Source organism: Antechinus flavipes, chromosome 4, assembly GCF_016432865.1.
Source record: "Antechinus flavipes isolate AdamAnt ecotype Samford, QLD, Australia chromosome 4, AdamAnt_v2, whole genome shotgun sequence".
NCBI lineage: Eukaryota > Metazoa > Chordata > Mammalia > Dasyuromorphia > Dasyuridae > Antechinus > Antechinus flavipes.
The window spans coordinates 157,277,204-157,407,861 of NC_067401.1; the positions used below are offsets into that span (position 1 = coordinate 157,277,204).

Below are 130,658 nucleotides of genomic sequence, written 5' to 3' on the forward strand. Positions count from 1 at the left end.
TCTCCCCTAACTCCATTATACTTCTCAACCCCACTTCTCTTTCTTATACCTAACTTTTTTAGGGTGCTAAGTCCCTTTCAGAATTTAGCCTGCTAGCTAAAGGCATGCTCCAGCCTCATGGGGGTGCTCCCTTTATACTGGGTAATTGTGACTTCCACTGAGGAACTTGTCTTTCATATGCTCTCCCACTCTATTTCATATTTATTCTTCCTGGTGTCTATTGTATCCCTTCATATTGTCTATAACTCATTTCTTAAATAAATCTACCTTTTCTCAAAGAGAATGAGGATTGTAAATTCTTCATGTAACCAAAGACCAACTTTTGGAGCCTGCCACCATTTGGTGCCAAGCCCCACAATATAGAGCATATCATTAAGGAGAGTTGAGAAATTGAAACAAGTTAAATAAGTGATTTGGCTAAGATCACACAGCTATTAAATGGGAGAAATAGGCCTTTGAAAGCAGGTACTATAACTCTAATTTTAAGACTCTTTGTTCTATTCTTTCTTTTCCAAAACATGTTGGCCTGGGACAGCCTTACACAGAGGTAGTATCATTTTAAGGAAGAAATAGGAGTGGTAGTAGCAACTAACAACTTCCACAACATTTTTTAGGAGGAAAGGAACAAATGATAACTAATGGTGAAATGGACTTGAATTGGACTTGATTTGTTGCCAGGACTGTGAGTTGGTTCCTTCTGGACCTATAGGTGAAAAATATGACAAGACTTGTATTTGTGTAATTATGATTATCTGAAATATTCCACATTGAATCTTTTCTTGCAAAGGATTCCAGAGTCAGGAATAACTCATTACAATTTATTTCTTAATAGACTTCCATTTCTCTCTTTCTCTTGGTCTCTTTTTTCCTGTTTTCTACGTACATACATAGATAAGTTTCGTCCATAATATGAAAATCAGTTTGACCAAGATTACTTAACTAGAAATAAAATGTAAGGAATCTTGTCAAGTGCCCTCTTTAAAGGGGCTTCTAAGACTTTACTGAAAAGATAGTACTCTAGTGGTAACTGTAAAGGGATCTCATTGTGGGTAGTCTGTTTGAATACCTGCTATTGCACTTGCATATGGTCAATCAATCAGATTGACTAACATTTATTATGTCCTTATAATATGTGCCAAGCACTGTGATAAAGTATGGGGAAACACAGAAAGGCAAAACACAAACAGTTCTTTCTCTCAGGGAACTCACAGTCTAATGGGGGAGATAACATGCAAACAGCTAGGTACAAACAAGTTATAGACAAACATATTTTTGGCCAGTAGGAAATCAGCCAGTAAACAAGATGTATTTGAAAATTAGTGAATAGGGATGATAAAGGATGGAGTACATTGGAGAATACATGATGGAATGGGATAATTTTGTGAATGTAAGGAGAGGTTGAATGACATCAGATTATGAAGAGAAAAAAGATTTTCAAAGTTTTAAACATTTGTTGTTCATCACTAAGATAGCTTTAAGCTTAAAGTTCAAATGTGTAGGATGGATTGGGGGGGTGGGAATATGGGGATGGGAATAAGTGAGTGATGGCAAGATGAAGAGTATGACCATTTCTGTATAAAGATATGGTGAGATGGAATAATAGGTCATGAAAAATGATTAAGTTGAAGGAGGATCAATATGTATATTTGTTGAAATCCCCTAAAGGGCAGGAATTGGAGAATAGAGAGAGACTGTGAACCAGGCATTGAACTAATTGAAAAAATAGAAGTTTGTACACAACAGCTACCAGAATTTTGATTGATTAATAAATATGGACTGAGTAAACCCTAAAGGAGGAGAAGTTACGAATGGTTTCTGGTTATAGAGACCCTGGAAATGGCAGTGGGGAGCAAGGAATATGCCAGCTCCCTTAACTAGACTAGTGGGGGAGAAAGGCAGTACAAATTCACATTCTGTAAAGAGAAACTATTATTAAGAGAGAGCCAGATGTGAGGGAGTGCAAGGAGATGAAGGAGTAAGAAAGGAAAAGATATAATATGATATCTAGAGATCACATTGGGAGACTAAGATAGCTTTAAACTAAAAGTTCAAATGTGTAGGATGGATTGAGGGGGGTGGGAATAAGGGAATAGGAGTAAGAGAATAAGGATAGATAATAGAACTTGAAGAATGGCAACCTGGTCTTCAGAATCACTGGATGGGGGACAGAATATTATAAGGTAGAAGTATATTAAGTAGTATTAACAAGAAGTATATTAATCATTGAGGAATAATTGGGGTAAGTGAGTCCGAACTATGTGCAGTACCTGATAAGTTCTTGGAGTGGGTTTTTGGAAGTAGCCAGGCTGCCTAAGAAGACGTGAACTGGTCTAGGTTGGAAATTGAGCAGGTCAAAACTCCAATGCCAATCAGCAGTGGAATTAGGCTTTCTAGCCTGGATGGGAGAAAAAGATCCAGTCTCCAAAACCAAATGAAAACCAGACAAAAACCATATATCCATTTTATGACTATTTGAAAGATGAGAACACATTTTTCCAATTAGCAATTATCCTACTGGTTATTTTCAAAGACAATGTAACTTGTTGATAAATGTGTGTGTGTGTGTGTGTGTGTGTGTGTGTGTGTGTGTGTGTGTGTGAATGTCTACAGGTGAGAAAAATTCTTTCATATCCCTGAGTAAAGCTTGGTATTCTAGAGTCAAATTCATTTGAAGCTTTAAAAAAATTTCTTTAGGATACCATGTCAATCATCACTGTTGGTGGAACTAAGAATTAGTCTAACCATTATTGATAGCATTTTGGAGTTGTGCAAAGAAAATAACTAAAATGATCTTTAGATTCAGATTCCAATTCTACTGAGGCATATAACTCTAAAATGTCAATGATAGTGACGCATACATAGAGAGAATAAATTAGAATATGTACATTAAACATTTTTTCCTCCTCTTTTTTTATAGATTCTTTAAGAAGTTCCCCTTAGTCTAGTAGTTCTCTGATACACCCTGAGGGCCAATGGCTTTTTAGAATAATAGTTGATGCTGCTTTTCTCTGCCACAAGGGATTTATTCTTGCTGGAGTTTCATATTACTTTTGTTCCAGGTTCTTTAGTCTTTCCTTTTCCAATTGAGCTGTCTCCACTGTCATCAGCCACCACAGTTGTAGTGGATGTCACAATAGATTTTGTTGGACCCTTATACTGACGCAGTAGTTGCCACTTCCCAGAACTCACAAAGTCACAATCTGGACAATTCTATCTCAGGATACTGATTTGCCCACCATACAGAGACAGAAGTGGAAATATGTTCACAATCACTAAAGCTGGGTGCAAGGAAGCCAACCTGTTTCAATCATAGCTCTTGGGGAGGCATCTCAGAGCAGCTGTCTTCCTTCCAAGACAAAAGGCAAAGAATAAGACATGAATGAAGGGACTACCTTTTTTACTTATACTCTGAGTGCGATCCCTAAAGAATGAGTTCTGCCCATTCTTGTTAAATTATTTCAGTTGTGTCTCACTCTTTGTGATCCCATTTGGGTTTTTCTTGGCAAAGGTTTCCATTTCCTTCTCCAGCTTGTTTTACAAATAAGGAAACTAAGGCAAATAAAGGGTAAGTGACTTGCCCAGCTACTTACTAAGTGCCCAAGGCTAGATTCTCTTTTTTGACTCCAGGCCAAGTACTCTCTCTACTATTACCTAGATGCTCCTCTTAGTCATCCTGGATAGAAGTAGGCACATCTCCCAGCTTCCATGTGGTTACTACAACTGAAACTATGCAGTGCATGTCTTGCTTGTACTTTTATGCTCCAGTAAACCTTCATTACAATAGAATAACAGAATCCCTCAGAATCAAAGAATTTCGAAAGTCAGAAGGGACCTCAGCAGCCTTTTAGCTCAACCAATAATACATGAAAGGAGTCCATATTACAACAAAACTGAGAAGTCTTTTGAACTCGGCTTTAAGACTTCCAAGTTAGGGCAACCTACTGGCTGTCTAAGCTGCTTACTCCATTTTCTGACACTTCTAATTGTATGTAAGTTTTTTCTTCAGATCAAGTCTAAATTTACCTCTTGGCTAACATTTTAGTTCTATATTTTGAAGTCAAATAGTACAAGACTTATATTTCCTCAGGGGCATGCTGGATTCCTCTGGTATAGGTACTCAAAAGACATTATTTTCAGTGTGAGCATATACATCTGGGAAAAGGCAAATGCTACAAATCAGAGATTGGTTTTGTCGATTGTCTAGACTTAAGATAAATGTGATGATAGAGAAAATGTTAATAATGCAGATGAAACTTAAAATGTGCTATGAGTATATAAATTTTCCTGGATGAAGCTAATTATTGAACACATCACTGACTCTATTAAACCTGATAATACTTAACATGTTTGAACATCAATATAATTTCTGAGTCCCCCCTTCTTCAGGTAAAATGCTCCCAGTTCCTTTAACTGATCTTCATCTGGCAGTAATTCAAGACCCTCCAACATCTTGGTAGTCTTCCTTGAACAGTCTCCTTCAATGTTCTACTTCAATTAAGTGACCACTTAAGTCAGCCCTGACAAGACAGAGTAAAAAGAGATTTTCATTTCCATAATCTTAGAAGCTGTTCCTCTCAATCCAACCTAAGAATATAGTTTTTTGGAAAACTATTGCATCACATAGTTAGCTCATGTTGAGTTTATATTTTAATCAAACTCATAGATTTTTTAAAGAAATAAGCTGCTATGTAATCATTCCTATCCTCTCCTGAAATGTGAAACTGTCCTTTGGAATCCAAATTTAAGACTTTAAGATAATTTTGTATAATCATATCTTATTAGTTCCAGGCAAATTTTGAGCTTGTGAAGAACTTTTAGGATTCTGAATCTCTTGTCCATTGTGTTAGCAATTCTTCTAAGCTTGGTATCATCTAAATATTTGATGAGAATACTGTTTGTTCTTTTATATAACTCATTGATAAAAATGTAATTGTAGCAATAACATGGAGAGCTCTTGCCAAAGGGACATTGAACAATAAACTTCTCTTTCAAATTGATTCCCTAACCAGTTCTGAATCTATCTAACTGAATTATGATTTAGTCCACAACTCTCCATCCACTCTACCATAATAAGATGAGATACTCCATCAACAGTTTTACTGAAATCTAGGTAAACTATATCTATAATATTTTCTTCACATACAGACTTTAGTATTTCTAACCAAAAAGGAAATGAGATTGGTCATACTTGGTCTGTTCCTAAAACAGGGCTAGCTTTTGGTCATCATTATTTTCCACAATAAACAATGGCAACAATCAGTACAAATGCATAACCAGATCTTGTGTTTGTTCCTTTTAATTTCCTTTGTGACATTCGAAAGTATTAAGATTCTGAAGAGACAATTGCCTCAACTCTTTATTAAAATGTTAACTTTTAATCATCATTTAGTTCCTTCTATTTGTTCAAATGTATTTCTCTTTCTAGAATTCTCTTGATTATTATTTGTATTTCCAAGTTCTCAGGTCAGTTCTTCTCATTAGGAAAACTTCAAATCCCTTTATCTTGCCAAAATCTCATTCTCTCCCAAAAGAATTATAGCCTCAAGCCTTGCAAAGTAAGATATTTTTGCTTATAAGTCTTTATGTTTTGCTTTTAGAACTATTGTATTCTAAGATGTTATAGACAGATTCTAAAACCAGCATCTCTTAGTTAACATTCAAAGTTTAATTCCAATGAAGGACTAAATAAATGTATGTTTAATGTTAAAAAATAATTGTAGAGGACTGAAACTCTGAATAGGTATACTTGAATTTGAGAATGCAGAGCACTTAAGGCTAATTACCTATTTGATGTGAGACAATGGTTTTATTAGCATATATTTGGATCATGGCTCTCCTCACCTTTGGTGCTTGCTGAATATTTGGTAGTAAGCCAATTGTAGGCAAACATTGGCAGGTGAAGGAAGAGAAGGGAGAGTTACTTGGTGGCAGGATGAGGAAGAGAGAGGCTAGAGTCTGCTGATATCTTTGGATGTCATGGCAGCTTGCCTGCCTCCTCCACTTCTCCCTCTAAAGACGGAGGACTTTACTTTGTACTGACTCTGGCTGACCCTGAAGCCATCCAAGGAGCTAGCCCATACTCTACAAATATTTTTTAGAATAAAGTGATAATGAAGAGAACAAAAAAAAAAAAAAGGGAAAAATTTCTTACAGAAAGCATTTAAAAACTAATAATTATATAAACACAATTGATTTAATCACAAAGGTAGTCACATGTGATGAAGTTATAATGTACTTTAAGAAAAATGATTTAACAAGGGAGGGAAGGCTAGACTGGAGAAGGGAGAGGTATTTCAGGGAAGACTATCTAGTAGGTAATTGCAATTCTACTTGTGAGATCTTACACGAAGGTGGTAACAGTAGAGAGAAAGGGCCTTCAAAGATGTTTTGATGGCAGAAATGACAGAGCTTGGCAATAGATTGGAAATGAGCATGAGACAGAATGAGGAATTTAAGCTGATACCTATGTCATGAGCTTAGGGGCCTGGAATTATGGTGGTTCTCTCAATAGTAAAAGGAAAGTTTGGAAGGGAAAAAGGTTTAGAGGGGGAAAAGTTAGAGGTTTTTCAACAAGATCAGAGATAAAGCAATTGCGACTAATATTGTTTAACACAGAGCTAGAAATGCTAGTTACCTCAGTAAAATGCAAAAAAAAAAAAAATTGAGGAAATAAGCATAGGCAGAGAAGAAACAAAATTATTATTTTTTGCAGATGATATCATTTTGTACTTAGAAAATTATAATCACCTAAAAATTACATGAAGCAATAAAGAAGTTTCAAGATATGAATTAAGTCTGCATTAAAGATCTTTATTTTTGTATGCAACCAACAAAAAATAATTGCAAGTAGAAAGAGAAATTCCATTCAAAATAATTATAGAAAGTATATAATACTTTTCTCCCTAGACACACCCAGAAATTGTATGAATCCAATTATAAAATACATTTGTACAAATAAGGACAAAGCCAACTATTTGTGTATAGGTCAAGCCAATATAATACAACTGAAAAAAATTATCTATGTGGAATTATTCAATGTCACTTCAGTCATATTACCAATAAATTATGCTAAGAATAATATTGCAGTTCATATGAAAGAACAAAATGTAAAGAATATCAAAGGTAATAATGGGGAAAATTTAGAGGGAACAGATTCTTTTACTACCACATCTTAAACTGTACTTCAAAGCAGAAATCATTTTTAAAATTAATTTCTTTTTAACATTCAAATCCAAAATTCTCTCCCTTCTTCCCAAACCTCTCCTAGCCATTGAGAAGTCAAGCAATATAATATTAATTATACCTCTGAAGTTAAACAAAATATATTTCCATGTCATCCATGTTGCAAAAAAACAAACACACAATAAAAAGCAAGAAAAAAGTATGTTTCTATGTTCACTAAGAATTAATTTCATCTCTCTTAGGAGGTGGGTGACATTTTAAAAATTATTCAAAGCTACTAAAATATGTGAAAAATTTTCAAATTACTTATAATCAGAGAAATTCAAATCAAAGGAACTCTCAGATTCTGTCACATCTATTAGATGTGCATATCAAAGATGGCAAAAAAAATAAAATAAATCTAAGAAAATAGGTACTCTGTTGTTGGCAGGTTCTAGCCATTTTGGATAGCATATCAACTTGTTTCAACAAACATGTATTAAGTATTTATTGTGTATCAAGTACTGTCCTTAGCCCTGGAAATATAAATACAAGCAGAAAAAAAAAGTCCTGTTCTCAAGAGACAGCATTTAAATGGAAGCTGAAAAGGAGATGGTGAGGAAAGACAGGAGAATACCCATCCAGGGACATGGTAAAGAGAATTTGGAGGCTCAAGGGTGCAGCCTGGGGAGAAAACAAATATGGATATTCTTAAAACAGAAGTTCTGTCTGAGAGGAAGCAAGCAGAGAAAGAGGCTGTGTCCTCCTTAAAATGGAGATTCTGGAAGAAAGCAGTCAGAGGAAAAGGATGCAGGAAAGAAAAGTACTTCCAGCATAAGAAGTTCAAAGGAAGATAAACTTATAGCATTAAGAGAGTTCTGTGTCATGACAGAGAAAGTGTGGACAATTAGGAATGCAGTTTTGAGAGAAATAAAGATAGGAATTTGAACTCTGCCCCCAAAGTTACTAAATTGTAGATATAGATACCCTTCATGTATAACAAGATACTTTCCATACATACCATTACTAGACTTACACCTCTAAAGACAAAGGAAGAGAAAAAAGAAAAAAAAAATTACAGCAGTTTTTTTTTCCCCATAGGAATTCAAAACCATAAACTAAGTCCATTAGGGAACGACTAAACAAAGTATGGTCTATAATTGTGATGGAATATTATTGTTTCAGATGAAATGATGAAGCAATTTTAGAAGAAACTGAAAGGACCTTTTTGAATTGAAATAGTAAAATGAACAGCACCAGAAGAATAATTTGCACAATGACAACAATATTATAATGAAAAAAACTTTGAAGAAAAAATAACAAAATTCATCTGGAGGAACAAAAGCCCAAGAATGTTAAGGGAATTCATGGGGGGAAAAATGCAAAGAAAGGTAATCTAGCTGTACCAGACTTAAAACTATATTATAAAGTGGCAGTCATCAAAACCATTTGGTAGTGGCCAAGAAATAGAGTAGTGGATCAATGGAATAGGTTAAATTCAAAAGACATAATAGTCAATGACTATAGTAATTTATTATTTAATAAACCCAAAGACTACAGTTCCTGGGATAAAAACTAAGTATTTGACAAAAATTTCTGGGAAAATTGGAAAATAGTATGGCAGAAATAGTCATTGACCAATATCTAACACTTTATACCAAAATAATGTTGAAATGGCCTTGTGATTCAGACACAAAGGGTTCTATTATCACCAAATTTGCTGAACAAGCGATAGTTTGCCTCTCAGATATGTTAGGAAGAGAGGAATTTGTGGCCAAGGAAGAACTAAAGAATATTATGAAATGCAAAACTGATAATTTTGATTACATTAAATTAAAAAGGTTTTACACAAACAAAATTAATACAGCCAAGATTAAAAGGGAAGCAGAAAGATGGAAACTCTTTTACAACTAGTGTTTCTGCTGTATTTTTAAAATATATAGAAGACTGATTCAAATTTATAAGAATATAAGCCACTTTCTGACTGATAAATGGTCAAAGGATGTGAACAGACAATTTTCAAGTGAAGAAATTAAAGCTATTTCCAGTCAGATAAAAATGCTCTAAATCACTATTGATTAGAGAAATGCAAATTAAATAACTCTGAGGTACCATCTCATACCTTTAAGATTGCCTAAGATAACAGGAAAAGATGGTAAGTGTTGGAGGGAATGTGGAAAAACTAGGATACTAAGGCATGGTTGATGGAGTTCTGAAATGATCAAACCATTCTGGAAAGTAATTTGTAATTAGGCCCAAAGGGATATCAAACTGTGTATACTCTTTGATCCAACAATATTTCTACTGGGAAAAATATTTCTATATGCCAAAAAGATCATAAAAGAGGGAAAGGACATACCTATGCAAAAATGTTTGAACTGAAATTTGAGTGGATGCCCATTAGTTGGAGAATGGCTGAATAAGTTATGGTATATGAATGTAATGGAATATTATTGTTCTAGAAGAAATGATGAGCAGGCTGATTTCAGAAAAACCTGGAAGAATTTACATGAACTGATGCTAAGGGAAGTGAGCAGAACCAAGAGAATATTGTACACAGCAACAACAAGATTACATGATGATCAACTTTGATGAACTTGGCTCTTTTCAACAATGAGGTGATTCAAGCTAATTCCAATAGACTTGTGATGAAAAGAGCCATCCACATCCAGAGAAAGAATTATGGAGATTGGATGGGGATCAAAACATAATATTTTTATCTTTTTGTTGTTGTTTGCTTGTTTTTTTCTTCCTCATTTTTTTCCCTTTTTGATCTGATTTTTCTTGTGCAAGATGACAAATATGGAAATATATTTAGAAGAATTGCACATGTTTAATCATGGGGCTAGGGAGAGAGAGGAAAAAATTTGGAATACAAGATTTTGCAAAGGTGAATATTGACTATGTATGCATGTATTTGGAAAAATAAAATATTATTAAAAATCCCAACTTTGAAATATATTAGAACTCTTATCCGTGTAATAGTGAATCACAAGTCCAAAGGATGGAAAAATAAAAAATGTCATACACCTCTTGATGGAGATAATGGACTTAAAATACATGTCCAAAAATGTGCAACATATGAATCTTTTGCTGAATTATACATTTTATTATAATTTTTCTTTTATTATTCAATTGGAAGAAGCAATGGGAGAAGTTCAACTATTCATTTATTTATTTTTATTTTTAAATTTTTTAAAGAGTTCAACTATTTAAAGCAATAAATTTTAAAAATAAACCTTATCAGAATATAAAGCAATTTCAAGGACTGCTAATTGGTTATTTTATATTCTGTCTCAGTTTTGGGCAATATAAACACTTTTTTTGGGGGAGGGGTGGTACACTTCAGTTTGTAAAACAGCCAGGTTTGGGCTTATCCTCTTGTGGGTAGCCATCTTCTTTAAAAGTGCTAGAGCTGATTTGGAGATTCCTTTAACAATTCAGATCCAACTTCATGGAACCTTTAACCCTCTCAAATTCACAAATGACCTCTCTGGCCGACCATATATGATTTATATATGTTTTGATACTCATTTACTTAAGATCAGGAAGGAACAAATAAGAAATACAGCTCAAACTAAAGCAAAGCTGATTGTTGCTTAGCATAAGCATGTACTTTGGATGACATCTGTGCACAGTTTAGAATTGAGGAGAGCAAGCTACTTCTTTCTCTCTACTCAAGTCCCTTACTGCTCTGGAAAACAAAACAGTCATTATATACTTCTTAACCAGAAAGGAAGAGAGAGACTGAAGGTGTGATGACTCTTTTTTATAAATCCACTGATTCATCAGGTATTCCAGCTCTGCAGCCAATTTGAGCACTTTGTCATCTCAAAGTAAAGTTGTTTAGCTTTGAGTTATATCAGGTTAGGAGGAGTCCCTGCAGCTTCCACATTGTCTACTGCAATGAAAATCCTGCACACATTCTACAGGCTATTCTCTTAAAGCCAATTGAACCTCACAGATATTTGACATCTTTTCATTACATTCAATTCAAACATCAACATCTGAATGGTAAATATATTTATATTTTTTAGCTGTGCTGCAAGAATGAAAAGGGTTAATTCACAATTCTGAGTCTGTTTGGTTTAGGCAATTATCCAAAACCAGTTGAAGACTGAATGTAATTATGGGGCAATCATTAAGGTCTGGCATTTTTCTGTTCATTTACTCTAAACCATTCAAAGGAATAAGTGGGGACTGGGTTTTGTTATTTTTATTAGCATCATTTGCCTGAGGTGCAACTGAATCTTAGTTTAAACTTGTGCAAATTGTCCATTTTTCTTATTGGAAACATGCTATTTCTTTCTCAGTAGACATCTTTTCTAAATATGCTGGAGTTTCTATGCTTTTAAATTTTAAATTTTGTGACTTCTCCTTTGTGCCTGGAAGAAGAGAACCTAATGAACAAAAGTGGGATTTCTCTTTACAAGAATGCTGTTCTTAGCCAAACATCTGTAACTGCTATCTCCCTGCAGAGGAAGTAACTAGGAGAGAAAGAAATGGAAAACAGCACAAAAGTCATCATGTGAACAGTATATTTTGGCAGCTTGACTGAATTGAGACCATAACCCCTTTTCAGAAAGAAGTCTGAGGAGGAGTTCTTCAAAATAGGGAAACTTTTAAAGCATTATGTGGAGGAAGCTATGAAGAACTTTGGATTATTCTTGTGGATATAAAGAGACTCAAGGATTAGCATTTTTTCTGGATTTCTTGCTCCAAATTTCCTGCAAGTAAGTTCAACTCTATTTTCTTCTTTTATTTGTAGAATGATAACTTTTTGAATAAAAATGACATATACACAAACATTTGATTGGAAGTTATAACAGTCATTTATTCAAGAATTATTAATTATAATTATTTGATATTATATGTATTAAATGTGTATAAAAATAACAATTTTAAAATGATCAGTTAGGAGTATAGAGATGACCTTAGATTTTGGCAATTAAAATAAAATTTGCTAATGGATCCATTCATGAAAATTTAGCTAACTTATGAATTCATTTATAGTTCTGACTGATTTTTGAATATATTTTTAAGATTAAAAAAAGGAAGCATCACAGTTTTTGGCAGCATTCAGAAAAGCAGCTTTTCCTTTCATCATTTTGATCATCAATATTTTACTAACTTTGAAAGAAGTTAACTGCAATCTTTAAAGAGATTTTTCTGTTAACAAATTGGAAATGTCTTTATTTCCTCTGTTTCTTAGTCTCAGTCTAAAAATACTGGAATTTAATCCAACATTTTTTATTTTCAAATACCAGGCATCTAGTCTGAAAGGGAAATCAATATTTTTGTTATTATTATATCACAGTTACACATTTATTATTTCTAGCTGACATGACTTCCTGTGAGATTTCTTGAGGTAATATGATATTGAGGGTTTTATGATTTCTGCTCTGGAATTTTCATCATAATACAAAGAGTAAAGAATTACCAAGTAGAAACTGATTTGTTAAAATGGGAAACTACCATTATTTTAACTCATTTTATAATTTTAGTGTTTGAATATATTTTTGCCTATTGCTTATATGCAATTGGGAAGGATCATTTGCTCTCCTAGACCCCATAATACACCATATTAATAATACACTATAGTAATAATTTACTAAATGGTCACTTGAACTCTAGAATTTAGTATTCCACCCAGAGTGAAAACATACTCCCAGAGTAAATACTGCATGACTAGAAACAACATTGAAATGCTGTTTCATTCCTCCAAGGTTATTTTCTTTTCCTTAATTAGTCAAAAACTTGCATCATTTAGCGTATTCCAGTTTTTGTTTTGCTTTTGCTAAAAGTGAGGAAGTAGGCAATAAAAAAAAATAACTACAATGTCCTTGGTTGAAAGGATTGTGAACACTTCCCTCCCATCTTTACCTCTCCCCCCCCAAAAAAAAAAAAAAAAAACCAAACAAATAAATAAATAAAAAGTCCCTGGAGGGAGAATTATTAATGCTATCTAGGAATGATTTTGAAAAGTTCTGCATCCCTTTTTCGAGGTTGTGAAAGATGTTTTGCAACAGATAGAGAACTAATATTCTCTTCTAGGAAAAGATTTACTAATGGAATTGTTTGCAGTTATGTTTTTTTGGCATAACATTTTCCCTAAGGTCACATTCCATTTCATTTACTTTCTCTTTTCCCTCTCTTTCTTACTAAACAGGCAAAAATGAATGAGAGACATATAAGTGTGTGTCAGCAAACTCAGGCCCTGCTGCATACAAACTTTCTTAAAAAATGGAGGATGAAAAGAGAAAGCATCTTGGTATGGTTCAAAATCTGTTTCTACTCATCTAAAAAGCATGCAAATGTGCTCCTTTCTGGTTGCATGTATCCTTTTCCTTCTTTGTATATTGCTCAGAACTCTGCTTCTAGTGAGTAAACTGATTTGTTGATTTTAGCTGTGCTCAAATTATAAATGTTCTAGAATAAGACTATATTTATAATTGAAACTACTGCAAATTAAAGAAGTCTAATTTCTGAAATATAAAGCACTTATATTTATAGAGCAGATATAGCAGTTCCCCAAATTATTAATCTACCAGGCATCAGAATTTCATTAAAATTTTCCATTTAGCAAAGGCCCAAAGCTTCCCGGCCTACAAAAAAGATAGTAGAGAAACTTATCAAGTGGATTATTTTGAGACAATAGTAAATGAAAGGACACATGACATTACTGACTAGCAGAAACCGAGAAAGCAATATTTAAAAAATAATATTTCTAAAAGTCATACATTTTCATTTTTTAAAATGAGAAATAAATATTTAATAAATATTTTGGGGATCTGCAGGAAAGGAGATTTCATAACTTTCTATGTTTATTTTATTTTATTTTTTTGGCAAGGCAATTAGGGTTAATTGACTTGCCCAGAGTCATGCAGCTAGTAAGAACTAAGAATGTGAGGCTGGATTAGGGCTAGTACTCTATCCACTGCAGCATCTAGCTGCCTCGAGTCATACAGTTTTAAACAGAAAATATTTCTGGTTTACGGGCTATGTATGACTAGACAAAATGACTAAGTATGCACACAGCTAATCCTGGGACCTTTTTAGTTTCAAGTTCTCATCACTGTATCAAAGATCTTTGTTGTTTCTTACTGAAACAAAGAGGTTGTAAGAAGGGAAAAAAAATGTGGCAGTCCACTTACTGGTAGAATGTTTCAAAAGCAACAGCATTTTTTCCCAAGCAGTTTATGATTCAATTCAAACATTTTGACACTAGTATTAAAGCAGAATACATATCTTCAGTCTCAGAAAGACCTCAATGGGTCTCTTGCTACTATCTCCAGCGTCAGAACATACATATCAAAGAATGTATGATAAAGAACCAAAAAAATTGATGAAAGGCTGAAAAAAAAAGAGAGTAAATGGAAGCTACATTTTCAATTAAATATCTTTCTTGATTCTAACAAAAATATTATCATTTTTTCCTAATCTTTTGTTACTTTTCTATACTATATTTGTGTGAGTATATTTTGCCTTAGAACATGTACTCCATGAGAATAAAAATGATGTTTCTTTTAGAATTAACTTTTGTCTAATCCAGCATTAGTGAATTGAATGGATTATGGATCCCAACCTAGTGATGGATGATGCCTGCTAGATTGGGTAAAGAGATTTAGTAACCCAAGAATCCATAAATTTATCAAGCATTATCATTTTGATCTTTTTTTGGTCTTTTTGCTTCAAGATAATATGCATCATGACTCAATATAACAAATACACAAATATGTCTCCTATATATTGAATAAATGATGAAATCATAGATTTAGAGTTGAAAGAAACCTTAGAGAACATTGACCAAAAATCTTATTTCTTATATAAGGAAGACTGGGGCACAAATACATTAAGTGACTTGTGTGGTACTATACGCACAAATAAAGTTATTTTTCTAATGTACATAGGTGTGCTAGTTGTCAGAACAACCTGAGCTGCAAGTGTCCTGGCATTTTGTAACTTTTCCTTTGCTCCTCTCTCAAGTGCAAGTCTTTCCTTTCAAACCCAGATCACCAAGAATAATCACTGGTAATATAAAAAGGAAAATACCCTCACTCATGCCTCATTTCTCACAGTCTTCTCTTTTACCCATTCTTGATTTATTTCTAGCAATTGTGGAAAACTGACTTCATATGTCAGCCTTGAACAGTTTAATAAATCTTTCCTACTTTTAGACCAACTGCTTTAGTCCTTAGATCAACTCCTGATGACCACTTTTTTCTTGTTCCAAAATAAAGAAAACTTTCTCTCTTAACCTCTTTTTATTTGCAATCATTAAATAACATACACATGGATTTTAGCATTTCAGCGGGACAACTGAATTTTATAATAGATAATGCATATTTAAATTCAAATAATAGTTTAAAAAAAGACAAGTTAGCAACTTTACTTGCTGGAAGAGAGAGGAACTATTTTTGCTTAGATATAGAAGAGTTCCCTAGAGGCCGTGACTCAAGCATTTTCATGGAATTGGGACTCCTGTTGAATTACAGGATTTGTCCAAATCTAGTAGACCATGATGTCATCTCTCAGCATGCTCCCTACTTCCATGCTCAGCTTTTTAGAAGGTTTTCCTGTTTTTCCAAACTCTCAAGTCTCCTTTTCCCACAACTCCTTCTTTTCTAAGGAAGGATAGGATAAGGGTGAGAGTTTCTTTGTCTCAAAGCTTGACTACAAAAGTGTTCCTATAAGCTAACATATGGGATAGCTTTTCCCCATCATTTTTTTTAATCAGTGAATATTAGTTGCATAGTACAATAAATAAAAGGTGATGTAATATGGTAGAAATGTTGGTTTAAATCCTCTCTCTGTTACTTACTTCTTATATGACCTTAGTAAGTTGGTTAGCCCTCTAGGTGTCAATTTCATTAAAATAAGGAAGTTGGACTAGACTACCTATGTGGTATTTTCCATTTCTAAATCTGAGATTACTGCTGGTGGTGGGAGGGAAATGAACTCCAACAATTTTTTAAATTAAAAAAAAGCGCTTATCCTGTACAAAGGTTGGGATCCACTGAAAAAAGATGTTTATTATAAATGTTCTATTTTTTGTCGACCACAATCAATTTTTTAAAATTTCCCTTTTGCTTTGTAGGAATGGCTCATCTCATTGCTTCTATTATTGTATTTGTTCCTCTTTTCAAAATATAATCAAGTTAATCACTTTTCTGAACTGTCTCCCATGCCCCTGGGTCGAGTAGATAAATTTAATGACTCTGACTTAGTGGTTGCTTACACACCGATCTCCAATACAACCCAGAAGATCATGGATAAAATGGCAACTGCGCCCTTCATGAAAGGTGTGTTGTCTACTAACCTGAGGGTAATATCTGATATTATTGTTCAATTTTTTAAATTCAATTCAACAAACACCAATTAAGTATATACCAGGTATAAGACACTGTGCTAGGAACTGGAGATACAAAAACAAACAGCAAAAATCACTTGCCTTTGTTCAAAAAACATTCACATTACCTGGGAATATGGTTACAAAATGTATACCATTAAATAAAAACAAGGTGATTTCAAGAGGAAAGTTGTCAAGAAGACAACTAAGGACAATCAAGGAAAGGCTTCACAGAGGATATAGGGGTCTCAATTAAACCTTGAAGAAAGATAAAGAATCACAGAAGTAAAATGAAGAGTGAATGAATGCTTGAAGGTAAGATATTGAGTCTGAGGAGCTCCTAGACAATGAACTATACTGAAACACAGAATGTGTAAAGAGGAACAATATAATGTCTAAGTCTGAAAAGGTGAATTGTAGTCAGATTGTGAAGAGATTTAGATGCCAGGTTGAAGAGTTAATATTTTATCCTCAAACTGATGGCAAGTACTGAAAGGTTTTCACTGACAGGAATGATATGATCAGATTTATGCTTTGAGAAGATGATTTGGGTAGCCATGTAAAGGATAGATTGTTCAGGAGAAAGTCTTCAAACAGAGACCAAAGTTAAGATTTTAAAAAAAATTCAGGTGAGAGATGTTGAGGGTGTAATGAGAATCTCCCTCAGTGGACACTATATGAGTGGAAAGTAGATAATATATTAACAAAGCTGTGTATAGAGAAAGAGAAAAAACAGAGAGTGAGAGAGAAAGAGTAAGAATGAAAGAGAGAGGGGGGAAACAGTTTTAAAAAAACAAAAACAAAGCAAAGTACATATATACATATGTAGCTTGGTTAATAAGTTCTATGGGCACCTCAGCGACTTCAGATAGATATCTTTTCCTCATAGCATTGTTCTTTCTGCCTTCAGAATTTTATTCTATCCTTTCCAAGTTAAGTTTTTTTAAATCAAATTTCAGTTAATGGGATCCTACATATCATTTTTCTTAACCTTTGAAATCAATTATGTCAGGTTGTTTACTTCTTAGTGACAAATTCCAATATTTGGTTTCCATAATTCTTATCTAAGTTCCTATAATTTCCACCATTAGAAACCAGATCAGGCTTGTTGGTGACAATCAGATCCAGAATAGAACTTCTCCTGATTAGTTGCTCGACCTTCTTTGGATAAATTAAAAAATTAATCAATCAATGAATTTTTTTCCCATATTCACTGTGTGCTAGACACTGTGTGAAATACTGGGAATAAAAAGAAAGTTTTAAAGTAACAAAAGATTAGGAAAAAAAGGATAATATTTTTGTTAGAATGAAATGACTTGTATGAAAAAATGACTTGATGAAGGTAGTATTTGAGCCTGAAGTATGCCTATATGAGCAGGAAAGATGCCAAGAATTAGAGAAAAGAAAGCAGGTCATTCCATGTATAGAGAACAGCTAGTACAAACACAAAGGGATAGAAAATGTGAGGGACATTGCTATGTGTGGGGAACAGCAAGTCAGCCCATATGGCAAGATTATATTATGCCTGGATAATAAAATGCAAGTTGACTAGAAAGGAAGAGGGTTATCATCGTAAAGTACTTTAATTGTTAAATATTTGATCCAATAGATAATAGAGAGGAACTGGAGTTTTTGGAGCAGGGAGATGTGGTCAGACCAACACTTTAGGAAGATCATTTTGTCAGTTGTATGGAAGATGGATTGGAGTTGGGAAAGGTTTGAGGCAGGGAAATCAGAAAAAATAGCAACAGTACAGGTGAGACATGATGAGGGCCTGTGTTGAATGTATTAGTAGAATGAAGGGGGCATATATAAGAGATTTTCTGAAGGTAAAAATGACAGAACTTGGCCACAGATTGGGAATATGGGATAACTGGGAGTGATGAGTCAAGTACAACAATAAAGTTGTAAGCCTAGGTATCCTAGAGAATGATGGTGCTCTCAAGAGTAATAAGAAATTTGGGGAGAGGGGAGGGTTTTTGTGAAAAATAAGTTGTTTAGGACATGAGGAATTTAAGATGTCTCTGAAATATTCAATTTAATATGTCCAATAGGCAGTTGGTAATGTAGCACTGTAGCTCAAGAAAAAGATTACAGTTGAACACACATACACACAGAGTTTTGGGATACCATATTTGTATATTCATGTATATGGATATATACATATACATGTATTTAACTATATGGACACATGTTTGTATATATTATACATACACAAACATATATAAATGCATATCCATAAGTTGTTACAAAAGTCTTACTGTACTTTTAAGTTTTTAAAATTAAAGTTTAGGTTTGAAAATTGAACTTTGAAGAAAACAATTTCAGTTGTATGATTAGATCAAAAGCTAGAATGTATAGGTCTAGAGGAGAAGGAAGAGAGAGGAAGTAGAGGAAGCTAGACTATCAGCTCTTTCAAATGGAGTCACTAAATATATCAGCTGCTCTACTTTTGGCAGAGAGGATGATTCTTCAGATGTTTGGATAATTGAAGTTCCCCGTTGCTACTAATAACATCGCTCCTCACTACTCCTTGCCAGTTTTATGATCTGTTTTCCAAATTCACCATCTATCTCCTCTTTTCTCCAGGTGGTTTTAAATATCTTCCAATGATAATATTGCTTTTATTTTTTCTTCTGTTTAACCTTATACTAATGTTTCTCCACCATATTTTCCCATCTTTGTTTCCTGGAATTTCTTACATAAAAACATTTTCTAGTACATATCTAGTACTACCCCTAATCCTTTTATTTTTTGTCTTCTTTTTGAATAAATGTAGCATTCTTGACATTTTATCAAGTGACACCTGTGACTGTAAATATCTCACTAGACCATTTTACTTATTACACAGATTTTGTATGTATGTATTTATTTACATATAAATACATATATGCATATATATGCATATATATGTATTATATATATATAAAGCATCTAGATCAGAGGACTTTAACATATTTCCTGTGGCAGGGACCCCTTTGAGAATCTTGTGAACCTTATTCACCCCTTCTCATAATAATGTTTTTAAATATTTAAATTAAAATATATATGATTACAAAGGGAATTAATTATATTGGTTATGCAATTATCAAAACTTAAAAAAAGTTCACAGAACTCAGATGAAGAATCCCTAGTCTACATAATTGTAAAAATTGTATCATATTTGCCTCTAACAATGGATGCTTTTTCCCTTCAGTTTAGTGATATCCAAATTATTAAAGTTCAGTGCTCGATTTATTTCAATTCATCAATTCTTTATCAAATACTTATTATATGCCAGGCACCATACTATGTCCTGGTACTTCTTAGACAAAATAGAAACTGTTAAAAATAAAATATTATATGGAGGGAGAACTTGGTTTCTCCTTAATCTCAGTTGATAGTCATAAAATATAACCAGAGAGAATGAATGTGAATACATTAACTAGGTATCAGCCTTCCTTTATCTTTTAATCTTTTTTTTTCCCCTGAGGCAATTGAGATAAATGACTTGTCTAGGGGTCACACAGCTAGAAAGTATTAAGTGTCTGAGGTCAAATTTGAACTCAAATCCTCCTGACTCCAGGGCTGGTTCCCTATCCATTGCGCCACCTAGCTGCACCCATTCTTTTATCTTTTTAAGAAAAATGAACTCCTCTTTCTAATTGAGTCCAAAGTAGGTTATTGGTGAACAATGATTGACCATGCCCCTTAAAAGATATAGTCAGGCAGATAAGGTCAGTTTAGTCCAGAGATGCCTGTGGAATGTGATCCATGAATGTTTTGTGCTTAAGTTTTTTCTATGTTTTGAGCTATTTGTGTTGATTGTTAATGGAAAACATACATAATGGTAATTATAAGCAAGACTTTTAGTTGGATGCATCAACATGGAATCCCATGACTCAAGGTAGTTACCTCCTTTTGAGGTACTTTTGAGAATGAATACAAATTGGGGAAGAGGGTGGATATAGAAGTGAGTGGAGAAAGACAAAAGAGTAAATACAATGCATGATACAAAACAAAAGAAATACAAAGTAACATTGGTGGTTTTGGTTACGTTGAGAATTGAGGGATCAGGAAAATTTTCTTGGAAGAAAAGGCTTTTGATATGAACCTTGAAGGAAGCTGGGGTTTTAAAAAAAAGCAGCCTTAATTCCTCATTCTCAGTCACTAAATCTATCCAGTCTGATCCCAAATCTTGATTCTAATTTCACAAAATATCTCATATCTGACTCTTTCTCCCCAGTCACATAGCCACAGTTCTAGTTCAGGTTTTATGTCCTTTCAATCTCTCACTTGGACTACTGCAGTAGTATTCTCATTGGCTTTCCTGCCTCCAGTCTTTTCCCTCTCTAATTCATCTTCCACTCAACTACCAAGGTGATTTTTCCAAAGTGTAAGGGTAACTACATCACCTCGTTGCTTAATGATTTCCTATTACAACTTGGATTAAATATAAATCACTGTATTTGGCATACAAGAAGAACTCTTTCCTACCTTTCCATACTTCCTGCACTTTACTTCCATTCATGTACTCTATGATCCAGAGACATTGATCTACTTAAGGTTCCTCATACTTGTTACTCCACATTCTGTCTCCACAACTTTTCATTGGCTGTCCCAATTGTCTATGATTCTTAGTTTCCTTATCTGCCTTCAGGCCTCAATTCAAATTCTATCTACTTTAAGAACTTTTTTCAATCTTTTCTCTTTCCCCCACCACCTAATTGTTGCCTTCTTCTCTTAGATTGCTTTCTATCTATTCTATCTATCCATCCATCTACCTATCTATCTATCTACCCATCTATCTATATATCACATGTAACTGTTTGCCCATTGTCTCTCTCATTAGTATGTGAGCTTTTTTTTTGTTCGCTATATTTAGCACATTACTTGGCATTTGTCAGAGGTTAGTAAATACATAATAACTAATGTTTTTCATATGGTTCTCCCATGCTGAACCCTGGTCTTGGCCTCCAACTGCTCCACTAAACTACTTTCTCTAATGTTTTTTTGAATCTCCTTTTATCATTCATCTTTTACACTCCTTGTCTCTTTGTTGATCACTTGCCAAGTCCTAAATGTTACTTCTCAGATAAGTCTTGTTATGATGAGTTATTTAAGAAAAAAGTTTTGGCAGTCTCCTTCTGGAAAGAGCTATCATGACTGAGCACATAGCCTTTGGAGCCCCTCTGCATTTGCATGGATTTCACAAATTTGTTCTTTTATTCTTGTTTTTCAGTTTTTTTCTAGGTTTTTCTAGGTTCTGAAAAGTAGTGGCCCAACTTTCTGTAACTATTATCCATTTAGTTTTATAGGCTGGTTTTGAGTCTTTTTTCAATCTTTTGATTTGTTCCTCTAATTGTGTTCTAATGCCTATATATAGTTCACTCTCTTCATTGCTAATAAAGACTGGCACATTCTTCTATTTCTAGGTTCCTATAATTGGCTCTGTAGAATCCTTGCCTTAGTTCCCATTTCCTATTTGATCATCTCAAAGAAAGGGAACTCTGTCTCTTGGATTGAACAATAATGCCCATCTCCAACATCTAATTAAACAATTATGGAGGCACACAAACCATTTATTCAACTTAACTGGTTTTAATGTCCTGGGTTCCAAACCTAACTTGTTCCACTGGTCTCCCATTATGGTCAGTTCAATTCAACAAATGTTCATGAAATGCTTGTCATGCATAATGGGCACTATGCCAAGGATTAGAAATACAAAGACATAACAATTTTTGCTCTGATGGAAGTTATTTTGTCTTAGGGAAAATAAAATATATGTAATACCAATAATTCCTTATTAGATACTTGTTATGAGCCAAGCATTGTCCTAAGTATAGGGAATATAAAGGAAAGGAAAAAACATCATCTCTGAGCTCAAAAAATCTCACCTTTTCATGGAAAAGACAACCTACAAACCATAAGATATGTAGTATAAACGAGAGATAATTCCAGAGAATTGAGTGAAGGAAGAAGAAGGGACTGAGGAAGGCCTTCTATGGAAAGATGTTAAGATTTGAGTGAAATCTTGAAATAGAAAGGAAAAGGGAGAACTACACATATGAGGAACAATCTGTGAAAAGCTATATAGTCAGGAGATGGAATGTTGTTCAAGACATAACAAGAAGACTAGTGTTGCTGGATTGAAGAGTATGTAGCAATGGTGAGCAGGCAGGAGAGGAAGGAGTAAAATATAACAAGACCAGAAAGATGGGAATGGGTCAGTTTGTGAAAGTCTTTAAAAGACAAATATATTCTGGTGATCCTGGAGGTAAAAGGGAACCATTGGAATTATGGTTGACAATTAAGGGCTGGCACGGTCAGTTCTGTACATTAAGAATATACACAAAATAAAAATTAAAGAGAAAGAGAATACTAATACATGGAAGGGAGTGGGATTAGTGTTTCATAAAGAAGACTATATCAAAAATGAACCTTGGAAGAAGACAAGAATTCTGAAAGGTAAAGGTAATGTAGGATGTATTCCAGGTATAAGGAAGGATAGCGACAAGGGAATAAGTATTTAGAGTAAGCATTTGTAAAGAACTTCTGCTAAACTCATTTGCTCTTTACAATAGCCTCCAGAGGAAGGAACAATTATTATCTCTGTTTGATGAAAAATCTGCTGCAAACAGAGATTAAATGACTTGTCCAGGGTCACAGAATTAGTAAGTATCTGTGGTCAGATTTGAATTCAGGTCCTCCTGACTCCAGTTGGGAGATGATGAAGATGGGAGGCTCTATTCACTGCATCACTTTGCTGCCTCATGGTGAACACTTTGCCCAAATGATTAGACAGGAGATGAAGAACTGATGTCACAGAACAGCTAAAGCATATATTTGCTGGGGGAGAAACACAATAGAATAAAATAAATTTGGAATTTGATAGCCAGATTTTAGAGGGCTTTAAATGCTAGGATTTGGAATTTGTATTTTATCTTGTTGGACTGGGAAGTCACTACAAGTTTTTGAGCAGAAAAGTGATTGGTAGAACTTGTGTTTAGGAAAAATGATTTTGAGTTATATGGGCTATATGGACAGTTTAAAAGGGAGAATCAAATTCCAAATTTCTGGATCCTACATTCAGCCTGCCTGTTTGAAACCTTTTTTTAAAAAAATAGATTAAAATAGACAAATAAAACATTTGAAAAATGTTGGCTTATCCCTGGTCACTGGATCCAATTTAAATACCTATGTCTTCTTGTAGCTTGTATAATGATGATGATAATAATAATAATTAAACATAGCTTTAAGTAGGTAACGTTTTAAGATTTTCAAAGTGCTTTGCAATATCTCATTTTGTCCTCACAAAACTAATTTTGCATATGAGGAAACTTAGGCACATTAAGGTTTACGGATTTGCTTCAGGCTCACACAGCTAGTAAATATCTAAGTCTGGACTGGAGCTCAGATCTTCCTAACTCCACATTCAACATTCTATTCACTGTACCATCTAGATCCCAAGTGTTTGTATGACATATGTCCTTTTGATTCTCAGTGACTCCCAACAGGAATGCCCCTTTCTTCTCCAGAACTATAATTTTCATCAATTTTATGAGTTTGCTGGCTGAAGTCCAAATTCCAGCTGAATAAGTCATTCATATGGTTACATCCTGATTGTGGTATTGAAAACAATTATATTGGATTAAAAGATTCTTAGAAAATAAACAATTTAGTGATTTTAGTACTGGTACTGTGCAAATTTGATATTTTTACAATATGTGGATTGTTGAGAAATGTATTAAGGTGCCTGAAAAATATAGGACTTTTCATGTAATTGTTATTTTAAATGAGTCATACTTTCAATTATTTTGTGCAAAGTTAAATTATATTGGTGTATCTATGTGACCAAAGTTGGTTCATAAGATCAGCCAATTGAATTTTAAATATCTATTTCCTATGTACTCTTACCAGTCCTAGAAAATTAGAGTCTGAACCTCATTTTCAGTTTATTCACTGTTTAACTTATTTTGTTCTAACAAAGAGTTTTACTTAAAGCAATTGGTTACAATGTTGTACCACTGTAGCAAGAATTTTATGTGGTTATTTTTTTTTCTTACAAATGTCAGGAAGAAAAATCATTCCAATGCCAAATCAAGAGGCGATGGATGCAATAATTCCAAAAAATTATTCTGAAATGGTAGGAATCATCTTTATGAATAATTTCTCCTATGAGTTGAAGTTTAATTGGGGATATAGGACACCTATTATGAAGGAACATTTAGACCATTCAGGTAACTTTCTCATTATAAAATCATACTTATCCTTTCTTTGTGACAGCAGATTATGAATTATAAATGAAATGATAGAAACAATCATATTAGCAAGGAAGTATAATATTTATTTCATGCATTAACTCAAATATGATGCCTCTTGTTCTTCCAAAAATAATCTTTACCACAGTGAAATTTAATGAGGAATTGGATGAAAGAGAACTCTTTTTTCCTAAATTCATGTTTTGATTTTTAAATACTATAATTTTTTGCATTTTCTTTTTCATTAGGAACTTAACATATCAACAAATGAGAATCTTCCAATATGCAAAAATAACAGAAAAAGGGATTGAAATTAAAACCATGATGTTTTTAAAGTGTATGTTTAATTTAAAAGTAACAAAAATGACCTGCCTATCTGTCTCCTTTTGTATTCCATTCTGTTCTCTTCTCATTTTTTCTTTCTTTTCTTCTTTTTTTGAGTCATTATCATTATTCATCATCTCCCACCAACCCATGTAACCAAATGTTCTTTTACATATAAGTAATGTATATAATCAATAAAAGGAATTTCTATGCTATTTCTAGTGTTTAACTTAGAGAAAATTTTTCTCTCTGTATCATAGGCTTTGAGATAATTTTTGGATATATATACTTTTGAATCAAAGTAAAAGGACTTTACTCCCTCTAACAACTGTGCCTTTCTTCCTTTTGAAGCTCACTGTTTTGAGATGTTTGGAGAAATCACATGTTCTCTTACAAGCTATTGGGAAAGAGGTTTTGTTGCTTTTCAAGCTGCCATTAACGCTGCTATAATCGAAGTAAGTGCATAATTAAAAGAACTTAATGATTAATGTGTATTAATTAATATCAGAAATGCCAATTTTTTTGGCATGACAACATTAATAAATAATATAAGTTAACTAGTATTATATAGCACCTAATATGTGCTAGGCACCATATGCTAAGTGCTTTACAATTCTTATCCCATTTGATCCTCACAACAACTTTGGGGGATCAGTAATACTATTATCTTCATTTTACAAGTGAGATAATTAATTCTCTTGAAGTCACAGAGCTAGTATGTGATCAAAGTCACATTTGAAATCACATTCCTGACCCTAGATCTAGCACTTTGCATGCTATGCTATCATTTAATGTTCTACTGATAAAGTAGAAGGCTATGCTAATAGGAAGTTTTGGAGTCAGAGGGACTGTTTCCTGATATTAGATTTAGAGTTGGAAAAGACCTAGCCTATTTCATTTTACAGTTAAAGAAACTGAGGCCAAGAGAGGTTAAATGAATTGCTGAAAACCTTCAGTAAATATTTAACAACCAAATTTTTTTTAAAAAGGTCCTTTGCCACACTTTTAAAGTTCAATCTTCGTTACTGACTTTTTCCTCCATCACATTCTTAAATCCAAAGCATCAAACAAGCAATAACTTGAGCTCTGATTTTGTAATATTTGGCTGTTTCTGATACTGAAATTCTCACATTGAAAATGTAACAATTATTCCTGTTTTGAGATGCCTTAAGCTCACTCTTGGACCAGTCACATAGGTAGTAAATAGTGCAGGTGGGATTTGATCTGAGGTCTTCTAACTTCAATACTAATGAGTTTTCCAATGTACCATAGTGCTTCTCATTTTGAGTAGATCAATTACTGCCTTTGTGACATTGGGCAGTATTCCTTATCAGTGAACTGGAGGAGTTGCTGTGATTATCTCTAAAATCTCAGATAGATTTTTTAAAATAGTATTTTATTTTCCCAATTATATGTAAAGATAATTTAAACATTCATTTATATGACATTTTGAGTTCCAAATTTTTTTTCTTCCTATCTTCCCAAAACTAAGTAATTTATTTCAGGTTATATATGCATGTATATCTATTATCCTATGATATACACGAATGACCTGATATTTAAAGAATTTAGCATACATGTGACTACTAAAGATAAAAAGAATTAAAAGGTTATGCAATTTCTTGATATCTACTACTGCTCAGTATAACAATTATTTGTGTTAACATTCAAATTTAGATTGCTACAAATCATTCGGTGATGGATATGCTCATGGCAGTATCTGGTATAAATATGAAGACTTTACCCTTTATTGCCCAAGGAGGATTCCTAAATGAGATCTTCATTTTCTTCTGCATAATTTCTTTTTCACCCTTGATATATTTTGCATCACTCAATATTACAAGAGACAGAAAAAACATTAAAGAATGGATGACAATGATGGGTCTCCAAAGTTCAGCATTTTGGTAAATCAATCAATTTATTTATGAATGGAACAAATGAATGAAGTATGGGGAGTTGGATATTTACAAAATCAGATTTTTTTTGTCTAATGAGGCAATATATATATTTATTATCCACCTACTGTATGTTAGGCACTGTGCTAAGTCCTGGGGAAGGAAAGAAAACTAAAAGACGATCTCTGCTCTCAAGGAGCTCATAGTCTAATGGGAAAGACAATTTGAAAATAGCTATATACAGATAGAGCTATATATAGAAAAAATTGGAAATCACCAACAGAGGGAAGGAAGAATTAATTGAGATTGAGAAAAGCTTCCTGTAGAAGGTGGGATTATGTGGGAATACAAAATACTGTTATAATATTGTTGTTTATCATATTAAATTAAATTTTATGTTAAATTATTGATATAATAGAATGTCATTAATGTAAACTTGCTCTATTTGCTACCTTTTCATATGTATTTACCATTGCATTAGATGGCTCTCAGAAATGTTTTTTTGTTTTGGAGACAAGAAATAATATAATTTTTCTCTGCTTTTATTTGAGATAAAAAAATAATGTAATGCTTATTTCATAGTTTTAGGAAACATGGGAAGGGCAAGTTCATATTAAAATGACAGACTAGGAAACTAAATGCTATCTCAGAAGGAAAGGCCATTGGAGGCAAGGGCTGTCATGCATCACTTTTAATTGTCCCTTCTCCGGTACTCTCCCATTGTCCTGATTTATATCTTGGCACTGGACTTTGATGATTTTGGAGGGGAGATTGAGACTAATTAATGACTGCACTGCTCTATCTCACTTAAATCCAATTCACTTGCAAATAAAGACATTACCTGCCTTATGGCATTGGTCCTCTTTGAAAACAAAGAATAAACAACAATTCAGTACCTTCCAATATATTATAATAGCATAAGAAAACATAAGTTCATAAAAGCAAGTGGGTAGGAAGGCAGGCAGGCAACAAGCATTTGTTCAGCCCTTATTCTGTGCATTAAGTGTTGTCAAGGCAACAGATTCAGTTATTCCTTGTCAGAGAAACCCAAGGAATAATTGAATTCAGTTTCCAGGATCACCTGTTTAGAGCTGGAAGGAACTTCAGATGTCACTGAATTTAACAACTTGGTTTTATAGATGAGGAACATGAGGCCCAGAGAAATTAAAACATTTGTCCAGAATCATACAGAGAATAAGTGGCAGATCCAAGGATTTGAACTCAGGTTTTCTAATTCCACATCCAGTGCTGTCTTCAATAGGTGAGGATGGAATGTTTAGGTGACTAAGGCAGGATCTGAATTTAGGTCTTCCTTGCTTTAAGTCCAGTGCTCCTTCTGCTATCTTTAGTTTCACCTCTTCAATTTTACAGAGGAGAAAACTGAGACTGAGAGTGGGTAAATATCTATGTTCAACAACACATAGGAAACAAATTACAGAAGAAGCGTTTGAATTCAGGCTTGACTCCAAACCAGTGTTCATTCCATTGTTACCTCTAAAAAGATAGTGGCAAGACATTATGTATTATAGTACTGAAATATTTTTCATAAAATACGTTATTGGATCAGATTAAGCACATATAATAGCTCCAGTTCTCACTGGTTCCCATCTTTACATTTCCTCTTATGGAAGTTTTTCTATCTTCCCAGGGTTTCCTCCAGGGAGATTTACAACCTATAAGTTTTTCTTTTTGTTTCCAGAAAAAATAGCTCTCTAGAGAGAGGCTTCATTGATCTGTGTCTGTGGGAAAGAGTCAGGACCACACTGTGGCCTAGTGAAATCACAAAGGGAATGATTCCCTGCTGATATCTGGCTCTGAGCTCTGCTAGTTCAAAGAATGTTCAAAGGTCTATGTAAGACTTTTCTTCTTCTCATGAAGGAAGATTATTACCACAGAAAAGAGTTAGCCTATGACAGAGATTTTTGGCATACAGGAAATTGCCAGATTAGCAAAAAATCATATGTACCATGGCAGACCATCACTTTCTCTGCAATCTATAGTCTTGGAGAGTTGCTTGGAGTTAAATAACTTCTCCAAGGTCACACAGCCAATATGCCTGAGAGGTAGCCCCTGAATTCATTTTTTATTGACTCTGTGTCCCTCTTTCTATTCACTAAGAAACAATGCTTCTCAGATCTTTTTGTATGCATAAGTAAGTATTCAGAAGAGGTATCTGATTTTTACAACAAATTGAGAATGTGTTCCTATTGGAATGGGATTATGAAAAACACCTCATCATGCTAAAATGGCATACATTGATGCTTCAAGGAGCTAAGATCATCTGTCTAAAATGCTCTTCTGTAGTCACACTCTGCCAAATATATTATGCACCATTTTGAGACATTTGAATAAGGATATAGAAAGACTACTGAAAGATCTGGATAGTTAACTGGCAAGCTCACCAGTTACTTGGGATTTTGTTTAACTATGTTGCTGTGCGACCTTAGCCAGATTTTAGACCTCAAATTTCTTGACTGTATCACAAGAATGTCTATCAATTTGACTAGTTAGTGCCAATAGAGCTAAACAAAACAGAAACAGATTTTTATTAAACTTAGAATGTGGCGTGTCTCACCAGCAGTTGATGGGAAAGGTGTCATTCACAATTTAGCAAGCAATATCTACACATTATGTAAACAAAGATTTAGCAAGCGATATCTGAACATTATATAAAAAAGAAAAGAAAGACAGTTATTGACTAAAATGCAGGTTACTAACACAAAGAAATACAGTATATTTCTTAAAGGAAACATATCTTTTGCTATAGGAATTATTTTCTCAGGATAGCTAATTATACTAAATCCAAGAGAACTATTAGATCAGACAGGGGAGAAGGACATTCTCAGGTCTGTGGAATCCTCTACCTTTATCAGTTATCTTTTTATTCAAATATGGGAAGAAAAGGAGACCCTGAAAAATATGAGATACCACATCTCTTTTTGCAGTTTATGAGGGATCATATACAACAAAATAGTTAACAGAGCAAAATGAAGTCAGTTATTTTTCTAGAAATTCATTTTTGACAACTGTAAAATGAGATTAGAACTTCTTAATCTTTTTTTTTTTTAAGTCTTGGACCACTTTGGCAATCTGGCAAATCTTATATAAATCACTTTTCAGACTTTTTTTCTTTTAAGTATTTTATTCTTCCACATATATGTAAACATAGTTTTTAACATTCAATTTTATAAAATCTTGTGTTTCAAATTTTTCTCCCTTTCCTCCTTCCCAATATCCTTCCCAAGACAACAAGCAATCTGATATAGATTAAACATGTGCAATTCTTCTAAACATGTTTCTATATTAGTCATGCTGCGCAAGAAAAAATCAGATCAAAAGGAAAAAAAACATAAGAAAGGGGGAAAACCCAAAAAAACAGTAACAATAAGATGAAAATGCTTTGATCCACATTCACTCTCCATAGTTCTCTCTCTGGATAGGAATGGTACTCTCCATTACATGTCTATTGGAATTGCCTTGAATCACCTCATTGTTGAAAAGCGCTAAATCCAACACAATTGATCGTTACATAATCTTGTTGCTATCTACAGTGTTCTCTTGGTTCTGCTCACATCACTTAGCATCAATTCTGCATCAGACTAACTTTGTTTAAAACAAAATTAAAATGTAGATTTATGAAAGAAGCCATATATGTTGAAATGCAGTTCTCAAAATATTTTTAGAATAAGAATCCAGATTAAGAACTCCTAAATTAGATGATGTCTATCTAATGTCTATTCCTGCTCTAAATTGATGATCCTAATCTTCTTTCCAGGTTTAAGATCCTATGATTCTATAAAAAGTAAATTATGAAAGAATGGAAAATAGGACTTTTTAGTATAAATTAAAAATTGAATTGGTGAATGTCATCAGAAGAGAAAGTTGGTGTGTTCTTTCATAGTCTCAAATGAACAGTGTATGAATAGTTTGTACAAGAAAACAGGAGGTATCCATATCCACAGAAGAATTAACAAAGCAGGCTTAAGTCAAAAGAGTAGAGCTTCTGGCTAATCACGAGAAAAAAATGTTTCTATTCTTAAGAGAGATTGTGGAGTTTGTTTCTGGAAATTTTCAAGAGAAAAAATATTTATTTGTACTTCAGAATAAGTAGAATTATTTAATGGAAAGAAGGGGACTATGATAAAGATCTATAATTCTATGTTTTACTGGCAAATGGAATTTTGGAATAATACAATGTCTTTGCTTTAGGCTTTCCTGGGGATTGTTATATGCCGGCTACATCTTTATTATGGCCACATTTCTGGCACTTGTGACATCTACTCATCTTGTTGTCATGACTGGATACTTTGTATTATTCATCCTTTTTCTTCTGTATGGTTTGTCTGTGGTAAGTTGCTGAACTACTTTTGTAAGTTACTTTTCCTACTTCAGAGTCAACTATTTGAGTGAATAATAACATCAACTTAGGCTGTTAATGGGGTCTCTTCTTTTTTTCTCTCCTTGACATGATTGTTATCAGGGAAATGATGCGTCAGTTTCAGATATGAGCTGTTTCTGTCCTCTGTCCATTATTAGCTTTTCCCACATTATTTTAAAAATATAGTAACAAAGATTATTTCTGACATATTATTTAGGACTTGGTATCAATGTATTCCATTTTATTAGATTGCCTTAAAAACATGTTGACTTTTTTCTATATTATCATTCTAATAATGAAACATATTATACTTGTGGGTTAAATTAATTAGCATTTTTGCACAAAAGGACTCAATAAATTATTGCTTAGTGCATAGATAGCTGGATTCAGAGCTACAAAGACTTCAAATGAGAATGATTCCATAGTTGTAATGTATCTTTATTGCAATAAAGAGAAGCCATCAATATGTAGGGAAAGGGCTCAAGTATAGTGAGGCATACTTGTGGCAGCTTGTTACTTTGTGGCTCAAAGGGAGATAGAATAGATATTTTTAACCTCTTCTCCCCCACCTTTTTGCAAGAGAAACTTTAATTCTTGCTAGGAAGGAAAAGTAGGAATTTGGGGTCAGAAGGCACAATTCTGTTCTCAGAGAGTGAGGATGTTGGACTAGGATTAAATCTTCTGCTATCTAGGATGTTACTATCTTGAAGTTATGGTCAGGTTCCATATAACCTCTGATTGTTTTGTCATTTTTGGGAAAAGGAAGACTACAAGCACTATATCCAAGGTTGGACATCTTTCCCATCAAAAATTACTATCTCACCAATGAAAACACATAGTAAAGAAAGACATATATCCCAATTATAGCAAAACAAGAATCAGAGAAGGTATATGTAGGAAAAGTATACAGACAACAGAGAATTAAGGAACTCTCTCATTAGGACAAAATAACTCGATTTAATTCGGAAAGAGGGTTCTGAATCTCTTACAAGGTGAAACTCCCTATTTTAGAATGACAAGCTGAATATAGGGACAGATGGAGACTGCCTCCTCCTCTTCCTAGAGATAGGTTTCTTAAAGTATTTTTTTATCAGCAACTTCTTCCATATCATCTCCTATCTCAAAACTGAAAAACAGAAGCACCTGAACTAACTTGAACTGAAGCTTGAAGAGTCAGTCTCCTAAGGGACTGCCCAAGAACTGGAAGCTCTTTTGCCTTTCTTGCCAGCTCTTCTCTGCTCCTGACTCAGGGAAAGGCATTTAACTACACCAATAAGGAGAAAGTCTCATACCAATGGACCTGGGGACAGGGGCTACATGTTAATTTTGTAATATAAAGATCCTTATTATATTGTACCCACTCTATTGCTATCCAATTGTCAAATAAAGTTATTCTCTTTCAGGTAGCTTTAGCTTTCCTTCTCTGTGTATTGATAAAGAAACCTCTGCTAACTGGACTTATTGCTTTCCTCCTTACTGTGTTTTGGGGATGTTTGGCATTTGCTACATTGTACAAGCAACTTCCTGCCTCTTTGGAATGGATTTTATGTCTCCTCAGCCCCTTCGCCTTTAGTGCTGGAATGGTGCGGGTAAGTCTAATCTGAGCTGTGAGACATCTTTATACTAAAGGTCTATACCAGTAGCTCACAGACTATTTTGCTTATGGCATTGTATTCTTTGCTATAGAAATAAGGCATGTAAAATGGTTAAATTGACAACATTAAGGGAGAGCCAAGAGAATTGCATATATGCAGTTTCTCTTTAATAAAAAAAAGTATTTTTGTTGAGTTCTTTAGGAGTTCAAGGTCTGATGTTTTGAGGTTAATGCATATGTACAAAAGGCAAGGGGTGTGTGTGTGTGTGTGTGTGTGTGTGTGTGTGTGTGTGATACTATACTTACCATACTATGCATTCTGACTAAATAAAATTTAGATTAAGCAAGAATTATTTAAAATTTTCCTTTTACCCAAAACTCATAGCACCCTTATATACTGTGGGACCCCATTTGAGAATCACTGGTTTTTGAAGAACAGTGGTCTATAACGTGCTTTATATGTGCATTCTTGATACAAGTGTTTTATTAAGGGGAGGTTGTAGTATAATAGGGCCTTTGTAATAGAGGTAGCCTATGATGGTTTGTGTACTGTGCAATGAGCATAGCCATCCTATCAGAAACTTTGTTTTCTATATATATCCTAAATAGTTGAAACTGATGATTAATAAGCTTTTATTAAGAATCTACTATGGGCCAGCTTACTGATCTAAGTGTTTTACAAATATTCTATTTGACCCTCACAACAACTTTAAGAGGTGAGTGCTATTATCATCCCCATTTTACAGCTGAAACAGCTGAGGCAGATAGGTGAAATGATTAGGTCAAATTGAAACTCGTTTTCTTGACTCCAATACATTTCACTTTCTAATGGTCAGTCTCAGAGTTAGATGAGAAGTGCTAATGCAGGATCAAAAGATACTCTTAGTAATAAATACAACCATCTCTGTCTTGTTTCCTGGCCTCTGCTAGTCTAGACAGCTTGGCTATCATTTGACTGTCAATATTTAACCAGTTGAGAGAGGTGTGTTGTGTTGTTTGGTCGCCAGATTTCTATGAGTAGTCTACTCTTCACAACTCCACCCCTCCATAACCATCCTCACCACTTCTCTTTTGGCCAGAAAGGACTAGTGTAACCTTCAGTTACATGCAAATCTATTTACATATTTATAATATATCCCTAAAATTCTGTTTCTCTTTTTGTCTCTGTTTCTGTCTTCTATGTCTGTATCTTTGTGTCTCTGTTTCTGTCTTCTATGTCTGTGTCTTTGTGTCTCTGTTTCTGTTACTCTGTTCCTTTTTCTCTTTTTCTCTTTCTGTCTCTCTGTTTCTATCTGTCTCTTTGTCTCTCTGTTTCTTTCTGCCTCTCTGTTTCCTCTCTTTGTCTCTGATTCTGTGTCTATCTGTCTCTGTCTGCCTGTGTCTCTCTTTCACACACACATAAAAATAAAAGAGTTTTTAAAAAATAAATATTTCCTAATACTTTGAAGCATCATCCTTGCCTTCCTCAGGCTTGAGTTTAACAGTTGCTGCTTTTTTTAAGTTTTTTTTTTAAATTTTAAATTCAGTTATTTTATTTTTAATAGTATTTTATTTTCCCAAATATTTGCAAAGATAATTTTCAACATTCATTTTTGCAAAACCTTGTATTCCAAATTTTTTTTCTCCCTCTTTCAGCTATTTGATTTTTTTAGTCACACAAAAGAAACTCAAGCAACAAAAAGACAAAACTTCAAATAGCAGGAGGCAATGTTGTTGCAGCTTTGATTAATTTTTCCTTTTTCCCCCTCTACTCCTTCTCCCAGCTGGTCTGAGGAGATTGGAAAGGAAATGGATTGAGAAAGTTTACAAAAAACCAAAAAACAAAGCAAAATAAAAAAAACAACCCAGCAGGAGTTTGCATAGCAATGTTCTGAGCTAACCAAGGGAGAAAGAAACTCTGGCCTGGAATTCTGTTTTCATCATGGCAGCAATGCTATTGATGGTGTCCTGGGTAGCCCTCAGTTTGCTCTGCCAGGTATAGTGCATCTGCTCCAGATGTTGTCCACCTCTATGTACTCAGATTCTCTATTCCTCTACTTCCTTCAGTTTATAGCAAGTACATCAATAGTCTCACAAAGTGATCTCATTTCCGTTCCTGCTCTGCTTTTCCTTGCTTACAATCCCTGGGATAATGCACCTCTGTCTTACTCTTTGCCCCATGGTAGGAAAAACACAGGAATCTGGTGGCAGGTTTCTCTTATTTAAAAAAAAAATAAGACCATGAAAAGTCTGTGTGTAAGTCTCTCTAAGAGCAAAGGATCTAGAAACCTGGAAAATTTAGAAATGTATACCTCCCCTACACATTTCCCACACTTATGTTTCAATGTTCCTTTTACTATAACCCTCCTGAGAGGTCTTAGAAAGCTTGGTTATATTTTGAATTTCTAAGGGATGATGCTGTGCCATTTGTGAGGGGCTGTCATAGTGAGGATATGGGCAAAAAATATGAACAAGCAGAGCCATCAGGAGGCAGAGTAAGGGATCCTTAGTTATGGAAGTCACCAGAACCAAACCATAGAATTAATTAACAATTAGTCTATGGATAAAACTGTGAGGAGGTGAGGAGAAGAGTAGTTAAAATATTATGTTGTTTCCTCCAGTTTTCAAGTGCATAAAGGGAAGCTTCTTTCCAAACTTTCTCTAGAAATGAGGGAATTGGAAGTGCAATCATTTAGTGTTTTTTGATAATTTGCCTAATGATTTTTTTTGTTCCAATTAAATGCTTTTGTAACCCCTTCCCTCCATTTCCATGACTCCCCCAATTACCCTGTAAGTTTCTTCCCTCTCTGATCCTCTTCTTCTGAATGTAGTGTCAGCAGCCTAAGGCATTTATAACCTAAATTAATTGCTATCCACAGGAACTGCTTGAGCACTTTTGGGAAAATTCCACCCTTACTACTTTTTCCTGAGATCACTTTCTGGCTGTGGCACACACACCTCAGAGAGTGGGCTTTGGGATTTGGGCACAATGGCCAGAGAGTAAGAGACCTGACTGTTCCCTTTTTACTTGGAGTAGGTCAGTGAATTAATCAAGATGAAAAGGCATAGATAGATTGTGGACTGGTTCCCAGATATTTTATATCTTCTCTTTATCCTCACTTCCAACATGACTATCTCTACACTCTATTTTACTGTTGAAGACACCATCTTCATTCAAGTTACTCAAACTACTTTGGTATCACTACTATGTTAATCATTACAACCTTGGTGTTAATTTGACCCTCATATATGCAATCAGGTGCTAGATTTTGATTTTTTTACCTTCACAACATCTCTTGAGTCCAAATTCTTCTCTCTGCTCATATACTATATCTTACTTCAGAATCTCTTCATCTGCTACATGTATTTTTACAATAGCTTCCTAATTAGTCTTTATGCTTGGAATCTGTGTCTACTTTAAATCACCTTTCAAAGAACTGCTAAAGGGGTTTTCCTAAAGCTCAAATTTGATCATTTTACCTCTATACTTAATGAAATCCAGTTCCCTTTTGACTTGGGATAAAATGTTATTTCATCATTATCTCATTCTTTTAAAATATCTATTTTGTGTATAAGTTTAAAGTGTATATTTATACTCCAGCAGTATGTGTATATGTGATTTATTTTATTGAATATTTTATTTTTCCCCAGTTACATGTGAAAATAATTTTTTTACATTCATTTAAAAACTTGAATTCCAAATTCTCTCTCTTTCTCCCTCCCCATGATCCCTCATTGAAAAGGTAAGCAATTCAAGTTAAATGAGCATAGTCGTGCAAAATATTTCCATATTAGTTATCTTGTGAAAGAAAATTCAGATTAAAAAAACCTTAAGACAAATAAAGAAAGGAAAAAAGTATACTTCAATCTGTATTGACGCCATTATCATTTGTTCTTTTTCTGAGAATGGATAGCATTTTTCATCAAAAGTTCTTCAGAGTTGCTGTGGATCATTATATTCCTAAGAATAGTTACATAACTCACAGCTGGTCATCTCACAATATTGCTATTACTTTGTATACCATACATTACTCTTTGTATCAGCTCATGTAAATCTTTAAAGATTTTTCTGAGAGCCAGCTCATATAAATCTTTAAAGGTTTTTCTGAGAGCATCCTGCTCATCATTCTTATAGCACAAAATAATCTATCATCACTACATACCACAATTTGTTCAGCCATTTCTCAAGTGATAGACATCCCCTTAATTTCCACTTCTTTACCACCAGAAAAGAGCCCCTATAAATATTTTTGTACATATACATTCTTTTCCTTTTTAAAAAAATTTTGAAGAGGAGATACAGCTCTAGTAGTGCTATTGCTAAGTCAGTGGGTAGTCCTTTGAGCATAGTTCCAAATTGCTCTATAGAATGGTTGAATCAATTCACAACCCCTTTAACAGTGCATTAATGTCTCTTTCTGGAAATCCCCTCCAACATTTGTTATTTTCTTTTTCTTTCCTATTAGCCAATTTGCTAGATATGAAATAGAACCTCAGAATTATTTTAAATTGCATTTCTCCAATCAATAGAGCTTTTTTCATGTGACTATAGATAGCTTTGATTATTTCATCGAAAACTATTCATATCTTTTGAGCATTTATCAATTGGGTAATGGGCTCTTATTTTAAAATTTTGACTCATTTCTCTTTATAGGACAAAGAAAGCCTTTATCAGAAAAACTTGATTCAAATTTTTTTTCACAGTTACTATTGCTAACTGTATTTTCCTCTATCCTATTCCTCCTCACCCTGTTTATTCTATTTTCTTCTTTCACTTTGTCTCTCCTCAAAGTGTTTTGCTTTTGACTACTGCTTTCCTCAATCTGCCCTCCCCTCTATCATCCTCATCCTTTTTTCTTATTCCTTTCCCCTACTGCATTTCCTGGAATTTAAATAGATGTATGTTATTCCCTTTTTGAGTCAATTCTAATGAGAATAAGGTTCACATACTTCCTCTTACTTCCATCTTTCCCCTCCATTGTAAAAGCTTTTTCTTGCCTCTTTTATAGGCTAATTTACCCCATTTTACCTCTTCTTTTCCCTTTCTCCCAGTATCTTCCTCTTTCACCCCTTAATTTTAGTTATTATTCAATTCCAACTCACACATGCTTTTATATATTCCTTCTAACTGCCTTTCTAATTCTTATGAGTTGAAAGTATGATCTTTCCATATAGGAATGTAAACAGTTCAAATTTATTTAATTCCTTATGATTTCCCTTTGCTGTTTATTTTTTTATAGTTCTCTTAAGTTTTGTATTTGAAAGCCAAATTTTGTAATCAGCTCTAGTCTTTTCATCAAGAATACTTGGAAATCCATTATTTCATTGAATATCCATTTTCCCCTCAAGGATTATACTGAGTTTTCCTGGGTGGGTGATACTTGGTAATAATCTTAGCTCTTTGTACCCCAGAATATCATATTCCAACTCCTTTGGTCCTTTAATATAGAAGTGACTAAATATTGTATTATCTTGACTATGGCTCCATGCCACTTGAACTGCTTTTTTTCTGGGTGCTTATAATATTCTCCCCTTGATGTGGAAGCTCTGGAATTTGGCTATACTATTCCTGGGATTTTTCATTTTTGTATCTCTTGCAGGAAATGATAGGTGAATTTTTTTTTCATTTCTATTTTATCTTCTGGTTCTTAGAATGTCAGGGCAGATTTACTTGATAAATTTCTTGAAAGATGATGTCTAGGCTCTTCCTGGCTTTCAGATAGTCCAATAGTTTTAAAATTGTCTTTCTTGGATCCATTTTTCAAGTCATATTGTCTTCTATTTTTCCATTCTTTTGTTTTTGTTCAATTTGTTCTTCACTTTTCATAGGGTCCCATTGCTCAATTCTAATTTTTAAGGAATTATTTTCTTCAGTGAGCTTTTGTATCTCCTTTTCCATTCAACTAATTCTACTTTTAAGGAGTATTTTTTTTCAGCATGTTTTTATGCCTCTTTTTCCATTTACCTAATTCTGTTTCTTGGATAATTCTTCTCATTGACTTTTTGTACTTCTTTTATCATTTGGCCGAGTCTGTTTTTAAGGTGTTCTTTTCTACAATATTTTTTGTGTCTTCTTTACCAAGCTGTTCACTGTTTTTCATTATTTTCTTGCATTATTTTCAAATGAAAATTTTTTCCAAATTTTTTTTCTAATTTTTATTCTGCCTTTCTTATTTGATTTTCAAATACTTTTTGAACTCTTACAATGACTTAAAACCAAATCATATTTTTCTTGGAGGCTTTGGATGGAGGACCTTTAACTATGCTATCTTCTTCTAAATGTATGTTTTGATCTTCCTTGTCACCATAATAACTTTCTACAGTCAGATTTTTTTTCTTCTGCTGTTTGCTCACTTTTCCAATCTATTTCCTCACTTTTTAACTCTTTTTGTTAAAATTAGGGCTCTGCATCCAGGGTGGAGGGTGCACTGTTCCAAGCTTTAGGAGGTTTGTTCAGCTGTTTTCAGAGATACTTCTAGGGACTATAAGTTTTCAGTTCTTCCAAGGTGTATGATCTAAAGAGAGGTGTGTTTACTACTCTCCTCACCTGTGTATTGGTGTATGAATGACCATAAGTACTCTTTTCTGACCTGTAATTAGGAAGATGATTCTTGTTCCACTGTGGCCACAAGTTTTAGTGTACTGGTACTCTTCCTCACCCTGGGATTGTCATCCAGGACTGTGACCTGGATCCAAGTGTGGGCAAACCAACGGAGAGTCCTGCCTCAATTCCAACAAAAAAATTCCCTGTAATTTCCTTCTGACTAGTTTGAGTCTTTTACCATCTGTGAACTGAGAAGTGCAGAAGTAACTATTGTTGCTGAATCAATGACTTCCAAAGCCTGTTCCTGGTTTTCTGGGAATAGATTTGTGCTGGTGCCACCTGAGCTGAACTGTACTCCACCCTCACCTAGGTACAACAAACATTTCCTGCTAAACTTGTAAGTTTGGTTGGAAAGTTATTTCACCCTGTTCTTTGGTGAGTTCTGCTGCTTCAGAAATTGTTTTATAACATTATTTAAAGGAGTTTTAGAGTGGCTTTGGAGAGAGCTCAGGTAAGTTGTTACTCTTTTCCCACCATCATGGTTCTGCCTTATATGTGATTTACATATATATATATATATATAATCACACACATATAAAGATGATATACATATATATGTAAATACACATACTCATACATGCACATATATGCAAATATTTGTGTATATATGTAATAAATATTGGGTATGCACACTCAAAATTTTTATTTTGCTGATAGGGTGTATGAACAAAAACATATGAAATCTACTGACATAGGGGTCCTTAGTTTCAAAATGGAGTAGGAACTAAAAATATAATAATCAAGGTTCACTTATTTTAAAAAGACTCCATGTTGTCCCCAGGAATTTGTGAACACTACAGAGTGGTGGAAAATGAGCTACAATCATAGATACATTTATGATGTTTCAAATTAAAACCCAATTGCATCATCAAAATTAAACTTGATAAATGTACAAAATAAATGATTCTTTGCATTTATCACTGCAATTATCACTGGAAAAGTCAACAATGAACTTTTAGTTCAATCTTGTTAGGGGTTTTTATTTTCTCTTATGTCATTTTCTTCTTTTGTAATACTGAATCTCTGTGAATTAGGATTGCTAATGATTACATTGGAAAATAATTAAACTTTATTTAAACCGTGATCATAAAATCAAATTATAATTCATATTGCTGACAACTTTAATTCTGTTCTACTCTTTTAATTTTTTTATTTATTTGTTTTGTTTTCAGATTATCCTCCTCGATTATGATTTAAGAGGTGTTACCTTTCCTGATCCTTCAGGAGACTCATATCTAATCCTAGCAACATTTTCCATATTGTTTTTTGATGTTCTTTTTTATTTGGCATTGACATTGTATTTTGACAAAATCTTGCCTAGTAAGTATGAGTGTGTTTACAATTAAATTCAAATTAATTCCAAATATTCAGAGCTATTTTTCCAATGTAATGAGATATTATCACTGATAGAATGATTTCTTGATTTATAGCAGAGTGGATTACCTTGAGGACATTTCAAAATTTTTAAAATTATTCCAAATGTCTCCTTGAAACATACCCCCATCTTTTTAACATCAGTATTCTATTGGTCATGTTGTAACAATAATAAGGAAAAAAACAACAGTAGCTAACAGTTTTACAATGCTTACTATATGTTAGTCACTATGCTATAATTATTTCTTTATAATTATCTCATCTGATAATTATTATATTTCAATTAATAAATAATAAAAACAACATATATGAATAAATATGCTTTATAAATATATAATTTAAATAATCATTATATTTTAAAAATTAATATAACAATACTGGTAGATAGATAATATTATTATCTCCATTTTACAGATGAAGAAGCTGAGGCAAATAAAGATTAAGTAACTTGACAAGGTTCAAATAGCTAGTAAGGTTAGATTTGAACTTCGGTTTTCCTAACTCCAAACCCAGCACTCTATCCACTCACTAACTTTATCCCTAGCTGTTCAGTGTTTGTATGGCAGAAAGTCATGGAGTTCTTTAGTCTCTGTAGAATGGAAAATGGACAGTACTTAGTTAACTAGTCTAATGGTTCAAGTGCCAGGTCTAAAGTCAGAAAGACTCATCTTCCTGAGTTCAAATTCAGCCCCAGAAATTTATTGACTGTGTGATTCTGGGCAAGTCATTTAACCCATTTGTCTCAGTTGCTTATCTGTGAAATGATCTGGAGAATAAAATCATTCAAGTATCTTTGCCATGACCCACAAAATCACATGAAGAGTTGGACACAATTGAAAAATAGCAGAAATAATTTAAAGGGCAATAAAGGAGTTCACAGTGGGTGTAAACAGGGCATGAGACATCACAAACCAATTACACAGGAAAAATAGAGTAAAAGATCTTATTAAATGGTTGTATAGACAAAAACTAAAATGGAATGATTTTATGATGAGAGTGAGGGATAACTGTTGGACAACCTGTACCTTAACTTCCCAACCTCCCATCTTTTCCCCCCTAAAACTGTAAGCAATTTGATATATCAGTCATGTTGTGAAAGAAGAAACAAACCAAAAGAAAAAAATGATGGAAAAAATAAAGCTAAAAATAATATTCTTTGATCTGCATTCAGACTCCATCAGTTTTTCTCTGGATATGGATGGCATTTTCCATCATGCATCCTTTGGGATTGTCTTGGATCAAATCTCTCTTCTCTCTTAAATTTATTCTTCCTCCAAATTTTCCAATTTCATTTGAAGTTAACTTTTCTTCTTGGGTAATTGTGAAAGGTGTTCAGTTTGTTTCCCTTCATCCAATTTCTCTCCTCATTAATCAGTCCTCTATATGGTTACTATATTAATATTTTTAAAACAAAAGTTTGATGACATCACTCCCTTGTTCAGGAAGCTCCCTATATTCTCTCTCATTAAGTAAAAACTCTTTTTGTCATTTAAAGCCCTTTGCCATTGAGTTACAATCTATCTTACAAAAAGATTCATATTACTGCCTATTAATCACTCTCTGTTTCAACCAGTCTCTTACTTGTTATTCCTCATTCATGACATTTAACCTATTACTTTGCTTGGGCTCACTCCCACATATAGAATTTCCTCTGTCCTCACTTCCATTTCTTCTAATCTTTAGCTTTTTTCAAGATTTGGTTGAAGTCCTTTTTCCTAGGAGAAGCATTTTGTGATTCTTTTTTGAGGATCTGAAAATCTTAAAGAGAAAGAAATTCTTAATGTTTAATATACAGTTCTTGGGTCAGCAAGATGGTGCAGTGGATAAAACATCAGCTCTGCAGTCAGGAGGACCTGAGTTCAAATCTGGCCTCAGACTCTTAACACTTCCTAGCTATGTGACCCTAGGCAAGTCATTTAATCCCAATTGCCTTGCCAAAAAACCCCCAAAACACTAATAAATCCCAGACAAAACCAATGTTTAATACGCATTCCTTTTGGGTCAATTCAATTCTACTTTGATAAATATATTAAGAAAAATACATTGCTTCTCATAAACATATCCATCATGTTTAATATTTACCTAACTTCCCCTCTACTTACAGTAGTTGTTCAATTGTTTCAATTGTGTCCAACTCTTTGTGACCCTATTTGGGATTTTATTGACAAAGAAAATGGAGTGATTTGCTATATCCTTTTCCATCTCATTTACAGATGAAGAAATTGAGGCAAACAGTGTTAAGTGACTTACTCAGAGTCATATAGCTAATATGTGTCTGAGATTGGATTTGAGCTCACTGTTCCTGACTCGAGGCCCAGCCATTGTTCCATTTACCTACCTTATTTACACCAGTTACCGTAAGGCAATATATGGAATCAAAAGAAATATTAAAATAAAAAATTACATGTTATGAGATGTAAGATCAAAATATGCCACCTTAGGATAGTCTGCTTTAATTATTGTGATATAATCAATATTTAATTCTGTCCCTATTAGATGAATATGGACGTCAGCAATCGCCTTTGTTTTTCCTTAAGTCTTCATTTTGGTTCCAAAAGCAAAAGACTGTTCATGAAATACTGGAGAATGAAATCAACACTGAGCATTACTCTGACTGTTTTGAACCAATATCACCAGAATTCCATGGAAAAGAAGCCATTAGGTAACCAATTTTTCAAGCATATAAATCAATACCACAGACTAATAAGCTAACTTTGCTATTATTAGCTTTAAGTGAAATTTCAAAGTATCCATCCTACAACTTTCTTCTGAACTGCTCTCCTGACAACATATTTGTTCCTTTCCCAACCTCTATTTCAAAGGAAAATTTCTGTAAAACGAATGTATTTCAACATTTAAATTTATGATATCTGTGTAATAATTCCAAGTACAATTTTACATTTTTCATTACTTTAGTCTATTTCCTCTCCTTTTCAGTTTCTGTCTTTTCCCTTGATTCTCTTTATGTTATGCTCCTTTCTTACTTTGCCTACTATTTCTTTTTTTTTCCTTTTTTAAGATCATGTTAAGTCATTTATATATTTATTTTAATAGTATTTTTTCCAAATACATGCAAAAATAGTTTTCAATATTCACTTTTGCAAAATCTTGTGTTCCAAAATTTTTCCCCTTCCCCAAGACAGCAAGTGATCCACCTATTTCTTTTTTTTTCTTTTTCTTCCTATTTTTTCCTTTTTTCTTTTTTGAGAAGGGAAGGTAAGAGAGGACACTGAGAAATAAGGGACCAGCTTAATTCGAAGGGAATGTTACAGTGACATGTCTCTTTATTTTATATTTTATTGTATACAATTTTAAATTTGATTTGAAAAATTAAAAGATTTATTCTTTTAACAAACAGCTTTAATGAGATGAAATATCTCTTGATAATTTAGTGTTTTAAAGTATCTTTGGGGAATTTTAATAAAAACTTTCTGAAGTAACTATTATCCCTTTTTTTCAAATTATAAAACAAAATCTGGGGAAGACAGGATACTCCTTTGACCCTCTATGGAATGGGAAATATAAGATCCTTCTGATCAGTGCCCAATTAAGGGATTGGATAATGTTAATTATACTATCTTCTCAAATTGAGACAGGTTTTTAGTTTCTTGAGGACCAAATAAATACTTCAGAGACCAAGAGTTTTGTCAGATTCTCTTTTACACTGTCAATTTCCTTCCAGTATTTATCTATTATATGGTTCTAGGAAACAGAGGGGAATCTGGGGCTATCCTTTCCCTGAGAATCTTATTGAAATTATGGGGTTCCTTTGGAAACATGACCTACATGGCTAAGGTGTTTCTGTATCTTGCATTTCCTGTGCCCTACATCCTCCAACTCATCTCTCCTTTCTGTCTCCAGCTGAAGGCTTCCTTAGAGGTAATATCTCTAGGAGACAACTAGGGTTTAATGGTTTTTCCTTTCACTATTTTCTTGAAAAAAATCCTCAGAAAGGAGAGTTCGAATATTTCACACTTTACACTGGTTATGAACTAAAAAAACAATCTTTGTACATATTGAGGCAACAATAAAGCCACATTGAGTTATTAAAACAAGGACAACATCAACAACAACTTAATGTAAGGAGAATGATTAGGAAAGGGTGAGAAGCAGACCAGAGAGCAAGGATAAAAGAAAAATAGAAGGGAATGGGCAAAGAAAAAACTCTATATTTCCTAGGGCTCAAAATTTTTCAAATACATAAAAGATGACTTTGTGGCTAATTTGTTTGGCAAAGCCCTCCAAGACTACTGTATCCCATATTAATTTCTTTCTATTCTGAATAACTAAGTGATAAGTGCATTTATCATTTAAATTATGCAAATTATTGTAAGCTGATTGAGTGTAGAGACCATTTCTCATACTATCATACATATCTATCTCCTATGGTATTTAGCAGTTTAAGAAATTGGCATACAGCAGGTATAGAATTGGTATAGAAAATAGAGATTAATTGTCATTTTTCTGGATGAAGTCCAACCCACAGTGTTTCCAGAAATTGATTTTGGTAAGAGTTTCTTTGAGCATTCTTATAAATGAACTAGAAGTAAAAATTCTCAGTGCTCTTTACAAGTCTATCAATAATAATAAGCTATTCTGATGAATGAAATGCTGTCCTAACAGGAATCATTTAAAAGTATGTGTTCAAAAGGGTTAAGATCAGCTTTAATTTTAGATCAAGACTTAAACTTTTTCCACTCGACCCATTTTTGCCTGAGAAATCTTTATGTAAACTCACGTATCTAGGTATATAAAATAGGAATATCTATATAAAATAGGAACATCTATATATAGGAACATATGAAACATCTAATGATAATAAATCAATTTTACTCAATAGTATTATATTTTTTCAATTATATGTAAAATTAGTTTTCAACATTCAAGATTTTGAGTTTGGATTTTGTAAGATGTTGAGTTCCAAACTTTTCTCTCTTCTTGACAATACCTACCGTTCTCCCCAAGAGAGTAAGCAATCTGATATAGGTTATATATATAAAATAATTTTCATCCTATTTTCATATTAGTCATGTGAAATAAAAATCAAAACAAAAGGGAAAAACATGAGAAAGAAAAAGCAAATAAAAAAAGGGTGAAAATTTATGCTTTGGTCTGCATTTAGTCTCCATAGTTTTTCTTCTGGATGCAGATGTAATTTTCAATGCCAAATTTGTTGGAATTGTCTTGGATCACTGCATTGCTGAGAAAATCTGAGTCTATCATAGTTGATCATCACATAATCTTGCTGTTACAATGTTCTTCTGATTCTACTGACTTCATTTAGCATCAATTCATGTAACTCTTTTCTAGGCTTTTCTGAAATAAATTTCTGTTCATCATTTCTTATAGAACAATAATGTACCATTACATCCATATACTATAACTTATTTAGTCATTTTCTAATTGATTGGCATCCACTTGTCAGTGTCAGAAATTTACAATTTCTTGCCACTTGTCACAAAAAGAACTGCTATAAACATTTTTGCATGTGTGGGTCTTTTCCCTTTATGATCCTACATTTGTCATTATCTTTTCCTGTTATCTTATCCAATCTGATAAGGGTGAGGTGGTATCTCAGAGTTGTTTTTATTTGCATTTCTCTTATATAACAATAGATGACTTTAATACTTCATTAGAAAATTCTATTCATATCCTTTGACCAATTATCAACTGGGGAATGACTTGTATTCTTATAGATTTGACTCCGTTTTCTAGATAGCTGTAAAATGAGGCTTTTATTAAAAAACACTGGTTGTCAAATTTGTTTCCCATCTTTCTGCTTCCCATATAATCTTGGATGTATTGATTTTGTTTGTGTAAAATCTTTGTAATTTAATGCAATCAAAATTATCTATCTTGCATTTTATAATGATTTCTAGTTCTACTTTGGTCAGAAATTCCTCTTTTTTCTTTAAAGATCTGACCAGTAAACTATCACTCTCCTAATTTGTTTATAGTATTATCCTTTATGTCTAAATAATGAACCAATTTTGATGTTATGTTGGCATTGGGTATGAGTTGTTGTTCCATGCCTACTTCCTGCCATACTATTTTTCAATTTTTCCAGCAGCTTTTGTCAAATAGTGAGTTCTTATTCCAGAAGCTGGAGTCTTTGGGTTTATCAAACAGTAGATTTCTACAGTCATTGAATATCATGCCTTGTGTACTTAGCCTATTCTACTGATCCAGCACTTCTTAGCCAATACTAAATGGTTTTGATGACTGCCACTTTGAAAATGACGATTTCCAATTCTTTAATGTAGATTAAAATTAAAATCATGTCATTTGTATATTTTGCTGCTTTTTCAAGATAAGGCACTAATTTTGGAGTTTGAAAATTTTATTGTAGAATCCTCAAAATAAATTATGTAGGAAACATAATTTTTGTTTACTCTGCCTATATCTTAGGTTACCTCTGAATTATATTATTATACTTCAAGTTTTTAGTTAGTATATGCTATGTAACCATGATACATTGTTCACTTTTTTTTCAGAATCAGAAATATTCAAAAAGAATACAAAGGGAAACCTGAAAAAGTAGAAGCTTTGAAAGGTAAAAAGCAAAATTTCATTATATAATGTTATATTAACAGCTTATATGGACTAAATTTTTTGTCTTAGTGAAGAATAATGTGGGAATTACAAAAATTGCTACTCATTCCAATTTGTTATTATACACACATTATATATGTATTTATACTTAAATAAAAAGATATTTTTTACCCTTACCTTCTTAGTGAATTATAGCCAACTTGTTATATTTAGAAGAATGATATAAATCATCTCTAAAAGATGTAATATAAGTAGGATATGAAATTTTGAGCCCTTTTAAAATTTCATATAAGTATTCTATAACCTCAAAACTATCCATTTACTCAATTATCATTTTTTGGATGATTAGATAATTTGTTTAAAATATTTTTATCCACTTGTTAATTTCTCATTTAAAATTTTTAGAGTCAGACAGGAATAAACAACTTCTTTGGGATTCATATCTTTTGGCAAGAACACTGACTCAGAAATTTGGCTTTGTGAATATGGGAAAAGGAATTAACCTGTGTCTGCCTCAGTTTTTTCATCTGTAAAATGAGAGTAATAATGCATTCTATTTCCTAGAGTTGTTGTGAGGATCAAATGAGATCATATATGTAAAGCACTTTATAAACCTGAGAGTGCTATATAAATGTAATCATTACCATTAGTGTATGCAATATATATAACTACATATAACTTTACTAACAGAGATATAATTTATATGTAATATAGATATGAGGCATATAATTTTGTTATATATTGTAACAACTAACATATATAGGGTGTTTCAAAAATATGGTTGTAATAATAATACCCACTTCTCAGAATCATTGTGAAAGTCAAATGAGAGAATATTTATAAAGTACTGACCATAATTCCTGACTTATAAAATGATTCATATATATTTATGAAACACTCTAAAAATGCTAGTTGGATATCAATTGTGAAAGGCTTTAAGTTTTTAAACAAAAGAGTTAGCATTTCATCCTAAAGGCAACATGGAATTCAATTTAATAAACATTTATTAAACACCTATTATATGTCAGGCACTGTGCTCAACACCAGGGATATAAAAAGAGGCAAAAGACATTCTCTGTTTTCAAGGAACTTAGTCTAATGGGGGGAGGGAGAGATAACATACAGACCAATAAATACAAAGCAAAATAGATATGGGATAATTAGGAAATAAATAACGGTGAAGCCAATAGAATTAAGAAGGTTTGGACAAGCCTTCCTGGACTCAAAGAAAGCCAGGCAAGTCAAGAATTGGAATAGAGAAGAGTGGTATGAAGAGTAGACAGAACCTAGAACCAAGAGATGAAGTGTCTTGTTTTTGCAACTGTCAGAGGTCAGTTTCCTTTGATCAAAGCATATGAGTAGGGGAGTAAGATGTAAGCTTCTTGAGCAGGGGATCAGACCTCTATTTTAGGAATACTAGTTTGGCAGCTGTTTCTATAGGATGAATTTAAGTGGGGACATGGAAGAGTGGAAACTGATTGAATTTGGATTAAGAAGTTCATGTGAGAGATTGTAAAGAAATTAGGATAGTAATGATATGTTTAAAATTTTAAAAGTAAAATGATAGGATCTTTCAAGTTTAACTTGTCCAAATGCATTTATATTATTGTCACTATGCATTGGGACTGGACCAATGAGTCTAGGACTACTTTGCTACCCTGATTCCAGGTTCAGATGGGTTCTGGGATCAGTGTTGTGGGAGCCTCACCTTTAAAGACAGGGGTCAGGATCTTTTTCTTGTATTGGTCCTTACATCTAAGTTCCAGTTATTATCATTTAAAATCTATATTTGGCTTATGTCAAGGTCATACTAAAAAAGGAATATAAAAATACTCAATATACAATATAGATTAAATATGGGGCAGTCAAAACTTAGATATTTTGGCTCATTAAATAATGAGAAGCAGAAATCAGTTAAAAGACTCATGTTGGAAAAATTTGAAGGCAAAAGGAAAAAAGGCAGAGTAAAGGATAAGATGGATAGATAGTGTTATGGAAACAAATGGACTTAAATTTGAACATTTTTTTTCCTGAGGCAATTGGGGTTAAGTGACTTGCCCAGGTTCACATAGCTAGGAAGTGTTAAGAGTCTGAGGCCAGGTTTGAACTCAGGTCCTCCTGACTTCAGGGTTGGGGCTCTATCCACTGCACCACCTAGCTGCCTCCTTGAGCACATTTTGACAGATAATGGAGGACAGAAGAGCTTGACATGCTATGGTACATAGACTCACAAAAAAAAAAATCAAAAACATGACTGAATGACTGAATAATAAACTGATTTCTTCTCACAGAAGATACACTTAAAATATGAGACAACTAAGTATACATTGACAAAGCATCATTATTTTAAAAAATTATTATCAAAATAATAGTAGCTAGCATTTAAATAATGCTTTAAGATCCAGAATTCCATTACAAACACTATGCCATTATATATTCACAATAACCCTTGAAGTTGAAGAAACTATTTTTCCTATTTTAATAAGAAAACTGAGATGTAGCAAGTATCCGAGGGAAGATGTGAATACCAGTCTTCCTACCCTTAGGTTTAGAGCTCAAATATTAAAATATGAAACATTTTGAGGTATTGCTAAACAACTATTTCATCTTTTTCTTCCTTCTGCTCTCTCCAAACAAAGTCTATATCTTCTAACATGCAATTATATTACTTTAATATTTGCTCTTGTCAGTGGTCATCTCCTCCAAGATGAAAATAGTTATAGAAAGCTTCCCTAACTGCCCATCAATTCTGACTGTGGGACTTATGATCTTCTACCCCCTCAAAGAGATAACATATACATATATATCCATTTCAAGATTACTATTTGGTCACCTATATGCTGGTAAAAGAAACAAAATAGATGAGGCATTTATGGATCAGGTGGGTAATTTTGTTATGGTCATGGTTAAACAGTTGCTATAGCTTCCAGGAAAAGAGAGACCCATCTTCCCTACCTCACAGGAAATCTAAAAGAGAATTCCAAGGCCTCTAAACAGTAAAGAGAAAGAAGAGATTGAGAATAGAAGTTGTTTCTTGTGAAAGTCTACTGAGTGAGCAACTTTTCTTTTCTTTTTTAAATAACTTTATTGACAGAGCCCATGCCTGGATAATTTTTTACAACATTATCCCTTGCACTCACTTCTGTTCCGATTTTTCCCCTCCCTCCCTCTACCCCCTCCCCGAGATGGCAAGCAGTCCTATACATGTTAAATGTGTCACAGTATATCCTAGATACAGAAGATAGAAATAACTCAGGAAGAAAAACAAAAATGCAAACAGTTTACATTCATTTCCCAGTGTTCCTTATCTGGGTGTAGCTGCTTCTGTCCATCATTGATCAATTGAAACTGAGTTAGATCTTCTCTTTGTCAAAGAAATCTACTTCCATCAGAAAGTATCCTCATACAGTATCGTTATTGAAGTGTATAATGATCTCTTGGTTCTGTGAGCAACTTTTCTTGACTCAATGGTTAGTTCTCTCTGATATAGCTTCCTTCTCTCTGCTGACTCTTTAGGGGTCCAGAGGATTTCTGTGCTATCTAAAGTTCTTTGATGCTAAGCATACCAAAGGAATTCAGTTCAGGGCCATACATACTGCCTGGGATGAGTTCTACAATCCCTAAATAAACAAACCAAAAAAAGAGAGAATATTAGAGAAATGTTTGTCCTATTACAAATTCCTTTATCTCTTTCTTCTTCCACAGCACCCCCTTCTCATTCTCACCCTTCCATTCCCCACTATGCGCAAGCCATGTCTAGTGGCCTGGAAGTCACAGAATTCTATGTCTAATTCTAACACCTTTCTGTTTTAATTTGAGGTTTACTACTGGATATCTATGAAGGCCAAATTACTGCACTACTTGGTCACAGTGGAGCTGGGAAATCAACACTGTTAAACATTCTTAGTGGATTGTCTGTTCCAACAGAAGGTAAGAAAATCATTTCCCAAAAGCAGATTGATTGACAAATCAAGAGTCATGCTAGAGTCAGTAGGTAGTATTCTCCCAAAGTATAAATATAGTAGAATATATTGGACATTTCTCTAAGCTGTACTTTTACTGAATCATGCAACCTTTGATTGGAAAAAAAAATATTTAATAATTTAATGAAGATAGTTTTCTAAGAAGTGGGTGTTTTTATAAAAATTAACATTTGTATAAATATTGTTTTGTATTGTTAATGATGTAATCATCAGTATTTGTAAAATAATTCATATTTACAAGGCTACTATTTAAATATTCCATTAATTATCTAATATATTTTGGAAATTGATACATGATTTTTACTTAGATTATAATCTAAACAAAAATATGAAGAAAAGTAAAGCAAACTATGTTGTCATCTAGCTATTAACATGTTTTTAACTTCTGATTTTAGGCTCCATTACAATCTATGATAATTGAAGAAACTTTATTTAGTATATTATAACCTAAATATTAACTTGTTTTAATGTGTATTTTTAGGTTCAGCTACCATCTATAATAATAAGCTCTCTGAAATGACTGACTTGGAAAAAATAAGGAAGATCATTGGTGTTTGTCCACAATGCAATATTCAACTTGACTTTCTTACTGCAAGAGAAAATCTCAGACTATTTGCTAAAATAAAAGGAATTCATCCACAGAAGGTGGAGCAAGAGGTAGATGAGGATGAGAAAATTGACTAGATGAATCCTTATTCTTAATTTATTTCTATTCTGTCTTTTAAAAACTATTAAATGTAGAAAGTTTAGAAAGAGAAGTCCTAGGAAAGTTCCTTAATAAATAATGAATAGTAAATAAAAAGTAGTTCACCTAAGATATTTTGTGTTTTTGAATTTAATGTCCTCTCTTGGATAGGTACAGCAAATTTTAACACAACTGGAAATGAAAAATATCCAAGACACCCTTGCAATAAACTTAAGTGGTGGACAAAAAAGAAAGCTATCTTTTGGGATTGCCATTTTAGGAGATCCTAAGGTAAGTGGCACCAGATTTTCAAATGACTGAGACTGATTTACTTGAAGTACCTTACTGTTAGTAATGATTTATGGTTATTGGGTTTTTTGCATGTATGATTAGAAAAAAATCAAAGATGGAATAAATACCAAAATTGAATGTATAGTTTTTAAGTTCCAAGCATCTCCTCCCCATTCCCCAGCTAGGAAATATCTGAGGACTGATATTAAGCTAAAAAAAAAATACATTTTAAGGATTGTTTTCTGAAAGAGCTTGCACATGGAATGAAAAGCACAGTGGTGCAAGCATGGTGCTGTTGACATTTAACACACGTAAAACTTAATTTAAATGTTTACATGAAGATCCTTTTACATGTATTTTTCCTTTGCAGATCTTACTATTGGATGAACCAACTGCTGGACTGGACCCCTTTTCAAGGCATCAAGTTTGGAACCTTTTAAAGGAAAGGAAATCCGATCATGTAATTCTCTTCAGTACCCAATTCATGGATGAGGCTGATCTACTTGCTGGCAAGTCTTGGTTTCTTTTCACTATTATAGTCAGAAATTGAATGGGTCAAGGAATGATATGTTATTTAAGCCTCTGTCTATATTAGAAATCAAAGTGAAATAGAACAAAGGAGCCATTTCCATTCTATTTATATGTTTTCAATTATATCTATTTATCTATCTATAATTTTACAGATAAGGAGATTTGGCTTTCATTAGTGACAAATTTTGACTCCTACTTTTTAAGGTGGAGAGTAATCATATTGAGGCATGTTCAGTTAAGAAATGAAGATATTTCACAACTATCCAAAAAAGAAAGCAGGGAAAGATTGAATTTTTTTCTCAAAAAGTGTTATGACCCAAATGGTCAGAAGGATATGCCTACATTTAGAATTTTTCACCTTAATTTAACAGTTCCAGATTGTGCTCTATGTTTTAAACTTTAAATTCTAATCAATGTCTTAAATGTAGAGGAACAATTATTTCTGGACCTTTGGACTAGTTCATGGATCAAAAGAACTCCCTAAACTAAATCCCATTTGCTTCATTTTCCTTAGATCGGAAAGTATTTATATCCAGTGGGAGACTGAAGTGTGCAGGCTCTTCATTATTTCTCAAGAGGAAATGGGGAATTGGATATCATTTAAGGTACAATGCTAATGGGAAGTGTGGGTCCAAATCTCATATAATCATATATAAGGTATGTATTTGATGGATTTAAAAAAAGATGTAAACTAGAATTTACTGTTTCTTTTTGAACCATTAAATACATAGTTTTTTTAAAAATAGATTTTATTGATATCTTCAGTTTTTCAATCAGCTAAATTTCCCTTCTTTGTACTTCCAGAAAGCCATCCCTTATAATACTTTAAAAAAGATAGAGAAAGAAAAGAGAAAAAAGGCAATCAATATATTACAAAAACCTCTGCCATTACATTAATTTTTTCATATTCCTAGTCCTCCCCTCCTCTGAAAAGAAGTCGGGGAGATGTCTTTACATATCTCTTCTTTGGGACCAAGTTTGTTCTTAGTAATTTTGATATATTCATTTTCAAGTCATTTATTTTTTAAAGAATATTTTGTAATCGAATCTATGAGAGTATTGAATGTATTTTTAGTATATTCACCCACAAAATTATATGAATTTGTAGTTATTTTAAATGGGATTTCTCTATTATTGACTCAGATTTTGTTGTTATATAGAAATGTATAAAACACAGAAGTAACGCTAGTGTTACAAGTTTATTTGTAGCCTAACTTTATTAAAGACATAAATTATATTAGGTTCTTTTCAATTAGGACTTTTTAATTAAACCATCATGTTATAAGCAAACTGCTTAAGTTATCTGCTCTTTGTTTTTCTTCATGCCCATAATTTCTTTTGTATTATTGCTATTGCTAGCATTTCTAGAACTATAAGAAATAATCGCTGGGTAAATGGAATATCCTTGATTTACTTCTATATTTATCTGCAAAATGTCTGGGGAATACCTATTTATATGTGGTTACTTTGAGTTAAAGATGGGTTCTTTTTATGATATCAAAAAAGGATATGAATAAACCTATGCTATATAAATGTTTTAAAAAGTGAATATTATGCATTACTAAAGGCTTTTCATGTGTTCACTGACATATCATGTAATTTGGAAATATTTTTTGTTTTAATAATTATGTTGATTTTTTTCTCTGAAGTTGAAAAAATCCTTATACATCACTGGTGCAAATGCAACTTGTGTATGATGAATAATTTCTTGAATTACTGTAATCTCCAAAAGAATGACACTTATAGTTCTCTTTCTTTGTTTTATTCTTCTCTGATTTACATGTTAGAATTATGCTTATCTCAGTAAAGAAGTTCATTATAGTGTTCTTGGAATTTTAGAATAATTTGAATAGCATTGGCATTAATCATTCTTTAAAAGATTAATAGAATTCTCCTATAAATGCATCAGAAACATGATTTTTTTCCCTTTGGTTCTTTATTAGCAAGTTATATTTCTTTTTCTTAATTTTAAGACCTCTTTTGGTGTTCTTTTAGGATACTTTACTATATTTTGAAAGGTAATCCTTTGTTTTATATTTTCAGTTTTTTGGCATCAAGTTTTGATAGTTATTTTTTTTAATTTCTTCTGGTTTATCTTATATAGATTATGCCCATTGACTGCTTCTTTCTTTTATGCTTCGCTTTAAAAAAATATCAATTCATCAGGGAGATAATAATGATAGAAGAATTTCCCCATGGTAGAAATTTCCTTATGTCCCAAATTGCATGGTCTAATCCCTTCTTCATATTCATTTTCTTTCCCATGTGTCATGCACCTCTTTTTTGGAGTGTATGCTGTTCCTATCCTTCTGGTTACTGATTGTCCCCAACAACTTTGATTGTCATTTTGCAATAGGGTATTGTTTTTGGATGCACAACCTTCTCAGAAGTGGTGTCCCTGTGTACCAACTCCCTGCAGATTAAACCCATTTTGAGGTTTGTATCTCATTACAGAATATATCTGCTTCTATGGAAATGCTCTTCAGTGGGATCTTCCTTACCCAAATAGTTAAGATCTTTTCTTTCTTCTTGTTTCAGTCTTTCTTTTTGTCATCTCACTCATTCTCCTCTTGCCCCCTATTCATGCTATGAGACTTATAGGAATTATTTTCTTTATGTTGTTTAGCCATGAACTTGATTAGGATGCTTTATACATTCTCCTCTATCCTTTACTTTCCCTTTCCCTTCCGCTTTGCAATTTAATGCCACCAAAACATATTTATCTATGTGTGTGGTGGTCATAGTTTATGATAGTTTATCCTGGTACTTGGGCTTGCTCCTCCCACTGTCCCTTTTTTTTTCTTTAAATTCTGCCTTCATCTTTATCCCTTGAGTAATTTAAAAATATATATAGGAATTCTTTAACTTTCCATTTTTTTCTTTTAATGGTTTCTAGGAATGGGGATAATTTATTTTATTTCTTGAACTTATATATTTTTAGATATATAGATGTGTAGTAGTTTATATTGGTAGTTTTTCTGTTTTTTTTGGAGAGTATTTACAAGTTGAATAATCTGATTACATCTGAGTTTTTCCTCACAAATGATCATTTTTTTTTTCTTTAAATTCTGCCTTCATCTTTATCCCTTTAGTAATTTAAAAATATATATAGGAATTCTTTAACTTTCCATTTTTTTCTTTTAATGGTTTCTAGGAATGGGGATAATTTATTTTATTTCTTGAACTTATATATTTTTAGATATATAGATGTGTAGTAGTTTATATTGGTAGTTTTTCTGTTTTTTTTGGAGAGTATTTACAAGTTGAATAATCTGATTACATCTGAGTTTTTCCTCACAAATGATCATATTTTTTTTTTCTTTATAAGCTTATATTTTCAAGGTATGTCATTTGATGTTGCATCTTGAGCTTCTTTGCTTTTTGTAATACATCATTCTATTCCCTTCTATAGTTTCTAGTGGGGAGGAGAATAGTATTATGATAATCAAATTTCCTTTCCTTTATATTTAAATTCCTTTCTACTGGTCACTTAAAGAATTTGTTGTTTGTCACTGGGACTGTAAATTTATCAATATTATGTCTTAGAGTTTTAAGTGTACATATTTTATTTTTTTTCTGGAGATAATCTATGTATTCTTCCAATCAGTGCTTTGTTTTCTATATTCAGAAATTCTAAGCAGTTTTCTTATCTTATTTATTGTATTTCAGGTATTTGACAGGTCTACAATTCTTCTACAAATTGGATTTCTATATTAATGGTTTTTGTTTATACTGAAATCATGTATACTTTTAAAATATGATTGCTTTTTGCTTCTTTTCTTCCAGACTGACTTTTATGTTAGCATGCATCCCAATCTCTTGTTCTCTTTTTTATATCTTTGAAAAACTTGTCCTTATGGGTTCAGGTTTTTAATTAATTTGTTTTATCATTCAGGCCATAAGTTCTGTCATTTTATCCCTTTTAGCTTCTCTAAAGATTCTAATTTCTGTTAAAAATAATTTTGAAACAGTTCCATGATCTTTTGGAAATCCAGAGGGTTTTGTGTTTCATCAGGTGTTGGCTCAATTTCTTTTGTTACAATAATATTTTAAAAAGAATTTACAATTGTTGAATATTTTGATATCCAACTTCTCTTCTAATTTTTGCATCTTTTATGTTTATTCGTCTAATTGTTATCTAGTTTTTAAATTGACATTTTTTCCTTTTGAAATGTTTGTTGAATTTAATCCCCCATTTTTCTCTTACTGCTCATTTTTTGACTTCTCATTTACTAGTGAGTTTAGCCCCCTGGACTTGACCATAATACTATCTCAGTCTACATTGCTTTTCACTATTATTGTTCTTTGTTCTAACCCCAGTTTCACAACTGGGATTTCAGGACTGGCTCCAGTTGGATTCAGGCTCCTTTCCTTAAGACCTGAGAAATCATACACATTGACCCCCAATCCCAGTTGTTTAATCCATTGGCTGGGCTGATTTAGTATTTGCTTATTTTTAAGGATTCTGGGAGAGATGAATGAGTATTCTAGGCTCAATTCTTATCTAATTATTATTTTCTCTGCCAAGGAGAATGATGTCCGATCATGAAAGGTCAGAATGAAAATAAGGAATAAATATCTAATATAATAATATTATTTTCATAGCTTCAGTTAGGTTCTATTATAATAATTTTACAGATAAGAAAACTGAAGTTGAAGACATTTAAGTGGCTTTCCACTGTCACACAACTAGTAAGTATTTGAAGTGGAATTTAAATTCAGGTATTCCTGATTTCAGTACTTTGACTACTTTACTTCACTGCCTAAATGACTCTATGATAAATTGGGAAATAGTAAGAGAACACTTTACTACAATTTACAATTTACTATAATTACTATGCCTGCCTTGAATGAGTTCCCATTATATTGAAGTAATATTTTTTCTTGATCCATTGTCAGTGACTTTTGAAAGAGTCTAGAGAATGGGAAAAAGAATTGGAAGATTTCAATTTTGGAGAAAATTAAATGATTCATAGGCCATTGAATTTGGCTTTAGTTTTTTCAAAAAAATCCAGAATATATTATTCAAGTGATGATTAGTGATCATAAATAGTAAGCATGACTTTATGGAGAATAAATCATATCATTTTTAAAACTTTCCTTTTGAAAAAATATAGTCATTAGATGAAAGGAATGGAATAGATATCTAGATATTAACATTTTACAAAGTCCTTTATCTATTTTGTGGAAGTAATAGATATGGCATAGAAATTTGTACAGATCTGAGGTAGGTAAGAATAAGAGAATGAAAAACATAATTTGTTCTTATATCACATTGAGATTGGGATATAATTCATGACTAGAGAATATATGTCTCTGCCCTAGTCAGATAATATTTGTACTATTTTGTAAATTTTAGGTGTCACATTTTAGAACTGACATTCTAGAGAAGGACTGTTAAGTACCTCGAGATCATATCATATTAGGATTTTTTGAAGCTAAATAAAAATGTTTAAGCAGAAGACAACAAAAAAGAACTATAGTAATTGTTTTCAAATATTTCAAAATCTATACAATAGAAAAAGGACAGAATTTTTCTGCAAGACCTTAGAGGGCAATGAATGGAAGATCTACATAGGTGTAGGTATATTGCCAATGAATGATAAGCTTATTCCAAACAAAAATTATATTTTCTACTTTCTTTGTAGTTTCAAATACTTAGTAAAATATTATATGTGTACTGTACATTCAATTCACTTTATTAAAAGTTCTCAATAAATGCTTTTTAATAGTGATAGCATTGAAGAAACAGCTAATGACATTAATTTTGCGTCTTCCCTCCCATCAGTTTGCATAGGAATGAGATATGTGATCCAGAAAGAATAACATCACTAGTCAAACATCACATCCCCGATGCCAAATTGGCAGCAGAGAGTGACGAAAAACTGGTGTATACCTTGCCTTTGGAAAGGACCAATAAATTTCCAGGTAATTAATAAAACAATGAAAATCAGAAAATAATATTAATTTTCTATCTAAATTTACTGACATTTTATAGGTCTGGGCTTACAAGATACATAAAACTGATTATTTACTACAATTACTATGCCTGAAATTCAGATAATCTGTAACTATTGAGAATAGGAGCATGGGCAATATTTTCATGGTCCATATACCAAAGATTCTCATAGGTGTGATTATATGAATAAATATAAAGGATCATATATGAAAAAGTAATTTTGGCTATATGGAAGATTCTTTTTACCTTCATAGATTGCAAGGCATCTATAACAGTCCTCCTGGGTTGGAGGTCAAAGGAATTTAAATAGCTTGCCTAGGATCTTCTAGCTAGCAAGAGACAGAAGCAGAATTGGAACTCAAGCTTTGTACTATATGCATAAGGCCATACTAAGTCTGAAAGGCCTTGATAGATTTGATTAACTGAGAAAACATATTAGCATACTTGCATACTTAATTATATAGAATAGGACTCTTTATTAGAAAATCAAAGCACAAATATTAGCTAATCATTAATTAGCAAATTTTAAATGTGATAGATAATGTAGAGCAAAATTTAAGTTACCAAGCCAAGTTAAATTATATCCTAAATTTATAGTCATTTTTGTCATTAATATAAGGTAAATGCAAGTAAAGTAAACTTTAGCTGCTGATGAATCTTAATCCCTTTCCTTACATTAATTTAAAGAAAGTAATTTAATGTTTCCTTTCACCTGTAATACCTTAATACCCAATTGTTATGCAAGGTTTCCCAGTAAATGGAAACTAATTTCTCATTATTGAAATTAATGTTCACTTTCAGTTTTTTTAAATACTTTTATTTTTGAGGGATGTCCTAGGGATTACTAGTTCATGCCAATTCTACGAAAGACTTTAGATTATTTTCCCTAAATTTCTGTTCAGGAAAGCAGAAAGAAAATGGATGATCACAGCTTTGTATACTCTGCATGCTTTAAAAAGATTATTATCCTTATCCATGCAAACATTTTCCTTCACTTAGGAAACGTATTATTTTTCCCTTTTGATGTTACAAGTTTAAGTTGCTTATAATTTGTTTGTTATAAATGCCTACCAATTGTCATTAAGCTAATACCTCTGTTCTACAGAAATGTTTTTTTTTTTTGAGTTTAATCTTAGAAAATTTCTGGCTTTTATCATGACAAATTTTAAAATTAATTTTTATATTTTGTTTTTACATGATAGACATTTCCCAGCAAACACTCAAACAATTCTTCCTCTCTTTCAATATAGAATTCCTTCCTGAAAACAATTAAGGAAAAGGTCCGAATAGCTAATTGCTATTTAGACTGATTGAATATAATGCTACTTATTACTTATATTGCTGAGGCAATGGGGTTAAATGACTTGCCCAGGGTCACACAGCTAGGAAGTGTTAAATGTCTGAGACCAGATTTGTACTCAGGTCCTTTTGACTTCAGGGCTGGTGCTCTATTCACTACACCACCTAGCTGCTCCTTGCTATATATATTTTTGAAAAGAGTAGTGTTTATTATCAGACAATAATTGATTTTATTATTTTTTTAAATTTGTAATTCTTTAGACCTCTACACTGATCTGGATAACTGTTCTGACCAAGGTATTGTGAACTATGGTGTTTCTGTGACAACTTTGAATGAAGTATTCTTACAATTAGAAGGAAAAACAACTGATGAATCAGGTAAAACAAAAAGAATTTCAGTATTCTCTAGAAAAACAATAAGGAAGATGTATATAATGTACTGTACATCAATTTCTTTGCAGAATCTGCCAAGAGCACATACTGTTTCCTATATTTTGTTGGGAAGTACCTTAGTTGTTTTAGAACTGGATCTAAGCAGAATTTTAAAATAAATAACTGTTCTTGGGGCTATTTTGTTTCCTTGTTGAATGACTTGCATATGTTCTGAAAAAATCTTCCTTTCTCTCTCTCTCTCTCTTTTTTTTTGCTGAGGCAATTGTGGTTAAGTGACTTGCCCGGGGTTACACAGTTAGGAAGTGTTAAGTGTCTGAGACCAGATTTGAACTTAGGTCCTCCTGCATTTAGGATTCGTGCTCTATCCACTGGGCCACCAGGTGCCCTTTCTTTTTCTTTTATATACAATGTCCCCTTAAATTTTAGGGCTAATTACCCAATATCCTAGTCTCTCGTCTACTCCATAGCTGTTATGTCATAAAAAATCTAGTATTGATAACGATATTGCTATATTAAGAATGCTAAAGACATTTGAATTTTGATGTAGGGTAGATGGTAACAACTTAACAGGAGGAACCACTAATTGTACTTTAGGCATCAATGACAGAGGAGAGCAATGAGGAGATAGATATCTGGGGACAGAGGAATCATTTTGGTATGCTTTTAAAAAATCATATAATAAAAAAATTTTTTTAAAGTCAACATTTATTACATTTAGATTTGCAAAGTGCTCTCTATGCAAGAGCTCATTTTGTCTTCACAATAACTTCGGGAATTAAGTGCTATTGTCATTCTCGTTTTACAAATGAGAAAGTTGAATCTGACAGAGGGTGACTGATTTGTCTGTATTTTCACTGTTATTTAATGTCTGAGGTAGGATTTGAATTTTGACCTTTATAACATTAAGTTGAGCTCTCTATCCGGCATGCTACTTAACTTCTACTGGCACAATTATGTCTTAGTCTAACTCTAAACACGATACTGCTTTTTAAATCAGTCAATGAGCATTTATTAATTATTAACTTCCCTTTATTAATTAGTAACTATGTGTTAGCTGCTGGAATACAAATATAAGCATGAAATATTCTCTGCCCTCAAAGATAATACATTATAGTGGTAGATAGAGCATGTTTGCAAATAATTAAATATAGAATATATACTCTAACATTGAGAGTAGGTGCATCTAGATTCACAGAAATAGAACCATGTGCTACTGCCTGTCCTTCTAAAAGGACTTTGAAATGTATTTTGGGATGAAATCAGGTCTAATCTCCCTGCTCTCACTATCATTACCTCATTAAGTCTTCCATGACCTTTGAATCCTTGTGCCAGTTTTAGTTATAGTAAGTTAAATGATAGGCTAGGGCAATAGACATAGGGTCACCCCCAAAATGTACCATATAAATTAGGTAATATAATATAAATTAGATATTATGATACACAAAAGCAATACTGAAAGTCTTGAAATTGTATGACACTGTTAGAATCAAAGCCAAAGAGGATAAGATGGAAGATTTCTTTTTGACACCATATATTCCATCCATATTGTCATAGTGAATGAGGAAGATCAAGGAATAAGTCAAGAAACACTATACAGATCCGTACAGAAACACCAAGACCTCTAAGCACTGGACCTCTTCATGACTAGAAGCAGACCTCAAAATTCTGATATAGTTCAACAGAACCAGGAAAGGCTCTTTTTTGGAGGGTGATAAAAACTTGAATCAGGAAACTCTTTTGAAGTTAGCTCATTGTTCTAAGAGGCAAGGTAAGGGTCAAAATCATTGCAGACATTGAGGACAATCTTAGAAATGACACAAATACATGTTTTATTTGTAAAACAACAACAACAATCAGACAAAAATCTTTTTAATTTAATGTAATCAAAATTATCTATTTTACACCTATCTCTTGTTTATTCATAAACTATTCGCCTATCCCTAAGTCTGATAAGTAAAATGTTCTAATTTTTTGGTAATCTCTTTCTTAATATCCAGGTCATCTATCCATTTTGACCTTATCTTGGTAAATGGTGTAAAATATTGCTCTTTGCCCAGTTTATGCCATACTGTTTCTCAGTTTTCCCAATAATTTTTACCAAAGACTAAATTCTTATCCCCAAATCTTAAGTCTTTATATTTGCTAAATACAAGATTTATTGTCTACTATAAATTATATATCTACCTTTCTATTACTTAGCAAATATTAATATAAGAAATGGAATATTATTTATGAGGAAGAGAAAGTAGACTAGTTTTTCTGGGTGATAGAGTACGTAAAGGAGAGTACTGTGTAATTAGCTTGGAAAGAGAGACTAGGAATAGACTATTAAAGACTTTAAGTATAAAGCATTTATACTCCAAGCAATAGAAAACTGCAGAAGACTATTGAGCTAGAGAATAGTCAAACCTCTACTTTAGGGAGTACACTTTGTTAGTTCTATGTTGCAAGAGATGATGAGAGTCTGGCCCAAGCAAGAGTTGCAATGGACTTCAGCAACTAATTTATCCAACTCGTACATGAAAATATTCTCTACTTGAACATATCCTACCCATGGCTGTCTAGCTTCAGCTTGAAGATTTTACAAGAAGAGGAGAGCACTACTTCTGTTCAGAATTAATTCCAATTTGAAAAGTTTTAATTCTTACATACACAGAGTATCTTTTAAGCACATAAAAAATCAGGTTCTGCACTAAGTGAAAGGATACAAATACTAGCAAGCAATGTAGTTTCCACCTTTATTTAGCTTACATTTTAATGGAGTCCTTATAAAGGGAGCTGGAAACTAGAAGGTAGGGAAATCTGCATAATGTGGAAATGTTCAAAAAGGGAGGTAGAGAGCTTAATTCTTCAAGATAAAGGGAATTCCCACTAGTCAGAATGAGCGCAGGTGGTCCGAAGATACCTATGTTCTGGTTGGCATGAGGTGGTTCAAGTGGAGAAGATATAGAATGGAGATTTCCAGGAAGAAAACTTCTTAGGAAGTCTTTCTTTACATTAAATTTAAATTTATCTTTTTTGCAGCTTTAAATTATCACTCCTGGTTCTGCCACGGAGGGCCAAACAGAAGTAATCCAATCTTTCCTTCATATGGTAAACTTAAACTCATGTTCCCCTCCCAATGCCCTCTAAGTGTTCTCATCTTTAGGCTTAACATATTCTATTTTCCCCAATTGATCCTTGTATACAGTGAACTCAAATTTCTTCACCACCCTGGTCACCTTCCTTGGAACATTTCTCATCTTATCAATATCTTTCTTGAACTGTGGCTCTCAGAACTAAACATAATACACTAGATGGAGTCTAATGAGAGAAGAATACAATAGGATTACTGCCTCCCTCTTCCTAGAATTCATGACTCAATATAGATGAAAAATGCATTATCTTTTTTGGCTTCCACATCACGCTGACTCATCTTAAATTTGTAATTCACTGAAACCTTAAGATATTTTTCTTGGAACAACTGCAATCTAAACATCCCTCTGCACCTTATACTAATGAAGCTAACTTGTTTATCCAAGTTAAATTTTTCACATTTATCCCTATTGAATTTCATGGTATTTAATTAATCCCAATGATTGAGTCTGTCCATATCTTTTGATTCCTGCCATTGTCATCCATTGTGTTAGCTTTCTATTTTATATCATCAACAAATCTGATGATATACCATCTATACTTTTATTCAAGTCATTGATTGTTGGAATACACGGGAGAGCTGTTGGAATACACGGGAGAGCTGTTGGAATACAGTGGCTGCTGGAGTTCCAACCCAGCATGGATCTTCTCTTGTGAGAAGATGATACAAGGAGAATGAGAGGCAGTTGTGTTCTCTGACCTCTTTCCTCTTCCCTTTGACTCCAATTTATCTCATTCCCAGTCCACAACACCTGTGTCAGCAAAGGCTGCCCTACAACTCCTTCAGATGTTATGATCCACAGCTGTGGAGGCTCTTGGAGAATTGACGTGTCCCTTAAGAATTGATAACTTAAAAAAAAAACAACATAGGGTTACACAGAGATCATTGGGGTATTTCACTGGAGATTTTCTGCCATATTAACACTAATCCATTAATAAATAAATACATTTTGAATGCAGCCATTCCATCAGTTCTAAATTCGTCTAATTATATTTTCATGTAATCAATATCTCCCCATCTTCTCTGCAAGAATAGTGTGATACATTATCTAAAGCTTTGCTATAAATCGAAATAATCTGTATCCAAAAAATTGTTCTCATCTACTAGTTTAATAATCTAGTAAAGGAAATGAGGATAGTCTGCCATGACTTTTTCTTGAGATAGCTTTGTAATTGCTATTTTTTCCCCTAGCTATTCCTTAGCCTTCTTAAAGATACATTCTGGAAGTTTCCCTAGAATCAAAATTAAATTCATTGTTATATAGTTTGTAGATCTTGTTCCTTTAATTTATTTGAAGATGGGGACATGTGTCCTTCTCCAATCAATTCTTCTTTTTTTTATTAACTTTCAAATATCATTGAAAGTGGCTCAGCAAACACATCTACCAGTTCTTTCAAGACCTAACAGTGTCATTCATCTGGGCCAGGTTACTTGAATTCATCTAGGGATGTTCAGCTTTCTTTTTTCTCTTGCGTAACAACTTTTTTTTTTTTTTTTTGTCATTTTTGTTGTCATTTCTAGTGTCAAGGTCATTCTCCTTTGCAGAGAATGCAATGGAGCACCTCTGCATTCTTTCCCAAATAAATGAAAGTTATCACCATCACATTTACCCTAAGTAAATTTGCAATTCTATAGTCTTTTTTTTCTCCTGTGATGCAAACAAATAAGCAACAAATGTTGACAGCTTAACCCTATTCTAAGTTCAGGAGAGATATATGTCAGGACAAATCATCCCTACCACCTCAACTGTTGCTTAGAATCTGGGGAAGAGAGGCTCCAAGAAGAGCAGCACAACCTAGATTAGTGGTTCTGCTTCCAGTCTAGATCCCAAAGTCATCAGCAAGGCATGGCCCTTTATGAAAAAGAGACCTATTACCTTGCTAACACCAGTGCTAACTGTCACTGATAGATCAATTGTCATTGATAGACAGGTAATCTTAATATCTGTAGGAAAAGCAATACCTCGCCTCCCTCATCCTGATGAGTGAACCTTGTTTCCAGCCTGGCTGCTATAGTTATCATCCAGGAAGTAATTCTTGAGAATATTTACTCTGTCAATTGCTTCTCTAAAGATGCTGCAGTATTCATCCTAAAATACATGGCACTTGGTAACAAAATTTGGTGCATTTTGGTTCAATGTCAAATACAGACATGGCTTTATCAATGGGAAAAATATATTAATATCTATTTTTCTACTGCAGTCTAATGACCAAAGTCTTTCCTTCAGACTTGCAGCTTCTATCTCTCTTTATTATTTATATGATTTCCTTGAGTTTGGAAAAATGCTTTTCTATTGGTATTTTCAATATTCAACATAGTGTTTTGCACATAGTAAGTACTTAAAATGCTTTTTTTTTGCATTCATGATTTCATATATCATTCTTGACACTATTTTCATAATGTTTTCTGTCTTCTATGTATTTGTTTTTAATATTGGGTGAGTTTCTTGTCCATCTATTTAAAGCTTTTTAGATGAATTCCATTTTCTTGTTCACTGGTATTATTTCTTTGTGTCTTTGGAATTCTGTTTTTGAGCATTTTCCACCTGTGTTGACTTCTACTGAAGCATTTGAATGCTTGGGATGTTATATGGCTTCCTCTAAGTCCTAGCTAAACTCTACCTCTACACGAAGCTTTTGCTTATCCCCCTTAATTTTAATGCCTTTCTTCTGTTATTATCTCCAATTTATCTTCCATTGTACTTATTTGCATATGATTGTTTGGATGTTTTCTCCATTTACACTGTGAGTTTATTGAGAGCTTTTGGCCTTAGGATTTTTTAGTTTTTGCATCTTTAACATTGTGGCTGGTAAATAGTAGGTGCTTAATAAATGTTTATTGACTAACTGGTTTAGTAATTTTTTTTCTTTTATAAATTTGCTTTCTTAAAATCTATAATTTAGCATCATGCAATGCTCAAATTTTCTCACCTCCAGTTAGCGTAGTTGTATGAGTAGAAGAAAGGGGACAATTTTGAGAAATAACAAGATTATAAAATAGAGAAGACACCAACTTTAAAATGCTGATCTTATGTGTCTGAAATGAATAATTTACCAAAATACCAAAATTTCTGCTGAAACAAAAAAATTAAACTTCTTCATTGAAATTTATGGACAGATAAAATATCCACAAAAAACATGTTAGTATCATTTATTTCTTTTCTTTTTTTCTATGACTATAAATACTCTAAACATTTTTAATATTTATAATTATAAATATTTAAATATTTATAATAATTTTAACATTTATAGAATTGTGATTTCATTGTATTAAAAATTCTAGATTGAGAAAGCAACCTCTATTAATACAGATCATCACCTTCTCTGTAACTTATATAGTGTTAAAGAGTTGTCTAGAGCAGGGCTTCTTAAAATTTTTTCCAGTCAGGACACTTTTTTGTTTGAGAAATTTTTTATTAGAACCCAGGTATATAAGTATATAAAATAACTAGTCATAAAGAAATTTTTTAAAAAACATTATTTGGTATACAGATAATTTTATCTTTTGTTAAAGACAAAAGCAAGATTGAAGTGCTTATTTTTACATAAAGAATTAAATTGTGGCAAAATATTTGATATCTTCTACTGTTTTTTCCCTTTCTAATAGTACTTCATTTCCCTCCAATACATGCAAAGATAGTTTTCAACATTCATCTTTGCAAAAACCTTCTCTCCATGTCCTCTCCTCAAGGCAGTAAGCAATTCAATATAGCAATTCTTCTAAACAGATTTCCATATTTATCAATTTCTGAAGGAAAAAATGGATCAAAAGGGGAAAAAACACAAAAAAGAAAAAAACCCAAGTAAACAAACAACTCCACACTACAAAAAGGTAAAAATACTATTATGCTTTGTTCCACATTCAGACTCTAGAAATCTCTCTTTGGAAGGGAATGGGATGGCCCTTTACATCCCAGGTGTTTTGGAATTGCCTTTTTTACTGTTGCCAAATTTTTTACTACTCCTACATTCAGTTATGTGACTTCATTTGGGGTCATAATCCAGTTTAAGAAGCCTAAAGCACCAAGAAGCTAAGTGATCACACTGTAAGAATATGGACAAGAATTGAATTTAAGTCTTTTAACTCTGAAACCAGTTTTTTTTTTTATCAACTATACCATATTATCTCTCTTTTACTTATAATTATGATAGCTTTTTAATAATGGCTTGTTTTACATTGTGGCTTTCTTGATGTGTTCATAGATTTTGGCATTTGGGGACAGGAGAAAATAGAAATGACCAGAGATGCTAGGTGTTTTGTTGAATTGGAACAAGCTCTCTCTTCAGTTTCTTCAATGATCACTGGCATGGCTCTGTGGAGGAAGCAAGTCTGTGCAATAGCAAGGATTCGTCTCTTAAAGTTAAAGCATGAGAAAAAAGCTTTCCTGTGCCTGTGAGTATCAAAGAACTTCACATTTGTTTGTCAAACATTTAAGAAAGGAAAATCTTCACACAGAAACTTAAAGCTATTTATCTATCTCTATCTTTCAATCTCTTTTTATTATCTATCGCCTTTTTGAAAAAAAAATAGAACAATTAGCAACTAAAACTATTTTTATATAAACAGGAGAGCACTAAAATTAAGTTTCTATGAATTTGTGAATCTCCATTTCATATTGCTTTCTTTAAAAATATGTAATAAATTCTACCTATTACTTTTGAAATAGTCCTATTTGCTTCTCTATATTTCTTCCTATTCTCTTCTGTGCAATTAAAAATATTGCAATGGCCCTCTTTTTTATTAATATTCATAACTTCCTTCATCCAACACCTATCCTCCAATTTAAAACAAAAGCAACCAAAAATAGACTTGTAACAAATAAACACAGTAAAGGGGGAAAAATCCACTCAGTGGCTATATTCAAAAATGTTTGTCTTATTTTGTTCATCATCTCTTTTTGTCTTTGATCTACTGAAAACATGGTTATTAGGTCAGTCATGTAGCTTGTGTTAAGCTACTTCTATATTCCAAGCTTTGTGCTAAGTTTTGGGAATACAAAGAAGGGCAACAAGGAAACAAAAGAAAACAAAAATTAACCACTACTTTCAAGGAGTTCACAGTGTAATGGTTGTTGTATTGATCAGAATTCTAAAGTCTTTCAAAGCTGTTTTTCTTTGCCACTTTGCTCTCTTTTTTATAAATTGTTCTCATAGTTCTGCTCATTTTGTTCTGTCAGTGCATGCTTTACCCAGAATATACTTAAATGATCTTTTTTTTCCATTTCTTATATCATAATCATATTCCATTTTACTGATATATCACAATATGCTCACAAATTACTTAATTGTTTAAGAGGAAACTTAAGGAATCTCTAGATAGCAGTTGTTTTATTTTTTTCTCTTGTCTTGTCTTTTCTTCTTTTTTCTTTCTCTTTTTTTCTCTTCACCCCATTCCATTCCTTTTTCTTGACTCTTTTTTTTATCCTTTTATTCTGCCTTCAGGATCAGTTAATTTGTTTTCCTTGTGAATACATACATACATATATACAAACATACATACTTATATATAACTATTTCCTTCCTGGTATTATTCTCCTCTTAATTTCCCCTCCCCATCTCTACTTTATTCTTCTGGTTGAGTTTGATGTCCTTTTATATCAAACTGTGTGCAACTTGCCTTTGTTTCAGATAAGAGTCAATTTCTCAAAATGAGAAACAAATCTTATTGTTTGAGTTGAATCTTTAGTGTTTATGTACTAGAATTCATATTATTTGCAGAAAGTAATATTTTTGTTTCTTCTTTGTCTATGGTTATTCCTTCAATTTCTTTTTTAAAAATCTTTTTGATATAGGAAATATTTCAAGAATTAAATCAAACTATATTGATGATAACTGACATACTTTATGCCTAATTTTATTGGAAAAAGCCTTATAGTACTTCTTCATTATCTGTAATATTAACTATTTGCTTCAGACAGATATTGTTTTCTATTGAAAGGAAAGATTGGTTTATTGTTATATTTAAATTTTTTTTATTAGAAATGGATTTTGTATTTTTGTCAAAAACCTTTTCTGTATCTATTGATAGAATGAGATTTTTATTTCTAGTTTATCATGGCCTATAATGTTTATAGTTGTCCTAACATCTTGCATTCTTAATTTAAATCCAATGTGGTCATAGAATGTAGACTCTGCTGATATTTATTTAATTATTTTTGCATGAGTATTCTTGAAATATGTTTTTTTTTTATGTTTTGTCTCTCCCTGGTTTAAGTATCAAGACTATATTTGTATCATAGAAGGAATTTGGTTGGATCTTTTCCTTTCCTACTATTACAAACAGTTTATATTGTTTAAGGACTACTTCAAACTTTTTTACTTCCCAGATCACCTAGCACAATACATTATATATAATAGGCACTTAAAAATGTTTATAGAACAAATGAATAATGAATCCTAGAACCTCAAGACTCACCCCTATCTCTTTTCTTTGGTACCTAGAAGCAAAATTACCCATTAGTCAAGGGTTCCCAGTAAATTTTGGAGGTAGATGTTGTTGTTCATCAATTATGGACAATTCTTCCTGATCCCATAGGGATTTTCTTGGCGGAGATACTGGAGTGATTTGCCATTTTCTTCTTTAGTGGATCACCTTTTTTTTGGCAGAGGTAGATACTTCTTACCTCCAAACTAGGAATGTTCCAAAAGTAATAGGTAGAATTTATTTTATCTATTTTTAAAGATAGTTAAGAGGTTTGACTTTGGCCCCACTCTCTCCTGTTACATTTTATTCATTATAGAATTCTCAGATTTCTTTCATTTGCCATTATCTTTAGCCCTGAGTAGCCCTGTGATGTTCATTTTAGGAATCCCATAATTAGCATCACCATTTCATTTAATTACTTAACAACAGATTAACTTTAGGAAAGAAATATACCAAGAAAAAAGTACAAATATTTTTGCCAACATCCCATATAATTACCAATATACCTAATTTTGATAGTGGGTACCTGGGTGACAGTTTTGTTGGGTTCTAATATAATCTTAATCCCACCAAGTGTAACTCCAAAGCTGAATATTCAGAATTTAATACTAGATAACTAATATTTAGTCTAGATTCCTGGACTCCCAGGTCTTCATAGCCTGCACTTGAGACATTTTAAAGATTCTGTTCCCTGTATCTGGGAGGAAAAAGAATTAATGAAAAAGCCAAAGGCCTAGATCTATTTCCTGGGATTACATGGTTTAGGGGAGAAGAGGAAAAGGCAGTTCTCAAATCTTCTCCCCTTACCACATGATGTGATTGAAAGAGTTCATCCTCAGATGAGAATGCCACCAAAAACTACTTGACTTTCTAGATCATCTGCTTTAAAGACACCTACCACTATGGCTTTACTGACAATAGAAAAAGGTTGCTTTTAATCATGAGGAAAGCTAATGTTGAAGGTCCACAGATACTGCAGGCCTCCCATTTTTTTGGAATCAGGTCCCTAGCACCATTCATGTAGATAACACCATTTTAGATAGTTTAAATATGTACCAGATCTACATTATATGTATACTACTGGATTATAAATTCAAAAACCTTCAGACATTTCAGTATAGATTTTGTTTTTCTTTTTATGTTGTCAGTTCTATTCTGTTCTATTGCTTTCCTCTGGGAATGCATTTTCACATTTCCATGTTTCTCTTTCACAAAATAATTGCCCTACCAGACCAAACAGGGATCTGAAATGATATTGGACAAGTCAAAGTTATAAAGTAATTGACCTTGACTTTTTCCTTTGTGTCTTTTTTTTTTAAAAAAATCTTCCTTCTACTTATGCAATTAACTGATTGTCATTTTAGACAGCAGAATAATGGTGATGGAATAGGATAGGAACAGGACCTGTGACTTCACTGGTTATAGGAACTCTCTGGTGGGAAAATTGCCTCTATTAATTTAGGTTGGCAATTTCTCTGTGTCTTATAGAATTAAAAAGTTGCCTCAAGCAATGACAGGTTAAACGACTTGTTTACTGCCACATAGATAGTGTCAAATAGAATGTGAATACATGTTCATCTGGTTCCAGTTCATCATTTATTGTGCCATGTTTCCTCTGTCAATGATTATGATTATTGTTAAATGTGCTGGATAAACTCATATTGTTAGCGATTTTTATTCTATCAGCATATCTGCTAATTTTAAAATAATTTTTGATTGCATAATTGTTTCTAAATGGAGCATGATTGAATGTCATACAAAGCAAATATTGCCACAAATAATGTTATTTTTCTTCTGTTTAGATTACTGGTGTTTGGAATTGGTTATTTCCCTTTCATTATGGAAAACATACTGTATAGAGTATTTCGTCAAACTAATTCTTGGGGACTTTCTCCTAATATGTATTTCCTTTCCCCTGGACAACAACCACATACTCCTCTAACTAGTCTGTTGGTTGTTAATAATACAGGTAAAAGTAACTATCTATATCTACATGCATATATATGTGATTAACATCTATTTTTCCATTTAATTTACTCTTAAGAAATAATAACTATGAGAAAATGAAAATATCCAGCTTTATTTAGGCTGCACAAAATATCACTGATGAGACAAAGGAAAAATTGACTGTTCTACTTTTGTGTTGTAGTAGGAAGGGGGAGATTAAAGCACAATGGATCTAGGTTATGATTAATTATATTTTCATATTTCCCTTGGTTTATATCCCTATTCATAAACCCAACAAATTCTCTTATACAGACAGACCCAGTCAAGCCCTGTTATTAAAGATAATCATGTTAGTTATAAAACTGTGTTATTATATTATGTAAATGAATTGTAACAACCTCAAATTCTTCAAGGTTTCCCCCAATGCCATGTGCAATATGAGAGTCTTCTCATGCTAACAACCTCTGTTAGACTATATAAACTGCATCTTTCTCACAATCTACAAAGCTTTTTTCATCGATAATCACTGGTTTCTACAGCTTTTGCTATAATACTTTTACTGTCCGCTCAATCTTCCTAATTACTGCCTTCTCCTTTCATTGGCATCAATTTTCCTGTCCATTAGTGATACCTACCCCTCTCTCTGGATATTTGGTACAAATAAGAGGAGTCTAGGTTTTTTTTGCAATAGGGCAGGAGGCTAGAGTTTTACCCATTGTAACTTTCTCTACAAATCTTATAACTTTAGCAAAAAGGTGCTTAATCAGATGTTATCCTTTTTCATGGATTATGTCAACTATATATACAGAGACCCATCAATTGAAATTCCTTTAAGTACCTACATATACTGTAAGACTTACTCAGAAATGAATTCCTTGGGTTCCTCCTTCAAAAAGGTACCACTTCCTTTGAGTTTGTAACTTATTGCTTCTCATTACACATGTAATTATTGCAGTCTCAAATGCAAATGAGCCCATGAAGTTAGCTTCAAAAAATACTTTAAGTACTGTATTTAACATAATTGGTTTCCTTTGCAATCCTAAGTATTTTATTTTATTCATTTAAAAGACATTATTCTGAAAATGACCTTAAAAGCTTCACTGAACTGTTAAAATTGTTCATGACACCAAAAGTAACCAATAAATTTTGCTTTAATGACTTAAATTCCATTCTAATATATTTTGTAATCTGTGAGTTCAGAGATGGATATCCACCCCTAAAGGAACAATGCCTTATTGTTGCTGTTAATCATTGAGACATTGATAACGGATTATAAAACACTATGTACTCCCCAATTCATTTTCTCAGCTCAGTGGATAGGATTATTCAAATCACATTAGGAAAGCCTGTCTCAAGACAGCAATCAAAATGTACTTGTCTTTGCCATAATTCCCCCAAATTGGTTGGGGTTAAGGGTAATAAATAGCAAACTTTAAAGAGAGAATAGCAGCTTTCTAGAAAAATGTAGGTGGCAGGAAGACAAGATTAACTGAACCACTTATTTGGGAGAAGTAATGGATCTTAGTAGAAGAAGAAAATCTTTGCTAACATTTTCAGATAATAGAAATATAAACAATGATAACAACACAGAGAAATATCTTATATTTGGGAGAAGTAATGGATCTTAATAGAAGAAGAAAATCTTTGCTAACATTTTCAAATAATAGAAATATAAACAATGATAACAAATATAGTGAACAAAATATAGTTTACAAAAGACATTTTGACATCTATATTCAACTGACCTTGAAACTGGCCAATTAATAAGATAGAAAAAAGTTTAAAAGCAAATTAGATAAGTGCTATTTAATTACAACAACAGAATATTCCTGGGTCGTAAATTCCTTTCTACATCCATTACTGAAATTTCATTAATTTCTGGTCCCTGAAAAAAAATAATCTAAATCATGAAAATGAAATACTTATTTTTACAAGAATCAACAATACCTTTTCACATTCTAGGAACTTTGATTTTTTTTCCTATATTAGGTTTATAAAATCAACTTAAATTGTGATGAATATTAACATAAGACTATCTTTTGGAATCCTTTTTTCATAATTTAGTCCTCTCTTCTATTATTCCCTACATGTTAGGGTCAAACCTTGAAGATTTTGTACATTCATTGAAGCATCAGAATATTGTTTTGGAAGTAGTTAACTTTAGAAATAAAAATGGCATAGAAGATCCATCATATAATGGAGCTATCATAATCTCTGGTAAACGAAAGGTATGTTCTCTATTTGTGTGTGTGTGTGTGTGTGTGTGTATGTATGTATATTTTAAATTAAAATGTTGAAACTATGCTGTAATTCATAAAATAGCAACATGGCAATTCATTTAATATATTTTATTAATTCAGGAAAAAACAAGCATACAAACACCTTTGTACACGTTTAAAGAAAAAACTGTAGTTTGCAAATTAAAAATTCAAATAAAAAATAACAACCTCATGAGACAGTCTAGTTCTTAGCAGCAACTACAACAATAACGATCACTATTATGACTTCTAAAAATCCAACCCCTTATTCATCTCCCAAAGGGAGATTGGCCAAGGCAATGTTAGGAATGCAAAGTAAGATGGTTCACAGAATGCATATTTTGGGTCTATTATGGTAACTATAAAAGCCTGACAGAAATACTGAAATACTAGCAAATTGAGCTCTGAAAATACCATTTATTGGGTCAGTACCTCAATAAGGGTTGTGACCTTGTTCCTAAGAGTTAAAGAAATAGAATTAAGTAGTCGTGAATCACAAATCAACCTTATATAAAACCAGTTCGATGATCAGATTGAAATAAAGAATAGAGGACTCTTTGAGTTTTACAGTAAAAAAACAAAAATCAGAAATTCCTATACATGCTGGAAAGACTCCAATACAAATGGTGTTCACCACTAAAATGAGCAGACTATGAGTATGCTTGAAATAAACTGAATATATGATTGTTTCCATCATATGCCAGTACCTTATGATAACAAAATTAGAAAGAGATACTATAGAGGAAAAACTTCCTATTGGTTTTGTTGATGACACCCTCAGCTCCAAGTCAAACAACAATGTATTACTGGCAATAATAACACTAGCTAATCTTTGTATCAGAGAAGTTACATGGCACAGTGGATAAGGTGAGAGACCTGGAATAAGACTTGTGTTCAAATGTGGTCACACTAGCCAGGTGATCCTTTTTGCCTCAATTTCCTTACTTGTAAAATTATCTGGAGAAGAAAATGGCAAACCACTCTAGTATTTTTGCCAAGAAATTCCCTAAAAAGGTAACAAAAAATTGGACTTGACTAACCCAATTGAATAACAACATTTATATAGTGCTTACTTTGTGTCAGGAACTGTAATAGGTACTTTTTAATGCTCTATCTTATTTGATGCTTTGGAAGCATCTTTGGAAGGTAGGTGCTATTAATACTCTAATTTTGCAGATAAAGCTAATAGAGGTAACTGGAGTTGAACTCAAGTTTTCGTGACTACAGGTCAATGCAGCACAGGATGATCATATGAAATAATTTCATTCTTAAGCCTAGCCAGCCAATTAATTTACAAATCAATTGATAAAGCATTTATTAATAGCCTTCTATGTGCAGACACAGTGCTAAGTGATGAGGATTCAAAAAGAAGTAAAAGACAGTTCCTGCTCTCAAGGAGCTTACAGTCTAATGAGAGAGACAAATTGGAAGACACACACACAAGGACATACACATAAGCAAGCTAAACATGGAATAAATAGGAAATAATTAAAAGAGGGAGAGCATTAGAATTGAGAGGTTAAGGAAGACTCCATAAAAGATGAATTTTGTGTTGAGGCTTAAAGCAAACCAGGGAGATCAGTAGTAAGAGTGGAAGAAGGAGAACATAGGCATGAGAGACAGCCAGAGAAAAAGGTCTAGAGCTGAGTTGGGCGTCATGATTTTGGAATAGCAAAGAGGCCATTGTCATTGGACCAAAGAGAATATGATAGAAACTAAGGTGAAAGAAGACTAGAAAAGTAAGAAGAAGCTAGGAAATGAAAAGCTTTGAATGCCAAATAAAGGATTTTTAAAAAAATTTTCTCCTGGAGGCGATGGGAAGCCACTGGAATTTATTGAATAAATGAGGTGACATGGACAGAACTTGTTTGAAGAAATTCACATTAGTTGCTAGATGATTAAAATAAGGAGAAATTTCAAGCAGGCAGACGTACTAGCTGACTATTTCAATAGATAAAATAGGAGAAATTTAGGAGCTAACACAATTTAAAGAGGAAAAGGCTTGAGAATAACATGGGGCAATTTAAAACCTTCACTTGACACAAGAAGTTTTTATCAAATAATGAAATGTATGACATAATGATGTTGATATCTCAGATAGTATTGAAAAGGAGAAGAATATACTTTGTTAGGAATTTAAAATTCCCTTCTTGAATCTAATGTTATTAATAATAATAATTTACCAGTAGAACAATTGTAATAAATTGATAAAATAAATGATTCTCTTTAAGAATGAAGGTTAAATACCCCATGGCAGAAGCATCTTGAGAGATATATTAAAGGTCTATGCACCAAAAAAATCTTGTGGGTTTAAAGAACAAATTATTTATTTGTTCAGTAATTATTGAATAAAATATGCCAAAGTATGCTAACATTTATACTGTCTTAATTATTGCAAAATTTTATAATGAATTCTTCATTCATGGCTTTTTTATATAGTTCAAATATGCAAAATAGACCCACGTATAGTAAAAATGATAGATTATTTGATTTCTAGATGGAAAAACTATTTAAAGCAGATAACCAACACAACAATATTAAAATAGTTATAAAACAAGATATTTTTCAGGGAAAAAATTAAAGTTCATCATAGTTCTGTTTAGCCTTAAATAGTATTATATCCATAGAGGTTGATTTTTATAAAAGCATCATTTCCCTGCATATTTATTGCAAACCATCATTTCTCCTTATATTGTAATAGGTAATAACAGTGATAATAAAGTAACTAAAGCATAAACTTTTTTTTTACTAATTGTAATATCTTATATGCACCGATTTTCTCCTTAAGTGATCTATGAAAAGGCATTTATAGACATTTGTGGAACTAGCTCTCAATTATATCCTTCCATAAGTGTAGTTAACCTTATTTCAAATAGCTAGAAAAAGGCTTTACCAATAATCAGATAATTAATGCAGACAATTTTCTCTACTCAAAAATTACAATAAAAATAACCATTTCAAAGAGAATCAGTTTACCCAATTATATATATCTATTAGTGAAATTTCTTGAATTGCTAGATGTCAATTTTCTATCCCACAGAAATTCAAAGATGTGACCCATTGACCTATTGAAAATCATTATCACATTTAAGAAAGATTAAGTGACTTTTTCAAGGACAGAGAGATAATTAGTGGTAAAATGAAAAGGCTAAAATCATCTGATTCACAGTCATTTGATTCACTCTCTTCACACCCCACTCTATGGCATCTAGCTCAGAGTAGAAGGAATATCTCAATCATTCTTAGACGTGCATGGTACCACCAAACCTAGACTCTCCTTGTACTTCCAACAACCTGAGTGATGTAAAATAAAGCAGCATGACAAAGGTGTAGGCTTCAGGGCATGTCACATGGCAACATCTGTGAGATTCCCAATTGCGGTAGCATGTTAATGGTTTAGAAGTGTGGAGATCTGACAACAAATCATCAGTAGGGACTTCTGAGATTTGTGGCTAGAGTAACTAGTGTTGCAGTCTAACTTGAGTAGGAAAAGCTAATGATGTTCTTTCCATAGGCATGGAAGAGGGGTTTTCAGAAACTAACTAGAAAGTATGACCACAATGGACCATAGAAGTCTAGAACAAGAAAAGAGAATTACTTGTGGAGAAGAGATCATGCTGAGCAATGCAATGACCTGCGTTCAAAGAATGCTTTTAGACCTGCCCAAAGTTCCTGACATTCATACAGGGGTCCTCAAACTTTTAAAATAGGGGGCCAGTTCACTGTCCCTCAGACCGTTGGAGGGTAGGACTATAGTAAAAACCAAAACTTTGTTTTGTGGGTCTTTGAATAAAGAAACTTCATAGCCCTGGGTGAGGGGAATAAATGTCCTCAGTTACTGGCCCGCGGGCCGTAATTTGAGGATCCCTGATTAAGAAATAAATGAAAGAGGAGCTTCACTTTCAATGTCCCAGTAGGCACCAAGAGAGGTACACAGCAGGCACCAAGAGAGGTACACAGCAGGCAATGGAGCAAAATTTTAAAAAAATAGAATAAATGAGGAACACAGTATTAATTTTGTTTCCACAGTGTTTTTGACATCTCTCTCCATTTCTGCACTCATATATATGATCATGATCTTTGTTCAGATCCCATTGTCTTTCACCCAGATTATAGAAGTAGTTTTATAACTAGTCGTTTTTGTCTTCTCTCTTTCTTTGACATGTCCTTCATAGGTGACATTTTCATTCTCTAGTATGTAAACCTTAGCATGTCACATACCTTCTACCCTCTACTTAAAAACCTTTAATAGTTACCTGAGGGTTAAGATGCAAACTCTTCAATCTAGAATTTAAGATATCCTAAAAATTAATTGTAACCTACCTTTCTAGCCTTTGTTCACATAGCCTCTTGGTCTCTAAATGAAGATTCCTTTTGTCCTGGATTCTCTGTTATTTGATGAAAGCTATTCCCTCAAGTACTTTCTCTTAATCTTCAATTACTAGAATCGTTTTCCTCTCTCAAGTCTTAAGTTCAGGTAACTACTCCATGAAACATCCTATAATCTTCTACATACTACTAAATTGTAGATATGATACAAAGAGCTGTTTATTTTGTTTGTTTTTGTTTATTTGTTTGCTTGTTTTTAGGTATTTTACTCTATTCAGACAATGAGATGTAATTATTGATTATTTGCAAGTCAAAGATGCTGATCTCTATTTTGTAATGAAAAAAAAAAAGCCTACTTCTTTTGAAGCCTTAGGCAAAAGCAATTCATAAATCATTTTAAAAGACTGTGTGTGTGTATATATATATCACAACAATCAAGCGCATTGACCTGGAAAGATCACAATACACTTTATTTTACTTTTATATCTAATTTCTACTCAGAAAGAAAATAGGAGGAAAAATGCATTAGTTTCTTCTCCATTTCATACTTCAGTTTGATCTCAAGGAAATTCAGAAAAACATAAAATTTGCACTGAATTCAATACAATGACTGTATATTTTATTTTAAAAAACAATACTTAGCTTGCCTACTACTACAAAAGTACAATAACTGAAAAAATCCAATCTATTCACTCAAGTTCAAATTTGCTTTCATAGCAAAATAATGCCATCTATTGGACTTTTAGGACATTGCTACTTATATACCATTTAAGGTACTGTATTTTATTTTTTGGAAGCTTGGTGTTCTTATATGAATTGGAATTTCATTAGAAATTTTTAAATTGGATATATTTTCCCAAAACACAAAATTTTAAATTAATTATATATAAAATGTCATGATTAATAATTTTTATTATGAAAATAGGTTAAATTTCTTCTCAGTTCCTAATTTTTTTTTCTGATCTCTCTTTATTCTTAGAGGCTTTATATGTCCTTAGAGCTTTTCACTATGATCCACATGCAAGATTTCCAGTCTTACATTTTTAGCCTTAAAGTATTTCATAGTTCAATAAGCCTGGGAAGCAGTGATTCAAAATATGCTGGTTTTCTTCATACAAATAAAGTAGCCATTATTCCCAATATCAACATTAATTGACATTTTCAAAATCGTAAGTTCGTGAATATAGAGTATGTTGCCAAATGTTGTAAATACCAACACTAACTTAATTCAGAACCTTAGCCAGAACATGGCAATTAAAAATGTTTTCTTGTATCATATACCAAAACCTTTGCTTTAAGAGCTCACATTTATTATTCTTAAGCATTACAGGTTTTCAGTTGCATGCAATACCAAGAGATTGAACTGTTTTCCTGTTCTCATGGGTGTTATTAGCAATGGACTACTTGGAATTTTTAATCCATCAGAACATATTCAAACGAAGAGGAGCACATTTTTTCATGTAAGTATAATAATGTTTCATTTATCCAGCACTGTCAGTAAACATCATGTTTCACATAGTGACCTTTCTAGGTAAATGAAATCTTTTATTAACCATGAAATTTCCCACTCCCTTTCTTATAAACAACTTTTAGGGAAAATTTGTCCAAAATGTATAAATATGCTTCCCTACTTTATTAACAAGAGTGTAGTAAATATAATTTTTAAATTTTATAGTTACTTGATTAATCATCAATCAACAAATTGATTTGTTCCAACAAATTTATGGCATTAGAAGACTTCAGAATAATCTAATCTAAGCATATTTTCTTTTTAAATTTAAATGTTATTGATTTTGACTATTTTTTATATCACCATAACTCCCCATTATATCCCTCCCTACTCTTCCAGATTCCTTAAAACAAAGAATTAAAAAACAAATTCAGTTCAGCAAAATTAACCAACTGATCAATAGGATCATATATTGTCTACATATATATATACATTTTATACATATATGCACATATATAAATGTGTGCATTATATATGGAAATATATTCTTATATAGGTGCTTTCCAGAGTGATTGGATTACCTTATAGTTTCAACAATGAATTAGTGCCTGTTATCCTATAACCATTCCAACATTTGGTATTCCTTCCTATCTTTGTTTTTTGGGGGGTTTTGGTCATCTTTGCAAATATGATGGCTGTGAGGTGGAATCTTAGAATTAGGTCAATAAGCATATGTATCTATTGAAGACCTTTTCTTGTTCTTATATATTTACATTAGTCACTTAACTTTTATTTGCCTCAGCTTCCTCTTCTGTAAAATGGGCATAATAATAGCACCTATTTCTCAGGGTTGTTGTGAGGATCAAATGAAATAATTGTAAAACACAGCTTTGTGTCTGACACTTAGTAAGTGCTATATTATCATTATTCCCTTGAATACTTTGAATATTAGAGAAATTTGCTACAAGATTTTCCTACCATTATTGTTTCCTTTCTTAGCTTCCCTCACATTTATAAAGAAGAAAATGGTGAAAGAGAAAGAATACAATCAACACCAATGATTTATAAGAGGGGATCTGTGTCTTTTCTAATGCTCTTTTAGGAAAGTTACTTCTCTGACATCAGTTTCCTCATCTATAAAATGGAGAAAATAAGAGCATCTACCTCATAGGGTCTTATAAGGATAAAATGAGATAACATACATAGTGTTTCACTAATTTTAAAGTCTTCTAAATGTTAGACATTATTACTATTAATTTTGATTTTTAATTAGTCTGAGAATTTTTAAATTATCTGTGATTGAACTGTTTTCCAGGTGAGTTGTTTTTATACAATCTGGTACATAATAAATGCTTGTTTACTGACTGATTGCCAGCAAATACCTTACTTTTAAATCTACTTATTCAGTCTTTTGATTCCCCTGACCCCTAATATTTGTGGTTGTTTTTACAGAACTATTGATTTCTCTTTCTTTTTTAATATTTAGTCTTGGTTAGACATGACCACTTTTTCTTCTAATATTTTTGTTCTCCCAAGTTATTTCTTCTATAAGTATAATTTCATTTCCTTTTCTTGCTTTATTTCTTCCAAGTATTTATATATTCCTTGTGAAAATTGGATTTTTCTTTTCTTCTGAGCCTCTCTACAATTTTTTTGAAATTATCCTCTTCTACGAGATGGTTTTTGGATACCTCTGGTTCTATAGTATTTCTTTATAATGGTTGGTGTCTTCTTTTAATCAAGGAAGAAGACAGTATAAAGAAAATTCCCATATATATCAAAACATTCCAACCATCTTCTTTCATAAGGGAAGAAGTGACAAGAAGAATTTGGCAGTTGCCCAAAGCCACATAGTTAATAAGAGAAAAAGGCAGAACTCTTTAATCCTCTTTTTTGAATAGCATCTTGGCCCCTGTATCTAGAAGCTGAGTCTTAGATTCTTTGCTCTGAGGTCAGAGCAACAGCACTGTGACTTTTTTTTTTAATTAATAAATTAGTTTAACTCCTTTCTCTGTGTAAGAGAATCAGTTTTATGGTCCTATTCTCTTCTAAAAGTCTGATAAGATCACTTCTTCTCTTTAATTTTCTTAGAATTCTTTATCTGAATCTTTGCTTTGCTCTTATTACATTTTATCTTATAACATTCATGTCTTTGTGTGTGTTTGTGTGTAGTGTGTGGGAGGCTCCCTATTAGAAAACAAGTTCCTTAAAGGCACAGATTATGCTGTTTTTGATTTTTGTATCTCTAGCATCTGGAGCATTACCAAACATGCATAGGAAAACAACCAGGGTAATTTGGGGCTCCTGTATGTATTTCTTTTGTCTTTATGACTTGCTAAACCTTTGTTTAAGGATGATGCAGGCAAATGTGATATATGTGTTCTATGGGTGGCTATGTACATCTGCAATTACAAACTTAGGTTGTTTCAAAGTATAGATATGGCATTTATGAGAAAGGAGAGCTGAGAAAGTTACAAATTCAGCCTAAGAGTTGTATATGTGGTTTTGCAGGCAGAGCTCCTAGTGCCCTGTGGTAAAAGAGGTGAAGCCTTTTCATGTGAAGATATTCTTACCCATCTTCAAATTTTCCCTATGTTGAAATTTTAGCTAAAATCTTACTTTTTACAAGAAGCCTTTCCAATATTTCTTCCTGTGAATGCCTTCCCTATGTTAAATATCTCCATTTCACCTTGTTTCTGTTTTATCTCTATAATTTAGACTACAAACTCCTTGGAATTGGGGGACTTAAAAAATCTTTAACATTCAGCACAATTCTTGAATCATAGTAAGCACTTAGCACTTAATCAATGATTGTTGATGTTATCTTTCCCAAATGTAACACTTTTTTGCACTTTTTGATGAGAATAACTTCTATAACTTTGAATATTTTTTTTTACTCATTTGAACAAAACATTATTAAGTATTTATGATTTTTCTGACTTACTGCTCATTACTTACTACTCACTATCTTACTGTATTTATTCTTCATTTTTCAGGATGATGTATCCATAGGAGTTGGTTTTATGGAGGCATCCTTTTTCTGCATGTTTATTGCAACCAGCATTTCTCCTTATATTGCAATGGGCAGCATTAGTGATTATAAAGTAAGTATGTTACTAAAGTTTGAATTTAAAGTAATTACAATTGCAATATTTTATATGCATTGATTTTTTTTCTTTAAATGATGTCTGAAAGTTCATTTACAGAAAATTTGAAACAACTTTCACTTATATCCTTCCATAAGTGTGATTAACCTTGTTTTAAATATCTAGATAAAGGCTTTACAGTCATTAGTTAATTAATGCAGACAATTTACTCAAAAATTATAATAAAAATATACCATCTTCAAAGATGACTGACCTATTGAAAATCAGTATCACATTTAAGAAAGATTAAGTGACTTTTCTAAGGACATAAAGGTAATTAGTGGTAGAGTGAGATCTAGAGACCAAGTCATCTGATTTACAACACAAGAATCTCTCCACCTCCCTACCCCCCTACGCTAGTTGTTGCTTTTCATTCTTGAAGAGGACCAAAATGACATCACTATGTTAGAGTTGAGTTACAGTATGATCTGACTATGACTGATCAGGCCAATATGATCCCAGAATCCTCTGCCACTGCTCAGACACAAATAGTCCTGGTGGATTCTCTAATTTTGTGCATCTTGCATTTCTTCAGGACTAATTCATTTCTGCTTAGCTCATAGAGCACAGCTCCTTCTCTGATGAGGGTTGCTATAATGAGTGACCTTGAGCCAGGGTCTCCCATGTCATACAATCCATTCTTAATTTCTTACAAGAAACCTTGAGAGTATCCAATATCGCCTTTTGTGACCACTTTGGGAGCAATTGTCCTGTGTAAGTTCTCCATAGAATTTTTTTTTTGGCAAACATACATTTGTCATTCAAACAATGTGACCAGCCCAATGGAATTGTGCTCTCTGCAGTAGAATTGGAACGCTAGTCAGTTTAGCTTGAGAAAGGATCTCAGTGTCTGGTATCTTACCCTACCAGGTCATTTTCAGAATTTTCCTAAGACAATTGAAATAGAATTGATTTAATCTCCTTTCATGGAGCTAGAGAAGAAAGGCAGGCTATCCTAGTATCTTTGCCAAGAAAATCCCAAATGGGGTCATCCCCCATACTATAGCATTTAGTTCAGAGTAGAAGGAATGTCTCAAACATTCTTAGACTGGTATGATACCACTGAATCTGAATTCTCCTTGTACTTCCAACAACCTGAGTGATGTAAAAAGAAGCAACATAACAAGGTGTAGGCTTCAGGGTATATCACATGGCAACATCTGTGAGTTCCCCAATTGCGGTAGCATGTTAATGGTTTGGAAGTGTGAAGATCTGACAACAAACCACCAGGAGGGACCTCTGAGATTTGTGGCTAGAGTAACTAGTGTTGCAGTCTAACTTGAGTAGGATGATCCTGAACTAATGACCATCCATTCACACAGGCCTCTGTGACTAGCAAAGTATGTCCACACAAGTATGGAAGAAGGATTTTCAAAGCATAAATACAAATGGGCCATAGAAGTTTAGAACAAGAAAAGAGAGAATTACTTGTGAAGAAATCATGCTAAGCATTGCAGGCACATATGTTCAAAGGATGTTTTTAGACCTGCCCAAAGTTCCTGACACTCATTTAGGGAATAAATGAAAGTAGAGTCTCCACTTTTCAATGTCCCAGTAGGCACCAAGAAGTGCACAGCAGACAATGGAGCAAAATAAAAGAGTAGGAAGAATAGATGAGGAACACAGTATTAATTTTGTGTCCACAGGGTTTTTGATATCTCTTTCCATTTCTGCACTCATATATATTGCATGGTCTTTGTTCAGGTCCTATCACCTTTCACCCAGACTATGGAAGTAGTCTTGGTTTTTCTTGCCTTTTCTCTCCTTTTTTTGACATATCCTTCCTATAGGTGACATTTTTATTCCCTAATATGTAAGCCTGACCATGTCACATACCTTCTATCCCTTATTAAAAAAAACTTTAATAGTTCTCTGAGGATTAAGATGCAAACTCTTTAGTCTAGAATTTAAGGTAACCTAAAAACTAATTGCAATCTACCTTTCTAACCTTTGTTCACATTGCCTCTTGGTCTCTGATTCTTCCTTTTGTCCTGGACTCTCTGTGATTTGATTAAAGTTGTTCTTTTATGTCTACTACATATTTTCCCTTACTCTCCAACTATTGAAATCCCTTTTTTTTTCTTTTAAGGTCAAGCTCAGGTGCCACCTACTCATGAAACATTCTATGATTTTCCACCTACTACTCTCTCTTCCTTCCCACCATCATCATTTCTGGTTCGTGATCTTGTCATTCTTCAACAACTCATATTCCCCCTAAGTATTTGCTTCATTTTTTCCCCCTTTTGCTCCTGACACTTTCTACCTTGTATCATACTTATTTGTATACATGCCTTATTATCTACACTACTCCCCAAGATGATAAACTCCTTGAGGGGAGGGCCTATGCTATTTAGTCATATAGTTTGATCCATATGATATGTCTAAGATGTATACAGCATTAATTTAGAAATGGGTATTTTTAGTTAACTGACATTGTTAAGATTTAACATTTCTCTGAACTTCACTTTTCAAAATCATATCTTTTCTATTTCTCCATCAGATAAAAGCCCAGTCCCAGCTATGGATTTCAGGGCTATACCCTTCAGCATATTGGTGTGGGCAGTCACTGGTGGATATTCCTTTATATTGTATGATTCTCTTTTTAATGTATGTCATTAACTATCTTATGAATAATACAGATGAAGGCTGGCCAACATCTATAATTCTGTTTGCTCAGGTAAGTCACAAAATTTATAGAACAAAGAAATGTTCATTAGAAAGTCTATGAATTAAGATCTGTATAATCAAACAAATGTGCAATCATGTTATACTTATCATAGTACATATGTTAATGGTAAAATCAAGAGTGTGACTAGTCTTGTGTGTAACTGATTTAGAGTACAAAGCAAGTCACAGGAAACTGATGAAATGCAAGATTATGGCATTTGAATAATACCAAATACTAAAGTCCCCTACTATTATAGGCAAAGGTTGAGATGGAAAGGAAAATTGCAAATCAAACATTTAATTGAGAGAAGAGAAAAAAGTGATCTGGCAGCCAGTAAATAATACTCAGGTCCAGATTGGTCCAGATTGGGTGACAAATTTTTATATCATAACCATCAAAAAATGAAAAATAGCTAAGTGTGGTTGGCAGAAAGAAAGTCTAGAATGGACAGTAGGTAGCAAGGAGCTTTTTGACATACCTCCTAATTCTCCAGAATCAGTATGCCATATCAGAACCATGTAGGAGAGAAGATGCAGTTTTTCCTGGATGATCCTGAATTAATGACCATCCATTCATAGACAAGCCTCTGTAGCAAAAGATACAAGAAAATTAAAATGTCTAAAATGAAAGTTTGTTAATAATAAAATCGGATTTCCACAGTGACAGAGCGGAAAGGGCAGATAGATCTGAAGTGGGGCATTAAAGATATAGAGTTGAGGTGAATAGGAACTAGAGAAGGCAAAGTAGGGTTGGGTAGTTGGGTTTTGAGGTTAACTTATAGGAATGTGTGATTCTATACCATATTGACTGGGGTAATAAGGTGGAAAGGGAGTTTGCTAACCATAGAAGCAAGCATCTAGACAGAATAATCATTTCAAGTATTGACGTGGTCTCTCTGCTACCTCACATGTGTCTTGAACATCTCCTGGCAAATGGTTTTTAGGATTTTCCATATCTTCCTGGACAGCATTTGTCTTTCTAGTACTTATTATAATTTTCTGTTAATTTCAGATCCTGTGTACTATTGGTTATGCAGCATCTGTTGTTGTCTTCACATATGTGATTTCATTCATTTTTCGTAAGAGGAGAAAAAATAGTGGCCTCTGGTTTTTTTGCTTCTTTATCGTAAGTACAAAACATTCTATTAATTTCATTTTCACCTTCAAAATTAATATTGTCTTTTTATTTTGCAATGAACTATAGAAATTATTATTATTTCATAAATATTACAGTTGTATCATTTTTCAGCTTCTATTTCAATCTTTATTTCTCTTGGCATCTGTTCATAACTTGCATTCTTGTTTCACTGAAAAGAACAGAATCATAAAATTTTAGAAAGCTGGAAAGGACTTGATAAATTATCTAATTCAGCTACTTAAAAAAAGATTGAGCAACAAAGATATCATACTTGCTTATCCAAAACCATGAGAATGCTAGTGGCAATAAGGTTTAACATTCCAGGGGTACATCATACTCTTTCTTATGTCTAAATGTATGAGAAGCATTCATACTGATTCATACTTCTTGCAAATCTCTTTAAAATGGGCTTCCAAAGAAGCCTGGGATAATTCCTTTGTTTCTGTATAAAGCACAAAAGTGACTCTTAATATGAAAAGGAACTGTTGAATGCAGTATGAATGACACTGAGTACTTGTATAAGGGATGGAAATGGTACTACGACTTTTTTAGAAGAAAAATATGCATTTTAATAAGGCCCAGGGAGAGAGAAGACTTTGAAAGATGAAGATGTATAGGAAAGTCAGCTATCAGCATATCTTTGATTTCCAATTTGTCTCTCTATAGACATCTGACTTTCCTTTACATTAATGTAGGCTCAACCCTATCCTATTCTTATTCATAACCTAAATACTTCCTGTTCTATAGGTCATATCTTAGGGAAAGATGTCAGAAAGTGGGAGTATTTCTAAGAGGAACCATTTGTATATTCCTGTCTTGAATAAATTTAATTCCACTAAAGATGTTTTCTAATAACAGAAGCACATGTAAAATTTCCCTAGTTGTTCTATCCTTATGTAGTCATTCTATCCCCTGGTTCTGTTCAGCTCAGCCCTGCACTGTCCCCTAGAGATAGTATATATTTAATTGTATTCTGTAAATAATTGAAAATATGTGATTCTAACCTATTTGAAATTTTCTTTCAGATCTCTATGTTCTTATTTGGCATCCTATTTTTAAATAACTTTGAATTACTTATCATGCTCCCTTGTATGATATTAGTGCCTTTGTACACACTGGTTGGCTGTCTAATGCTTTTTTATGGGGTAAGCAATTCTATTATTTGTAGTAAGATACTGAAATATATTATCAGTTGAAAAAGCTTTGTTCCACATGAGGAAATATGCATTGTATGAAATTTCACAGTTTTATAAAATACACAAAGGGTGATGTTAGAAGAGAGAGAAAACAAGTATTTATTAAATGCTTGCTATAGTTATCTCATTTGAACAACCTTGGGAGGCAAATGCTATTATTACTTTCATTTTATACTTGAGGAAACTGAGGTGAACAGGTCAAATGGCTTACTTGACCACATAGCTAGTAAGAGTCTAAGGCTGGAATTGAACTCAAATTTTTTTTTAACTTCAGGTCCAGTGCTTTACCCATTACCTTAATTGCTTCAGAGAAGAGACATAAAGTTTGAAATCTCCTAAATTAATTACTTTTCCTTATTTTTAGGGGAGAGGCTAAACTCATTTATAAACTCCAGTGGTATATGCAGATCAATGGAGAATCTATTTCTCTATTTAGGAAGATAGAGTACAACCAAATGCTCTCTTCACTAACATACTTTCAGTTACCATGCACATAATTGTGGAAATCAGCCTTACCAAAAGGCAGTATGATTGTTTCCTATTCTATTATGCTTTCAAGGACACTAGAAAGTTAGCATTACCATCTCCTTAATTCTACCATACCCTTCTAACACTACTACCACCATGACACATTCATCATTTCACTAGACTTAAATTCTACAATGGGCATAAATTTATTCCTATCATTTAAAATATGTTTTCCTTTGAAGAAGTGATAAAGTAAGGCTCATTAGTTATAGAATCAGAAAATTTTCAGTTGAAACAGAATTTATTATTCAGAATCTACTTAGTTCAACCCACACTGATCTACAACACACCAACAAAAAGTTACTCAACCCAGCTCCCTCAGGTTTGACATTCAGGATATTCAGAAGGGCTGACACATCTTGGTGTGAGAACTTGCCAAGTCCCTTTCAGGGATGCTTATCCATCCTTGGTGGATTCATCCAATGGATTCATCCAACTCTCACCTGTGGCTCCAAGAAGCTGTAGCATGCACAGTGGCCACATCCTAAATGGGAACAATTTGTTCCAGTGTGTTAAATAAAAAATTTCAGAGTTGTTTATGTTAGATATGGAATACTTATGGCTAATCAAAGATATGACTATTGCTGTGTGTGTGACTGAGACTGAATAGATCTACGTGTTGTGAGAACTGAGAAATATGGTGAACTGAGATGGTAGACTATTTGTGAGAGATGCCAGCATGTGTGTTGAAATCCCAAATGACTGACCTTGGATTGAAATAGATAGGAATATGGTTAATATGATACATAATTCCTTGAGGAAAAAGTGGAAAATGAAAGTGTCTTGTAAATCACTACCATGTCCTTAGGGTGATATAATTGAGATCTCAGAGATGGAAAAATTGTTAACAATTTTTGGAACAAGAGAAAATTCTTTAAGTGATAGTGAGGAGCAATTTGTATGGCTATTCTTCCTTTTGACCCAGTATATTTAAAATAAAGAAGAGAGAATATGAATACAATGAGGAGATATGTAGGAAACCAATTTTCAATGAGGATTGTGAGAGGAAGAGGTTTAACAAAAAAAAGATAATGACAAAATGAGGGTTTTCTAATATTCAGTGGGAGTGTGAATGAATTTATAAAATTATTTTTGAGATGATATTTTGCAGGGAAGATATGGCATAAGAATTTAGAGAGGAGTTAGAATTATAAAGATATAAAAGGGCACAGAAGGACAAGATTTATTTGTTTCACAATTTTGGACAGAGATAAACTCATTTTCCTTATTATTTCAAAAGTAAATGTAGAGCCTGATTCAATGAGAAGGAAGGAGGAAAGAAACAAAGAATGGGGAAGAGGAGGTAAAAGTGGAAGAGACAAAGGAGGTAAAGAAAAAGAAATTAACAATTAACAATTAAAAAATACTCAGTGAAAGAAGGAGTACATTATAGAGAGAAGATTCTTGCTTCCACTTTTGAAGAATGCATTTTTCCTAGAGCATTGAGAAGATTCAAGCAGAATAAGGGAAGAAATATTTGCTGAATGAGCTTCTTGTTAATTTATACTTGTTCAACAAATGAACTTTCATTTGGCCATTTTTTTCCTTTAACAGCTCTCTTATAACTATTCTAAAAATCCTGATCATCATGAAGATGAAATCGATGGAATCAGTCAAAGCAGCCTCTTAGTAGTTTTAATAGTAAGAAGAACTTTCTTTTGGGATTTTTATTCATGGGAGAGGGGAAATCATATTTACTAAAAAACAACTTAATGTAAAACTTATAAGCTCTTTTGCAAATGTTTTAAAATCAATGCATTGTGCCCTAAATTAGTAAGATTTTTGTGATATATATATATATATATATATATATATATATATATATATATATAAATTTATAGAAACAAAACATTCCCATTTCCCCCCAGATTATTTGGTCTTTCTAAAATTCTAGTGCAATATCCATTTTTAGCATGGAAATGACCTTAACTCTGAGATGCTATAGCAAGTAGAGCAACAGCTCTGGGAAATTCTTTAAATATGGGATTGACATTGTATGAAATCAGTTTAGGTAAGTTTAGAGAGGCTCATTAAGTTGTACTCTGAGTAATGTATTTCTCTAAGGACATCTAAAATGGGATGCTCTCTGCATTGATGGAGAGAGTACTCACACAAGCCTCAGAGACCTGTGATTTTGTAAATACTTTTGATCTTCTGTGATATAGTAAATAATAGTGTTTATGTTTCTTTCCTGCTAGCCTTATCTTCACATTATCATTCTTCTTTTTGTTCTACGGTTTCTGGAAATGAAATATGGAAAGAAATCAATGAGAAAGGATCCTGTCTTCAGGTAGACTAAAACATCTCAATTAATTTAAATATTAAATGTTTGACTATTATAATAGGCACAAATAATTCTTTTTTTTTTTTTTTTTTTTTGCTGAGGTAATTGGGGTTAAGTGACTTGCCCAGGGTCACACAGCTAGGAAGTGTTAAGTGTCTGAGACCAGATTTGAACTCAGGTCCTCCTGCATTTAGAATTGGTGCTCTATCTACTGTGTCACCTAGCTGCCCCTAAGCACAAATAATTCAGTGAAAAATGTTGACTGCATGCTTATTTGGGGACATCTAATAGCACAGCAGATAGAGTGCTAGGTCAAAAATCAGGAAGACTTATCTTTGTGATTTCAAATCCAACCTCAGACAAAATTTCCATGGTCAAAGATGGCAAAGCAATGTGATTGAATAAGCTTCATCATTTTTTTTAAATCCTTGTTTGTGCTAGAGCATATAGAAAACTGAGAAATAATCATTGTTAATAATTATTCAGTTAATTTGTTCTATGTAGCTAGCCAAGCAAGTGAATTTCTTTTTGAAGATAATTTAAATTGAAATAATTTGACCAAAAGTTGGTCATAATAATAAGTAAATATAATATTTCTCTGGCTATAGACATTCACCATGCAAAACTTAAAAAAAAGTAAAATGTCTCTGATTTAAATGTCAAAATAATTTTCAGTATAAATACATTTTTATTGTTTATCTGGTCATACTTATTTCATATTCATATTTGGATATTTTAATAATTTTTAAAATATGTGTGAGGAAATCCAGAAGGCCAGTTTAGCTGGATAGTAGAATGCAACAAGGAGAATAACATATAATAAGGATTGTAAGGTAGTTTAGGCCATCCTGGAAAGGATTTTAAATACAAAACAGAGCGGGTTGTATTTGATTCTATAGGAAATAGAAAACTACTATATTTTATTGAGGATGTACACGTATCTCTAAGAAGTGTGATATGGGTACATCTGATGTTTAAGAAAATCACTTTATCAAGTATATAGAATATGAATTAAAACAGGACAGGAAAGATTTTTAATTGAAATAAGTCTAAATGAAAGGTAGAAAAGCCTGGGGAAGATATCACATATCTACATAAATACGAAGATGGAAAAAAAATTAATGAGTCTCGGACTTGGAGTCAGGAAGACTCATTATTTTTTTTTCCATCTTCGTATTTAATCCTGACTACCTCAGTTTCTTATCCATAAAGTGAACTAGAGAAAGAAATGGCAAATCACTCTAGTATCTTCGTTGAGAAAACCTCAAACAGAGTTATGAGTAATGACTGAAATAACTGAATAACAACAAAATGAACAATTAAGTTTTTGTGGTAATTGTGTGAAAGGAGAAATGACAAGCTTTTGTTACTGATTAACTATGTTGGATCTAATATTCTAAAGTCATATATATCATCTGAAGTTGCAAATCTTAATTACCAGGAAGATAGTGGTAAAAATAAAAAAAGTTTCAAAGAGCGGTGGATTTTGGGAAAATAATAATGGAATGAAATCTGCAACTCATTCTGTCTCACCAAACAAAAAAGAATGGAATTCTTACTGATTACTGCTGCAGTAGAGAGAGTTTGTACTTTAAAGAGTACCTGGTATGTCTAAAACATGAGATCTGGGAAGCAATGAATCTGAAATGCTAGGGAGGAGGTGGATTTTTCCCAATGCTATCTGAGCAACTGTTTCCATGGATGCCTGGGTCAGGATGAGGTTACAATTGACCTCAGGGACTAACGGGGGAAAGTTTGGAAAGTTGTACAGTGGCAAAAAGGGTAGAATGAATTGTAATGGATGAAATATTGTATTAGTATGGTTGTATTGGAGACTAGCCCCATAATTTGCTGGTAGGGGAAGGGACAAGTGCTACCAGCTTCCTACATGCCAATTGTTTCATCATATATCCAACGAGGTTGTATCATGGTTCCAACTTTTGAGACCACTAGTGTAGATGATGAAGAAGGAAAATTAAATGTGATTGAAGATATTTTAGTAAATTAGAAGAATATTGTGGCGTTATTTGTCCTTCGTTCTCTAAGAGGACCATGACTTTAGGAAAGCGATGCCATGACATGCAAGTGAGTTGGATTTAAAAGGGGAAGGGCTGTACAAGGTCTCCTGCCTCACTTTCCCCTCCAGATCCCCTGGATCTAGTTGCCAGATATAGATCAAGATGAATATGGTGGTAACACTAATAGAAATGGGATAGTTGGGAATGGAAATTAGTTTGGTAAAAAACAGTGAGGGAGTGATGAGAAACTTTTCTTCTTTTCTATTCAATCAAAGTAACATTTTATTGGGACCACAATTTTATGGACACTAGCTTTTCACCTGAAAATCCATCCTTTTACAGAGTTACCAAAGTTGTTGCTGTTCAGTCATTTGGTTGCGTCCAACTTTTCATTATCCCATGGACCATAGCATAGCAAGCCCTTCAATTGTCCACTATCTCTTGAAGTCTGACCAATTTCACATTCATTGTTTCTATGATATTATTTATCATCTCATTCTCACCATCCCCTTTTCTTTTTTGCTTTAATCTTTCCAAACAATAGGGTCTTTTCCTCTTTTCTCATTATGTTTCCAAAGTATCTTAGTTTCAGCTTTGATGTTTGACCTTTTAATGAATAGCATGAATTAATTTTTTTAACTATCAATGGATTTTATCTCCTTATTGCTAAAGTAATTTTTCTAAAGCAGAACTAACTATGTCACACACACCAAGCTCTCCCTCCTCTCCAAAAAAATAACTAGGTGTTGTAGGAGCAAATATATATTCCTACTTTTGTCATTGAAAGTCCTTCATAACTTTGATTGTTGCCTTATTCACTCACTGATTTCCATTTTATATCACTTCTTAATATCTTTAGTTTCCTTCAAAGTACATCTCAAGGTCACCTTTAACATGAAGATTTTTCAGATCCTCTCTTCCCCATTTTCTAGTGACCTATTAGGTCATCATTGTTCAGCCATTTTTCATCATATCTAAGTCTTACATAGATTAAAACTGTATTTGTATACATTTTGCATTTTCCTATAGAATTTTCAGGGACTATTATTTTTGTTTTTGCATGATCATTACCTATTGTAATTCTTGGTTCATAATAAATGCCTAATAAATGTTTTTTGGTTGTTTGCTTGATCTTTATGGTATTCTCTGTAGAATTTCTCCACGTAGTAGTGAAGTTTTTCCAAACCAAGAAGAACCAGAAGGTGAAGATGAAGATGTTCAAGCAGAGAGAGCAAGAACTACAAGTGCATTGGCGGCTTTAAACTTGGATGAGGTAAAATCAAATGAACAGATTTAATTCAATTGCTTATTTTTTCTTTTATATATTTATTCAAGTTCATTTGGATTTTTCATTTGGAAAATCTTGATATCTTTTGTTTTTACTTTTTGTTCGAATAACTATCCTCTTTCTTTCTTTTCTTTTCTTTTTTTTTTTTTTTTTTTTTTTTTTTTTTTTGCTGAGACAGTTGGGGTTAAGTGATTTGCCTAGGATCACACAGGCTAGGGAGTGTTAAGTGTCTGAGGCCACTTTTGAATGCAGGTCCTCCTGACTTCAGGGCTGGTGTTCTATCCACTATGCCACCTATGCCCCAACCCCTTATTTCTTTATAGATTTTGGAGATTCATTTATATTTCTGTGGTGCATATGCATAATTTTCATGATTTTATTTACTTCATTGTATCAGTTTGTATAAAACAAAGACATTATTCTCTGAATGCTCCACATTTGTTATTTTTTATGGTACAGCAATATTCTATTACATTCATATTCCACAACATATTTTTCCACTTCCCAAACAGTGGGGCATCTACTTTGTTTTTAGTCTTTCACTACCATAAGTGCCAGTATAAATATTTGGGTATCTGTTAGACCTTTTTCTTTTGTATTTATTATTCCTGTAGTATATGCCTAGCAATGTGATATATAGCCCAAAGAATATGGAATTTTTATTTATTTTCTTAGTATAATTCTAAATTACTTTCTGGAGTAGTGATTCTAATTAACAAATCTACTAACAAAGTACCTGTGTTCTTCCATTACCTCCATAATGACCAGATTCAATTTTTATCATCTTTGCCAATTTTATGGGTCTAAGATAAAATCCGAGATTTTAAAATTCCTGTCTCTTTCATTATTAATGATTTAAAGCAATTTTTCATTTGGCTGTTGAAAAATAGCATGTAATTGTTTTGAAAACTGTATCTTTTGGCTGCTTATCCAATAGGAGATTACTCTTTGTATTACCTTGGAAACTAGGCCCTTATAAGATATATTTCATTTAAAAATTTACCTAATTAATAGCTTTCCTTCTTAACTATGTTGATTTTGTTTCTTCTAAAGACTTTAATTTCATGTCATTAAAATTACTATTTTATCTTTTATGAGTTATTCAATTATCTAATGAAGAATTCTTCTAGCTCTTGACAGCAATTTTTTCTGCTTTTTATGTTTTGACTTTTGTTATTCATGTTGCATTCTGAGCTTATTGTAATATATGGTAGAAGTTGCAGTTTTAAATTTAATTTCTACCAAATAGCTTTCTAGTTTCCTCAGCAGTTCATGTCAAATAAGGAATCCATCCACAAGTGATCATATTTCTTTATCTAATACCTGGTTATAAAATTAGATTATTTCTGATTCTTTTTAATCAATTCCAAGTAGCTTTCACAATTATAGATTTATACATGCAATATCAGGTTTAGAATACTATTCTCTTATTTTTAAAATTCATGATTTTATTGAGAATTTTTTTTCCTCTAAATGGATTTTGTTACCATTTTTGTCAGTCTAAAAAGTATCGGTACCTTGATAACTGATTAAAATGCAATGTGACTTTAAGTGAATTTAAGTAGTGTCATTTTTATCATCTTGGCATATCTCAGACATGAAATGTAAACATGCTTTCAGTTATTTAAGTCATTCTTTATTTTTAAAATTATATTGTATCTATATTTTAATATGCCTCAAAAGATTAATTCCTAGATTCCTTACAAATTTTGTAGTTATTTAGAATGAGATTTTCTTTTAAATGATTATTGTCTGAATTTTAAAAATTGCTATATAGTAATGCTATTTGTTTGAAGAAAATCTATAACCTCCTTCTTCATTGGAGGTATTCATTATGTCAGTTGTTTTTTTCCTGACTCACTAAAGTTTTCAAAGTAAATCATCAGGTTGTTAGCAAAAACAAATAGTTTTTTCCCCTTTTTGCCTGTGTTTATTCCTCTAATGTCTTTCATTTGATTTATTCCTTTCACTAGTATTTTTAGATTTAAGTCAAATGCAGAGATAGAAGGCAACCTATTATTTCTCCTATATTTATTGTGCAAGCTCCTAGTATTTTGTCATTACAAATTAAAATAACTTTTTGTTTTAAATAAATACCTTTTATCACATTAAAATACAATCCTCATGCTTTTTCTTTATATAGTTTTTAGTTTAAATGAATTCATATATTGATATGATCATATAGACTTTTTATATAATTAGCAATAATGATTTTTATAATTTTGATTCATCCTCACATTCTTGGTAAAAATTCATCTTGGTTCTAGTGAATATTTTCCTTTTTGAGGGGAGGAATATTGGTGAAGTCTTTTTTGCTAGTTCTTTCTTGATAATTTTGAATTGACCCTTATTCCTTATTCTATACTTCTCTTTCTTTGTTATAGGTATTGAGAACTTATTCTATAAAAGGAGTTTAATATATAATGTTTTCTTTTTTATCTCTTGAGAATTTGTTTATCTATTAACTCCTTTATAAACATTTGATAAAACATAGAATTCACTTGTGAATCATTCTGGGCCAGGATCTCCCCCAAATCTACATTTGTCATTTCTTAATGGATAATTTTATTTCCATCTCTTCAATTAAATCATTTAAAGTTTATTTGATATTTGCTTGAAACATTTAGATTAGTTGAATATATTATTAAGTAGTTGATCTTCTGTTGTTAATAAAAAATTACTGAACTTTTCTCATATTTACAGATATGAAAGGAACTCTGCTTACTTTTGAGCAGCTATTCAAAGCTTCTAAATTAAGACAGTAAGGACAAAGGCTTTTTTTTTCTTTTTGAGAAAAAAATTGGCAACTATAGTTATATTTTAAAAATCCAAATAAGATCTTGTGAACTGAAGAAATTGAAATGCATTTGTTAAAAAGAATGCTGAATAGAAGTCAAATCTGTGGTTTAACGTTTTCTTGTATTTAGATATTAACAGCACTTTAGTCTAACTGAATGAAATGATTCCTTAAAGCTGGACTTTATGATTGTGTAAAGATGGGCAGTTTCACTTGAACCTGCTATTCCAATGTTCCTTCATAAAAAAGGAAAGGTATATTAATTTATCCATAAGGACACAAAAATTAAAATAAGATCTGTCTCTTCATACATGAACAATATATTGATTTTTTTTTGTTTGACTATGCTTATTCTTATAAGGTGGTTGCCATCTGCACAAGAATTCTAGGTAGCATAAATCATCCCTTTATCTGCTACTGGCCTATTTTTCTTATTAATTCTTACCTAGGGTTCTAAGGTAATAAAGGGATGTTCTGACATTTCCATGTTAAACACTATATAGCAATATCTTTCTCATTAAACAATTACTTTTATGCTACCTTCCCATTAATAAATTTCTGATTTAATATACTAGAGAAACCTCTTTTTTCCAATAATCATTTGTTCATCTCTTTTTCTATCAACCCCTCTAATCTTCTAGGCTTAAATAAAAATGGAAGTAATTAATTAAATTATTACTAATCTATTAATAATCAATAAAACAAATATAAGCATTCGTATTTTTCAGCTATGAAGAACATAACAAGCTAAATCAACTCTTACTGTCACCATAACTAAATACTAACTTTTTAATTCTAAAAGGATCATCCTTCTATTCAGTTCTCTCAATGTAGCAAAATCAAAGTTTCTTTGCAAGATAATAAGCAGGACTAATAATAGAAAAGTTTTCTGTATTCTCTTTCTGTAAGCCAACTCAGTCTCTCTTCAACCATGACAGGAGCAGTCTCTCCAAAATGAGAGTTTAACTGTTAACTTCTGGAGGTTCTATTGCTCAATGAAAACATAATATCTATAATATCTATAAAAGAGGTTATTTTCATCTATGTCACATTTGTTTAAAAGGAAGGCTTTTGGGAGTTTGAGAAAGAAGGTTGAATTCCTGACTTCTTCATAGCATTTCATATGACCCCCCCACCTTGACCATGTTCTTGAACACCTCTCCTCCTGGATAAGTTCTCCTTTCACAACATTGCTTTTTGCTGGTTCTCCTTTTACTTACTCCCTTTTGGTTTGCATTGCTGGTTCATCATCCATGTCATGTACCTTCTACTGAACTCTTTTCTATTTTTTTCTCTGTATTTTCTCAGTTGATGACATTTTAAAATTTTAATTACATGTTGCCTTAATGCAAAATATAATTTGTTCCATAATTTGTAAAAAAAAAAAAAAAACAGTTATTCAGGAGGGTAAAACACCTTTGTGAAATTTAATAAGGAAATGAACTATCTTTTTTAGAAACCAGTCATCATTGCCAGCTGTCTGCGTAAGGAATATGAAGTCAAGAAGAAAATTTGCTTTTCAAAGAGTAAAAAGAAACTGGCCACAAGAAATGTCTCTTTCTGTGTTAAAAAAGGTTAGAAATACTGACCTCTTTTACAAAATAATTCTAATATTTGAAATTTAGGATATCTGAGGAAGAAAATGATATATGAATGTGTTGAAGAATAGAGTATAGAAGCTTGTTAGTGATCTTAAATATTAAAACATAAGAAAGAGAATTTGATTTATTCTGATAGATTCCAAGATGAAGACAAAGGATCATGTGTAGAAATTAAAAGGAATTATATTTCAGTTTAATATAAGGAACTTCCTAAGAATTGAATAAGGATAACTAAACCTCTCATTTCCTTGGCCTAGTACACTTCCAGGTGAAGAAATTGCTTCTATTTATGCAGGTCATCACTTTCTCAACTGAGGGTTTTCTAGCATTATTAGTTTTTTTCTGGGTCATATAGTTAATATAGGGACTATCAGATGATATAGTAAATAAAGTACTAGGTCCAGAGTCAGGAAAAGCTGAGTGCAAATCTGGTCTTAGTCATTTAACTTCTGTCTGCTTCAATATTCTTAATTGTAAAATGGGGAACATAATGGAACTTCCTTTTCAGTTTTGTTGTAAGGATCAAATACAGTAATATTTGTAAAGTATTCAGTACAGTGTCTTGAAAAAAACGTACTTCCCTGTGTTAGGAAATCATCTGCATAGATATTTTTACTAATGTGGATAATGTCAAATTCAAAATAACATGATGGATTTATGAACTTGATGTCTATTCACAAAGTAACTGAATGAGTTATGATTTCAGAATGTATTATCAAATTTTTTTAAAAACTTCTAGTTAGTGGATATTCAAATTATGAAGATTGAGTCAGCCCACTTTCTTTCAGGTGAAGTACTGGGACTACTAGGACACAATGGAGCTGGCAAAAGTACATCTATTAGGATGATAACTGGAGAAATAAGACCAACTGCAGGAGAGGTAAATGAAACAGAAGGAAAATATTTTGATTGATAATGACCAAAAGAGAAGATTTTAAATATTAATGATAATCTTTTATATAAATAAGTTTTCTTACTATTATTTCAGAGTGTTTTGGATAGTAAGTGGATGAGTTAATTCACAGATGATTCTTATAATACCCACAGAATTTAATAGAAGGCAGGTTCTATATCTCCTTAGGAGGTAGAATAGTGTTAAGAAACATTATCACAGATTTCTGCCGAGATAAAGACATCTCATCTACATATATGCATTATTGGGAGTTCTCTTTCAATGAATATTGTCTTCACTGTTGCATGTGGTGAATCTTAAAAGAATTACTTATTGAACTTTGACAAGAATTAGAGGATTGTATAAAGTTCTGGGAATAATAATAGTAATAATATCTGTATAGTGTCTTTCAGCTTTATAATAGATTTCATGCATGCTATTACTCTTGATACTCACAACTCTGTAAATTAAATGAGATTAGTATTGTTACTATGCATTTTGTGTGAAAGTAAGAATAGGGAAGAAAAGTAGAGAGAGTCTATAATACTTGTCCTAGGTCTACCAATAAAAAGAATGATTAAATCATAAGGTCTTGCAGAACTTATATTTAATATGAGACACTAAACACATATTCAACAGAGATATTCTTGAATATATCAAGGAGAACAGTAATTTGAATGTTGTGCTGGTATTTAGAGATTCATTGCTGTTAAAAGAGAAATCCCTTGAAATTTATTTACATGAGACTAGAAAAAATCAATAATAAAGAATAATGACTCAGAAGTAGTAAAGTAGCACTGGTCTAAGCAAGATTCAATAGTGGAGGGAAGTATTTGGTTTGGTTTCTTTTCATTTTGTTTTTGCTTCTTTATGGGAAAATAAATCAGAAAGCACATGGAAGTAAAAGACATTTTAATTTACTCACTTTTACTTTATGTCCTCTGAGAAATAAAAGTTTATTTATTATTTTATGTGATATAATATAAAGACAATTATATACAAATAAACTATATTTAGAATAAATAGGAGAAAATCAACAGAGGGAAAGCACTAATAGGAAGAAGGATAAAGAAGGTGGAAGGTTGAAAAATGAAAGAAGACAGAAAAGCAAGAGTGTAAAGATGAGAAGGAAAAAGAAAAAAAGAGACAATGACAGGAGGAAAGAAGAGAAGGAAAGACTACAAATTCAGTTCCTGGATCAACATCTTATCAGACTAGAACAAAGTTGGAAGGGATAAAGGCCTATAGTCCAGGCAAGGTGCCAATTTCCTGGACTATAGGGAAGGAATATCTGAGATGCAGGTAGATGTGAATGCTTTGGTTTAAGTCATCGGTCAAAATGAGACTGAAAAAGGTTAAGAATGAAATGTCAGAAACTTTAACTACTACTTCCAGTTAAACCAGGTCACAGACTTCCAAACATATATCTATTTTCCTATTAGGATCAACACCTGAATCTTAGTTTCATCTTCTTAACCAGAAGAATGTCCTATTGCATGGTCCACCAGGAAAGAACAAATAAATTATTAATAATGAGAGAGTCTGACTCCAAAATCTATCCTTAATCCAGTCCCTATGATTCATCATGGATGATATTTCCCCATTAAAAGAGTCCCACCCAATTTGATCTAGAAAAATCTCCCCTCTTCAATTCTGTGATTGTGAAAAATACTTCTGTACTAGTAAGCTAGTCAGGGAAAGGGTAGGTTTTTCCCCAACAAATTCATAGCTAAAGGAGATTAGATAAAGCCAAGTATATTGTTAATTGTGATATTACCTATTATGGTAAGAATGATAAAGAAACACAATAACAAATGATAGCTTATAATTTTTCTCATTTTTAACATTTTGAGTACTTCTTAGGTAGTTGTTGTGTTACTTTTTTTAATTGATTTTTTATATCCTTTAACAGCATATTTTAGCGAATGATACTGAATCTTAAATTTCTTATTGATTGTATATGTCTGAAGTTTTCAATCCAAAAAATTTTTGAATCTACATTTTCTTATTCTAATTGAATTTATGCAATTTTTTCTAATTTAGACATTTTTTCTAAATCTGTGAAAAGCTTCATTTTTGGGTTACTCAAAATCTGTTTTATATTTATAATGCTCTCTGAGTTAATAGTTTTGTCATTTATAGCAAATGGCTGTTATTTATATAAATTTATATATATATATGTGTGTGTATATATATATATATATATATATACCATTTTTGAATATCAAACTTTCATATCTGTATCATGTATCCATTTGGACTCTTGTTGGTCAACTAAATTTTATTAAAAGCCTATTACAAACCAGTAACTGTCCCAAGAAAGTGCCTTCCTTTAAGTACCTCATAATCTAAGGGAGGACATAATACACAAATAATTATGTACAAATAAACTATACACAGGATAAATTGGAAACAGCAAAAGGAAGTTTCTAGAATTTAGAGGGATTGGAAAGTGTTTCCTGTTGAAGATGAGGCTTTATCTGAGACTTGAATGATAGAAAGCAAAGATGAGGAGAAAGAGAATTTGCCTGCATAGGGGGGACAGCAAGTGAAAATACCTGGAATTGTGAGAAGCATGGGATGTGTTGTATGAGAAATAGGTCAGTTACTAAAGGTATGTTAAAAGGTATGGGTGGAAATGTGTAAAGTAAAACAAGACTGAAAAAATTATGTGTGTGGGAAGCTTATGAAAGGCTTCAGCAAACTGAGCATTTTACATTTGATGCTGGAAGTAGTAGGAAACCACTGGAGTTTATTGAGGAGGTGGCAACATATTTGGATTTGAGCTTTAGGAAAATTATTTTTACAGCTGAATGGAGGATGGCCTGGAGTGTATTGTAACAGGCAAAAACAGATGTTTGGCTATTGTAATGTTTAAAGTGCTGAGGTGATAAAAGTCCTTACTATGGTGGTGGCAGTATCACAGGAGAAAAAGGGGCATATGCAAGAAATATTATGAAGATAAAATGGAAAGGCTTTGGCAGCAGATTGGATTTGTATGTATGAAGAGGAGTTGAGATTAAACCTAGGTCATGAATTTGGGCAATTAGGAGGAGGAGGATGCCCTAGAAAACAATAGGCAAGTTTAGAAGAGAAGACTGAAGAAAAAGATGAGTTCTGTTTTGGACATGTTCAATAAAATAAATTTCTAGGACATCTAGTTTGAAATGTCAGCATTAGATTTTATCTTATAAATCCTGCACCAAGCTGAAAAGGTTACAACAGGATAGGAAGATTTGAGAATTATTAACAAAGACATGGTAATTAAATCCTTGACCCTAGTATCACCTTCAGGGCTTGTTCATATATCACAAATATAGATACAATTATAGTGAGTTTTGAAATGTTTTCTCTTTCAAACATTCTGCCAGAATAAAAACCTAAAGAACAATTGATATGCAATGTAGCATTTTTCAGAGAGAAGACAAACCTATTATGGTTCTGCTGAATCTTCATGCTTCTCTCCTTTTATTCATAAGCATCTCTATATCTATATGCAAATTAAACAGAGAGCTGAATGAAAATATTTATTTTTGTGTATACATTAGTGAAATCAAAGTATATGACTCCATCAAAAAATACATTAGTAACTTGTCCCTACATCATTTCTATTGGTTATTATTATTTTTATTTATTCATTTAATATTTTCCCCAGTTATATTCAAAAGACAAATTTTTTTGCATTCTTTTTTAAAAATTTTGAATTCTATGTTGTCTCCCTTATCCCTACCCACAATTAAGAAACCATGTGTGAAATTATGTAAAATGTTTCTATAAAAGTAAAATTGTGAAAGAAAATATAGATCTACCTTAATGAAAGTAAAAACCTTCAAGAAAAATTAAGTTAAAAAAAGAGAATGTTTCCATCTGTATTCAGACACAAGCATTTTTCTCTAATTATGGATAGGATTTTTCACAAGTTTTTCAAAGTAATCATGGATAATTGTACTATTGACAATAGCAAAGTCATTCATAGTTGGTCATCTCAGAACATTGCAATTATTTTGTATAGAACACATTTCACTTTGCTTAAGTTCATGGAGGACTTTCCAGTTTTTTTCCCCCTGAGAACATTATGCTTATCATTTTCCATAGAACAATGATATTCCATCCAAAACATACACTCAGTTTACTGAGCCATTCTCCAATTGATGGACATCCCCTCAATTTCCAATTATTTTTGCCCTGAGAAGAAAGATGCTATAAATATTTTTGTACATGTAGGTCATTTTCCTTTTTTAAAAAATCTTTTTTGATGTTCATATCCAGTAGTGGTATTAAGTCAAAGGATATGCCTGAATAATCATATATTTTGATCATTTATCAGTTGGGGCATGGATCTTATTTTTTATAAATTTGATTCAGTTAACTATGTTTGAAGAATGAGGCTTTATCAGAAAAACTTGTTTCAAAATTCTTTTTACAATTACTGTTGCTAATTGTATTTTTCCCTCCTCCCCATTTATTCTCTCTCTTCTTTTACCATGTGCCTCCTTAAAAGTATTTTGGTATTGAGTTTTCCCCCAATATTCGCTCTCTTTTATCATATTTGCCCTTTCCCATTTCCTATTTTCCTCCTAGTTTCCTGCAGGGTAAGATAGATTTTTATACCCATATTGAGTATGTATATTATTTCCATTTTGAGCTAATTCTGATGAAAGTAAAGTTCACCCATTCCCCTTCTTTTCACCTCCACCTTAAAAGCTTTTTTAAATGGCAGATAATTTGCACCATTCCACTTCTCCCTTTCCCTTTCTCCCAGTATATTCCTCTCTTACTCGCTAATTTCATCATTTTTTAAAAGATATTATTCTTTCATATTTAGCTCACACCTGTGCCCTCTGTCTATATTGTCCTTCTAACTGTCATAATGACCAAAAGGTTCAGAAGCCTGCAGTTCTGTTACTGATTCAGAGGTCCTGCCTTGCTCATGGTGGGGCTGGGGCTGGAACTGGGGGCAGGGATGCACTGGCATGGCAGGAATTGCAAGCTGTGCTTCTACTCTTGTTCCATAGACCTTTTCTGTTGACCTCCAAGTTCTCTTTGATGTCTCTGGGCTGAAAGGTCTGGAGGCCACCAAGACTGCCGTTGATTCAGAGATCAGCCTGGGTCTGGGGCTAGCTCTGGGCTGGGGCTGGAGTCTGAACTGGGCTGGCATGGCCTGCACTGGGACTGCATGTAGACTCCCATCCCAGTGTTACTAACCTTTTCTGCTGAACTTCTAAGTGGCCTTCAGCTAGAAAATGTTCTACTTCATCTTTTTGGCTTTTCTGATGCTCTAAAATTTGTTTAAAGTTATTATTTAAATGAATTTGGAACAGTTTGGGGGAGACTTTGGGCAAGGTCCTGCCTTTACTCTGCCATCTTGGCTCTGCCCCTCCATCATTTCTATTTTAACACATTATTTTCATTTTTGCTGAAAATTTATTAATCATGAAGATATTCAATATATTAAGAAAAAAGTTGATTGTATACAGAACTTGTGAGGAAAATCTTCATAATATTGTATCTGAACTCCATCAAAAAAGATATGAAATAACAATGATAATAATAATGGATATTGGAATTTGCATAAATTATTTCATTTGATACTGTACAAACAGTGATTTAGGCACTAAAAGTATCATTTTCATTTTTTCAGATGAGGAAATTGAAAGTCAGATAGATTAATTGACTTGCACAAGGTCACATAACCATCAGTGTAGGAAGTGAGATTCGAACCAATATCTGTTCAGACTCTGAGTCTAGAACCTTTTTTATTACTGTGCCTCTCAAAATTAAAAATATCTAATGGGTCCAGGAAATAAAGACTTGGAACCGATACTGAGCTGCAATGCAGAGTATATGATTTAAAGGATAAGAAAATGGTATAATTGTTGTGAATACAAGTTTATAGCTGGATCTATACCAAATATAACTTGATGCTTAACCCTTTAGAGTGATATATGTGTGTATATATATATATACTTATATATCTCAACTACCTAGGGACTGGATTTTTTTAGCGCCTGGCATTAAGCTAAGCCTCTCACTAGGAGTCAAGTAGTCTCAGTTGCTCATAGGAGAGGGCAAAGAGGTGAGCCAGGAATAGAAATAGAGAGTTGGACAGCAAGAAGCTATTTTAAACTGATATGACATGTGAGAGTTAGAACATAGTGGGGCATGAGAATAGATAAAAAAAAGCAGAACTGTAATGCCCAATAATTGCTAGGATAGAAGTCTATTAATTTCTTAGTGGAGGTTTAGTAATAAGTTAGCCTCTCATCCAAAGCATTCGGTCCAGAGGAATTTAGGCACAGAGTTTATATAAGATTGTAACTAGCAAAGCAAGCAGGCAATAACAGAAGCAAAAAGAATGCAATTAGGTAATTTCCTTATTTATCATCAGGCAGCTATTATATAAGAAAATGTTTTTCACAGCCTAAAGCAATAGCAAGATATATACAATGGTGGGAATGGGCTTAAGGGGACTTTCCAGGGTCAGTATTTTTGGAGAACAATAATTGATCTTCTCTGTAAAAGGTGTGATGCCCAAGTAAGCAAAAGAACAGAAATACCACTCTATAGTAATACTTGTCACTTTGATCTAGTATGTGAGGCTAAGTTCAGGTTCTTATGAGAATCTTACAGAGTTCTTTTTGGTTCAACAGAACAACCTTTCTACTGAATGATTCAAAAGCCTTATAGCCAAAACTTTACAATTAAAATCTCCTGGCCTTTCCAACCAATAAAAATACCAATAAAAAGTAACCTACTATGAGACATAGTTTTAGATTACTAGTTCTGTTTTCTGATCTGAAAAAGCTTTCTCTATTTCATATGCTTCTAAATATTTCTTATTATTTCAATGTGGATACCTACTTTATTAAGGCAAAATGCAACTCAGCTACCACTTACACAATTTAATGAGCTGTGGTTGCCAAATCATTTCATAATTAGTTTGCCTCATAAGATATCTTGAGGTTTATTGGCTAGATTTCTTTCTTAAGAACCATGACTTAAACTCAAATCACTCTGGCTTTCATCAGCAAATTTTAGCTAGGTCTGGCTCAGTACTTGGTCATTGTTTGGGCCCTGATTTGCTCAGAGTAAATATAAATAGCAATTGTTTCTGTTTTGGCCAGAAACCTTGAAGATCTTCCCCTCCCCAGTTGATTGTTTTTGACTAGGTAAAAAAGGTCTTTCTCTGACTCATTTCTCACTGTTTGGGTAGTCAAACAGGTTTTGCTTGAAGACCTTAGTTTAAAAAGACCAAGATCTTCCACTGTATCCAGGGCAATCTTCAGTAGTCTAGATCTGTGCTTTACCACTGACCCTGATGGCTCTGGAAGAGAAAATGACGCTGGTGATTTTGTACTGCTTATCCTCAATGTATGTCAAGATTTTGCTTTTACATCAGGTACAATGCATCACATCATCCAGGGTTCAAATAAGCAATTCTTTTCCTAAAAACATAGTCCAGTTCTCTTAGAATAAAAGTACTTCCCAAGGCGATATAAAAAACAATTTGAATTTTTAACCCAAAAAAAAAAAAAAAAAACAATTTGAGAAGAAAATAGAAGATAGAAACTACTAGCAAAGAAGTTAAAGCAATTGTTACGAAAACTCCTTGGGGTTTCAAGTTTTCTACCAATGTTAAAAACTACATATATATTCTTTTCATCTAGAAGAAACACATCTAGGTCCCACTTCAATCCATCTGGGGACAAAGTTAACTCAAACTTCTTTGATTCATTATATGCAATAATTCTAGTTGAAATTACGGAACTATGAAGAGTTAATTCACACCTTTCCACTTCCACCATTAACCTGATCAACAAGAGTTATAGCACATTCAGAGTCCCACATTTGTTACTTCCTAAGGCAATTTAATGTTGGGAATATCATTCCAGATCAGAGGGGAGACTTGTACTTAGTGAGGCATTAGATGAGAATTGTTTTTTAATGGGCTATTTTTAACTTAAACAATTGCCTGCTTTAACCTGTCCTAAAAGTGGCTCGGGTTTAATAGAATAGTCATGTTAACAGAAGTGGTTAACATTTTTTGTAAAGACTGAAAGGTTGTGGTATATAATGATGATGGAATACTATTGTGATATAAGAAATGAGCTGGGTGATCTTAGAAAAACATGGACTTGCACAAAATAATGAAGAGGAAAATGAGCAGACTTTGAGCAAATATGTCATTTTTGACTATTTTAAATACACAAATTAACTACAAAGAGCATATTATGCATCCAAAGAAAGATGTGATAAATAGCAGTATTATGATTTTACACACACACACACACACACACACACACACACACACACACACATTTTTGCCTAATGGTAGCCATCTCTAAAGTGGGGGAGGAAAGAAAAACAGGGGGAAAAGAAATTTATGTGAAAACTATTATATTTTTAAAAGGAATCACAAGTCATGCATAATAGATTTACAGTTTCATGTACAACTATTTTTCTTACACAGTGTTACAGAAATGTATGCTTTATTCTATAAATTAGAAAGAAAATTAAAAAATATTATAGGAGAAAATACAAAGTAGCTCTCCTTTAGCCACAATTACCTACTCTATTAATTAGTCTAACTAAATTTGAGGTTCAAATGGTTATCTTTTTGCTTGAAACTGGAGTAGATAATGAAATAAATGTAATAGAACTATGTCCCGCTGATCTTTTGGGGGGGTGGACCTGGATTAGAAAAACCCTGAATCTGGGAACATCCCCCCTCCTATCTGGTTCCCACTGAAAATTCCCACCTCCAATTGATCTGGGAATCACTTTGGTCTGAAAAACAATCACCACTCTTATTGATTTAGAAATTAGCTCCTAATCATAGAAGGCTAAATAAAATTCAAGACACTGTACCCCAAACTATTTTCTTAATTGTGAAGCAGCCCACTGAAAGAGTTTCTCAGTGAAAATAAGCCCATTTTACTAAAAACCTCAATTGTAGACTGGGGCTGTGAATTCTTTCGCAAACCTGCAACACCAGCTTGGGGACTCCTAACACAAGCCTGGAGACCCCTATCACTGTTAGGGTATCACCCCTAAACAAAATAATCTAATATACAGAGGAGTTTGTTTATGTGTAAAAAATGCTCACACCAGGAAATCATTGAATTTTTTAAGTACTGAAGAAAAGAAAAGCAAGTTTTAAGATTTCCTTCAAGGAATATAAATAAAAGTAGAAGAGTAAGAAACTTAAAACAGAGGTTTGAGGTGGGGAGTGGGGAAGAGTCAGTGAATGATATTAATAATAAACTGATCAGGTAAGAAAAGAACCAATATTTGCCACGTCTTTGAAAAAAAGATCAGAGTACTGCTGGGTAAATAATGTTGACTATTGAGGAAAATGCAAGGCTGATGATCCTGGTAGTTGCAGTAAATATGGATCAAGGGGATGATGAGATCTGAATATGGTCAGATATTCATAAGCCCTACTAGAAAAATCTTGAAAATGATCCCACTGGAATATCTATTTTTTATATGTAGATCTATTCCTTACTTTTGTGTAGATTTCATATGCCATATTTATTCCATTATATTTTTTCAGAGCTTAATTATTGCAAGTGTTAATTTTCCTTCCTTTTGTAATACTAGAGAAACTGAGGCAAGATAGAGATTAGAGAATTTTTAATAATTTATTTGAATTTCTGAGAGGGAGATATTTTCTGGGAATAGAATCCATTCTTCCCCCAGGGCTGAATTGGACTTTTGTCTCAAAGAATTCAGCATTGAATGTGAGATTCTAAGGATATTTATAGGGCACAAATGCAGAAGTGGGGTGGGGAGCACTGGCAAGTGGGGATTTCCAGGAATGGACCATCAGTCTGGTTCTGACAGGGTGGAGGGTGAGGACTATAAATTCTTGATAACTTTGGAGGACTTAAGAACCAAGTTGTCTAAAATTGAAAACTTTTCCTTATCTGAGATTAAACATTTACAGTTTATGACCCTAGAGTAGCCAGCCCAATGTTATATCAGTTGTAATAGTAAGGAAGGGAGAGGTCACAACCAGGGGAATTGAGGCAGAACAATTTAGGGAAACTGAGGCAGTACAATTTAGAGAAACTGAGGCAGAACAATAAAAGGAAACTATGGCACAACACTATAATATAAAATATTTATGAGAATGTATAAAACAAAAGCTGAGCATTGATTGTTTTGAATAGGTGGTACTGAAAGGGAACAGATCATCCCTGAGTCAACAAGGTGCTGACACAATCAAGTTCCTTGGGTATTGTCCTCAGGAAAACTCACTATGGCGAAACCTTACAGTAAGAGATCATCTAGAAGTGTTTGCTGCAGTGAAAGGGATGAAGAAAGAAGATGCCACAATTATGATTTCACGGTATAGTATGGAGGGAATTTTCAGTTCTCTGTAAGAAGGGACAGGAAAGAGTATGATCATGGAGATTTTAAATACTGTTTTTAACAGTATTTAAGTCATCAGACATGGAGTTACACAGGTACCTTTTTTCCTAGGTTTCAGTTCAGAGATATTTTAGACAAACTATAGGCTATGAATCTGAAAGATGAAAGATTGATCAAAGGAAATTGAAAACAGCAATAACAAATAAATTATACATTTTTTCATGGAATTTCCAGAGAGTAATAGAACTCTTTTTTTTCTGAATCAAATAAGTTACAGTACTCAATACTTTCAGATTCAGGATGATTATTCCAACTCTTCAATATCATAATTACTCTATTTTATAATAGGTTCAACCAATATTCCTCATTGATTAGTGCACCTGATAAAGCTGTTTTTTTTTTTTTTTGTATTTCTCCTTCAGATTAGCAAATGTTCTCAAGCTACAAGAGCATATGAACATTTCAGTCAAGGAATTATCAGCAGGCATAACTCGAAAGGTGTGTATTAGGTTTAACAATATTCGAATGCTCTCATTATGAATATGGTAGCAAATATTATTTGTTTTCATTTCAGTTGTGCTTTGCATTGAGTATCTTGGGAAATCCAGCTGTTGTTCTTCTGGATGAACCATCAACAGGAATGGACCCAGAAGGGCAACAACAAATGTGGTAAGAAGTGGAAGCCTTGTACAAATATATTCTTTTTATGGGGCCTATGACAATTACTCCTCAAAAGGGCTCTTTCCTAACAAAATTTAAATGACTAAACCTAGGGAAATTAGAAATTAGCACAAAAGATTTTTCTTTCATTTCCTATCTAATTTTTATTGAGAAAAAATACTTCATATAAAAGTCTAAAAAACTTTCCAGAGATTTTGTTGAGTTCTTACATTATATTGAATAAGTTTTTCATCAGTTGTTAATTATCTCATTGTGTTTTTCAATCCAACTCCTGCCCTCATACATTTAGAGTCATTTAATGTGATATGACTTCTTTCCTAATTCTATCTTCCTGCAAAATCTTCCCCTTATTGTAATCTTAATTTTTTGCTGAGTCTATTCAAATTTAACTTGACAATTCCTCTTAAAATATTGCCATGCTTCTCATGTTGCAATCAATTGTTTTAAAAAATTAAACTTTATACATATACTTTAACATATTTAACATGTATTGGTCTACCTGCCATCTGGGGAGGGGGTGAAGGAAGGAGGGGAAAAATTGGAACAAAAGGTTTTGCAACTGTCAATGCTGAAAAATTACCCATGCATATATCTTATAAATAAAAAGCTATAATTATTTTAAAAAATTAAACTTTATAACTTTTTTGGGTTACATTTTAAGATCCAAACTGTCTCCCTCACTCTCTACTACTCCATACCAGAGAAGACTAACATTTGACACAATTACACACACACACACACACACACACACACACACACACAGAGCATACTTCTATTTATTAGTTCTTTCTCTGGAGGTGCATTACATCTTCCTTTTAATTGATTTGAATACTTAAAATACTAAAAATGACTTAGTTGTTCTTCAAACAACATTACTTTTACGATATAAATTGTTCCCTTGATTCGCTTTTTTAACTTAATTTCAGGAAGGTAATTCGAGCAACATTCAAAAACAAGGAAAGTGGTGCTATCCTGACTACACATTACATGGCAGAGGCTGAGGCTGTGTGTGACCGTGTAGCCATCATGGTGTCAGGACAGTTAAAGTGAGTGAATATACTGGTACAACTGGTATATATTCATAAAATCAATGACAATACTGTGTAAAGGAAAAACTTCTCCAAGGGATGAATAATGTACAAACCTATTTATTATGTGAATAATTGGATTTACCTTTGAGTTCAAAATGGAGGATAATCCCCACCACTCACAGACCCATGAATAATGACAATGGTTTAAGTTATACTTGGATATTTTTTAACTTCTCTCCCCCCACCCCCCTTGTTCTTTCCCCCTATTTTTCCTTCTCTTCTCTTCCTCCAGGTGCATTGGTTCTATTCAACATCTGAAAAGCAAGTTTGGCAAAGATTACTTATTGGAAATAAAAGTGAAGGAACCTGAGCAAGTTGAGCCCCTCCATGCAGAGATTCTAAAGCTTTTCCCACAGGCAGCTCGGCAGGAAAGGTAAGGACAACTTTTTTCCCCCTGTTGGTGGGAAAGTAGATATTAGGCTGCCATCAATTATTTTTCCTTTGTGATAGGTCTCATTGCAGTATAGATTCAAGGAAGAGATCTGGGAAGCAAGGGGCTTGGTTTTTCAGGCCTCAGGAGAGCAAAATAAATGAATTAATCCAGAATCCCTAAATCTTAAGTTTAAAAGCTACATTTTAAAATATTATTTATTTATTTTAACAGTAGAAAAAAATTTGAATTTCTTATTGTTTAATTTTCTCTGTCCTCCGTTTCCCCCCATATGCTGAAAAGATAAATAATTAAATTATATGTATGAAATAATGCAAAACATATTTACATATTAACCATATTAACAAAAAGCAAGAAAATTAAGTGATGAATTTATTCTTCAATTTGCACTCAGAGTTTATCAGTTTTCTTTGGAGGTGGATAGCATTTTTTAATTGAGTCCTTTGGAATTATCTTGAATCACTCTATTGATCAGAGTATCTATGTCTTTCATAGTTGTTCAACCTTATAATATTACTGTGATAATATACAATAATCTCTTTGTTCTGCTTACTTCACTTCATATGAATTCATATTTCCAGGTTTTTGAAATCTATCCCTCTTATCATTTCTTATTATACAATAGTATTCCATCACAATCATGTACGATAACTTGTTCAGACCCAATTGACAGAGATGCCCTCAATGCCTATTTTTTTCACCATAAAAAGAATTTCTATAAATATGTGTATGTATTGTTGCTGTTGTTGTTGTTTTCCATTTTCTTTGATCTTTGGGGGAAACAGATTTAGTTGTGTGGTATTGCTGGCTCAAAGTATATATACTGTTTTATAGCCCTTTAGGCATACTTCCAAATTATTTTCCAGTATAGTTGGACCAATTTACAACTCCACCAAGAATATATTAGTGTTCCTGTTTTTCCATATCCCCTTCAGCATTTGTCATTCTCATATTCTGCCAATGTTATCCAATCTGTTAGGTTTGAAGTGGTACTTCAAAGTTGTCTTAGTTTGCATTTCTCAGCAGTAAGTTAAAGTATTTTTTTCCCCATATAATTAGGGATGGCTTTGATTTCTTCCTTTGAAAATTGTATGTTCATCTCCCTTGACCATTTATCAGTTGGGGAATAATTAATAGTCTTATAAAATTGATGCAGTTCTCTATATATTTGAGAAATGAGCTCTTTATCAAAGGAATTTAGGATTTTAAAAAATTACTTCATTGCCTATATTATCTTTTTGGCAAAATGTATATTCTCTGATTATCTTCTTAAATTAGGTCTCTTTTTGCTTGTACTTTGGAGATCATAATTACTATTTCTACCTTTTTAAAATTTTAGATTAAACATATTAGATTCTGCTCTAGCCCTTTATTTTAACTCTCTGTGTGTGTCTTTCTCTTTCAAGAGTGTTTCTTGTAAAACAAACAAACAAACATATTATTGGATTTAGTTTTTAATCCATCCTGCTTTTTGCTTTTGTTTTATGAGTTTGCGCATGACATTCAAATGCAGTTATGATTTTTGGGTATTTCCCTCCATTCATTTTTCTTCTATTTATTCTCTCTCTTTTTTTATTCGGTCCCTCTTCAAAAAGTCTGTATTGCTTCTGACTGTTGTATCCCTTAATCTACCCTTCTTTTATCATCCCCTGCCTCTTATATTATCTCTGTCTGCTCCCAATTCCCCATTGAGCCTAACTGTGTGTGTGTGTGTGTGTGTGTGTGTGTGTGTGTGTGTGTATTTCTCCCTTTTGAACCAATTCTGATGAGATTCAAGCATTTCCTGTCACATTCCCAACTCAAATTTCCCTCCACATTGTAAAGTTTTTTCTTACATGTCTCAATTATATTTAATTTCTCCCATTCCTTTTCTTCCTTTTCCCTCCCCCTTCTGCCAGAATATCTCTCATCCCTTCATTTAAAAAATATCTTTCCAATATAATTTGACTCACACCTTATTCCCTGTTTATGAAACGCCTTCTAATAGCCCTAATAATGATAAGATTCTTAAGAATTACATGTATTCTCTTCCCATATGAAAATATAGTTTAATCTCATTAATCCTTTTATCATTTTTCTTTTCTGTTTGCTTTTTCATGATTTTCTTGAATTTTATGTTTGAATGTGAAATTTTCTATTCACTTTTGGTCTTTTCATCAGGAAGGCTTGAAAATGATATACTTCACTAAGTATTTCTTCCTCCCTCTCCCCTTCCCCAGAAGGATTATATTCAGTTTTGGTGGGTAGATTTTTCTTGGTTTTAATCCTAACTCTTCATCTTTCAGAGTGTCATATTCCAGACCCTCCATTCTTTGAACATATTAACAGCGAAATCTTGGGTGAACTTGACTATGGATACATAATATTTGAATGTTTTCTTTGGCAGCACATATGATTTATGCTTGACCTGAGAACTTTAGAATTTGGCTATAATATTCCTGGATTTTTCATTTTAGGTTCTCTTTCAGGAAGTGATTGACAGATTATTTTGATTTCTATTTTATCCTCTAGATCTAAGATATTTAAATCATTTTCCTTTATAATTCCTTGAAATATGATGTGTATGATCTTTTTATTCATCATAGCTCTCAGGTAGCCCAATAACTCTTAAATTATTTCTTCTCAATCTATTTTCTAGTTTAGTTGTTTGTCTAATAATATAATTCACATTTTTTCTATGTTTTTCTTTTTTTTTCTTGACTTTACTATTTCTCAGTGTCTCATGGAGTCATTAGTTTCTATGTTCTCAATTCTAGTTTTTAAGAAATTATTTTTCTTAAGTGAATTTTAGTACCTTTTTTTCTATTTGGCTAAGTCAGCTTTTTAAGGAATTCTTTTCTTCAGTGAATTTCTGTGTCTCTTTTATGAATAGATCAATTCTATTTTTAAGGTGTTATTTTCTTCTATATTTAGGTGTGTATATGTGTGTGAGACTCTTTTACTAAGCTATTTATTCTCTTTTCATAATATTCTTGCACTACTCTCATTTCATTTTCCAATTTTTCCTTTACTAATCTTATCTTTTTCTTTTACTCTTCCAGTAATTTTTTTGAACTTTAGTCCAATTTTAATTTTTCTTTGACCTTTTGTTTGCAGGGATTTTCATAATATTTCTTTATATTCAACTAAGGGGAAGGGAGAGGTTTTGTGCTGCAATTTTCAGAGATCTTTCTTAGAGTCTTCAACTTTGGTTTTTGTTTTTTTTTTTTTTTTGAAGTTGTGCTATCTTGGGAGAGATATGTTCATGGTTTTCCTTGTCTGTTCTCTTTACTTTACCCAGGAAGTGCTTCTATTCCCCTATATTCTCTTAAACTGTGATCAGGGCTCCTGATAATATTATTCATTACAAACTCTTCTCTGTCCTCTGGAACTGCAACCCAGAACTGTATGATCAATGGAGTTGCCAAATAGTATTTAGTCCTTCACCCTAGGTGAAGGGTTCCCTGTCATCTCTTTCTTATAAAATGTTTAACCCTTTTTATTATCTGTGGGATGAGAGTTGCTTCTGCTATTGTCACAGTGACCTCCAAGGCCCATCATGGGGCCAGCTCCCACTTGCCTGTAGCAGATCTTCCCTATTTACCTCCTACATTGTCTTAAGTTGGAAAAAATGTCTACCTTGATCTTGTGTTGGCTGTGCTGCTCCAAAACTTGGTTTGATTGGTTATTTTACTTATTTGGAAAGAAATGTTGGAAAAATTTGACTGATTTCATGCCTCCACTCCATCATCATGGTTCTTCCCTTGAAAGTTACTTTTGTAATGAACTAATGTAACTTATGCTTTTTTTCCCTCGATAGCATTTTATTTTTCCAAATACATGTAAATACATGTTTTCATCATTCATTTTTATAAGATTTTGTGTACCAAATTTTTCTCTCTCCCTCCCTGACTTTCCTCTTCCCCAAGACAGCAAGCAATCTCATTAAAGTTGAATATGTGCAATTCTTTCCAACCTATTCATATTTGTCATGTTATACAAGAAAAATTAGACCAAAAAGGAAAAAAAAAACACCTTGAGGAAGAAACAAACAAACAAAAGGTGAAAATGCTATACATTGTTTTGCATTCAGTCAATACAGAATCTCTCCCTGGATGCTATTGGCATTTTCGACCCCAAGTCTATTGGAATTTCCTTGAATCATCACATTGTTGAGAAAGTCAAGTGCATCAGAGTTGATCATCACACAATTTTGCTGTTACTGTGTACAATGTTCTCCTGGTTCTGCTCCCTTCACTCAGTATCAGTTCATGTCTCTCTTTCCAGGCTTTTCTGAAATCAGCATGCTCATCATTTCTTCTAGAAGAATAATATTTCATTGCATTCATGTACCATAACTTATTCAGCCATTCCCTAATTAATGGATATTCACTCAATTTCCAATTCCTTTCCACTACAAAAAGAGCTGCCACAGACATTTTTCCCCATGTGGGTCATTTCCCCTCTTTTATGATCTCTTTGTAATATAGACCCACTAGTGAGACTGCTGGTTCAAAGAGTATGCACAGTTTTATAGCTCTTTGGGCATAGTTCTAAATTAATGCAATCCATTCTTAAACCAAGAAACATCACTGAAGAGTTGTCATCTAGCTCTACATAAAAAGATACAATGAGGATGTAGGGGAATCCATTACCTCCTGATGTGGCCTAGGTGACATTTGAGCATTGTTAAAAATTTTTTCTTCTAATAAACGTTTCTTCAACTTACATTCAGTATTCATAGCAGCTGTTTTGAGAAGTTGACTCTCTGGACATAAGAAGGCAAAAAGCAATATCTCCCTTAAATAAAATTAGGGGCTAGGAAAACTCTTTGGTATAGTGTATGTGACTCTAAATAATAATTCCAGTTAACCTGAAGCAATGGCATAAGGAGAAGAGACCTAAGGAAATCATCTAGAATGTGGGGACCTAAGGCTCAATGAAAGAAAGACCAAGAATTCTACCACTTGAAAGAGAAATAGACGAGGCTGTTGTTGAAATGGCGCCAGATCAGGGAGCTGAGATGGAGCACACTTGTACCATAAGAAGACCTCGGTGTACCACCTAAGTTATTGTATAGACTCATTTTGACTGAATTGGGCATAAAGTATGGTCTTCCATAATTAGGTTCAGTCATGCAAGGAGCAGTGGTGACAGTATAACCTTCTCAGAATCTAACTCACGCCAATGATGCAATTGATGAATCCTGTTCTTCACAATACTGAAAAGAGAACAGAAATGGAAGGGTACCATGAGGCATGGGAGGTTTACTGGAATGAAAGAAGTCCAATCCCACTGTATATTGTATAGGACAAATCTCTATTTGCCTTACTTCATTTATAATTCTGTTAGATTGTAAGGTATTTGGAGAAAAGAAACAGGATGAGAAAAAGGATATGGAGATGAAGCAAAAATTCAGCTACTTTTTTATTCTAGTAATGTGCATTGATGAATGTGTTTTATTGGGAGATTAGTATCAGAGTTATCATCATATAGCTTATGGAGAAAACCTAGCATCATAGAGATTTAAACAACAAATACAACAGTTTTGTTCAATTGTTTTTTTTTCTTAAAGGGAGCAAATATACTTACTATGTGAATAATAAACTATGACAACTAAGCAGGAGTGAATTAAAATAGCACAAGTGCTTTCCTTACAAACCTCTGATTTAGAATGGCGAAATTTATTCTATGTCTTACTGCCTTTTCCACGACACTAATCTGTTGCTTGCCTTTGAAATAGATTCTGAATGTTTTCCCATCATTTAATGGCATTTCCATTCTCTTTGGAAAACATTTTTGATTGGAATCAGAGGATAGATAGATTGTTGGGTAGGAATAAAAAAAGAGTGATGTGATTTTGGCATGCTGACAAACTAAGAGGCTATAGGAAGTAGAGCTGGGCAGAATATTATAGGTGGGGGCTTGGGCAACCCAAAATGTAGAATGAGGGATAATGAATTCAATCCTGGAGGGGGAATGGTCAGAAGTTAGAGATTAGACAGGGAGATTAGAAAACATGATTCTTTGTGTGTGTGAATTGCGTTAGTTTCATATTTATTAATCTATGAGACTAAACTTTTCTTTTTAATAGACAGAAAATTATTACCAATAGTGTCATGCTATTTCAAGATGTTAAAATTAAAGAACAAACCTTAATTTTTCTTCTTCTCAGGTATTCCTCATTGATGGTCTATAAATTGCCTGTGGAGGTTGTATACCCTCTTTCTCAGGCCTTTTCCAAATTAGAAGCAGGTAAGAGTGATGACTTTAAAAAGTGAGATTCTATGTAATAGATAATGACAATACAAAGACAATAATAATAATAAGCAGAGTTCCTGGCACATAGAAAATACTTGTTTATTGGTGATGATAGTATTTAAATAGTAAAGTAAATAGTACTTTAAGAATCATAGGGTGCTTTCCTCACAACAATGCTTTTAGATAGGTAGGACAAGTATTATCATCATCATTTTTCCTAATAAGAAAACCAAGACCAATAATAGCAGAGAACTAGAAGTTGCTGGAGCATGATCAAATTAAAATCAACAAAGTGCAATAAAATATCAGCAACTTAGGCAATTAATTGAATGGTAAATTTTAATGTAATTAATATAAAAGTAACATTTATATTATGTCAATAATATATAATGGTATTATATAATTCTAATATAAGTATATAAATATTATATAATCAAATATTATGTTATTATGACAATACTATTAATAATATAATATTAACATTAATGTATGATAAAACAAAAAACCAGAGACCTATCTTCATATACTTATTCAGTACTTACTATACTGGTATGACAAGATACAATGTATTTAATCTTTCTGGGCCTTAGCTTCTCATCCATAAAATTAAGGAGATGGATTTGTGTAAAAGAATCTATATTTTATTTTATTTTTCTGTACTTGCCAGTCAATAAGCATTTATTAATTGCTTATTGTATGCCAGGCACAGTATTAAGCATTAGAAACAAATACAAGTGTTTGAAAGAAAGACAGGGACATTTACTGACTGTAGGACCTTGAGCAAGATACTTAATTTCTTTTCATCTTATTAAATTTATTGATAATAAGACAAGATGACCTCTAAGATCTCTTCCACATATATATCTATGATCTAATGATACTAGGAGGAGAATAGTAGAATTTTAAACCAATCTAGCACCATATTTTGAGTTGACAGGATATGTCGTTGCTTATAAATAATAAACTTAAGCACTATTCAACACTGTTGTGCAAGACAGAAATTCAGTTATGAATGGATAGATTTTAAAAATCAAAGAAATTACAGAAGAGAAAGAAAAGATCCAAGAGAATAATGAAGAGGAAAACACTTGGTATCACATTTTAGATTCTATCTGAGAAGGAATCAGCAGCAGTATGATAACATAATAAATCATTTGTTGTTCAGTTAGTTTAGTCATATCCAACTTTTCTTAACTCCATTTGTGATTTTCTTGACAAAGATATTGGAGTAATTTGCCATTTTCTTCATGTATATGAAGTGCTTTAAAAACTTAAACTACAATATAAATGCTAATTATTAATTGTATCTTCATTGAATTATTTCTTATGTTGCAAGGAAAGCAGAATTTTCTATCATTAAATATGTCTCTACATAGATAATATTAAAAAGTCTTATTATTACATATCTCTCCATTAAGTGTTGTACCCCTGGAAGTTAATTTTGACCTGTATATCTGAGTAAATTTGTCTATATGAAGGATCTTACTTGTAGTCTAATTAGCAGAGAGAAAGCATAGTATTTGAAATGATTAACCATAAAATGGGTAGCTGAGTGATATATTCGCTAAAATTCCAGGCCTGCAATCAGGAATACTCATCTTCTTGAATTAAAATCTCAAACACTAATCATGTGACTATTGGAAAGTCTGTCTCAGTTTCCTCATCCTTAAATGAGCTGGAGAAGGAAATGGACACCACTCTAATATTTTTCCAAGAAAATCCCAAATGGGGTTAGAGTCAGACACAATTTAAAAAATGACTAAACAACAGCAAATCTCCACAAACCCATGAAATTATCTATTTATTTTAAACTCTAGATATAAACCAAATACTATATTTTCTTAAATGACATAATAATATTTTCCTCACCTTCTGCATTTTGTTCTGTTCTATTTTATTTTTTTTTATACCCAGAGGGAAACACAAATTTCTGATATTGTTTTTTTTTTTTCTCTTATGCAGCTAAATCTACCTTCAACCTGGAGGAATATAGTCTTTCTCAGTCTACTTTGGAACAGGTATGTGTATTTTTTTTTTTAGTCTTAATTTTCTATATATTGTTAATACCTCCTTTCTCCTATTCCCTTATGGATAGAATGCCCAAATTTTTCATTTCTTTTTTTCTTGCTCTTTTTTTGCCTTTTCCTTCTTTCAGGTATTCCTTGAGCTCTCAAAAGAGCAAGAGCTTGGAGATTTGGATGTGGAATTGGATACAACAGTAAAATGGAAATTGCTCCCTCAGGAAGAGCCTTAAAGACCCACAGTGCCTACATTTATTTTTTAATTTCATGACTAATTTTAATCTCATGAATTTATATTAGTAAGCTTCTATATCATTGCAGAAAAATTTAACCAAGTATTTTATATTTTTACTTAGTAATTAAATAAATATCATCATAATTTTTCTTGTTAGAATAAGGGAAGGAAAACAGTTACCATCATTAACAATGGCATTGACTGGATTGAGTCCAATGTGCAGTGATTTCATGTGTATTTACATACCTTTCTAAGTAAATTTTCTGTAAAATGTGAATAATCTAGGTTCTATGGGATTGTTTTTAATATGCATAGGAGTGGTGGTAATGTTTCTAATAGTGTGTGGGAAATATTGATGAACAGAATTGGTTACTTTCTCTTTTTTTGGTGCCTACCCTTATGTGAATAGTGTCCCTCTTTCCTAACTTGTTTTTTTTTTTTTTTTTTTTTTTTTTTTTTAGGTTAGAATTTTCCCATAGTCAATTCCTAGGGCTCTTCACCTTTAGGGTGGTTCATCTTTCAAACTTGGTACAGGAAAAACAAAAGAAAATAGAATGTACTTGAGGCAACTACCTCAGAAAGCTAATCCAGTTCATTTATAACCCCTCTTCACCTTACAATCAGAATTACCTTGAGTCACTGGTTCTAGACATTAATCTGATTTTTCTGCTTTGGGGAAATTATTAAATATCTATCAATAAAATATCTCTTCTTGTTCCAGTTCTCTGAATTTTTGTGCCAGGAAATACCAAATACCTTTTAGCATTCCTAAACATTATCAGTCTATTAATTCGTGTAGCTAACTGATCATTTACTACTTTCTCGGTTGTATTTATTCCAAGGACACAAAGAACTTACTCTAAAGAATCAAATTATCTTAGAGCAGTGGTTACTCATTTGTAACTCTCAGGGACTCCTGAGGACCCCTGAGACTCTTTTTGGAGAATTCATAAGATCAAAAAATTTTCATAATAGTAACAATGATACTAAAAAACCATTTAATTTCTAATACAGTAGGTAAAGCCCACATAAAAACTCTTTGAGATCCTCACTAATTTTAAAATGTGAAGAGACCAAAAGCCTGAGAACTGCTTAGTAGAGAAACTGATTTCTTTTAAAACAAAGGACACAAAGAGATACAAAAACTAACTGAAGAAAACCACACAGTTAAAAATTAAAACAGATCAAATAGAAGCTAATGACTCTATGAAACACCAAGAATCAGTCAACTAAATAAAAAGAAGAAAAAAAAGAAGAAAATATAAAATATCTCATTGGAAAGTATTAAAGAAAAAGACATTAAAGGAAAAAGGGTTATACTGGGAGAAGAGGAAAGGGGAATTATAAAAGGGGCAAATTAGATCACATGAAGAAGCACAAAAGACCTAATACATTCAGAGAATTGTCTGAAATTTGATCAGTTTAGGTTCAAAGAGGGAATAACTTAATCATTCAGTTGAGTACAGAAATTTATCTTACCCTATAAAGAAGTAGGAGGAGAAAGAAGAAATAAAAGGGAGGGGCTGGATAGAAGGAAGGGCAATAACACCTGGAGAAAGGGGTAAGAAAAGCAGGAGGGATGGAAGAAGATACGGCAAGTAATGGGTGGGGTGATTAATAAAATAAAATGCTACTAAGGAGGGACAAAGTGTAAAGAGAGAACAAAAGTATATGCAGAGGAGAAAATAGGAGGGAGAGAAATACAGAGATGGTAATCATAACTGTGAAAGATGAACTCTCCCATAAAACAAAAACCAATATCAGAGTAGATTAAAAAAAAAAAAAAAACCAACAGAATCCCACAATATGTTGTTTAGAAGAAACACATTTGACACAAAGAGATACATACAGAGTAAAGGTAAAAGGGTGGAGCAGAATTTGTTATGTTTCAGCTGAAGCAAAAAAACAAAAAAACAAAAACAAACAAACAAAAAAAAAAAAAAAAACAGGAGTAGCCATTCTGATCTCAGATAAAGCAAAAGTAAAATTAGATCTAATTTAAAAAGATAAGGAAGGAAAGTACATCTTATTAAAAGGTACTACAAACAATGAAGTAGTAATGACCACCAAATAGTAGAACTTGCAAATTTCTAGAGAAGATAATAAGCCAGTCACAGGAAGAAATTGACAATAAAACTACATTAGTGGGGGATCTCAACCTTCCCCTCTAAGAACACTTATCTCCTTGCAACTCTCAGATTAGCTAAGATAATGATAAATGATGGAGAGGATGTGGGAAAACTGGGACACCAATGCTTTGTTCATGGAGTTGGGAAATGATCCAACCATTCTGGAGAACAATCTGGAGCTATGCCCAAAGGACTATAAAACTGTGCATACACTTTGACCCAGCAGTACCAATACTGGGTCCGTATCCCAAGGAAATCATAGCAGAGAGAAAAAGACTCACATGTACAAAAATATTTATAGCAGCTCTTTTTGTGGTAGCAAAAAATTGGAAAATGAGTAGATGACCATCAATGGGGGAATGACTGAGTCAATAAATTTTGGTATATGAAGATAAAAGAATATTATTGTTCTATAAAACATGATAAATAGGCTGACTTTAGAACGGTCTGGAAAGGTTTCTACTAACTGATACTGAGAGAAATAAGCAGAAAACAATAACAGCAAGAATGTGGATGATCAACTTGGTTCTTCTGAGTGATCCAAGGCAATCCCAGAAAGCTCTGGATAGAAAACATCATCTGCATCCTGAAAAAACAAAAGAAAAGAAAAAACAATGGAGATTGAATGTCATTTAATCTCATTTGTCTCCATTTTCTCATACTTAAAATGAGCTGAAGAAGGAAATGATAAACCATTCCAGTACCTTTGATAAGAAAACTCCAAATGGAGTCACAACTGAAACAACTAAACAAGAAAAATATACACACATGTGATGGCCCATGGGATTTTGAAGAGCCAAATATGACTGACCAAAGAAAAATGCACATTATGTACATATATATAATACATATAAAAATATATATGTACATGAACAAAGACATATAAACACATATGTGTACATCTATATATGTGAAGGCTTAAAGAAGTTTTCTCTAAGTATATATATATATATACATACATAGTTGCACTATAACTTTCAAATATATTAACTATGAAACTTATGAGACACATTCCATATTCTTTCTTAAATTTGAGTTAATTTATCAAGCTTCACTTTGGCCCAATAATCGTACAAAATAAGATTAACTTTTCACATGAAACTGATTCATATGAAACTTGAGTATGACCTCAATAATCACTAAATTTTTAATGTATATATGCATATAAATTTGTGTGTATGTATATGCACAAATATACCAGATATATTTGTATATATGTGTACTCATACAAGTGTGTGTGTGTGTGTGTGTGTGTGTGTGTGTGTGTGTATTTTGGTATGAATGGAACTGATTGGATGAAGTTTTCTCAAGTTTATGAGACTAGGTCAATGTTACATGATCCCTATACCTAGTTGAGCCTTGGGTTTCAGGAAGTCACATGATCCCTATTCCCACAATGAAGGAAGTTAGTGAAGTTGCAGGAAGTAACGTGACCTGTGGGAGGCGGACAACATTAGTGACCATTGGTCAAGAATGGTTACATCCTTTTAGTCTATCCAATGAGAAGGTTTGGGTCTTTTGCTTTTACATCCCAGACAAGAACTGGCCAGGTTCAGGAGCAGTGGTGGGAGATGGGATGGCTCCTCAGTGTGTCTGGGCCTATCCCTGCAGAGATGAAAGAAATGCTTGCTATTTGTACCTGACGATGTCTCTGCTTAGTTAATTTGGGAGTGTGTGATGGGAAAGAGAGATAGAGAATCAGTTAGGGAAGAATCTAAGGATTGCCTTGCTATGGTGAGAGCCCGGTTGAAGTTGGATTGCAAGAATTTCATTTATAGTATAACAAAATTGAAACGCCAAGAGATAAAAGTTCAAAGCATCTGAACAAACACTTTTGAAAAGGAGAATGTCCGGGCTAGCTTTCTTTAGGATCCCTAGATGGTCCTTGGTCTTAGCAGGAGAGTCACCACAAGGATGATCAGCGATAGAATCTGGAGTCTGGAGTTTGAGCTAGAGAACATTCTCATTCACTATCTTCAGTCCTCTCAGCCCTTAAATAACCTAGTACATTTAGTACATCACTAGAGCACACTAAGCATATGCTTATCCTAAATATTGAAAAGGAGCATGCCTTTGAATTTTTTCTAGATCTATGTACAATTTGTAATTCCTTAGTGTTTCTATGGTCTTTTGTAGACACGCTTCTAACATTTTTTCTTCAGATGCACACCCCAAGTTATCATCCATGTAATGGAATAATTTTACTTTTGGAAATGCTTTTCTTAGTGGAGTAAGAGCAGCAGCAACATACATTTGATACATAGTAGGGTTGTTTTTCATTCCCTGTGGCAAAAATGTCCGTTCATATCTTTTATAAGGTTCAGCTAAGTAAACCCTGGGCATTGAAAAGGCAAATCTTTTCATATCCTCCTTATCTAAAGAATAGAATAGAAACAATCCTTAAAGTCTATAACCCAAAGAAGCCATTCTCTGGGCAATTGAGTAGGAAATGGAAGTCCAGGCTGAAGAGTTCCCATAGTTTCCATCTGTTCATTTACTTTTCTCAAAGCAGTCAATATCCTCCATTTTCCAGATTTATTTTTTCAATAAATACAGGGGAATTCCAAGGACTTAGAGGAGGTTGTAAGTGTCCATAGTCAAATTGCTCCTATACTATATCTAATAAGGCCTGAATTTTTTCACTTGTTAAGGGCCACTTTTCTACCAAAATGGTGTATCAGTCTTCCATTGAATGGAAACAAATGAGAGTGCAGAAAGGCCTTCAACAGCAGCTCTGCCTAAAAAGCCGAAGTACTCAATTGTAATCCTAACTGTTGTAGGATTCTCTTCCCCACAGATTGATGGAGATTTTATTTTCTACAAAAGGAGTAAAAACTCCTATTTTATCTTCAAATGTCCATCTCAAAGGGGTAGCACTAACTTCAGTTGCTATTGAGCTTCCTATGCCAGACATATGGGTGTCTGCCATAATCTTGGCCAATGACTAGGCCAACTGGCACCTTTAATGAATTATGATCTGCACCCGTGTCTACCAACCCTTTCAATGATAAGCCATTTATATAGGCAGTGAGCATAGGATCATCAGCTGTAACAGCTGCAGTTTAGAATATTCCTGGATTCTGTTGATGGGAGTCAAAATCTGGATAAATATCACCAAATTGCCTTTTAGAAGTGTGTATCAGTAAATCTGATGCTACTACTTCTCCTGGGTGATAAGTCACACATTGTCTACCTGTATTAATTACTGGGATATTAGCTACACTCTTACAAGGTGAATTGGTCAAGCCGACTTTGTGTGGAGGCAAGGGATCTATAGGCCAGACAGGAACAGATTTCACCTCTCCAGGGGATAACTCAGTAGTCCCAGCTGCATACAACTCTAATCTCCCTAAGTGTAATCCATTTCCCTCATCAGGTTGCTTCTTGGCTAACTGATCATGTTGAAGTACTGAACTTCTAAAGACTCTCTCGGTGTAACATTGGCTGCCATCATGCCCCAAGTGTTTTTCCCTGTGGCTCTGGAACTAAGCCGTGCTTCTTGTTTTTCTGAGACCATCTACATTCTGATGCCCAGGGGAAGCCTTTGTTGCATTTTGTATATGGGATTTGGTTCTTGTTCTCTCATCCTGTTTTTTTCACTCTATCTTTATGCCAACATTGAGCTTTCAAATGCCCTACTTTACCACATTGAAAGCATTGACAGGTCTCTTTGGAAGTCCCTTACCAAAAGAGACTCTTTTTTCCCATGTTCAGCTCTTGAAAAGCCTGGGTTTAAAAGGTATTTGTACTCACTGTGGCACAGCATGTTATGATCTCTAAAGGAGCATCCCTGTGTAGTCCTAATATAATTCTTCTACAATCCTCATTAGCATTTTCTCTAGCAAGTTGTCTTATCATAATTTCTGTTGCTTATTCATCAAAATAATGATGAATGTTGGAGGAGATCTGGGAAAACTGGGACACTGTTACATTGGTGGAACTAGGAATGGATCCAATCATTCTGAAGAGCAATATGGAATTATGCTCAAAAAGTTATCAAACTATGCACACTCTTTGACACAGCAGTGTTTGTGCTGGGTTTATATCCCAGGGAGATCTTAAAGCGTAGAAAGGGAACCACATGTGCAAAAATGTTTGTGGCAGTCCTTTTTGTAGTGGAAAAAAACGGGAAACTGAATGGATGCCCATCATCTGGCGAATGGCTAAATAAAATGAATGTTATGGAATATTATTGTTTTGTAAGAAATGACCAATAGAATGATTTCAGAGAGACCTAGAGACACTTACATGAACTAATTAGCTAAGTGAAATGAGCAGAACCAGGAGATCATTAAACACGGCCACAACAAAACTGTAAGATGATCAATCCTGATGTATGTGGCTCTTTTCAACAATGAGATGATTCAAACCAGTTCCAATTATTCAGCAATGAAGAGAGCCAATTACATGCAGAGAAAGGACTGTGGGAACTGAGTATGGACCACCATATAGCATTTTCACTTTTTCTGTTGTTGTTTGCTTGCATTTTCTTTTCTTTCTCAGGTTTTTTTTCCCTTCTTGATTCAATTTTTCTTATGCATCAAGATAACTATATAAATATGTATACATGTATTGGATTTAACATATATTTTAACATATTTGACATGTACTGAACTACCTGTCATCTAGGATAGGGGATGGGGGGAAGGAGGGGAAAATCTGAAACAGAAGGTTTTGTAAGGATCGATGTTGAAAAATTACCCATGCATATGTTTTGTAAATTAAAAGCTTTGATTAAAAAAATTAAAAAGAAGGGGTAGCAATCCTGATCTCAGACTTAGCAAAAATAAAAATAGATCTAATTAAATGAAAGAAGGAAGGAAATAGCATTTTGATAGAGGGTACCATAGATAATGAAGTAATATCAATCCTAAACATATATACATTGAGTAGTATAGTACCCAAATAACTAGAAAAGAAATAAGTTGAAAGAAGAAATAGACAGAAAAACTATACTTATGGAGGATCTCAACCTTCCTTTATCAGAATCAGATAAATATAACTACAAAATAAATAAGAGTGAAGTTAAAGAAATAATTACAAGCTTAGAAAAGTTAGGTATGCTAGACATTTGGAGAAAATTAAATGGGAATAGAAAGGAATATTCATTTTCTCAGTGTTAATGGCACCTACACAAAACTGACTATTTTTTAGAGCATAAAAGCCTCAAAAACAAATGCAGAAAGGCAGAAACAGCAAATACATCTTTTCAGATAATGCATTACATGTAATTACACAAAAATTACATGTAATAAAGGCCTATGGAAAAATAAACCAAAAATTAATTGGAAACTAAATATTCTAATCCTTGAGAATGAGTAATTTAAACAACAAATCATAGAAACAGTCAATAATACTTAAACAGTCCCATTTTAGAAGAAGAAGTTGAACAAGCAATTGATAAAATTGCTTAGAAAAAAATCTCCAGGGCCATTTGACTGCAAATGAATTCTGCCAAAAATTTGTAAAACAATCAATTGTAATACTGTATAAACTATTTGAAAAAATAGGGGAAGAAAGAGTCCTATCAAATCCCTTTGTAATACAGATAGGATGCTGATATCTAAATCAGGGCCAAAACAGAGAAAGAAAACTATAGACAATTACTCTATTGAATATTATATAATAATAATTATATAAAAATGTTAAATAAAATATTAGTAAAGAGATTACATTATGACCAAGTGGAATTTATATCAGAAAAAGAGGACTGATTCAATATCAGGAAAACTCAGCATAATTGACCACATCAAAAACCAAACTAACAAAAATCATATGATTTATCTCATTATATGCAGAAAAAGCACTTGACAAAATACAATAATCATTCCTAATGAAAACACTAGAGAAGCTAGAGAAGTTTTCCTTAAAATAATAAGTAGTATCAATTTAAAATCATCAGCAAGCATTATATGCAATTGGTATAAGTTAAAACATTCCCAATAAGATCAGGGGTGAAACAAGGTTGCTCATTATCACCACTATTATTCAATAGTGTACTAGAAATGTTAGCTTTAGCAATAAGAGAAGAAAAAGAAATGAAATGAATTAGAGTAGGTAGGGAGGAATCAAAACTATCACTCTTTGCAGATGATATAGTGGTATGTTTAGAGAATCCTAGGGAATCAGCTAAAAAACTACTGGAAGCAACAACTTTAGTAAAGTTGCAAAGTATAAAATAAACCTACACAAGTCATTGACATTTCTATAAGTTATCAACAAAGCCAGCAGCAAAAGATAGAAAGAGAAGTCTTTTATGATTTATTCATTTAAAATAACTATAGACAATATAATAAAATTACAATTCTATCAAAATTAATTTATTTTTCAGTGCCATATCAATCCAACTACAAAGAAATTACTTTATACACATAGAAAAAATAATAACAAAATTCATTTGGAAGAACACAAGGTCAAGAATGTTAAGGGAATTAGGTTGTGTTGGGTTTTTTGTTTTTTGTTTGTTTGTAAATACAAAGAAAGGTGGCCTAGCTGTTTCAGGCCTAAAACTATATTGTAAAATAAAGGTCATCAAAACCATTTGGTACTAGCTAAAAAATAGAGTATTGAATCAGTGAAATAGGTTAGCTTCACAAGACATAATAGTCAATGACTATAGTAATCTAGTATTTGACAAACCAAAAAGGCCCTAGTTTCTTTTTTTTTAATATTTTATTTTATTTTATTTAATAATTACTTTATATTGACAGAATCCATGTCAGGGTAATTTTTTTTTTTTACAACATTATCCCTTGCACTCATTTTTGTTCCAATTTTTCCCCTCCCTCCTTCCACCCCCTCCCCTAGATGGCAAGCAGTCTTATATATGTTAGATATGTTGCAATATATCCTAGATACAATATATGTTTGCAGAACTGAACAGTTCTCTTCTTGCACAGGGAGAATTGGATTCAGAAGGTAAAAATAACCCGGGAAGAAAAACAAAATTGCAGATAGTTCACATTCGTTTCCCAGTGTTCTTTCTTTGGGTGTAGCTGCTTCTATCCGTCATTTATCAATTGAAACTCAGTTAGGTCTCTTTGTCAAAGAAATCCACTTCCATCAGAATACATCCTCATACAATATCATTGTTGAAGTGTATAATGATCTCCTGGTTCTGCTCATTTCATTTAGCATCACTTCATGTAAATCTTGCCAAGCCTCTCTGTATTCATCCTTCTGGTCATTTCTTACAGAACAATAATATTCCATAACATTCATATACCACAATTTACCCAGCCATTCTCCAATTGATGAGCATCCATTCATTTTCCAGTTTCTAGCCACTTACAAACAGGGCTGCTACAAACATTTTGGCACATACAGGTCCCTTTCCCTTCTTTAGTATTTCTTTGGGATATAAGCCCAATAGAAACACTGCTGGATCAAAGGGTATGCACAAATTGATAACTTTTTGGGCATAATTCCAGATTGCTCTCCAGAATGGCTGGATTCGTTCACAACTCCACCAACAATGCATCAGTGTCCCCGTTTTCCCGCATCCCCTCCAACATTCATCATTATTTTTCCCTGTCATCTTAGCCAATCTGACAGGTGTGTAGTGATATCTCAGAGTTGTCTTAATTTGCATTTCTCTGATCAATAGTGATTTGGAACACTCTTTCATATGAGTGGTAATAGTTTCAATTTCATCCTCTGAAAATTGTCTGTTCATATCCTTTGACCATTTATCAATTGGAGAATGGCTTGATTTCCTATAAATTTGAGTCAGTTCTCTATATATTTTGGAAATGAGGCCTTTATCAGAACCTTTATCTGTGAAGATCTTTTCCCAGTTTGTTAA

General features: G+C 32.9%; 1 protein-coding gene across 1 annotated transcript; it reads left to right on the forward strand.

Annotated features, from left to right (window-relative positions):
* The first annotated feature begins 11,738 nt into the window (after positions 1-11,738).
* LOC127560551 (ATP-binding cassette sub-family A member 10-like) lies at positions 11,739-121,445 on the forward strand. The gene is made up of 39 exons (XM_051995227.1): positions 11,739-11,894; positions 13,331-13,432; positions 16,259-16,463; positions 24,565-24,729; positions 25,426-25,529; positions 26,752-26,978; positions 31,179-31,317; positions 32,751-32,936; positions 40,697-40,844; positions 43,395-43,560; positions 47,393-47,451; positions 51,270-51,380; positions 51,915-52,090; positions 52,290-52,409; positions 52,780-52,918; positions 53,455-53,545; positions 58,729-58,868; positions 60,460-60,576; positions 67,930-68,119; positions 71,953-72,119; positions 74,192-74,325; positions 80,007-80,144; positions 83,131-83,238; positions 85,781-85,957; positions 86,960-87,073; positions 88,111-88,230; positions 90,364-90,450; positions 91,008-91,099; positions 94,264-94,384; positions 98,653-98,770; positions 99,586-99,677; positions 109,865-110,043; positions 110,489-110,564; positions 110,641-110,735; positions 111,674-111,793; positions 112,071-112,211; positions 118,384-118,463; positions 120,432-120,487; positions 120,625-121,445. The coding sequence occupies exons 2-39, from the start codon at positions 13,337-13,339 to the stop codon at positions 120,721-120,723; spliced, it is 4,893 nt and encodes a 1,630-aa protein (XP_051851187.1). The 5' UTR covers positions 11,739-11,894; positions 13,331-13,336; the 3' UTR covers positions 120,724-121,445.
* Positions 121,446-130,658: the final 9,213 nt, after the last annotated feature.

Bases quoted from the DNA above. Each gene is read 5' to 3' on its own strand.
- LOC127560551 (XM_051995227.1), top strand. From the start codon at position 13,337: ATGAATGAGAGACATATAAGTGTGTGTCAGCAAACTCAGGCCCTGCTG. The intron at 13,433-16,258 runs GTATGGTTCAAA...TTTGCTTTGTAG, and splicing joins TGAAAAGAGAAAGCATCTTG to GAATGGCTCATCTCATTGCT. The intron at 58,869-60,459 runs GTAATTAATAAA...GTAATTCTTTAG, and splicing joins AAGGACCAATAAATTTCCAG to ACCTCTACACTGATCTGGAT.